Below are 144179 nucleotides of genomic sequence, written 5' to 3'. Positions count from 1 at the left end.
TTTTGTTCTAAATCAACTTGATTAAAGCTACATGTTTATAAACAACCATTAAAATTTATGACAGTGAATCTAAATATGTATAAGTCAGAATTACCGTTTAAATTTTTTTAAACATGTCCCTATTACCATTTTTTAGTTTTAATCGACTGTAAAATACTTTGAAAAGCAAAAAGAGGTTCTGTGAAATGTCACATTTCAGGCCTGAGATTCCCACTGCAGAGCTAAGTGCATATTGACTGCATTCGTGACTAGGTCTTGCCTCGAAACGTGAGGCGACAACGCAAAAGTCAAAGAGCGGATGTATCACAATCCCTGATACAAATTGAAGGTTACTGTTCCTTTGGTATTGTTAATGAAAAATATTTTGTTTTTTTAATAAAGTATAGAATAATTAATTTGTGTGAGGTTTAATTTTATTTAATTATTTATTTAAATTTTATAAAAAAAATAAAAATATTAATTTAAATTTATAATAATAATAATAATAATAATTTTGAAAATAAATACTTCATATAAAAAAAACTTTCCATGTGTTTCACTGAACCTCTTATCATATACCGAATAAATGGTTTTATAGAATTCTAAATTGTTTTATCCTAAGATGACGATGTTACGTGTTAACATCTAAATTGATGTAGCATTTTAACTTCTATTGTTTTTCGATATATATAGAAAAGCAAAACATAATCCTTAAAAATTAAAATAGTCACATCAAAACTAAATATTATTTATGGTCGCCATTCTATATGGGCACATATCTTTACCCTTGTTATTTCAGCAGTTGGTTTTTAGCCACGCGTCAAGAGGAAAGGGCAATCAATAATAAAACGCTTCAAACTAAAATGTTGACCTGCTTTTAGATTTGTACAGAATAGAGTTGTGGGCCATCAAGTTAGCCATACCTGCCATCTAATACAAACAAATATTTAACAACAAACAAAATATAATCCTGGAATATAACTTCTTAGCTAGCTTCGCATGATTTTAACAACACTATTTTGTAAATAGATAAATAATTTTTTTTATTGAACATTAAATTAACCAAACTCACTTATATATATAAACCTTTTAATAAGTTATAATAATCATAAATATAATATCTAATGCATAATACAAAAAAATCTTTAAAACTGTTATAATAGCCACAAATATAATATCCTATCAATAATACGATAATAAAAAAAAACACAATAGTAATATCCTATCAATAATACGATAAGACAAACAAATCATAGAATGTCAGAATCTTGTCTCGCCTTGGCATTGTCATATATCATATCATGAATCCACTTGCCTCTTTTAAGGTACATTTTCCTTTCGCATACAAAGCGTTGAATCTCAGTATGAGGTTGTAGGTGGGTATTTAGGAACTTAGTATTCCTCAACTGCCAGGTGGGTTTCCAGTTTCTTTTATATGTGTCTCAATCTTGGTTGTTCGGGATAGTCTTTAAGACTTCTTGTTTCTGGTGCTGGTCCCATTCGGTGATGATTATCATGACATGATCTTTTGATTCAATATATTCTCTGCTTAAAAAATCAGGGAGATTGTTGTCTTTTCCTTTAATATGTTCTACCTGAAAATCAAAATTTGCAAATAAAGCTTGTCATCTGGGAAACTTGGCTTCTCCTGCTTTCTTGATGTCTTTTGTTAACACCTTCTGCAGAGCAGATGCATCAGTCCTTAATAAAAAAAGTTTATTAATAAGATAAACTTGGAACTTATTGATGCAGTTCCACGCTGCCTTAGAAGACCTCTTTCTCTATTGTGGAGTAATTTAATTCGGCTGGGTTCCATACTCCAGAAGCAAACTGAACAACTTGTTCATCAAAGGAACAAAGGGACGCCAAGGCCTTTGTTAGGCGAAAAAGCTGTTGTTATGGCCATGAGAGCATGAAAGTTCTGAGTAGGTTCACCACTGGTTCACCAGAAGTCAGCAATCAAAGATAATCGAAAAGACACAACAAAGTCAGCAAAAAAGTGACAGCAATATAATACACGGTACTGCAGTACTGTAGCATAACACTGCAACACATCACTATAACAAGCTTGTAACCAGGGGCTATAATTGTCCCATTTTTTATGGATAATAAATATTTGATACGCTGATTTATTAGCAAACAAATGAAATGAATCTAAATCCGAGACTTCGAATATTTGAGGCTCTCGGATTTGCAATTATGGAATGCCTCCCATTTTCTTTCCATTCACGGGTTATATATTTAATTTCTCCCATTTTCTTTGCTTGCATTAGGGAGTTATATGTTTAATACGGGAAACTATTTATGGTTTTTGTAGTTTGTTACTTTTCTGTATCCATAAATATTTTTTTAAGTTTACAAAGCTTTCAATTTGATGTACCGAGTCCGTTTTCCTTGTACGATTCATCTAGTGTCTATTGTTTTATCTGATGGGTGATACATTATTTATGTCGTTGTCATTGCTATTTCTCAAGGGATCATCTAGTGTCTATTGTTTTATCTGATGGGTCATACATTATTTATGTCGGTGTCATCGCATCCCTTTTTCTCAAGGGATCTGGCTTTTCTAGACAAATTCCGGTTCTTTCATTCGTCTTCATTTTCACTTTTTATTAAAATAAATAAAAAATATATTTTTAGTTATTAATACACTGAATTTTATGAATTACAGTCCAGAATTTCCCATTCATCTAGCTTGATACCCATTAAAAAAAATAATATTATTGTTTCGTCATCGATATATATCTCATTATTGGTGTTATATGTTTCTTTCTAAGATACCATTATTGGCGTTATATATTTGTTATTATCCTTGTATGCGTTTTATATAATTTTTTATATAATATTATTTTGATGTATTTTGATTGGGATCGATTGGTTGGATTTGAATTGGCTCAAGATAATTAAAAGTGGTTTTGGATTTTTTAAGATTTATTAGAATTTTTATTTGTTTTTTATAACATAAAATTTTAATGGGGTTATACATATATATTTGTGTAATTTTGATTAGTTGGGATTTAGTTTAGAAATTTTATTAATTATTTAGATTTTATTATATAAATAATTAAGATAAATAATAATTTATTTTTTGTGTTTAGATTTTGTTTCTAAATATTTGGAAGGAATAAGGTATTTATTTTTTTATTTAAAAAAAAAAGTACATGTCAGTGTCAAAGCAAAAAGAGCAACTCTACTGAATATATATATAGTCGAATTATATATATATATATATATATATATATATATATATATATAATTCGACTATATATATATTCCTTATAGAAGGAGGCCTTTCTTCTATTGAGAGCCTAGCTATGCTCAGGTTTCTGATGTACAAGCACAAGCTCAATAACATAGACAATCATAGACTTCCTAAGCTAGCTTTAAATTCCAGCCAAAATCACCTAAGGCTTAACCGAGGATGGCATAAGGACACAAGGGCCTGGTTAAACTATTGGGAGATCAATGAGAATGATGCTTTGCAAAACATAAATAACATTAAAGATATTGTTACTTCTAAGTTCAAAGAAAAATTGTGGTGTGAGAAAGATTTAGCGTCTAAAAGAAAATTAAGTTATTATAAGAAGGTCATCAACCCCACCCTTGAAGATCAAAAGTATCTCTCTATTCTAACTAGCTCAAAAAAGAAAATTAATATAGCAAAGATTAGAACGAATTCTCATGAGCTCCATAGTGAAAATGGCCGCTGGGCAGTTCCTAAAATGCCACGCCATGGATAGAAAGGATCTGCCATATTTGTGAGAATAGGAGCATCGAGGATGAAAACCACTTCCACTCCCTCTTAGAGTGCCCTGCATACAACCACATTAGATCTCAATTTCACAACCTTTGTTACAATACTGACCTTCCTAGCCTTTTACAATGCCAAAATTATAGTGAACTCGGGAGGCTTCTCTCCAAGCTTTTGAGCATAGGAATAAAATTTTAAATCAAAATAAATAATTTGTCTTTTTAGGTCCGATAGATCATTATTTGGTCTCAGCGGACGTTAATCATCATCATCATCATCATCATCATCATCATATATATATATATATATATATATATATATATATAGTCGATATATATATATATATATATATATATATATGAGAGACACACATTTATAGATTTTAAACATAAAAAAAATACAAAGATGTTGGGGAAATACAAATTTTAAACTAAATACAGATTTTGAATTGTCTAATTATGAATTTAAAACTAAAATAAATACACAAATATTGTTGGGAAAATACATATTTTAAACTAAATGCAGATGTTATTTTTAATAAATTCGGTTTATTATTTTGATGTATTTTGATTCATTGGGTTTGATTGGTTGGATTTGAATTGGTTTGGGATAATTTTAATTTTAGTGGTTTTGGATTTTTTTTAAATCAATTAGAATTTTTACTTGTTTTTTATAACATATAAATATAAATTTTTTATTGGGTTATACATATATATTCTCAAGTAATTTTGATTAGTTAGGATTTAATTTGGTCAATTTATTGATTGGGTTTATTTTAATAATTGATTGGATTTTATTATATAAATAATGGAGAGGAACCACAAATAATATTATCCTCAGTGTAAATTCAAAACATCAACCAAATCTTAATAATAATGTGATTAATCCGAAAAATATTTTTCTACAATATAAATCACAAAAATCTTAAATTTAACAATTTATATAATTTCAATTATTGATTTATTTTATTTTGAAGGCCAAGGCCAAGCAGGTTTCAGAAGGCATCACTCAACAACAGATCACCTTGTTACGCTTAGGATCATTGCGGAGGAATGTCGTAATGATAAATCCAATTTATTTTGCTGCTTTATAGACTTTAGAAAGGCTTTCGATACGGTTCCTAGATACAACCTTTGGAATAGGTTAGAAGAGCTAAAGGTTCCTCTTGAGTTGAGAGCTGCTGCTATAAGGCTATACGAGAATGTAATTGCCAAGCTAAAGAACAATGAGGGGTGGTCAAAAGATATTAAGTGTAACATCGGAGTTAAACAAGGTTGTCCCCTCTCCCCTACCCTATTTGGCATTTACATCGATAAGCTTGAAGGTTATTTAGAAGAAGCAGGATGTGGTGGCACAATCTTCGCTGGGATAGTCGTTATCCTTCTTCTCTACGCTGACGATATTGTTCTTTTGGCAAGGTGCCCTTCTGATCTTGATAAGCAACTCAAGCTTCTTAAGGATTTCTGCTCTACCATGGGTATGACTGTTAACACTGACAAAACAAAAGTTATGATTATCAAATCCAAGAAGGACACTTGCGCTAATTTTATGTATGACAATAATAACTTGGAGGAAGTGTATTCTTACAAGTACCTAGGAATTGAAATCCATCACAAACTCAACTGGAACCATAGCATTGAGAAAATGATCAATGGGGGATGGAAAGCTTATTTTGGTCTTGAAAATAATTGTAAAACTGCAAACCTCGTAATGTGGGATAAAAAGAAGTTCCTCTTTGAAACTTTAGTCATTCCTGTTATCTTATATGGCTGTGAAGTTTGGGGATGCAGCATCTCCAGAGAATCATGGAGAAAGATTGAGCAAATCCAGAAGCGTTTTATAATTTATAACCTGAAAATTAAAAGTAATACACCCTATCCTATTCTCCTTATAGAAGCAGGTCTTTCTCCTATTGAGAGCCTAGCTATGCTCAGGTTTCTGGTGTACAAGCACAAGCTCAATAACATAGACAATCATAGACTTCCTAAGCTAGCTTTAAATTCCAGCCAAAACCACCTAAGGCTTAACCGAGGATGGCATAAGGACACAAGGGCCTGGTTAAACTATTGGGAGATCAATGAGAATGATGCTTTGCAAAACATAAATAACATTAAAGATATTGTTACTTCTAAGTTCAAAGAAAAATTGTGGTGTGAGAAAGATTTAGCGTCTAAAAGAAAATTAAGTTATTATAAGAGGGTCATCAACCCCACCCTTGAAGATCAAAAGTATCTCTCTATTTTAACTAGCTCAAAGAAGAAAATTAATATAGCAAAGATTAGAACGAATTCTCATGAGCTCCATAGTGAAACTGGCCGTTGGAAAGTTCCTAAAACGCCATGGATAGAAAGGATCTGCCATATTTGTGAGAATAGGAGCATCGATGATGAAAACCACTTCCTCTTAGAGTGCCCTGCATACAACCACATTAGATCTCAATTTCACAACCTTTGTTACAATACTGACCTTCCTAGCCTTTTACAATGCCAAAATTATAGTGAACTCGGGAGGCTTCTCTCCAAGCTTTTTGAGCATAGAAATAAAATCTTAAATCAAAATAAATAATTTGTCTTTTTAGGTCCGATAGATCATTATTTGGTCTCAGTGGACGTTAACCACCATCATCATCATCATCATAATTAAATTTATTTTAAATGATTAAATTATTATCATATTTATTATTTTAAACCAAAATACAATTATTTCAATTTAACCTTCTATAGATTTCTTCAAATTTCTTTACACTTTTTGACACTGATCGCGGATATGAAAATAAACAAAAACTCCAAACCTTTTTACACAACGAAAAAAGACTCTGACTGCATATAGCGGTGATCACTGGTTTGAAAATAAACAAAAACTCCAAACCATTTTACGCGACGAGCACAATTTCCCGCAACAAAACATGCTGAAAAAGAAAACTTCCTGGTGGTAAAATACATTCAACGGAAATGGGCACCACGTGAGATTCGAACTCGATACCTCGCTTTACAAAGTTGAAACCGACTGCATATAGCGATGATCGCCGGTTTGAAAATAAACAAAAACTCCGAAACTTTTTACACGAGCACAATTTCCTGCAACAAAACATGCTGGAAAAGAAAACTTCCTGGTCGTAAAATACATTCAACGGAATTGGGTAACACGTGAGATTCGAACTCGATACCTCGGTTTACAAAGTTGAAACCGAATTTGAACCAGGAACGGGTTTTATCAGCAAAACTTCATCAATTTTCAGGGCGAATTGCCCGAAATTCGAGTCCCTGGCTGGACAGAATACTAAGAATGAATGATTCAGTTAGCAAAATCCACCGCGAAATAAATATGAAACACCTGACAATCATGGCCTTGTTAAAATTCAGAACCAGGTGAATGGAATGGCGTGAATCGCTTGGATTCAAATTTAAATTGATCATCATGTTTACTCTGCATATTTAAATTTAAATTTAAATTGACCATCATGTTTATCTGTGTGCTGTCGTCCCCTCACCTCTTTTCAAGATTAGGTTATCCGGAGTATGGATACAAACAAATAAATAATAATAATATTTAAGGAACAAATATCCGTTATATAACTTCTTTCCTTTTGGTTTTTAATTCCTCTAACTAACTATAATTATTTTTTTTTGTAATCTTTATTTCCTTTTATTTTATTTTATTTATTTATTCTGTTGTTCTAATTTATTTATTTATTAATTCTAACTAATTATCCCATTAATTTGTTTACATATTTATATATTATAAGAGAAGTTCCATTACGTAACTACTTCTCTTTAGTTTTATCTAACTAATGATACCATTTATAATTTATTTTTATTTTTTCATTTATATCTTTATATATTTATTTATTTTATACCTAATATAACTAAATTTGACCTTGCTCCTTAAGTCAACTTTTTGCCCAGGTAACCGTTGGTGTCTCTGCTCTGGCTATTTAAACAGGCTAAGCTGGATCTGTTTTTCAACTTGTCCTGACGATGAACCACACTGGTTGGTTCGAAACGCGTCGACAAATGGTTTCTCATGTGATTTTCGCCGAAAAATCTATCATAAACTTGTTATGGATCACAGAAGCCTCAACTCTACAACAGAAGACAAAAATCTCATTTTGAGGAATGGACCATATTTCATGGGCCCCCAAGGTATGTATTTAAACTCATGGTCACCAGACTTCGATCCGACACAAGATGTTCCGTCAACAATTCCAGTGTGGGTGTGCCTCCCACATCTACCACTGCACTACTGGAACCCGAAGTCATTAGAATCAATTGGCAACACCCTGGGAAAATACATAGACCGAGCAGAGAGAAGGGATCAATACTCATGTGTAAGAATATGCGTCGAAGTCGACTTGGAAATAGGGTTACCTGAAGCCATAAAGTTAACAATAGCAGACTGGTAATATATTAAAGAGTTCGACTACGAGCAGCTTCCATTCAAATGCAGACATTACCATTACTACGAGCATTTCGCAAGATACTACAAAAAAAAAAGGTGGAGGAAGACCTAGAGAAGTCGAAAGGAGAAAAATGGACCTAGGTACAGAAAGTAGTCCCGGCTAAGGCGAGTAACAGAAATAAAGGGAAAGAGGTACCGTTGGAGTCTGGTGCTCTCTTAACAGGAATGGTACAAGCGGAAGGAAGAGGAGATACAAGGACAAAAACTTCAATAAACCCATTCGAAACCCTCAGCACATCAACAGAAATTCCAGAATCAGTGATAGAGGAGATTCAACACCAACTTCCTCCACCTGAAGTAGAAAAGGATAACGTAGAAGTAACCCATCTTGACTCCCCAGCAGGAACCTCTTCCTCACCTACCTATGTAGAAATGACAAGGAAAAAACCTCTGGAAACCCCTGCGTCATTGAAAGATGAGACATATGAGAGACCCTCGAAAAGAGTTGGGAGGAAATCTCATAAGGAAACCAGGGAAGAAGAAGCGGAGAGGAAAAAATTGCAAGGCAGCCAATCCACCATTGAAATGTCCATCGGGAGAAACACCAGAGCAAGGCCCCCTAAGGGGGGCCCAACCCACTCCACTCTCATTAAATAATGAGCTTAGTCTCTTGGAATTGCAGAGGCTTAGGGAACCCTGTGAAGGCTGAAGCAGTTAAAGACCTTCTGAAAATAGAAACTCCTGAGATCCTCATGCTCCAAGAGACTAAGATTGAAGGGGAAACCCTTCTTGAGATCAACAAATTAAAATGGAAAAAAAATGCAGGAAAGGCCATTAGTGCAAGAGGTTCCTCTAGTGGCCTAGCAACATTGTGATCGAAGGACAAGTTTCAGTTAGAAAGTTCCTTTGAGACCCAGCACTAGATTTACACCGAACTCCGACACCTCTCTAGTAAGATCACCATCTCTCTCTTCAACCTTTATGTTCCAGTCCTCCTTACTGAGAAGAAAGAATGATGTCAGACCTTGCTTGATTTCTTAGACATTTACTCCCCTCAAAATATAATAGTGGCTGGAGATCTCAACCTCGTCTTTGGTCCAAAATAAAAGAGAGGTGGCAATAGTGGCAGGGAAAAAATGCTTCCATTTGTAGAGGAGCTAATACTTCATTGGGGTCTTCTTGACTTCAAACCTACGAAAGGTCTTTACACTTGGACAAATAATAGAGTTGGGGAAAATCACATCTTTGCTCACCTAGATCGATTCCTAGCGCAGAGCTCTTTGTTGCTAGAAAAAAGGTTGATCTCCTCGAAAATTCTCCCAAAGCTGGCTTCAAACCACAAACCTATCCTCTTACAGCTAGAAGAGGAAGAAAATTTGGGCCCTATACCTTTTAGATTCAACCCGCTTTGTTCAAGGAAAGAAGGGTTCATGCAAATTGTTCTGGGGGCATGGTCCACACCTGTGATAGGATCTCCTAGCGTCGTGTGGGAGCAGAAATTGAAAGCAACCAAGAGAGCTCTGAAAAAATGGATTAAAAAACCCTCAAAATCTCCTACCAGCAACAGAAAGAAGACAATTCAGCTTTTATTAGATCTGCAAATGGATTTGGAAAGTAAGGAGATCTATTCTTCAGATTTAGAAAAAGAACAAGCTGCCTAAATAAAATCATTCCACGCTTTTTTCCAAAGAGAAGAGTTTTGGAGGCTTAAGTCTCATAGCTTGTGGATAAAAGTTGGAGACCAAAACACCTCATTCTTTCACAGGAAATATAGAGCTCGTCTATCCCGAAATCATATCTCTGAAATCACTTCTTCAGATGGGATTGTTCTCAAAGGTCAAGAACAGCTTAAAGAGGTAGCAGAATATCATTTTCAGAATGGTTATAAAGAGGGTGGGAATGGCTGTGAAGAAGTCATCTCTGACTTTCTCTCTCATGTTCCATGTCTAGTAAGCAAGGAGGAAAACACTGGTCTCTTGAAACCTTTCTCCGAGGAAGAAATCTGCAAAGTAATCTGGTCCATGGAGCCAGACAAGGCACCAGGAACAGATGGCTTCTCAATTCATTTTTATAGAATCTGCTGGGAAATAATAAAAATTGATTTATTGAGGATGATTAAAGCTTTTCACCAAAAAGCTAAAGTGGGAGGCAGTACTAATTCTACCTTTCTTTCATTAACACCAAAAGAAGTGAATCCGGGCACTTTTGACAGGCTTAGGCCAATCTCGCTCTGCAATGCATCATACAAAATCCTGACAAAACTGCTGGTAAACAGAATCAAGCCATTTCTTGGGAAACTCATTTCTCCCACCCAAGGTGGCTTTGTCAAAGGGAGACATATCCTGGACAATGTAATACAGGTGCAAGAAGTCATACACTCTAGTTATCTTTGGCAGGAGCATACTATACTCATAAAGCTAGACATGACAAACGCATTCGATCGGGTAAATCTTTATTTCTTGTACAAAGTCCTCCTTTCCTTTGGTTTTAGCTCTAACTTTGTCAATTTGATTAAAGCTTGTACTGAAAAGCCATGGATAGCTTCGTTAGTTAATGCAGGCCAACAAACTATTTTCAAGCCTTGAGGGGAATAAGGCAAGGTTGCCCTCTTTCCCCTTTCTTGTATATCATGATGGCAAACTCGTTAAGTAGAAAACTAACAGCTGAAAAGAAAGAAGGGACAACTCTAGGCATCAGGCTAATGAAGGGGCTACAACCTCTCAACCATGCCTTATTTGCAGATGACTCTCTTCTTCTGGGTGGAACCTCCATCAAGATAGCCAAAGTCTACAGTGGAATTCTCTAAAAAATTCTGCAGCATATGAGGAGCTCTTATAAATAAAAGGAAAAGTGCAATATACAAGTGGAATATGGATCAACATTCAATCCATAGAATAGCCCTCTTCTTAGGCTTCTTGGGTTTCGCTTCTTGGGATAAAATAAAATACCTCGGGTTACCAATAACCCTGGGTTCTAAAAAATCTTCGCTATGTACAGATGTAATAAGCAAAATTAAGTCCAAGATTACAGCTTGGGGAGGGAAATGGCTCACCAACGCTGGAAAACGCATCCTTATTAAATCTGTTTTATCCTCCCTACCAATTTATCAGGCTTCCTTTCTTCTGGTTCCAAAGAAGATCATGGACCAGATCTCCAAACTGATCAAGGATTTTCTGTGGAGAGGAGGAAGAGGAAATCAAAGAAAATTTCACTTAGTGAACTGGGACATAGTCAAGTACCCTATCTCTAAAGGGGGCTTGCAGATAAGAGACCCAGGCCTTGCCAATCTGGCTCTAGGAGGCAAAATCCTCTGGATTGTCTTCTCAAACAACAAACACCCTATCAGTCAGGTTCTAAAGAAAAAATATTTAAATGGCTCCATGCTAAGAAACCTTCAAAACAATAACAACATCAAAGGGACGATGATATGGCATCTCTGTCATTGTGGGATCAATTTCTTCCAAAAGCACTTGTATCGTATCCCTGGCAATGGAAAAAACACGATGTTGTGGAAAGACAATATAATGGGTCAGTCACCTCTTGGCAATTCTAAAGTAATCAAAGAAGTCAGGAATTGGCTCATGCAACAAGGAATTCTCACCCTAGCAGACATTTCAACATGGGACGACTCTGGAAACTGGAGAGATTGGAATATTCCATGAGCTCCAGAGCAGCTGCACATTCAAAAGACACTCCTGGAAGAAGCTTTAACGGGCCTGGCACCGGTCCACTTGCATTCGACGGACAAATGGGGATGGGGAAAGACTGGAATCTACAAGGCAGTGCATGGATTCGCCTCTCTTCAAGCTCACCAAGCTCTGATCCACACTGCAGCGTTGTGGAAACAGGTCTGGGACCCTCTTGGTCTCCCCAAAATAAACTTCTTCACCTGGGTTTTAATGCATAAGAAAGTGCTAACTGGCGACAATCTGAGTAAAAGAGGTATTTACGGGCCACATTGGTGTTCTCTTTGCTACAAAGCCCAGGAAACCATGGAGCACTTGTTCGTGGATTGCTTATTTTCTCAAGAAGTTTGGGACTGCATCCTTCAAGGCCTCAATGTCTCTGCCCCATCGCAAGTCACAGTAGTAACCCTCTTCAGCACCTAGAGAATGCGATACCCCCACGTGACCCAAAGAAAGACAACATGGAACATAATCTGGAAAGCATTACCTAAATAAGTCTGCTGAAAAATATGGCTTGCCAGATATGATTAGATCTTCAACAACATTCTGAATTCCCCTTTGAAGGTGGCAGCAAAAGCAAAAGTACTACTCCTTAAGACTGTGGCCAATCACCCCTTTGAAAACGATAACTCGCTCCTCCCTGAAGAAAAGAAATGGTTGGGAACTTATATATTCCGAGACAGGATAAAGGACACTACTCACCCCAGCAAAACTCTTGTATGGAGATTACGAGATACAGACACAGATTTTCAAGCTTGGTAGAGGAAACAGGGTAAAACAACAATCTTTTTTATGGTTCCTCCAAAGGCAATCTAGGGACAGCAGGAGCAGGCGGAGTGATCTACTCCCCAGATGGTATCCGAGAAGATAACTTCAGCTGGGGTCTTGAACAAAGAACCAACAAGCAAGAAAAAATCCTTGGGCTGCTAAAAGCCTGTCAGATAGCACATGAAAAAGGCAATAAGGAAATACAAGTCTTCAGGGATTTAGAAATTTCGATAAAGATATTAAATTCGGAGGACCACTTCAACAATTTGGCGCTTAACAAGACACTTCAAAGGCTGTGATACGTGCTTCAAGATTTCTCCTCCTACCTTCTTTTCCATATCCTACGTGGTTCAAATAAGGAAGCAGACATAAAAGAAAACCTAACATGCCTCCTACCTCAAGGAGCATTTAGCAAGAATTATGCAGGACCTACATGGATCTCGATCCCATAATCTAGAGTATATCTACACCTTTGTAAGGAAAAGGATAGCGACAACTAAAAGTACTTCTAAATATTGTAATGATGGTTGTTTTGGTTTCGGCCCAACCGGATTTTAAATAATTAATATAACCGTTATAGTTAAAAAAAAATAAAAAATAAAAATAAAATAAAATAAAATAAAATAAATCTCATAAAGATATAATGCATAGTCAACCAGTGTGATTTGGATACCATCCCGAAAGTGACGATATCATCAACAAAAAAAACTATGTGAAATATCAACATTTCTACCCAAATTGATTCTGCAAAAAAGTTCTAAAGATCTTGCCTCCCTGATTTTAAGGTTGAGCCCATCCATGACCAATATAAAGAGTAATGATGAGAGTGAGCATCCCTGCCACAGTCCCCTCCTTACTTTGAAAAAACAGGATGGTTATCCATTAATTAGAACTGCAAAAGATGTTGAGGTAACACATGCCATAATCTATTCAACATTGTACATCGGCATTCCAATCTTCCTCAGTATGAGTCTCAAGAAGGTCCAATCCACACAATCATATGCCTTCTGCAAATCCACCTTCATGACCAATGCCTCCATTTTCCTCGTATGGATGGAATGAATACATTCCTGTGTTGTGGCGGCAACGTCATGAATTAGACGATTGGGGAAGAAACTATATTGTTCCCAAGAGATATGAGACGAGAAAGTATACTTCATACACTCTGCAATGATTTTTGAGATGAGCTTATATGTAATATTGCAGAGCAAGATAAGTCTAAATATGTAAAGGTGGAAGGATCAAATGACTTTGGAATGAGAGTGATGAAGGTCAAGTTTATGACTCTTATCACATTCCTAGTGGTCTTGGGCTCTTCGACCATATTCAGAAACTACAATAGCATTAAGAAATAGGCTATCCTCAAGGGACCACTCCTAAACAATACTTTGTTTTATTCTAAATCAACTCGATTAAAGCTACATATTTATAAACAACCATTAAAATTTATGACAATGAATCTAAATATGTATAAGTCAAAATTACCGTTTAAATTTTTTTAAACATGTCCCTATTACCATATTTAAGTTTTAATCGACTGTAAAATACTTTGAAGAGCAAAAAGAGGTTCTGTGAAATGTCACATTTCAGGCCTGAGATTCCCACTGCAGAGCTAAGTGCATATTGACTGCATTCGTGACTAGGTCTTGCCTCGAAACGTGAGGCGACGACGCAAAAGTCAAAGAGCGGATGTATCACAACCCTTGGTACAAATTGAAGATTACTGTTCCTTTGGTATTGTTAATGAAAGATATTTTGTTTTTTTAATAAAGTGTAGAATAATTGATTTGTGTGAGGTGTAATTTTATTTAATTATTAAATTATTGATTTAAATTTTATAAAAAAAATAAAAAAATAAAAAATATTAATTTAAATTTAATAATAATAATAAATTTGAAAATAAATACTTCATATAAAAAAACTTTTCCATTTCTTTTACTGAACCTCTTATCATATACTGAATAAATTGTTTTATAGAATTCTAAATTGTTTTATCCTAAGATGAGGAAGTTACGTGTTAACATCTAAATTGATGTAGAATTTTAACTTCTATTGTTTTTCGATATATAGAAAAGCAAAACATAATCCTTAAAAATTAAAATAGTCACATCAAAACTAAATATTATTTATGGTCGCCATTCTATATGGGCACATTTCTTTACCCTTGTTATTTCAGCAGTTGGTTTTTAGCCACGTGTCAAGAGGAAAGGGCAATCAATAACAAAACGCTTCAAACTAAAATGTTGACCTGCTTTTAGATTTGTACAGAATAGAGTTGTGGGCCATCAAGTTAGCTATACCTGCCATCTAATACAAACAAAATAATCCTGGAATTTAACTTCTTAGCTAGCTTCGCATGGTTTTAACAACATTATTTTGTAAATAGATAAATAAATTTTTTTATTGAACATTAAATTAACCAAACTCACTTATATATATAAACCTTTTAATAGGTTATAATAATCATAAATATAATATCTAATACATAATACAAAAATATCTTTAAAACTGTTATAATAGCCACAAATATAATATCCTATCCATAATACGATAAGATAAACAAATCCATACCAACATACTCATATTAAATATATATATATATTTCTTTCTTTCTTTCTTTTTTTCCAAAAAAATCTTTAAAACTATTATAATAGCCACAAATATAATATCCTATTAATAATACAATAAGACAAACAAATCCATACCAACATACTTATTTTGCATATATATATATATATCTTTCTTTCTTTCAAGTTCTTAAATATTTTAGTATAAGTATTATTTTATTATTCGTGGAAGTGGGTTATAATAAAATTTTGATCATCTTTTAATTTTGATCGGATTTTTTCCAGGTTTTTAAAACAACTATTTTTACTATATTATTAATTTAGTATATATTAATATGTAATGAAACTTAGATATTATTAAAAGTTACAAATTTTACAAGATTTTATTTATATTTTTAATTTATAGACCTTATAGCCCTAGAACAGGAATCACCTTGTTAGAAAGGGATGGACATCCTTAGAAGCTGAAGCCGAGCACAAAATTTATAATGCACCCCCGGTCACTGTCCAAGAGGTAAGTAGTAGGGGGTCAAGGGTATTCCCGAATAGTAGTACGTGGTCAAGGGTACACGAACTAGTCTTTCTTCTCCACGTTCACTTGCCAACTGATCCTTATGCATTTAGATACCTGGCTAGTGACCGAAATGAAATCGTTTTTTACGTTATACAAAGAAGCAACACTTCGCCTAGTGATCAAAGTCTTTTCTCCATGTAATTAGCTTACTCCATATCTATGTGATGTATAGGTGAGGATTTAATCTTACTAGTATTAATGATGTTTTTATCAATATTACTATGGGCTAATTGACAATGTGGATAAATTATATGTGGTTAATATATTAACTTAATGATTCCATCATGTTGTTTTAATTTTTTTTTAAAAGATTGATATTGAAAAATAAGTTTAGGAATGATGATTAAGAGGATTGATATTGAAAATAATTAGTTGGCTCTAACAAATCAAATAAACTTAGAAATACTTAATTATATTCAACAAATTAAAAAATTTAAAATTTCTAAAAAAAAATTACTTTCCAAAATGTTTAGAAAACAACTTTAAAATTAGTAGAGATTTGGATCCTACCCTTCTCTCTCGCATTAATAATGTCTTCCCCAATATATATTGGGTAAATATTCAATATGGACAACTTATATTAATGTTATATCTACTTTTAACTTAGCCACACTATGTTTAGGTGGTAAAATATTATATAGAATAAGGTTGTAAATATTCTATTTGGGTCAAGTCCCACTAGCACAACCAGTTAAGGATGGGCCTTGTTAGTAAGGCAACCCAATGGTGAAGAGACATGCTAAAATCCAGTCAGCTTAGGGCTGGTGTGGACCAGGGTGGTGCAATTCCCGAGTGATTTGGACAACTTATATGTCCTTGGGTCACGGTTTCTCAAGCCATAGTTCAAGCCTGGATAAACACAGATCACTTCACAAAAAAAACAAAAAAATACTATATTTGAAAATAACTCAATGGTGTCCACGTATTAAAGAATTGAAATGGAAAAAAATCAAACAAAATTGTGAAAAGATGGGTAAGAAGACAAAAAAAAGCTCAGAAAAATAAGAAAATCTGGTTTGTTTAGGTTAAAATAAAAAAGAAAAATTATCCATCTTTTTTCCTTGGGGTTTTTAAATCATCGACATCAATGACATTATGTATATTTGATGATGGTAAGTCTTTTTATGTCCATGTGGGTTGGGCTCTGGGCACAAATTAGCCATAGGTTACTCATGAGTCAATATCTAATCCATGAATACTCATAATGACATTATGTATATTTGATGATGGTAAGTCTTTTTATGCCCATGTGGGTTGGGATCCAAGCACAAATTAGCCATAGGTTACTCATGAGTCAATATCTAATCCATGAATACTCATAATTCTAACTAGCTTGATTTGTTGATATATAGTTAAACTTAAGATACGTCTCAAAGTAATTTATTTGCACAAATTGTGTAGCAGTTATTACCAATCCAAAGTTTGTGAACTTGTAAAATGCAAACATAGTATATGTGAAATTAGATTATTTGTAGTGTGATCTATCTAGAATGTTTGATTGGTTATCTTACTTTATGAATTCATTTGCATAAAATGAAATGCATTACACTTCATCAATCAAAATCAAGCCTAATAAATCTTGGCAGTGTTAATTTACTTGGCATTGATCATTCTATTAAGCAAGGATCCTACATTCAACATGTTATCTCCTTGCATCATTTCCTATGAACTATTCCTCTTATTGTTCCCAAGCTTTCATAAACTTGCATAAATATAACACACCATGCTTCATCAATCAAAAGCAAGCTCAATCTCTCTTAGCAATAGTTATGTACTTAAAGGCCAATCATACATAAATTAGGCATTGTTCATTTTACATAAATCATAGCTCTTGTTGGTGGCATGCATTGATAAATTTAAACTAATCTAACTTGCAAAAGGAAAATATTATTTACATAATTAAATGAAAAAATATAAAATGAAATAAAAGGTCCTCATGATCTATTTGGAGTGAGCTCAATTCTCCCAAGAACAAGTTAGCAAACTACTTTATAACATCATAAACTAAATCAAAACATACTACATCTAAAACTAGAGAATGACAATATATGTGAAAGGAAATATTAAGAAGTTTTATTTTATTACATCATAAGTTGGACATATGCTCCAAGAGTCCTCTTTTAGAATAAAGAAGGCACTCTTACTTATATATAAACTTGCTTTGAAACTAAGATAACTAATAATAAATTCAGAACCACATATTTATAATGTGGTTTCAAACATTTTCTAATAATTAGCAAGTAAATATCTCTAAATATCTTCTCATGAATATCTCCAATATATTTGATAACAAATCTCCAAGATCCTTTCCATATATAAGATAATTGATTAATTATCTCAAATCCATGGCAAATCTTCAATGGTTAAAGAGGAAATTCAAATTTGGAGCTTAGTGATAAAAATTCGCATTGTTGCAAGGTCCAAATGTACTTATAATCATCACCGGACTTACCCAACTTTCAAAAATAAGTGAAAACATGGTATTTTCTAAAATTCAATCATAAACGCACTTACAATAATAAAATAAATGCATTGGAAAATATTGAGCCTAATCCCACATATAAGCACAAAAATGGAGTAAAACAAGGTCATGTGAAGGTGGAAAAGGTTTAAAAATCAAGAGAAAGACTATGAAAAGATGCTAAAAAGGATGTGAAAATATGGTAATTCCCGTGACTCAACAACAAAGTTAACTCATTATAACAACAAATTGAGTAAAGTGTTATTCAATTATAGTTTGAAAATGGCTAAAGGATTTTTTTCAACACTATATTATATAATAAAAAGTCATTACCACCTTAGAACACATCTATTAATCAATTTAAGCACAAATTTATAAACCTTAGATAAAGAAAGTACCATAATGAAATTATGGGTCAATGTCTTGAAGCACTAATATGAGTTTGTAAATCAATTGTATGATCTCTCTATAGGTTTATTATTATTATAAGACGATAAATATCATTGAGTGTTATGTGGAGATGTTCACATGTTAAACTTGGAGACGATAATAGCATCAACCAAGTCATCTCTCTCTCTCTCTCATACACACACACACACATAGACAAAAACACATCTTTGGTTTATGTTGATGATGGGAAAAGTGTTCCTTGTATGCATTTGAGACACCACTTAGCTTGAGTGGAAAAAAAGAATTGTGGCACACCAAGTAATTCGTAATTTAATTTCATCGAGTGACGTCATTTAATGAATGAAGAATAATATATTCATGAAAATAAGCCTAAAAATATGGAATTGTGGCCTTTGAATGTGTTATCGGAACATGTTCCTCCAAAATAACTAGATCATACAACTTCAACCAGATGACATTCACAACCTCATGGTTGCCAATCTAAAGTGGTGTTAACATGGGATACATCCAAAGGGTCAGAACTAAGGCATTTCATTCCCCCACTTGGAATAACATGAACCTTGATGCAATTTGTGATCATAACAAAAAAATGTATTTTTATTTCATGGCATCCTCCAAATCCCATGTAAGTTCATTAAGACCAAAGTGATTCCATTACACCTTTACTTATCCAATGGCTCAATTTTGGATCAATGTTATTTTCTTATCAAGGATGCTTAGTGGCTCCATTTAGAACTCTCCCTCTAGTTCCACTTAGATCACAACCCAATCAATAATGCTTTCATACATTTTGAAATAATGATCGATGCCAAATATATAGGAGCTAGCTTGGCACAACTTTCAAGCTTCAAAGAGATTTTCCTTCACTTCACTTCAAAGAATAGATGATCCCCAACATTAAATTATTTATACACCATGTTATTATCTACATAACTTTTTTGCCTATCTTGTGTTGCTTTTAATTTCTATATGTTTATATCAACATCTATCTCCATTTTCTTGAGCATTTTTACCCAAGTACAGTGCTCTTATTTGGATTATCCCAACTTACTACAGTATTATGTATCCTTCTATAGAGCCCCAAATGGGCTCATTTTTAATGATGTGCGATGTCGATTTGTAACAACCTTGGGTTAAAGTTCATGTAATAAAAGTTAATGAAGGGAAAATAAGACCAAGGTCATGGGACACGTATTGTAAGCTAAATGTTGGGAAAAACATCCTAGTGGGTGTCACTTTCAGTTTATTATGGCTAAAGAAATTAGCAAATGCAAAGAGGCACTAATTGACATTTTATTTATGAAAATAAAGGAAAATAGGAGAAAAGGGAGATAAAGGGTCACATATTTGCATGAGAGGAAAATTGAAGGAAAATGAAGAAAATAGAGGCCTCAATGATAAAAAGGCTTATGAGGATTAGTTCACAACTTTTGTCAGTTCAGTTTTGGAGCTATTTCTGTTCTCTCGTATTATTTCACACTTAGAGAATTCTTGGAGCACTCTAGCAATAGAGAAAGCAAGCTGAGGAAGGCAAAGGAAGGACAAGGAAATCAAAGGACAAGAAAGGAAGGTTGTATCAAGAAGCTTCAGTAGGAAGACTTGCAAGTAATAGGTTGCATGTATGATTTCCTAGTTGGTTTGTGAATGCATGGTACATGCACTTGTGTATTTTGTTATCTTGCTAGCATTGGTTTGGGTTTTTTTTGGTGTGACAGTGGTTTCAGCCCTGCCTTTCCATTTCTAGATAGGCATGGTGTGATGGGATCCTTTTGTTTGGTTGAGCTTTGGATTGCCGGAAGGTTTCAGAACTAGGTGAGGTGATCTCAGGAAAATTCCCAAGGGTTGGGGGTGGAGGTGGTTTAATCTCTGGTAAGCCCTCAACAGGTGGGTGGAGACAAGAAAATTCCTCAAGGTAGTGGTGAAGAAATTCTAAGGCATCCAAGCTTGTTTTGGGCTTAATGATCTCTTGACCAGTTTTGGCGGGATCACAGTAGCCTAAGGTTGGAGGTGGTTTAATCTCTGAAAATCTCTAGTTGTTTATGTCTTGAGTTACCACATTCATGCTTGGAATATGGCACAGGGGTGATTCATTGAAAGAAAGATTTGATTCATCTCAATATATGGTCGGGTGGTACATGGAAGTCCCTCACTTGGCTAGATTTTGCATAAGTTAATAAGAGTTATTTTCCTATTGTATTCTATGAGCACTTGTACATGTTATCATGGTGATTTTATGGTTGTTATGTAATGGTTAATAATCTAGTTATGTGCTGGTTATAAGCATGGATTTGTAATGTACTCTAGTTATGTCTTTTTCAAGATTTGATAAGTATTTGATGGTTAATGAATACATGGGTTAAAAAATGTTATTGCAATTATTATGAGAGGGCATTAGACCTTCTTGATGATTTCCAGATAATTTTCAGTCTCCTATGTGCAGATATGCATTCATGACCTGTAGATTACATGCTCATCATATGTTTGATTAAATGACTATCATGGTTAAGCCCGATTAGGTCAAGTCTTTGATCAAGTTTGGTATTGTTGACATTGTCTTCAGGTATTTTTTCATTCTGGAAAGTTTCGGGAAATTATGTGTAGTGTTCTGGAGGTTGAACTTGAATTGTGGCTCAAATCTCGGGACCGCAGGCACTGAATTGAGCATTTTAGGTCACAACCGCACCAAGGCAGGCATGTGCAAGCGGTTGGAGGGTCACAACTGCACCCTTGCAGGCTTGTGCATGAGGTTGGGGTGTTAAGTCACTAAAAAGGAAGTCTAGCTCAGGGTTGGGTCACTTTGGGTGGTTCTTTGGCCCCTGAGTGTCTCGTAATCCCTGTGGGATGTCAGTTTGTAGTAAGTAAGTTTCAGTTGTCAGCCCCACTTCCATAACTGAAGCTTGGAAGTTGAGTCATGTCATAGTAACTCTTTGTCACATGTTTACCCCTGTAGACCTGTGAAATTGGGTAAATGTGGGAGGGGTGGTTACACGATTATTATATGAAAACTCTAGAAGGTGTAAATAATCTTCCCACTTAGATATTTTATATATTACATACATGTGAAGTATGTCTTGAATCACTTTATTTACTATTTTTTTAATTAAGAATGACATCAAAAGCGTCATCTAGGCATTTATGTTATGATTTCTACATCTTCCTATCATATTGCAATGTAATCAAAACATAAACCCTTTTCTAATAGAAAAAATTTCACTAAATTTATGAATTCATGAGGGATGTTGCAGGAAAAATTCTTTCCATCAATTTTGCACTAGTTTTCTTCATTTTTAATGACTAATATCCATATAGATTCCACATTTAATTTCCCTTCAATTTGTCTTTTTTACATAAGTCGAAGATGAAACACAAGCATAACATTTATATATGCTTACATTAGACCATTTTGAAGTACGACTATTAGGCCATCTTGAAATAACCTTCAGCAACAATTTTTTGAGACAAGACCAATCAAGCCATAACTTCAAAAGAAAGAATGTTGCATTACTTTGAAATAATCCCATTAAGTTAATTTAAAATAAATCTCATTAGCAATCTTCAAATAGTGCCTATCATGTAGCACTAAAACAATATTGTCAAGCCATTTTGAAATATCCCTTGTAACCCACTTTGTAATATCACCCCATGGCCCTTTTGGAAGTAAAGGTTCATTGTGATAATCCCCAAGAAGAGGTTTTAGATCATTTTTAACTAATGATGGCTTCAACCACTACTCGCTTTGAAATATCATTGCATGGCCCTCTTGGAAGTAAAGGTTCCCAAGAAGAGGCTTTAGTGCATTTTCAAAGAATGATGGATTCAATTAATTTTTAAACAATTGAGACCAATTTTCTAATAAGTCACATCGACCACTTTTCAACCAAATAAACTCACTTCAACCATGTTTTTAAATAGCATACTTCAACCATTTTATTAATAACTCAATTTGGGAACTTTCAAAGTAAGGCACTTTAGGCGCTTTTCGAATAACTCACTTTAGGCTACTTTAGAGAAAACCCTTTAGGTAATTATTAACTAGCACTTTGGCCACTTTTAGAAATAAGACAATTTTGGGGTATTTTGAAATAGGATAGTTCCTTGTTTTTTGCAATAGTTTGTTTCGGAATGGGATGCATTATGCTATTTTGGAAGAATAGTTAGTTGTCTATTTTGAAATCATGTAATCAATCATGACTAAGCTTATTAGCAAATGTTAAAGAAGAAAATAGTGCCACTACAAAATAATGCTATGAACTATAGAAAAAAAGGCTTTGACACCAAACTATTGGTCCATTAATAAATTTCCCTTTCTTGAACTAAATATGCTCCAAAATGGCCTCGATTTCCCTATAAATTGTTATGGAAAACTCAAATATTGTATATCTAATCAATTTTCTTGGCTATAACAACCCTAATGCTCTAACCATTGGCTCTAATACCAATCTATCACATCCCCTTCAAAATATTAGCCAATCTATAGGGCACAAATGTTACCTAAATTCAAAAATTTCAATATACATTTGAACTCATCAAACTCTAAATCCATTCAAATTCATAATTACATAAAATTAAATAATGTGTAAATAAGTGTGCATAAACTCATTTAATCCAAGGATTGCATTTTTAATTTCATTCATAAGCATAAAGTATACTTGAATTACAAAGTTATAATCAAATATTTAAGAGCAGAGATTGAACACATGTTTCTTTGGCAAGAAGGTCCAATAAACTAGATTGGTGCACACAATTTTCTACCCAATTATAGGTTTCCACTACAAATATCAACCTCATTGAGCTTTGAGGCCATAAGTCAAAGGAAACTAGATATATACCCATAGGTCTCTCACCCAACACGGTTTCTTTTAGGCTTAGTTATTTTTATTCCCAATTAAACATTCCAAATGACCATTCAACTATCAAAAAACCATGGAATTATCATCCAATGTCCATACAGCACAAGGAATAAATCTCCCTTTTCAGCTCAATAATCCTTTTGAAGTTATCCCCCTTCTAGTGCTCTTAACGCAGGTAGAAATAACACATTTGTTAAGTCCCTAACCATCATCCATTATTAGTATATTAATCAGGGTTAGTTTAGCATGGTGGTAGGTTACATAATGCTTAATTTATCTCCTACTTATAACAAAGGAAAACCATTTGTATAAGCATCTTGTCATGTGCGTTGGATTTATTATAGAAGGAGGTTTCCCCCTCGAAGTTGATTCTTGTTCATTGACTCTATAATTCTCAAGGAGTGGAGTTACTTCTTCTCTCTATTCTTATGCTATTTGAATAATTTGGTTAATAACATTTGACTTAAAGCATACAATCCTTGGGTTTAGCTCCTTTCAACAAGTCATATTTTTATTTTTGCTATTGCTATAAAAAAAAAATTGAGAAGTTCCATATAGATGTTTAAATTTACATACTTTTGAATTGAAGGTTTCTTTACTAACCTTATAACTAGTCTCAAATAGGTGTTATGTGTGAAAAAACTCATATCTAATTCTATAAATATCCAAATAAAGTGCCACTAGTTGTATTGAATAAATTATGGACAGTAGTATTTCATAATAAAATTTTAAAAATAGATATATAAAATTGGATACATGGTAATCCATACAAGTTCACATTCCTAAAACGACAAAATCAACAAGTTTGGGGAAATTTACTATAACTTCTTGGCACATCATAGCTTAGTCTGCAAAAAATACATATCAATTGACCAAAAAATTAGACCTAGAGCTACATAAATCTTATATTTATATTAGTTGCAAGATCAACTTACAAGACAATCTATAAATTAGGGTTTTAAACTTATGTAACTTATAATTAACATAAATTTGATTAGATAATCAGTTTTAGATAATTCAAAAAGTGTGGTAAAGTTAAAACATGAAGAACTATGGATAAATATTATTTTTACCCCAAGTGGCAAAGGGTCTTGTAAAGTATTGTATACCAATTAAACATCTACAAAGCTCAACCATGACTCGTGAAGAAAGAAAAGATATACATAACCAATTATCCACATTGGAGAACTAATTTAACGAATTGAGTGATAATTAATGATAAATATTGATTTTGAAAACACACAAACACAAGCAAAAATTAAGATGGAATATAAGGAACGAAAGATGGATCAAAATATCGATAATTGAAACAAAATATGGTGGCTAGGCTCATACAAATCCTAGATGAGAGGCTCCCTAAAATTGATAATGTGACCAAAGAGGCTCGCGCCAATAAAGGTAGTATTCATGTTGAACAAACTTCCATTACTAAGAATATGCCAAGAGGACTTAACTTTAATTTTGGACCTAATAATGGATGGGTTTCTAAGGGTAACCACATTCCCAAGGTTGAATTAAGGAAGTTTGATGGAAAAAATGTTTTTACATGTGTGACGCAAATAGAGCAACACTTTAAATTGCATAATATTATGGATGATAAGCAAAGGATTTCCTTATCAACTCTATACATTGAGGCAAACTGCTATCATTAGTATCATTGGGTAGTTAAAATTAAGCCTCACTCTTATCATTATACTTGGGGTTTATTTATAAGAGACTTGGAAGCAAAATATGGCAAAGTTTGGGAACAAGACTAATTTACTGAATTGACATGAATCAAACATTTAAGTGATGTTAAGGATCACAATTCAAATTTTAGGTATTGGCCACAAGCATGAATAACATAGGCAATGAACATATGTTGGAAACTTACATGGGTGGATTAAAAGAAGACATTAGATAAGAGCTTTGATTAAAACATCCTAATAATGTTATGAAAAATGCAATATATGTGTCATTCTCAAGCTAAGAATAGCGATACACACAAGTCTACCATTAGAATATGTGTAGGAAGTAGAGGTTGATTTGTGCCTCACAGGGTAACTTTGCATCATTGTACTCGAATATCATAGAAGGAAATGGATGAAAGAAGAGCAAAAGGACCATGCTTTGGTTGTAATAGTAAATTATCAAAAGGGAATAAATGTCAATAAACGAAATTACTCACATTTAGAAATATTGATAAGAAGGAAATACAGGCATCTACACAGGTGGGTGAGGAAGAACTTGTGAACTTAAAAGGGTAAGAAAAATATATATAAATTTTGCACAACACGAATCCATATAAGAGTAAAATATCCATTTGTGCACTAGTAGGTTTTTTAGTGTAGGTTTTAACCCCATACAGAAATTACCTACATACGAATTCTAAAAACAGAAAATAAACAATGGTGAGAGCATAAAACATAAATCAGATATACACAGAGATTTTACCTTTGATCCCAAAACTGGGACTACCAGATTGATTTTTCATTATGTTCCTTTCAATGTTACAATACATATATATACATTCCGAAAGAATCCATAAATCCCAATCCATTAACCTTGAATTAGAACATAATTGTAGTTCCCTTGACCAGATCTACAAAATACCATGGACTGAAAACCATCATGCCCAAAACCATGTGTGAAATCCATGCACAAACCCATAGGTAGGTATGCCCACCTAATATAGGGTCCAAAAAAAATTTCCTAGGGCACTGCCCTGGACCCCGTGTAGCACCTGACACAACGTACAAGGGGCGCTACCACCCCCCCTCGCGTGGGGTAGTCATGGAAAGAATATAACACAACCCAACATTCTCCCACTTGTTGTTGTCTTTCCACAGGGGGCCACAAGAGAGCTTAGTCATTGATCCAGCCCTGCAACACCCATTGTTTCTCTACACCAAGAGGACTTCTTAGTTCTCATAGACTTTGTCAATGCATTTGTAGTATTCTTCAAAGTGTCCACCTTTACCAACAACACCTTTTTGTCCTCAATCATATCCCTTACAAAGTGATACTGAACATCAATGTGATTTGTCTTTGAATGATAAGTAGGGTTCTTTGCCAAGAAAATTGCACTTTGGTTGTAACAATATATCCTTATATATCGATGTACTAACCCCATACTTGAACACAATATTTGCAACCAAACTGCTTCCTTTCTTGCATGAGTGGCTGCCATGTATTCTGCCTCTGTAGTTGAAAGTGCCACTACAGGTTGTCTCTTACTCATCCAACTGGCTTCACCTCCAAATAGGTTAAAAACATACCCACTTGTAGATCTTCTCTGGTCCTGATCTCTAGCCCAGTCTGCATCAAAAAAGCCACAGATGTCCAAAACTCTGTCCAATCATGGTCTTCCTTGGTAGCACAAACCATAATCACTAGTGCCATGCAAATACCTAAAAACCCGCTTCACTGTTGTCTAATTCTCCTTCCCTAGTTTTGACATAAACATGCTCAATACTCCCACTGCATGTGCAATGTCTGGTCTAGTACAGACCATTTCATACATCAGGTTACCAACTTCACTTGCATATGGAACATGGGACATGTCCTCTTCCTCTTCTTGTGTCTTGGGACGCTATTCAGTAGATAACTTTACACCTACATGAATAGGAACCTTCACCGATTTACTATCCTGCATATTAAACCCTGCAATATTATCTCGACATACTTCCTCTGGTTTAACCAGAGCTTCCTCTTTTCCCGATCTTGTTTAATTTCCATGCCAAAAATATAGTTTGCAGCACCAAGATCTTTCATGTCGAATTTGGAGGACAATCGGGTCTTCAAATCCTGGATTATTTTTTTGTCATTTCCAACCAGCAACATATCATCCACATACAAGACCAGATAAATAAAATGGTCACCAATTAATTTTAAATACACACAGTGATCTTCTTTGCTTCTGGTGAAGCCAAGTCCCTGTATAAATGTATCAAATTTCTGATACCACATCCTTGGTGACTGTTTTAACCCATACAAAGACTTTTTTAACTTGCATACCAGTTCTTTCTTACCCTTCACCGTAAAGTCTTCAAGTTGCTTCATGTAGATCTCTTCTTCCAGATCCCCATGAAGAAAATGTTGTCTTCACATCCATTTGTTCTACCTCAAAATCAAAAGAAGCAACAACAGATAAAAGTAATCTAATAGGAGCTACCTTGGCAACAGGATAAAAAATATCACCAAAATAAATTCCCGACACCTAGGAATAACCTTTTGCTACCGACCAAGCTTTGTATATTTCTCCACCTTTCCTTCTGCATTCATATTCTTCTTAAACGCCCATTTGTTTCCAATGGGTTTCCTTCCAGCCAACAACTCCACCAGATCCAAAGCCTCATTTTTGTGCAAAGACGTCATTTCATCAACCATGGCCTCTTTCCAGAGTTTTCCATCCTATGAATCCACTGCTTCCCTCACAGTTTTGGGATCATCATCGGTAAAATATAAAGAAAAAATTGAACAGAAAGCAGATGGACTATACCTTTCTGGTTGCCTTATTTCTCAAACTAATATTCTCACAGATGGAGTTTGTGGCTCTTCATCTTCTAATTCCTCTTCTACTGTAGAGTCAGATCCTTCCTCCTTTAGCTCAAACTCTATCTTCTCAGCTTCCTTTGCTAGGACTTCATGTTTAATAACACATTTCACCTCTCTAAACACCACATCTCAGTTGTACACAACCTTCCTTGTTTTTGGGTTCCAAAGCTTATAACCTTTTAAACCATCCTTATACCCAATAAAGATGCACTTTTTAGATTTACTATCCAACTTTGTTCTTTTATCCTTTGGAACATGTACATATGCATCACATCCAAATACCCTCAAATGTGAAATAGAAGGTTTCTTAACAGTCCATACCTCTTGTGGAGTCTTATCCTCCAATGCTGATGAAGGTGATCTGTTGACCAGGTAACATGCAGTCTCCACCGCCTCTACCCAGAATTCATGTCCTAACCCAGCACCACTAAGCATGCTTCTTTCCTTTTCCATCAACGTCTTGTTCATTCTTTCTGAAACTCCATTTTGCTCAGGTCTATATGGAGTAGTCTTCTACCGTGCTATACCACACTTCTTACAGAACTCTTCAAATTCCTTCTTGTAAAACTCTCCATTGTTATCTATCCTCAACACCTTTATCTTCTTCTCTGTCTGGTTTTCCACCAGAGCCTTAAATTCTTTGAAACTGTCAAAGAATTCAAATTTCTTCCTGGGGAAATATATCCATTTATTCCTTGAGAAGTCATCTATAAATGATACATAGTACATAGACTTACCCAGTGATGGAACCTTCACAGGTCCAAAACATCATTGTGCACAAGCTCTAATATATGTTTCGCCCTCTTACCACCAGAGGGGAAACTCACTTGATTTTGCTTCCCATATACACAATTTTCACAGAAATCAAAATCCAGAGAAATTAGACATACCTTCTACCATACCATTACGATGAAGTATTCGAAGGCCCTTCTCTCCAATATGTCCAAGCCTTTGATGCCATAGCATGGTATTTTCTCCAAAGACCACTAGATTTTTTGCTCCACTTTTAGGAACTACATAACTGTTGCTCCCATCAATAATAGTGCTACCTTGAAGCTTGTACATAGTTCCAACCTGAACTCCGCACATCAATACTAGTGTTCCCTGAACCATCTTGCAGGTATCTTTCTCGAACACTATTTTTACACCTGCATCATCCAACTTGCTTACAGAAATAAGATTTCTGGCCAATCCAGGAATATTCAAAACACTCGGAAGTGTTCTAATCCTTCCACCTTGCAACTTCAACTTGAATTTTCCGTGACCAAGGATTCTAGTCTTCCTGTCATCCCCTAAGAAGACATCACCACCATCACATTTTTCATACACGTAGAACCACTCCTTATGGGGAGTGAAGTGAAAGGATGCACCTGATTCAATCAACCATGCCTCATGATCTACATGTGTACTTGAAGAAGAAACCAAGTACACATCCCCTTCATCTGAGGTGGTTTTCACCTCTACAGAAGGAGCATCATAAGATCCCTTTCCTTTCTTAGGAGCATTAGATTTATAGTCCCTTTTGAAGTGCCCTTCCTTTCTGCATTTCCAAGACACCTTTACAGGCTTTCCTGGAGATTTAGATCCCCCTCTAGATTTAGATCTCCCACTCGAGGAATTATTTTTATTTCTGTTTTGGGACAGTCCTCGTACAGACGAGGCATCACCATTTTGGTCCTCCATATTTTTCCATCTCATCTCCTCCGACAACAAGGATCAGAATATTTCATCAAATTGCAAGGCATTTGCATTGCTACCTATTGCAACAACCAGACTGTCCCATGAATCTAGTAGAGAACACAACAAACTGATGCACTTATCTTCATCTAAAATTTTAATATCAACATATAATAACTAGCTTACCACAGTATTAAATGAGTTTAGATGCTCTGTCACCGAGTCTCCACCTTTCATCCTCAAGTTATACATCTTTTTATGTAGGAATAGTTTATTCACCAGAGACTTGGATTGGTAAAAAGTCCCTAACTTCTCCCACAAAGCCTTCGTCAAAGCTTCCCCTAATACATTCAACAATATTGAATTTGAGACACACAATCGTATTGTGCTCTTTGCCTTCTGATCCAACTTCACCCAGCCTTTAGCTGACATTGTTGTTGGTTTAGTACTCAGATCTACCGCGATCCACTGATCTTTATCCACTAGCAGATCCTCCATCTTGATTTTCCACAACTCAAAACTCTGACCATTAAATTTCTTGATCTCTATCTTTCCACTTCTCTCCATCTTCTTTCACCACAAGAATCGATCCTGCAAATCTCCCACTGAACAAGGTCTACCACAAGCCTGAGCAAAAACCCCTCAGCATCAAAGGCATCCCCTTGAAGCCAAAACAACTCTGATACCAAATGTAGGTTCTAACCCCATATAGAAATTTCCTGCATACGAATTCTAAAAACAGAAAATAAACAATGGTGGGAGCATAAAAAATAAACCAGATATACACAGAGATTTTCCCCTAGATCCCAAAATCGAGACTACCAGATTGATTTTTCATTATGTTCCTTTAAATGTTACAATACATATATATACATGCCGAAGCATCCGTAAAACCCAATCCATTAACCCTGGATTAGAACATAACTATAGTTCCCTTGATCAGATCTACAAAATACCATGGAATGAAAATCATCATGCCCAAAACCATGTGTGAAATCCATGCACAAAACCATAGGTAGGTCTGCCCTCCTAATATAGGGTCCAAAAAAAATTCCTGGGGTGATACCCTAGACCCCGTGCAGGGGGGCTACCACCCCCCTTGCGTACCCCCCGATAGGGGGGGTAGCCACCCCCCTGTGACCCCTCGCCAATGCTCGACGCAATGTACAAGGGGGCCTACCGCACCCCCTGTAACCCCCCCACGCGTGGGGTAATCTTGAAAAGAATATAACACAACCCAATAGTTATCACCTCAAACCATTAATCTTGTATGATTCATTTAAAATGAAAATGTTATAATACTCATTGATTCAGATAGTACCCAACAAAGCACCTCAATTTTTTTGTGTATCCAATGAAAAAAATTCAAGTTTTTGTTGTCCATGGGGGTGAGTATTGCCATTATGGAGGAAAATGCCATAACATTAAACTTAGTATGTGAAACTATAACCTATCAAGCCCAATGTATGCCATTCTCGTTGAGGATTAGATGTTGTTACATGGATTCAATAGTTGAGAATAATAGGTACAATTTCTACAAACTAAAATTTATTATTCATGAGATTTGAATTGGAAAGAATTCAATATGAACTCAAAGGGTAAAAATCTACAACCTCGCGTCATCAACTCTCATAGAATGGAAAATCTCCTAAAAAGTGGCAGTAGTCAAGTTATGGTTAGAATTTATCCTATGGAAGTGAATCAAGAAGATGAAAATACTTTAGAGGAATTGAAATGCACCTTGGAAAAGCACCATAGGGACTTCCAAGAAAATTTTAAGGGGCTGCCTCCATTCAGAGATCATGAACATCAAATTGAACTAATACCTCGAAGTACTCCTCCTAATAAAAGGCTATATAGATATCCACACCAGCAAAAGGGGGATATTGAAAAAATGGTACAAGCCATGTTGGATGCAAGTATTATTCAACAAACTAGTTCCTTTTTAGCTCCAATAGAGATGGTGAGAAGAAAACATAATTGTTGGAGGATGTGTCCCACTAATAGAGATGTAAATAGAATCACCATCAAAGATAAATTCCACATTCCAAATATTTATGAGCTTTGAGATGAGCTTCATGGAGTGGCTTATTTCACAAAGTTAGATCTTAAATCAGGATACCACCAAATAAAATTAAGAGAAAACATTTCCCAAACAAGTTTAATAACACATGAAGGGAACTATGAGTTCTTGGTTATGACTTTTAGGAGGCCTAACACTCTTACTTTTCAAATCCTCATGAAATTTTTTTTGAACCTATCTTTGAAATTTTGTGTTGGATTTCTTTGATGATATACTTATCTATAAGAAATCATGTCAAGACTAGATTAAACATGTGGATGAAGTCCTAGACATTCTTGAGAATAATCAATTATATGTAAATAGATTCATATGTGCTTTTGGAAAACAAGAAGTATAATATTCAGGTCATATTATTTCATATGATAGGGTCATTGTGGAGTATTAAAGAAGTTTCGGTCTCACAAAATATTATCATAAATTTGTTAAGAATTATGCACACATTAGAGACCCATTAACAACTCTCTTGAAGTAAAATTCATTTGTATCGAATGAAGAGGGTACCATGGAATTCTCAATGTCAAAGGATGTTATGTCTTTTACACCAATATTGACAACATTTAGTCTTTAGTAAAAAATTCATAGTCAAATATGATGCATTAAAACAAAGAATTGGAGTGGAATTGTGCAAGAAGGGAAATTGTTGGCTTTTGAAAAGAAAAAATTCAAGGGAAAAGACTTGGTATCATCTACATATGAAAAGGAAATGGAAATCATTTTAAATGCAATAAAAAATGGCAAAAATATCCCATTGGGTGACAAAGTGCCTTTGAGAGAAAATACTATCATCCATCAAGGATAAAAATGGGTACCAGATATATGAGGGTTTGAATTTGAAATAATCTACAAAAAGGGGAAGGGAAATGTGGTAGTAGATGTTAGGGTTACTTCAACCTATACATATACTTAAACAAAAATAGGAAGAGATATCAATGGACTTCATTATATTTTACCAAAATTAAAAGGTAAGGATGCCATTTTGTGATCATGTATAGACTCACGAGATATGCATATTTTCATGGAATTAAAAGTACATATATTGCAAGGAAAGTGGCATAAGTTTTCATGAAGGAAATTCATAAACATTTTGGATTTTATAAAATAATAGTAAGTTGTAGACGTCCAAAATTCGATTTACATGAATTTTTTGGGAAGAGTTAAGGAATATGAGTGGAACAACACTAGCTATGGGTTCAACATATAATCCTGTTGACGGTGCTGGAAATTCATCAACCAAGGAGTCTCCCCGATGTGAATTCTCACACAGTTAAGAGTAGGAGCCCCATCCATAATATCGTCCTGGTTGCCATTTATTATTATAGATTTTCCTTGGCTTTAACTGTCATCAAGAGAGGAACACGTGATGCCTTCGAAAAGCAAGACTGTGTGCCTGATGATTATTTAGTTTTAGGTATGTCAAAGTTCTTCTACTGTGGAGGGAAAGAGTAAAGTGAGCCTCTAAGAGAGGTCATATTACCACCCTAGAAGAGACACACACAATCAAGAAGGATATGTCTAACATCCAGCGAAATAGTCCACAAAAGATGTGACGGTCATTACAACCAATCACTGAGGAATATTTGTCTAGTACCCTACAGAATAGTACACAATAACAACCATTATAGCACATTCCAAATAAGATAAGCACTAAAATAACCGAAATAGTTCAACTACTTTAGCACATATGGAAGCAAACATAAAATACAAACATACGCAAAATAGTCTTACAAATATTCATAATCCATTCATGAAGAACGCATTGACCTTGAAGGCTTTTGTTATTAAGTAAAAGTTCCAAGACACATGTATACAATGAACATTACTAGCTCCAATAGTGGAGTGTTGGAGCCACTCCTTTCTCCTCAAAAGAACTAGTTTGTCTCTCTAATGCCTTGCGAGAGGAGTCAAGGTGAAAATTCATTTGCTCTTATAATGAGGGTGTATATATAACAATGAGGAAGTGATGCTTCGCTTTCCTTATGACTCTTCATATACCCTCATGACTGTTTGACTTCCTATGACTTTTCAACTTTACATGACTCTTCATATTCCATACAAGTCCTTTGGACTTCCCCTTTACAATACATTTTCGAAAAGTAATTAACCACATTAGTGTGACATGTGACAACTCATGACATGACACTACTGACATAGGCTGCTTGATGATGTGGCAATGTCAAGCCATTGTTGCTACTGTGTGCTCCAGGTATGCTTGAGAATACTTTTCTTTTCATCTCCACATGGCTTGGTGATAAGGAATCTTCAATGATCTCAAGTCTTGAATGGTGATCGCAAATTGGTGTCCCTTTGCTTTCTCTTGATTGACCAGCTTGCATACTTATATACAAGAATGTCTTTCAGCATGTTGTTCTCCTTCATCTCCTTCATCATCCCACCATGGAATGATAAGGTACCTATTTCTACAATTCATTGATGATGAGACGACATCATTCCAAAAACCCCCTAGTCTAAGATTGTTCATATTGATATATTGACTGAGCCAGAACCGTATGGAAGGTTGGGAAAAGGGCTCAGTGACTGCGCAGTTGCACAACTCAAGCAGTAAATGGGATCCTTGAGCCTTGAGACTACACAGTGCGCATTTCAGGCTCGGTTGACGGCACAAACTATGCAATTCTAGATATTAGTGTGACAGGCTAAGGTGACGAGCATTGGGTGATCATATTGCGCAATTCCTAGAAACAAGGGAGGTTGGGCCATTATGTAGTTGCACAGTTTAGGAGCTCAAGGATGAGATTGAGGCTAAAGACTGCGCAATGCACAGTTAAGGCTAGGCTGGGAGAAGGAATTGCGCAATTCTAGGAGCCAAGGTTAGGGTTTGAACACTGAAACTGTGTAGTGCAGTAGTCCTGGGAGGAAGGAACTCTGCACTGCGCAGTGCTAAGAGGCAAGGTCAAAGCTAAAGGACTGTTGCCGGTGAGACCACCCTAGGGTCTTGGGTTGAGAACCCCAACATGGCAGAGGGAAAAACACAACAAAAAATGCTCAAGCAATTAACCTAAATGCCTATTCAACTGAACTTTGTAAGAGTGTCCTTACCCAAGAGTCCTATGGTTGAGTAGACCCCGTAGGGTGCAGACCCTGAACTTCTCTTAATATATTCGAAACCTGAAAATTATTCAAATGAAACATATACAGTAGTAGAAACATAAATCATGTTCATGATATTAACTTTAAATCATATAAATGAATGAACAATTACGCATCAATGTAATATTCATAAACGAATTACAATATAAATAGATGCATAAACACATTTAATATCAGAAACAAAACAACATTCCTTTATTGAAGTTAGCTACAAGTAAAGTGGAGAAATACGACCTGAGTCCTTCTCTGGCTCCAAGTGGAACCATCCTCTGGATTTGTCCTTTCCCGGCCTCAGCAATCTTCCTCCATCACCAATACAAGGATATCTTCAAGAAATATGAAGGATATTTCTAACAAGGAAACAAGTGTTTCCTGAAGCTTTGGGGAGTGCAAGAGGCACAGGGATTTCATTAGACTCGATCAAGGATAATCTTATTATAGTATCAATATCTCATATCTTCTCCCTCAATGCCTTCCCATGGAGGTTTATTTATACTTCTCCAAATTAGTTTTTTCAGTTGGGAAACAGTTGGGCCACGGAAAATAGGAGGTGAGTAACAGGTAAAACCCATGAACTCCGCCCAAAATTAAGGAAATTTAATTTTTTTAAGTGTTTTAACATATGTACACAGGTTGGGTATATTTTACCCGCATGTACACGCTTTTATCACAGGGAAAAGTAGCATATGGGGAATAAACCATTGTTTTTTAGATTTTGGACCAAGTCTGGAAGGAAGGGTTTCTGTTGGGTCCCTATAATACTAGTGATTACCCCATTACTATTGTAGTTATACCCCCTATTTATATTGTTGTGCCCCTATTACCCCCATATTGTTATTTCTGTGCCCCATAGAATCCCTCTATTGTTATTTTTGTGGCTTTATATTATTATTGTTAGGTCGGCTGGATTATATTGTGACTCCTTAGACTCCTATATATAGAAAAGAGGTTTTGTCATTTGTACCATCCAAGAATTGTTAATTTATGTAATGTAAAGGAGGTTGCCCCCTCGAAGAGGCTGAATTCTAAGGCGTGGATCTCTCTTTTCTATCTTTTTGTGAGCTGGTTTCATAACATTTGGTATCAGAGCTTTGGATTCTAGGGTTTCGCTGCTCCAAACAGGTCATCGTGGCATTTTCGCTATAACTTTTTTTCTGTGACGTTTCAGAAGTCGCAAAAAAACCCCATTTGAGAAGAATTGGCGCTGAACCTTGGGTCCGAATTTCAGAGCGTTTCGCGCGATATTTTCGGAGATATGATCTGAGGAAGTTGACCCTTTTGCAGACTCCTGAATTACATTCAAAACAGGTGACCTGGGGAAAATCGTCATAACTCTCTCTCTGAGGATCGGATTGAAATTTCGTAAAAAGGTACAGAAAAAGGACGGACTGTAGTTTCTTGTCTGTGTGTTTCAGATTCAAAGGTTGAAACAGTGACTCGTGGCACGTCGTACAAGTTCGCTCTACTGAACCAGTATAAAAGCAAGTCACTGTGGGAGATTTCACATAACTCTTCCTTGGAGTATCCAATTGGGCTCAGACTTGTGGCATTGGAAAGAGGACACAGAAGGCTACTACAGGTTGCAACCTCAGAATTGGATGATCTGAAATTACAGAGATACATCAGATTCAATATCAGGCTTCTATAAAGTGAAAAAAGGTGTGTAGTTTTTTTTTTAATTTTTGTGTAAGCTTGGTTTAACGGAATTCAAAGGGTATAGTAAAGCATTATTATCGGTAACTGATGCCCCGAGGAAATAAAATGCAAACACCTAGTAAGGAACCTGAAAGCTCTAGCATGACTCATGAAGAAGAGGAAGAAATGCTACATGATATATCAAAATTACAAGAACAAGTGCAACATATGTCACGCTCACAAAAGCTAACAGAAGCTAAGATAAATGGCGTGGAATCTAAGATAAATGGCGTGGAATCTAAGATAAAGGGCATGGAAGCTAAGATGGATGATTTGAAGACAAACATGGCAGATTTGAAGACAGATTTGAAGACAGACATGGCAGATTTGAAGACAGATTTGACAAATTTTCTACAAGAAATACTTACTAATGGTGAAAAGGTAGTAAAGGAAACTCATGATGAGAACAAAAGAAATGTTAATCATGATTCCATAGACTCTAATGTTGGATCGAAGACTCACCATGTTCCAAAAATCGATATGAGGAAGTTTGATGGCAAGGATCCCGCCACATGGATATTACAGATGGAGCAATTCTTCGATCTCAATAATGTGCAAAACACACAAAAGGTACGTATGGCAACTTTATATTTGGAACCAAATCAGTTTGTATGGTATCAATGGCTTTGTTCTCGTAAACAATTTATCACTTGGGTAATTTTTACGGAAGAATTGATAGCACATTATGAGGATACAAAAAGCAACACTTTTTTTAGCCAATTGATAAGTCTCAAACAAAAGGGTTCAATAATGGAGCACATTGAGGAGTTCCAAAAATTGAACATAAGGGTAAAAGATATTCCAGAGGAGCATAGGATTGATGTGTTCATAGGGTCTTTAAAGGATAATATCCAACATGATGTGCGCCTTTGGGAACCTGATTCATTAGAGAAGGCATTCAGGTTAGCAAGAAAAATGGAAAGCAAAATTATGGCAAGTAGGAAGCATACCATTCACAACTATAAAGACGGAAGTGTTGTTGCCCATAGTCTTCCACAACCTACAAGGTTGACACCACAACAATTGGAAGAAAAAAGAGAAAAAGGGCTTTGTTACAATTGTGATAGCAAATACACAAAAGGTCATAAGTGTGCTGAGAAGAAATTATTCTACATAGATTGTGAAGAGGAAGAAGAAAAGGAGCAAGAAAGGTCAAAAGAAGAGGATATATTCCAGGAACAAAGCCTAGATGAAGAACAAATAAATCCGACCATATCTTGTAATGCATTGGCGGGAATTACCACTCCTCAAACCATCAAGATAGAAGGACAAATCAAGAAGAAAAAGGTAATAGTGTTGATTGATTCAGGAAGCACCCACAATTTTATTCATTGTAGGGTAGCAAAAGAATTGAATTGCTTCCTATATCCAGCACCAGAGTGTCAAGTGATGATTGCAAATGGAGGAACAATAAATTGTTCTGGAAAGTGCCATAATATCAAGCTATCCATGGGAGAATATGTATTGACTAGCCCAATGCTTTCCATTCCAATGGGAGGTGCTGATGTTGTACTAGGAGTCCAATGGCTACAATCCTTGGGTACAATAGCTTTTAATTTTCAAGAACTTTTCATGAAATTTTCTGTGGAAGGAAAGGAAGTTGAATTAAGGGGTATTGCAGGGAAACCAGGAAAGATAATCAGCTCTAATGGCATGACAAAGCTTCTAAAAAAGGAGCAAAGAGGTGTAATTGCACAATTATGTTCGCTAGATGTTTCCACATTGGAATCATCTATTTCTCCAGATCTCCAAAAAGTCCTGGACAATCATTCCAAGGTATTTGAGACTCCCAAAGGTCTCCCACCTATGCGTGATCATGATCATGCTATTCATCTGATTCCAGGAAGTGTTCCTCCAAACATCAGGCCGTACAGATATCCATATGTCCAAAAAAGTGAAATTGAACGTATGGTTGCAGAAATGCTAGAGGCTGGTATAATTCAACCGAGTCAAAGTTCTTTCTCAGCTCCAGTAGTATTGGTGCACAAGAAGGATGGATCATGGCGCATGTGTCCAGATTATAGGGAGCTCAACAAGCTCACTATTAAAGATAAGTTCCCCATTCCTGTTATTGATGAATTACTGGATGAATTGCATGGATCAATTTACTTCACCAAGTTGGATCTTCGTTCGGGATATCATCAAATTAGAATGAAGATTGAAGACATTCCGAAAACGGCATTTAGAACTCATGAGGGTCATTATGAATTTTTGGTCATGCCTTTTGGCCTTACCAATGCACCTTCAACATTTCAAGGTTTGATGAATTCAATTTTCAAACCATTCCTTAGAATTTTTTTTTTTGATGATATACTAATCTACAGCAAGTCTTGGAAGGATCATGTTGAACATGTTGACAGGGTGTTACAACTATTGGAGGAGAAACAATTATATGCAAAAAGATCCAAATGTTTCTTTGGAGTCCAGGAGGTGGAATATTTGGGTCATATTGTATCTCATGAAGGAGTTAAGGTAGACCCTAGCAAAATTAAAGCCATTAAGGAATGGAAAATCCCCACATCCATAAAGCATCTGCGAGGATTTCTTGGGTTGACAGGGTATTATCGCAAGTTTGTTAAGAATTATGGGAGAATAGCAGCACCTCTAACAACATTATTGAAGAAAGATTCATTTTCATGGACTTCGGAAGCAACAAAGGCCTTTGAAAATCTTAAAGAGGCAATGTGCCAAGCACCGGTCTTAGCTACGCCGGACTTCACAAAAACCTTTATTGTGGAATGTGATGCTTCAGGAAATGGAATTGGTGCTGTTCTAATGCAAGATGAAAGACCCATTGCTTTTGAAAGTCGTCCAATCAAGGGAAAGTTTTTAAGAAAAGCTATTTATGAGAAGGAAATGTTGGCAATACTCCATGCACTTAAGAAATGGCGACCCTACCTAATGGGAAGACACTTCAAGGTAAAAACGGATCATGATAGCCTTAAATACTTTTTAGAACAAAGATTATCCTCTGAAGAGCAACAAAAGTGGGTCACAAAGATGTTGGGTTATGACTTTGAAATCATCTACAAAAAAGGGAAGCAAAATGTGGTGGCAGATGCACTCTCAAGAAAGGATGAGGATGTGGAAGCATTGTTGTGTGCCATTTCTATTATCCAACCAGATTGGATAAACGAAGCAAGGGAGGAATGGAAGAACGACGAAGAAGTGTGGGCACTTATTCAAAAGCTACAACAAGATTCCAGTACTTCTGATACATTTAGCTGGAAAAATGATTCGTTATGGTACAAAGATCGCTTATACCTCTGTAAGAATTCCCAGCTAAAACAAAAGATTCTTATGGAATTGCACACTTCTCCCTTAGGAGGGCACTCAGGATTTTTAAAAACTTACCACAGGGTTAAGAAGGAATTTTTTTGGGATGGCCTTAAATCAGATATTCAAAAGTTTGTGGCGGAATGTTTGGTTTGCCAGCAAAATAAAGTTGAAACAATTAAGACACCAGGTCTATTACAACCTTTATCCATTCCAAGCCAACGTTGGGAGGAGGTTTCAATGGATTTTATCACAGGTTTACCCAAGTCTGAGGGAAAGAGTGTCATCATGGTGGTAGTTGACAAACTTACCAAGTATGCACACTTTTGTGCATTATCACATCCATTTAAAGCCAGTACAGTTTCTACTGCATTTATGGAAACAGTTCAAAAGCTACATGGAAACCCAAAGATTATTGTAAGTGACAGAGATCCCATTTTCACTGGAAATTTTTGGACAGAATTATTTTCTTGTCTTGGTACTCAGTTAGCTCATAGCTCATCTTATCATCCTCAATCTGATGGGCAAACTGAGATAGTAAACAAATGTTTGGAAGGATATCTTCGTTGCTTTGTATCTGATAAACAGACACAATGGGTCAAATGGTTGCCTCTGGCTGAATGGTGGTATAACACTTCCTTCCATACAACAACAAAAATGACCCCATTTATGGCACTTTATGGGTATCAACCACCATCCATCACATCATATTTAAGAGAAAATTCTAAGGTTCAGGCAGTGGAACATCACATCGAACATCAACAACAAGTCCTCCAACTCTTAAAGGATAACCTCGTGTTGGCACAAAATAGAATGAAACAACAGGCAGATCAACATCGCAGTGAAAGAAGTTTTGATGTAGGTGATTGGGTATTCCTACGGCTACAACCATATAAGCAAATGTCCCTAAAGCAAGCTAAGAAGGATAATAAATTATCACCAAAGTATTATGGTCCGTACAAGGTGTTGGAAAAGATTGGTACTATGGCATACAAATTGGAGCTTCCTGCAGCCTCTCGATTGCACCCAGTTTTCCATGTTTCATGTTTAAAGAAGGTTATAGGTGACAAGCTCCCAATTCAAACAATATTGCCAGAACTTGACGAGGAAGGAAAAATTATATTGGAACCAGAAGCAATCACAGAAACAAGAACTCGACAGCTACGAAATCGATCAATTTCAGAGTATCTTATCAAGTGGAAGAACTTATCCGCTGAAGATTCCACATGGGAGGATGAGAATTTTATGCAGAAGTATCCAGAACTGCTGAAGCGTTGAGGACAACACTTTTTTTGAAGGAGAGGGGCATGTTGGGTCCCTATAATACTAGTGATTACCCCATTACTATTGTAGTTATACCCCCTATTTATATTGTTGTGCCCCTATTACCCCCATATTGTTATTTCTGTGCCCCATAGAATCCCTCTATTGTTATTTTTGTGGCTTTATATTATTATTGTTAGGTCGGCTGGATTATATTGTGACTCCTTAGACTCCTATATATAGAAAGGAGGTTTTGTCATTTGTACCATCCAAGAATTGTTCATTTATGTAATGTAAAGGAGGTTGCCCCCTCGAAGAGGCTGAATTCTAAGGCGTGGATCTCTCTTTTCTATCTTTTTGTGAACTGGTTTCATAACAGTTTCCCTAGGCCATAATCAAAGCATCAGATCTACCAAGAGTGGTAAATGGTGCTATAACAGATGCCCCCTAAAATGGGGTACATGATGGCTGAAATGTATTAAGTGTATAAAAGGAATCATGTCGAGACCGAGGAGGAGTTCACCAGAATTCAACCTGCCAAGCCAGCGAAAGAGATCAGAAAGGAACTGTTGTCTGAGGTAGGCATACCCATGCTCAGAAATAGTAAAGAATGTCTGCATGTCAAGTACAAAAGTGGATCCAATATGCATACAAGTATAAAGGAACTAAAAATACATAATGGATCATCTGATCATAATCAAGAAAGTACATGTTTGAATATCACACATAAAGAGTTGATCAATGATGCTGAAGTATGAAGTTGATCACTGAATTCAAGAAATTGATCCAAATAGTACCAAGTGAACATGATGGAATAAATGGTACTACACTGCAACTCGGGTGCCAACATATAAGATATTGTTGTAATGAACTGCAATATATAAGGTGGATGGTGTCAACTAGCAGAAACAGGAGCAACTGACAAGTGAACCAAGACATGTTGATGCAAACCTGAGGTCTTCACCGACCGCCGTGGTACATTTCTACACAATGGGAATAAATGATCTGAAGTTGACCATGTGAGAAATCGTTTGATTACTGGTCATTAATGTATACCGTTAACAAACGTGAGGCTACTCACCGATAATGATGATGAGAGTCAAGGTACCCAGTACAATCTAACAAGTGCGAATAAATGAGTTGTAGTCAAACACTTGGAAGAATCTATCAATCAAGAAACAATGATGTTTTCACGTTTTCGATAGTGAAGGAATCTACCACTGATGACTACAAACACTAAGGTACTACCAAATGAACTCTAGATCTCCTTCCTAGAGCAATGAGCTGAAGCTGATGGGAAAAGATCGAAGGCATTAAGTCATCCTTCATCAATCTAGCACAGTGTAATCCATAGGCCAATAATGTGGAAGGAATCGGACGAACAAAGATGTAGTAACCCAACCGAAGCACGTTTCCGACATACACAAGATGTGGCTAGCGCATGATATAAACCCTTTGAAACAACCAATAATGAAAGCTGACACAGAGGCGAGGAATCCACTAATAGGGTCAAATGGAAACCAAGGCACTGCACGAATCCCAATGTGTGATAATGAAAGTTGATGTCAAACACAAGGGAAACCACTCAGTCAAGGACGCATGATACTAATTGATGTTGAGCACAAGGTGACCTATCAATAATGAAAATAGGGCCAGGGTGCAGCTCTAGATCTGCCCTCAGAGTAATTTTTCGTAGTCGATAAGAGCAAGATCCGCCAACAAGAAGTCAATGGAGACCTTCTCAAACTGGCACGAGCAAAGGACCAATATAGTTGATGTGATAACGAACATGACATTGACAACTAGGGATGACCAACTGAAAAAATAGGTCAAGGGACACTACAGAGAGGCCGACTTAGGTTTACTTCCCTTGAACAAAATCACGACTCAACTATGACTACATGGCAGCATATGATAACTTTGTATAAGTTCGTCATGCAGGAGGCATAAGAAAACTCTCCATATGATTGGAAGAGGTAACCAATTGGAGGAGTATTGACTCAATAACAAGGTTAAGGCTCTCCTAAGTCAAACTAAAGCCCATCCCAATGGAGGAAAGACTTACTTTTGAGTGATTTGTTCAAGGGTGACACAACTGACTCTAGCTTCCATCAAACATGGAAATAATGTCCCATTCCCGCTCTTTTTGGAATATATAATTTTTTGTCTTTTTCTTTTATATGAAGCTTGAAAAGAATAAAAGAATGCTATAGTAGAGTGGAAAGAACGAGTGTCGAAAAAAATAGATGCCCTAGTTCCTGGGAGTGGAACATTCCTATGCTCAATGCAAGGTGCCAAAAATGGTTAAGGAAACTCAAAGGAATTCTCTTTCCACAGGTAAAAGGGTGCGTTAAGTTGTAGAGGCTAAGTGATTGCAAGGTTGATTTTGCAGAAGACATGGTTGAAAAGTGGCTTAAACACGAGTCCAAGTGAAGCCAGCTCAAGGCCAAAAGGTGCAAATAGTCAATATGTAATGCAGTAGTACAACTCAACACAAAGGAGCCTCTAGGGTATAAGGCCAGAAAATAGCACAGAAGAACGAGAATGAGTCTTCAACGCACAAGTCATGGCAGGACTAAAGAGGACTCCCGAGCCTACTCAATATAGCAGCATGGGAAACAAATGTCAGCAAGGATCTAACTAAGATGCCCATGTAAAGGTTGGCTCTACCATCGCATCATGATTTTAAAGTCAGCGAGTGAAAATGGTTTGTGAACCAAGACACGATGGGGTCGACCCTATGGCAAACATATCGCAGTATGGAGGCTAGTATGCAAAATGCAGCAGAAAGTGGTATTCCCTAACCTATATGCCAGTAAGAAAACGATACCTGCCATGACGGGTCTGCGGTCATGGGAACAAACGCTTTCTCGAAGAAGTCTCCAAAATTTCCTGTAAAGACAACCCATTCCCGACACTCCAAGCCAAAAGGTCAAAAAGTCCATAAGATAAAAATCAACTTTTGAAAAAATAATTTTCATTTTGCAACCTATATAAGGACTTTTGGACTCACATTTTTGTCATTTGTGTTTTGAGTAAGGAGCTATGGATACAAACTCAAACAACCTTTCTCAGTCCAATTCAACCGTTCAAATCGCTCCAAAACTTCCAGGTAACCCTTTTATCATGTTGTTAATCATTTGTGATACTTTTTGGATGTTTTTTACAAAATTTGATCGTAAGAAATATGTTAAAAATTTCAACTCTGTGTACACGCAGGTTGAATACAGGTAACCTGCGTATACGAGGGCCCTACACGCGACTGTGTAAAAAGGGAACCTGTGTGTGTGTGAGTAAAAAAATTAAAACATATATCTAATGATTTGAAACATATTTTTTGGGCAGGATGACAATCACCTGGAGAGAAAGGGAGCATAGTGCCATTGATAACCAAGTAATGAAGGATCAAGATGCTTTAGATGCTTTGAGAGGTTGTGGCTTGCTAAAATTCTTTAAAATGCCAAATATGAAAGGAAAACATATGATTTCTTGAGTTGCTGATTCATTACTGGAGTGCATAGGATGATGCATTCATGATCGATCATATGCCCCTAAGGATCGAGATCGAAGATATTTATTTCATTACTGATCTTTCTCGAAGGGGAGAGATAGTGCATTCTACTGGCAGGACAAGAGGTAGTCTTAGTGTTGAAGACTACATCCACATATACTGTCCTGGTCATCCTGAAAAGATTATAAGCCAGATTCCAATCAAGCACCACCAGGGTAAATGGTTCTGTTTCTTTACATCAGGCCTCACGAGTATCCATGAGCCTAGCAGTGGAATGCCTCACTACCGTGTTTGATTGGTGTACACCCCTACTGACCAACTTGAAGGACCAACTTACTTCCATTCAGAAGCGTTAGACAAAGAATTTTGGATACGACACAATCTTATGCTCGTTCTTCTTTGAGAAAGTACCTAGGCTTCAACCCAAGGTGCTATCGACTATCAACAGCCCGAGGGATCCGTGAATGGGTAGATGGGCTAACCTGATGAAACACCTAGGGGGTGCTGATGTCCCTAGGATGACTTTTGACGACGAGTTTTTTGCATGGTGGGATCAACAGGTCATTGCAGTCGATGACTACCCCTACACTGGAATGGATTTTCGAGGAGATTCAGATTTAGTATTACCACCAGATGCAGCATGGGGCGCCATAGGTAGCCATTTTTTGATTTTTTTTTTAATTTTTTAAGATTTTTTTTGGATTTTTAATATAAATGAAAATATATTTTTATGAGACAAGACACTTACAAAATATATGATCATGTTTCAGATGTGGGGCTAGTGAGACCTAATGGATTTCCCCGACATAGGCGTCGTGGAAGAGATGTCGAAGGGGCTACAGCTGAGACGAAGAGAGTTCTCCATGCAGTTCAGAGGAACTTGGTGACACTGACTCACCAAGTACCCATGATAGCTATAGAGGAATTACCCGAGGAGATGCAGTGTTGCGTGGTAGGAGTATCACTGGACTGGGTGCGGCTCTTCCGACGTGTGGCCAATGTCGTCGTTTATTTTCTAGCTACTCATCCTGAGCCAGCCAGATAGATGATCACATATTTTTATGATTAGACATGATGATGGCCATAAGCTCAATTTTTTTATATTATTTTGGACACAAACACTCTATCTATATACATGCGATTTTATGATGATCATATATACAGATGATACTTCGATTATTTTTTATGTTTTTTAATTTGATGAATGATTTATATGCCAGTCCAATGCTTGATTAGCAATAGAATTAGCTAAGGAATTTTTTGATCATGGAATGTGAACATATGTGATATAAATAAATGATCATTGCAACAATTGTACTCTCAGAAATTGGCGATACAAATAGGGATCTCGTACCCGATAAATGTTATTCAACTGAGATACCACCAGTTGTGAGTCTAAATAAACCACTAACGAATCAATATCAAGAGATATCGCTTCGGATAGCAAATTAATAACGACAGTATATTCGACAATATTATTCGAAGTAGGACCGATACATACTCCTCTCGAAACCATCAACTGGCCAGATGGATAATAAATCACCCAAGCCGCGGAAGCAAGGTTCCGGGTATGCCTACTCACACCATCAATGAATCCTAAATATATTGAATCGTCCATCAATACCTGCCAAAGCAGATCAAAAATATCGACATCACTAAAACCAATAGATAGATATGTACAAACATACAATATATACAAACAAGTAAGTGCTCGGTCGAAGCCTAAGCAAAGTACTTCTTAAGGTAGAGCCCATTTCTAGGCTCCACCAACTTGTTTCCTTCAAAGTCAATTAATTCATAAGCTCCCTTTTTCAAAACTCGCTTGACTATAAAGGGACCGTACCACATAGACTTAAACTTGCCTGCCCCCAAGGCGTCTTTGTCTTGATCGTAGACCAGGACAAGGTCACCTTCAGAAAAATTTCTAGGACAGACAACTTTATCGTATTGAGTTTTTACCCTCTTTACTATGGCGACATCTGGACGCTTCTCATCAAGATGCTCCAAATGAATGAGGTGCTCCTCGAGACTAGAAGTCTCTGGAAGAAGTTCAACAACTAGTTTAAGGGAAGGAATTTCACATTCAATAGGAAAGATAGATTCCAACCCGTAAACCAATTGAAAAGGAGTAAAGCTAGTGGTAGTCTTAATTGTTTTTAGGTATGCCCAAAGTGTCAGATACAACATGATTTTCCAATTGGTTCTAGCTTTGTTAATCATCCTTTGCAGGATGATCTTAAGGGATTTTTTCACGACATCAACCTGCCCATTGGCATAAGAATAATACGAAGATGAATGCTCCTACCGGAAACCCAACTTGAGAGCCAATTCAGACATCAGTTGATTTTGGAAATGACTACCATGATCAGTGAAAATATCTTTAGGGATACCAAACCGGGAAATAACTTGATTGAAGAAAAACAAGGTCGTTGTTTCACTGTCATTCTTAAAAGTAGGCATGGCCTCAGCCCACTTCGTAAAGTAGTCTATGACCACTATGATATACTTGTGATTTCCTTCCAAAGGCAAATTACAAGTAGTAAAATCAATGTCCCACTTCGTGAAAGGACTGATGACGATAACAGGGAAAAATGGAGCTGGATGTGCGTGCATTTTCCAAGTATAGACTTGACAAGGATGGCATATTTTGGCCGCTTCTATACAATCTTTAAAGATCGAAGGCCGAAAATAGCCTGCTCACAAAAAAATTTGGGTTGTTTCAAGCCTGGATAGATGACCGCTAAAGCTCCACTATGGCAATCATTAAGAACTGACTCTGCTTCTTCCAAGGTTAAACAATGCCTAAGGATTGAATCAATCCTGCAGCAATACAATGTGTCACCTATAATAACATAATTCTTAGTGAGGTGACTGTTATATGGAATTTATACCTACGGATAAGTGCATCTTCCCTAAGTGGGTAGTTACACTTAGAACAACATAAGTAAATAGGTTTAACCTTTTCCTACGATAGATAGATAAGATAAAGGAACCTACTTGTGATCCTTCGCTTCCTTTGATCTACTTTGGGTTGCTATCGTTGCTCTGGCTCAAACTGAACTCACTCAATTGGTACCTTCCAACATAAACAGAAGACGAAAACAATAAAAGCGTATGATCTATCTACTATAAACAAATGGAATCAAAAACATTGAACATATATTCATCATAGATATAGACAAAAATATGGGAAAAGGAACAAACAACTTTATTGATCAATAGAAGGAGAAGTTACATCCAATGTGCTTTGATCCGTTGTCACTCATCCAGCTTAGTGCAAACCCTCATCACACCAATAGCACATCAATCCAGTAGCATAACATTACTTGACAATGATTTCAAGTCTCAAACCAATAGTATTTCACTACAATATCCAAATTCCAGCCTCCTGATCACTATGATGAGTGGTCAATTTATAGGGAAATGCAAGTGGTTTTGTCATAAATTGGGCATTGAATGGTTTTCCAAAATTGGAGTTATTTTCCATGGAGAAAGGGATGAGAGGATAGAGGGATAATTGATGCATAGCCTATCCAAAGTCGACCTCATAGGATGAGATAAGAGCTGGGCATCCTTCTAGAATGCTCTAGAATCAAGGAATATTCCAAAAATCCTATGTCAATGCCGCTCATTCTCGCCCAACGCAGGTCAAAGTGGGCCTAAGTGCACTCCAATGTAGGTATGAATGGGCCTACCTACTCTACAACGCAGTTACCCCTAACCAAGGTTGCGTTGGTGTCCCAAGGAGGCATTTCAATAGGGTTTCAAGCTAGGAAAATTTCATGGATGAAAGCATTCAATTTGATGACTTGTCTAGGGCATGTAGCAACTGAATTAGGGTTTGATTGTACTGATATGATCATCGGGAGTGATGTGCCCAAATAGACTTGTAACAGTTGCCCCCTAAAGCATGAAGTCAAAAATGATAATGTTGAGTGATATGCTTTATGATGTGATGAGGAGGATCTAAAGCGGACGTTGACCTGCATCAATTACAATATATAATATCATGATATCTTTGAATTTTTCATGAATTGTTGAGGGAAGGCATACACATGCTCAGCATATAAATGTTTCATTACATGTACATAAATCAGATAGTCGTCTACAGATATAGACCAATGATAGGATGACCATTTGTGTAAATCCATCGTACAGATGATTTAGTACTCTCCTGAAATCGCAGCCCAGATGGATGAAACTATATCTAGGGTCTTCTATCTCATCCAATCGTTCGCTCAAGTATGAGTCTAACCATGTGAAAATATGATTTGAAGTCAAACATGGGAAGACATCGTCTGATTACCAGCCAATGATGTAAGTTGTTAACAAACGCGAGAGAGATCATCGATAATGATAATGATTCTCAAGGTACTACAGTACATTATGCATGGTGTGAATAGATGTTTTGATGTCGAACACCATACAAAGTCTTTCGGTCGAAGGCCAATGATGTCAACCTGTCGCCGGAAGCGAGAAACTTGCCATTGATGTATGCAAGCCTCAAGGTACTGGAAGGGTGTTTCTAAGTCAACTTCCTAGATAATGTGCTGATGTCGACAAGAAGCGACTCGTTGCAGGAGGGCCTTGATGTATCCCCCATCAACGACATGAAATGAGTGTAATGATTTTGAAGATAGAATGTGACTGACGACACAATGTTCAGGAATGGCGGTCATGAAAATGAAGGTTTATGAGTATTGCAAAGGATGAAGTTTACTGAGTGACTTCTCTTGAACATGTCGGCGACACTGAATGAATTGGAAGCATTGACCCAAAACCAAAGTGATGGATGGTGTGATAGACCATAGGTATGATAACCATCAAGCAGATAACCCAACCCAAATAGTCACAAAGATGAAGTGAAAGTGTCATGTTCAAGACCGACTTGCTATCATAAAGTGATTTATCCCTTTTCCCATTTTCCTCAGTAATTGTTGACCAGTACCTCTTTATTTTTTAACAAGCTTGAGGAGGATAACATATGATTGTAGTATAATTCCACCCTTCGGGTGAATCCATTGCTATGTGATGTTTTAACAAGTCTAGCGAAGGTGAAACTCGGTCTTGTCATGATGGACAAGTTTGTCGCTATTTGATGTTTTAACGAGTTTAACAACAATGAGAACTTGGTCCTTTTCATGTTTAGAGAATTTGAAAAGGATCAAAAAGAAAACTCCAAAAGTTCTGTTTCGTAAATTTGTCTCTCAAGTCTGAAAAAGCGTAAAATAATACAAGAGAGAACCTATTGACCATGTTCGATCAATGTATTCCTTTTTCGTAAGTAATCTATCTCAGTCCGGAAAAGGGTTAAACTTATACTGAGTAGATGTCATTTCCAATCCGTTTACGAGCTGAAAAGGACAAGCACCCGACAACCTTTTCATGTTTAAAGAGTCGGAAAAGAGCTTAAAATCATACCCCCTATTTTAATTTTCTTTTAATGAGTCAAAAAAGGAAAATACTCGGCGATATTTTCATTTTTTACGAGTCGGAAAAGAGCTTAAAGGTGACTCGTCTTAGAGGAACGAGTCGTGTCTATGATAGCAAATGGTTCCAGTGATGTTGGAACTTCTCAAAACATGTTGATTTATGTGAAGAGGCTAGCTAATAAGACCACTCATTGCATCTGTTCCTCAAAAAGGGTAAAACAACCAAGTGAAAGTATATGGTCGGCCAAGCAAATAGTGACGATGGAAGGAGAAAAACCAAGTCTTATCTGACGGAAGAGGCTGATAGAATGGCAATCACGAGGGTTAAAAAGGAGATGGGTTGATTTTTACACAATATTGAACCATAGGGAACTATGATTGGATTCAGTTTCATGTTTACACAAGCTTGAAACGAAAAACTATGCTTGGATTCAGTTTGCATGACCCCGACATGATGACTCGATTCTAGGTGCATACCCCCCAAGCTTCATTACATTCACCTAGGTAGACTACTTGTGGCTATCAGGTGGATGGAATGAAGGTTCATTTACGAGATCAAGTGAAAGGCTCGACTAGGATTTTATGCGATCTACTCAAATAATCGAATTGGATCTTTGCTCTAGGGGACCTTGTTTCATTTTTTAATGAGCTTTACACAAGACAAGGAAATCTTCTCATATTCCTTGTTTCATTTTTTAACGATCTTGACACAAGAGAACTATGCTCTGGGACTTGTTTCATTTTTTAATGAGGTTGACACAGTAAAAGAACTATCCTCATATTCCTTGTTTCATTTTTTAACGAGCTTGACACAAGACAAGGAACTATGCTCATGACCCTTGTTTCATTTTTTAACAAGATTGACACAAGACAAGGAACTATGCTCACATTCCTTGTTTCATTTTTTAACGAGCTTGACACAAGACAAGGAACTATGCTCATGACCCTTGTTTCATTTTTTAACGAGCTTGACACAAGACAAGGAACTATGCTCACACCCTTTGTTTCATTTTTTAATGAGGTTGACAGAAGGCCAGGAACTATCCTCATGATTCCTTGATCACGACCCATAAGAGGTCATGAGTTCCAAGAGGTTCTCATCAGATGGGGGAACAATGCTCTGGAAGGGATTTGTAGCAAGGAATCCATTAGAGGGATTTGGTTCCAATGCCTCTAGTACATAATGCACAACATCACGGAATTGATCGTCAGTTGATGTAGGCATGGAATGGGTTTCCACATAATTGAACCGTGGCAGGGAAGATACCATTGGGACAAAAGGACCATTTAGGGAAGATGGTTGACTGGAAGCCATATTTGGACCGAGAAATGAAAGTTGTTTAATGGCGACAATTCTGCCTTCATGTGGGAAACACAGCACTCAAAAGAGTGTTGAAACAATAGCTCCTATGTCATAAACATAGTCACGCCCAAGAAGTAAATTGTAATCTAAAGGGCCTGGGACTACCATCACATTGAGATAAACAATCTTTCCTCCCAAAGAAATATGCAACTGAGGAAGGATCCCTAATGGTTGATTGGTTCCTCTGTTAAAAGCCAATAGATTCTGGGTAACAGGAACAAGTGGCGGTGAACCAAGCGCCTACCAAGTAGTAGAGGAAAGGATACTCATAGATGCACATTCATCTATAATAATGTCAGATACAATCATATTATAAACTTGTACTATGATCTGGAAAGGCACATAAGAAGGAAGATGACATCCTGCCAGTCGATTCCAATCAAAGGAAGTGACCAGACTACTTGGAGGGGGTACCATAAGAATGAGAGAATTACCCCCTTGAGTTATGAGAACGGGAGGATTTTCCTCCTGTCTTGATGGAACAGGAGGGTTTCCTCTATGTTCATTTGAATCTGAAGAAACGAAAAGAACCTGAGTGGTATCATACTCACTCTCTACGAGAAAGGTACGATTAACTGAAGGTGAAATCGGGTCAATTGTTTCCTCGACCTGTGATTGGTCAGGTATAGACTCATGGGATTCACATTCAGAGAGAGTGGGTTTGACCAACGATTGATTTGGGTCAGTCACTTCATCAACTAGTGAAGGATTAAGGGAGAGTCTCTTGTAAGTAGATGGAAGTCGCTGCAGAGAAGCAGGATGGTTTATCCAGCACTTTTTGGGCCTCATCCAAATAGGGACAAAGGTGAATGGGGTGATTCCCTTCGCATAACCTACAGGGAAACTTAACTTTACCCTTCTTTCCATGAACTTTACTACCACTAGTTGATGGTGTGTCACCAACATGATCTCCAGAAGTTGATGACACAGGATGATGTGAACGAGAATACCATTCTTCTAAGATCTAAGGAATACCAGAACAATTTCGAAGAAGATGGTCTCCCATACAAATTTTGCAAGGATATCGAAGTTTGTGAGGCTTATCGAACGGTTTCTCATCAGAAGTTGCATTCAAAGCAATGGTTGCTTGGTTGCCCCCCTGCTGAATTTTCTTCTTCTTCTTCTTCTTCTTATCCACCTGGTTACTAGTGTCAATACTTTCACCAGGCGAAGAGGAAGAAGGGGAGGAAGAAACAACCGACAAAGAAGGTAAAGGGTCAACTTTAGGATCAACTGGAGGTTGATTTTGTCTAGTTGTAGGAATATTCAGTTGCGGGGCCAAGGAGGTTGAGAACAACCATACTGGCAAGCTAATGGTAAGTCCCGAAAGGGACAATGTAGCCATATAAGGAGCACTAATATTTTCGAAAGGAGGAAAAGGACTAGGATTCCCATCAAAAGGAATTCCTTGATCAGTGGACTCCAGAGTTGTTTCCATATGTCTCAACCTAAGATCAACTAAGGAGTGACATGGAGGATGTTATCCGCGGTCAATTAATTTTAGTTTAATCAAAATAACATAACAAAATAAAAGAGGGATAATATAGGCAAAAGGATTACCAAGTAACTGTGAACTACAATACACTGCCTCAGAGGAGCCAAGGACTTAACATACATGCAGGTAATCTCCCTGAATGTTGTTTTCGGTGTATCACAGTATACAAGGCGGCTGACTCGGTTACCTATGGATGGATAACAACCTAATGTAGTCCTCCCAAATATACCTGAAAGTACATGGAGGCCCAATCTGTGTTACCGTTGTCTAATGTGAAATCGCATAGTGAGAGCATTCCTTTATACTTTTCATACTATAACACCTCCCTATATACCCGAAAGTACGTGGACGAGCTACGATATACTTACGTACGTGGAATGAGGTATCACACTTGGAATGTATCACAGACCATTAGTGACAACTGCTATGTTTAATGACGCCGGAACACGTCTCTAGCCTAGACCTCTAAATGTTATGTGTTAAGTTACAATGCTCCATTAAGTTAATTGAGATAAATTTTAGTTGATCTTGTTTAAAAGTTTGCCTTTCAGGTTCATCGCATGATGTTTCTGAAACTCCTAGAATGCAACTAAAATGAGAAACATTCTTTTCATTTGATTTAAATAATGAAAACCGTAACTAAAAGGGATAGAGAAATCAAAATATTTAAACAAAGAGCATAGAGCACATCTAATGCAACTTTCCCGATACCATTCCTACAAGCACACAAAAATTATAAATTCATAATGCATGTTTTTCTTTTCATTCCTTTAATATTTAGATGAACATAAGGAAAATAAATGCACAAACGATCAATCAATGCTTTTCACAAGAAACGAAGACTTTATGACAGTTTCATTTTCAAAGAAATGAAGACTTTACGACAATTCTTTTTCAGAAAAGACTAATCGATGTAAGATAACTTTGATAATGATAAATAAATCCCTTACGAAACACTAAACAATCAAGGTCAAAGTAGGCTAGGAGAAGAAATGCAAATTGATTTTAAAGCCATAGAAAACAATAATCTTTCAGCAAACGACGTCAGAAGAAAATTTGGAAAAAACCAAGCAAAAGATGGTTTTTTTAGCTTGATAGGGATCAGTGCAGCCTTGAGTGGGAGACAGTGTGCTCCAGAGCACTGTCTCTAAGCTAAGGCTACTCTGCATCATACTGTGTCAATACCAACACTGCGCTGGTGCCAGAGAGCCCAATCAGGAGACATTTAAGCACACTTTTTGACCAAAAAACACTTCATGATGACTGAAAAGAGATCAATGAATTCAAGTAAAGTCTACTAGGATGTAATATGATAAGGGTAAACTACCAGGAATTGTTGGGTCGTTAATATGCCATTATTATTGTCACTTGTGAACATTTATTCCACTCATTTCTACCATTCTTCATCATGTCATTTATTATAATTTATTATATAAATCCATTTTATGATGATTTATGCTCTTACATTAATTATTCTCCTTTATTTCTAATAAATTGATGATTATGCATTATTTTACCAATGATAGTTCTAATAAGTTGGTTGTAACATTATTCACCATTTTTAGCCTCCAAGGTAACTTCCAGATTGAAGATTTGATTTTTAAATCTGCCAACTCAGAAATTCGCTGGTTTAAGGAGTGACAGTTTTGCGGTTGAGATTATGAGCAAATGAAGACGAATTTGGAAAATCCGGAACATGGGTTTTGTCCAGAACGGGCCCAATTAACTTTAATACAAAGCGGTTTGCCCAAATTCGGCTTGTACAGGGAGAAACGCAGGGTTCTTTGAGCACGATTTTCTCAGATTTGCAGTTGCGGCCGTCCTCCAAATCTCAGTTGCAAACCCAAATTCGTCTTGCTTTTGTTGAAGAGATGAAGGGAAATATATTTTCTTGTTGATCATCTGGTTATAATCAACCCAAATTTGTAAAAGAAATCATGTTGTAATTATCTATGTTCTGATATTTCTCTATTTAAATGAAACCAAAGATCAGAGGAGGAGAGACGTGATGATGGATTTGGGGAATAAGAAATGATGGACAACAATGGTGGATTATTCATGCTGTAATTCTTAAGCTTTTTCTGTTGTAATGATTCCACAATTGGCTGATTAATAAATGATTTGGGAGTGCTGTTCATTTTTCTCATTCTGAAGTAACCCCGCAGCATCCGCTGGCGGCTAAGGGCCCAGCCTCTGGTGGAGTATGCTGCTGCTGCTGTATATTATCTTTTTGGTTTATGCGTGGTTTGTATTATCAGCTTGAATTGGTAATCTGGTGTGTTTTATTATCTTATATTGCAGTTCTGTTATATTTCATATATCGCTCTCTGCAACAAGAAAGTCGTAATGTGCATTCTGATCTTATAACGTATTGCTATCTCTTTAAAGTCGTTAATGTAACATTGATGTTCTCTACAGAATGCTATTGTTATTTAATTGCGGAGTAATCAAGCTGCAACCTTTTTAAGCTGGTATTATTGTATTTGTCCATGGTTTATACTTCATACGATTGCTGTTCAATTGACATCGTGGTTCCATTATGAATTGTAATCGTTACCCTTTCTAACCAGGATTAATACTTGCGTATTAGACTCAGATTACCGTTTCTTAATATCCCTGTATGCTGTGTGTATTATTTATTTTAGCACCGTAGGCTGTTCCACATTTCATTTCTAATTAGTTGCCATTCTATTTCCATTTGTTGTCTGATTTATTTGATTTGGCTTTGTTGTCGTTTGTTTCCATTAAAATAGAGTTTGCTGTTCAGTTCCTTTAATTCCAGTTTACTATTCCATTTACGGCCGTTCCATTTTAGACTTGCTATTCTATTTCCTGTTTGCTGTTCTATTTTATTTTCTGCTGTCCATTTACTTGCATTTATTGCTTTGGTGTGAGAGAAGGTCCAAGGCTGTCGTGAGCCTCAGCAGGCACTACCACGCTCCCTGATCCATGGTCCATGCTCTAATTCCTTTTGCATCAATTTCTAGAGGACTGAGTTATTGCTACTATATCCTCGATTGATGGTTGTTTGAATGAATGATTTAGTTTAGGACATTTCCGTTTCTTGTTGTTCCAATTAGATTTTGTTTCAAGCATTCATTTACTTTTGGGTTTTAAGCACTATACTGCAAAACATTACTCTTAAGTAAATAGCCGCCTCAGACAGAGTACACTCTTGAAATAAAAAGTCGTCCCTGGGTTGATAATTAATGTGAGGTAATTAGGAGTTCACAAGACACCTTTTTATCGCTCCACATTTTGGCGCCGTTGCCGGGGAATCTGATGAGTGCCTGCTAGGGAAGAGTTGGATCTTAAAAACGGAAGGTAAGAACCTGCGTACGGAGCATGTAAAAGCCCTGCTCCCCCGTCCGCTTTCCAGCAGGACTGTTAAAGAACCTAGAGTAGAAATAGATGTTTGAATTTTTGTGTGAATTATTAGGAAAAATAGAAATTTTTTAAAAAATGAATCACATGATTTCACTTAAGTGGTGATGTAAGCACCACCCATTTCACTAACCGATTGACAAGAACATTTGAAGAAGGAGCCTTGAAGAAACACATGAAGAACATCTTATATTATGGTAAGAAATGGCTCATGTTTCTACTTTTGAATTTCCTATCAAAGATCTAGGAGGAGTGACACAAATGCACATAATTCCCCCATCTTTACCAAATTTTCATGGTTTAGCAAATGAAGATCCACATACATTTATGTTTGAGTTTGAAATACTTTGTAGAGGATATGATTATTGTACTGACGATCAAAGATTGAAAGTGTTTCCTCTTACTCTAAAAGGAGCAGCTCTCCGATGGTTCATGAGCCTAGGTGGGAATTGCATCCAATCATGGGAGGACATGAAGAACATATTCTTGAATAAGTACCAAGACTATTGCAAAGCCAATGAAGATATTTTCTATATGATACAAGGAGAAGATGAAAGTTTGGAGGACTATGTAGATCGATTTCATTATAACCTTCAAAAATCAAAGCATAAGCATTTGGAAAAAGAGATCTTAAAAACACTCCTTCTTAAAGGAATCAAAGATGAATTTTTAGAACTTTTAAATCTGATAGGAAAAGGTGATGTTTTTCAGTTATCATATGATGATGTTTGTGAGTTGTGCATAAGGTATTCAAGAGGAATCTCCAAGGCTGGTAAGAATCCTAGAGATGTTTTTTCTTTGTTTTCCAAATCTGCTACAAGAACAGGAGACATAAGAGCTAAAATCAATGTGTTATTTGAACATTTTAAAGTTGATTTTATTAGCTCTCTAAATGAAAATTTGGATGTTTTGCAGGTTCATAAAAATGAAGAATTTGATGAAACGTTTTGTTCTCATGACCGAAAGGAGCATCTCATAGATACTCACTCTTCCTTATCTAGGATGGAAGTAGCATATCAAAGAGGTAAGGAAGCTGTAACAAGGTCAAAATCACGGAAATCATGGCCTACAGGTATGGTTCAAAACACTCCCTCTCCACTTTCTTACTTGCATAATCCATTATGGAATGCTAATGTGTTAGGGCAGCCATGTCAATTTCAATATAACCACCTATCTTGTTTACAAGTTGGGCATGGTTCATCTTATGATGGCATGACTACTCTCCCTCATCTTGTAGCACAAGCACATTCTCCATATTCTCCACCAGCTCTTTCACAACGCCTTGCTTGCCCATCATTCACACAACCCAATCAGCCACATCATCAAAATGCTCCATTCCATACACATTTTCCTGCTCAACTAATTCCACACCCTCACCATAATAAACCAGTACAACATGCTTACAATGTTGAGCTGGCAAATTTACCCACCCTTCCCACCCATTCTATCTCACATGTGTTATTAGAGAAAACCTACAATGAGATTCAGAATGTTTCAAATGCAAAAATTGTAGAAGCTATGGAAGAAAATGAGGTTTCTTTTACTATGCATCAACAAGCTATTTTAAAAGCTCAAGAACTTCATGATATGATGGCTATGCGAAATCAAGAAAATAAAGGATATATTGAAGATTGGTTTCACTCCATCATTTGTTTGCAACATCACTCCATGCTTCAACAATTTTTGATACCATTTTTTGAAGGGAAGTTGGCTTCTCATACCCTAATATCCATTAACAGGCATTTTTCAAATTTGGGTATGTGCATACGTGAAGCCGTATTTCGAAAATGGATTCACTGGAAGTACTCATATACGTAGTCATATTCATCCTTCAATCAAAGTAGGTTAGTGAAAAAATAAAAAAATAAAAATAAAATAAGGACATAAATAAGTGCATTTTGTTCTTTTGTAAAACTAGTTGTTTTTGTTGCAACATGCTATCGAAATCAACATCGGTGATAATTTTTTTTTAATAATTTGTGTATGTAGATGAATCATAATGGAAATAATAAGTTCTACAAACACTCATTTTCATTTTTATCACCAATTTGAAAAAATGCTTGAATTTCATTTTTTTTGGCTTGCAGGCTTGATGAACTTTCTGGAAAAACAGTCGGGACAGTCATGTTTTGAGGGACCAAAAGTGAATATTTTTAAAACCTGTTTCTATCCTAAGTAGCCATTGATGTCTACTTTCCAATTCAATTTGAATCACTCAATTTGGATTTGAAACGAAAAAGTTAGAGCCAAAACATTGACCGGATGTCTAGCGGGCAGCTCAGGAACATAGTTGGGACAGTCAGTTTTTGGAGGCCTAAATGAATGAATTTTTAAAACCTGTTTCTATGTAGATTCCCCTATGAATATAGTTTACAATAAAATTGGAATCACTCATTTTCGATATCGTATGGGGAAGTTATGATCAAAATACTGATTGTCTATCGTAAATCAGCACGCTTAAAACTATGTCTTTCTGGCTGTTCCTTACAGTATTTGACCTATCAATTCTTATTGTATTCAAAAAATATTTCTATTGGAGATCAATAAATAAATCTATTTTCATTTCCAATTTGAATCATTCGAATCCGACATCAAACGAAAAAGTTATGCTTGAAATATCAACTGTTGGTCTAAGCCGGGTAATCGAAAATGACTCTATTATGCAGGTTGTTCTAAACAAATTTCACATATCATATCATTGAGTTTTTAAAACCTGTTTCTATTGAAGATACACCTTTGAATCAGCTCTCATTTGGCTTTGGAATCACTCAATTTGGACGAAAAACAAAGAAGTTGTGATTAAAACACTGCTGGTTAGTATGGTTGACCACTGCTCTCCCGCAGGTAACAAATAAATTTTACTTTGTTATTTTCTCCTTGGATTTGTTCTACAGAGTAACTACTTGTTAGTTTTTTACATAATTCTTGGATTAGGGGAGCCCGCGCACCTCTCTTTCTCCATGATTTAATGTTTTATTGCAGGTAGATACTCGTTTTTTGCAGGTCTTGGGAAAATAAGGAAGGTCAATTTATGGACGAGTGATTTTTCAAAGAAGTTTTTATAAAACAAAGGAATTTTATCCAAATCATTACCCAACGGATTCATAATAGAACAAATGAAGAATTGATTTCAATTTTAAGATTCATGTCTTGTTACTGCTGCCAAAACATTTTTCAAAAAGATCATTTTTTTTACATAATATCATAGCTGTTGTAACTTAATTTACATATTGTTTTTTAAATAAAATGTTGTTTCTTTTCTAATTTCTTTTATATTTTGTGTTTCAGGTGTTGCCTCATTCAAAAGCATCAATGCAGTGAATAGCTAATTCATTCTTTGCATGTTTTCATTTTATGGTTGTGTATTTTGCTATTCCTTTTCGAAATGGAACAGCTGCTGTTCCTTTTCGAAATGGAACAACACTTTTGCACTTTCACGTTGGGTGTGTTTTTGTTGTTCCTTTTTCAAAAGGAACAACATTTGGTGTGTTTTTGCTGTTCCTTTTTTCAAAAGGAACAACGCAGTTTGAGTTTTTGCTGTTCCTTTTTCAAAAGGAACAACAGTTTGTGTTTTTGCTGTTCCTTTTGAAAAAGGAACAACAGTTTGAGTTTTTGCTGTTCCTTTTTTTTCAAAAGGAACAACAATGCGTGTTTTTGCTGTTCCTTTTTCAAAAGGAACAACAGTTTGAGTTTTTGCTGTTCCTTTTTTCAAAAGGAACAACAGTGCGTGTTTTTGCTGTTCCTTTTTCAAAAGGAACAGCAGTTTGAGTTTTTGCTGTTCCTTTTTCAAAAGGAACAACAGTTCGTGTTTTTGCTGTTCCTTTTTCAAAAGGAACAGCAGTTTGAGTTTTTGCTGTTCCTTTTTTTTTCAAAAGGAACAGCAGTGCGTGTTTTTACTGTTCCTTTTTCAAAAGGAACAGCAGTTTGTGTTTTTGCTGTTCCTTTTTCAAAAGGAACAGCAGTTTGAGTTTTTGTTGTTCCTTTTTTTTCAAAAGGAACAGCAGTGCGTGTTTTTTCTGTTCCTTTTTCAAAAGGAACAGCAGTTTGAGTTTTTGCTGTTCCTTTTTCAAAAGGAACAACAGTTCGTGTTTTTGCTGGAACAGCAGTTTGAGTTTTTGCTGTTCCTTTTTTCAAAAGGAACAGCAGTGTGTGTTTTTGCTGTTCCTTTTTCAAAAGGAACAGCAGTTTGAGTTTTTGCTGTTTCTTTTTTCAAAAGGAACAACAGTGCGTGTTTTTGCTGTTCCTTTTTCAAAAGGAACAACAGTTTGAGTTTTTGCTGTTCCTTTTTTCAAAAGGAACAACAATGCGTGTTTTTGCTGTTCCTTTTTCAAAAGGAACAACAGTTTGAGTTTTTGCTGTTCCTTTTTTCAAAAGGAACAGCAATGCGTGTTTTTGCTGTTCCTTTTTCAAAAGGAATAGCAGTTTGAGTTTTTGCTGTTCCTTTTTTCAAAAGGAACAGCAGTGCGTGTTTTTGCTGTTCCTTTTTCAAAAGGAACAGCAGTTTCGCGTTTTTGTGTGTATTTTTGCTTTTTTTTGGTATGCATTTTCTTTGTTGTTCCCTACACAGAACACCACTTTCTTTTTGAGTGTTTTTGCTGTTCCTTCAAAAAAGCAACACTTTGAGAGTATTTTTGAGGGCAACCCTTTCCTTTCTCTTGTGGGATTATTCATAGTTCAGCTCAACCACATTCTCCTGATTCTCTTTCATGGCATGAAGTACACTACTTTTATGAGGACAAGAATTATGGATTCTATTGAAGCAAGTTAATATCATTCACGTTATGATCTTTAACAGGATAGCTCCTTGATGATCGATTCTTTTCAGAAGGGACACAATTATTTATATATCACTTTACTGCATTGTTTTCTATTGAACATGATATTGATTGACCATCTTAATACCATGCTGGTTCCATCATCCCTGGTTATAATCTTCTCTGTCTGTAATAAATGAGATTATGGGTATATTTTTTTATATATTGACATGTTCAACTTCTTCCGCCATCCCTGCTCTTAAGGAGTACTGAGCCTCCCTCTTTTTATCATAAAAATGTGTAATAACAACAAAATTTTGTTCGCAGATGGAAGATAGGGGGTCTCATTACGAGCCAACGTACCATGTTCATAAGGCTGTAACAAAGTGACATTCCCATTATGGCCACCACACCAGGGTTATGATCCATTGGATAGCCAAATTATCCTTGGAACAGGAGGTCTCATCACGAGCCGGCCTGATCACTTTTGCTACATCCTAGTGAATGGCAGTGTGGTTATCTGGTTATCACGCCAGCACACTGATCTCTTCTGTAGAACAACACTAAAACTCTCCATTTATAAATTGAGGATCCTGGCTCATATGGGTTAAAAAGCAACCCTGCCGAGGCTATGGACGCCTGCTGGCAGCAGCGGCTCTGCTTATGGTATTGAAGTTATATCTTTTCGTCAATTATTATTATAATACCCTTTTCTTATTTTCTTTTTATCAGAGAAGTTATTTCCTTAACTTTTTCCCTGTTTGAACCTTTATGCATGAGAAATTGTTTTATGATCAATCACATCATTTTCAGCTAGAATACCATCAGCAAAGCATGTTTTTAGCATATTGTTGTCCTTTTTCGTTTTGCATAAACTATCATCACTCTAAAGCGTCCTATCTCTTATTCATAACTACCTTTACACACTTTGTTCTCAATATAACCATAATTTTCACCGTCCTATCATTGATAAGTGTACTCTGCTTCATTACTATTGTATTGTTCACTCCCTTGCCTTGCCATCAACACCACCCCTTTCATATGCTTTATGGTTATGGAACCCATTTTCCAATTGGAGGGGGGGAATGTATGCATTATGGAATTGCATGCGATATGATTACTACACTTTGCCATACCTTGTTGATTTGACAACATATTAGTATTGCATGTATACATAAGTTTTTCTCATTGAAATTTTGCATGCATTTTATCTGTTGCTATTCAAAGCTAACACTATCGATTCAAGAACATTGTATGCAAAATAATGCTTTGTTTACACGAGAACAACAAGTATGGGCAGAATTCTATTCGTAGCATGACCACACTATTGCACTTCACAGTAGAGGCTCGCGAACGTGAACAATTCTTCAGACATGATGTGCTTCTCTGGATTCTACCTTTTTGCATCGCTTTCAGCACCAACTTTGCCTACATCAGCTTCAACAACTGTCAGTCCATATATGTCATTTTTGGAGGTACAACTTGAGGTAAAATTGCATAGTTTTCTAATTTATTATAAGTTTAGGAGAATCTAATGAAAATCCATTCTGAGCATTATTTGTCATCCTTCATTCCACATCTTTACCACTTCCCTTTTTTCAGTAGCATGTCATTTTCGAGTGTGGGGGAGTGTTCCTTTCATTCATTTCTTTCTTATACCCACGTCATTCATATTCTTTATCATCCATTGCTATTCTTATTCACTCTCAACACCTCCCTTATTTCATGTTGTTTTACACCAAGCATAGAATTCAACAGCTGGTAGCAACCACCTCTCTTTGTTTTCTAGCATCGCATGAGGACATGCTAATTTTTCAGAGAGGGGGAGGAATTGCTATGCATGATGGATGTTTTCTACTTTCTTCCTTATTTAAGGCATACAATTTCATTTTTACACAGTGCAGAAATTGATTTCCCATATTTTTAAAACTATGAACTCAATTCTTGTAATTTTTGGAAAACACATTAATACAAAACCACACAATTTCAAGAAATATTGGTTCATAAAATTTCGGAAATCATGCACTCTCACCTACAGCCATTTTGTTTATATCTCATGATCCGTGCATCAAAACAATCTGATTTTTGGATCATAAAGGCATTCATATATTCTAAATTTACTTGCCAAATTTCGACAAAAGCTGGTTTGTAGTTTTTGGGGAAAATGGTTAATGAAGTTTGTTGCTATCTATGTCATATTTTGCTGCAACCTCATACATATAGTTGAATGTCAATATAAAAATTGTTATGCCTTCATCGAGATTGCTAAAATTGAATATTTATTAATTAAGGAAGCATTCAGTTATTCTCAAATTTTTATTGCTTGGTTAACACATGGTTTTTGTCTTTGGGTTGCATGAGGACATGCAATATATTCAGTTTTCGTTGCATGAGGACATGCAACATATTGAGTGTGGGGGTGTGTTGGGTCATTAATATGCCATTATTATTGTCACTTGTGAACGTTTATTCCACCAATTTCTACCATTCTTCATCATGTCATTTATTATAATTTATTATATAAATCCATTTTATGATGATTTATGCTCTTACATTAATTATTCTCCTTTATTTCTAATAAATTGATGATTATGCATTATTTTACCAATGATAGTTCTAATAAGTTGGTTGTAACATTATTCACCATTTTTAGCCTCCAAGGTAACTTTCAGATTGAAGATTTGATTTTTAAATCTGCCAACTTAGAAATTCGCTGGTTTAAGGAGTGACAGTTTTGCGGTTGATATTCTGAGCAAATGAAGACGAATTTGGAAAATCTGGAACATGGGTTTTGTCTAGAACGGGCCCAATTAACTTTAACAAAGAACGGTTTGCCAAATTCGGCTTGTACAGGGAGAAACACAGGGTTCTTTGAGCATGATTTTCTCAGATTTGCAGTTGCGGCCGTCCTCCAAATCTCAGCTGCAAACCCAAATTCGTCTTGCTTTTGTTGAAGAGATGAAGGGAAATATATTTTCTTGTTGATCATCTGGTTAGAATCAACCCAAATTTGTAAAAGAAATCATGTTGTAATTATCTATGTTCTGATCTTTCTCTATTTAAATGAAACCAAAGATCAGAGGAGGAGAGACGTGATGATGGATTTGGGGAATAAGAAATGATGGAAAACGATGGTGGATTATTCATGCTGTAATTCTTAAGCTTTTTCTGTTGTAATGATTCCACAATTGGCTGATTAATAAATGATTTGGGAGTGCTGTTCATTTTTCTCATTCTGAAGTAACCTCGCGGCATCCGCTGGCAGCTAAGGGCCCAGCCTCTGGTGGAGTATGCTGCTGCTGCTGTATATTATCTTTTTGGTTTATGCGTGGTTTGTATTATCAGCTTGAATTGGTAATCTGGTGTGTTTTATTATCTTATATTGCAGTTCTGTTATATTTCATATATCGCTCTCTGCAACAAGAAAGTCGTAATGTGCATTCTGATCTTATAACGTATTGCTATCTCTTTAAAGTCGTTAATGTAACATTGATGTTCTCTACAGAATGCTATTGTTATTTAATTGCGGAGTAATCAAGCTGCAACCTTTTTAAGCTGGTATTATTGTATTTGTCCATGGTTTATACTTCATACGATTGCTGTTCAATTGACATCGTGGTTCCATTATGAATTATAATCGTTACCCTTTCTAACCAGGATTAATACTTGCGTATTAGACTCAGATTACCGTTTCTTAATATCCCTGTATGCTGTGTGTATTATTTATTTTAGCACCGTAGGCTGTTCCACATTTCATTTCTAATTAGTTGCCATTCTATTTCCGTTTGTTGTCTGATTTATTTGATTTGGCTTTGTTGTCGTTTGTTTCCATTAAAATAGAGTTTGCTGTTCAGTTCCTTTAATTCCAGTTTACTATTCCATTTACGGCCGTTCCATTTTAGACTTGCTATTCTATTTCCTGTTTGCTGTTCTATTTTATTTTCTGCTGTCCATTTACTTGCATTTATTGCTTTGGTGTGAGAGAAGGTCCAAGGCTGTCGTGAGCCTCAGCAGACGCTACCACGCTCCCTGATCCATGGTCCATGCTCTAATTCCTTTTGCATCAATTTCTAGAGGACTGAGTTATTGCTACTATATCCTCGATTGATGGTTGTTTGAATGAATGATTTAGTTTAGGACATTTCCGTTTCTTGCTGTTCCAATTAGATTTTGTTTCAAGCATTCATTTACTTTTGGGTTTTAAGCACTATACTGCAAAACATTACTCTTAAGTAAATAGCCGCCTCAGACAGAGTACACTCTTGAAATAAAAAGTCGTCCCTGGGTTGATAATTAATGTGAGGTAATTAGGAGTTCACAAGACACCTTTTTATCGCTCCACAGGAATGGCGGCCATTCCCCGGTATGGTCGCCAATTTGTTATATGGAATTTATACCTACGAATAAGTGCATCTTCCCTAAGTGGGTAGTTACACTTAGAACAATAGAAGTAAAGAGGTTTAACCTTTTCCTATGATAGATAGATAAGATAAAGGAACCTACTTGTGATCCTTCGCTTCCTTTGATCTCCTTTGAGTTGCTCCTGTCGCTCCCGCTCAAACTGAATTCGCTCAATTGGTACCTGCCAACATAAAAAGAAGACGACAACAATCAAAGCATATGATCTATCTACTATAAACAAATGGAATCAACAACATTTGAACTTATATTCATCATAGATATAGACATGAATATGGGAAAAGGAACAAACAACTTTATTGATCTATAGAAGGAGAAGTTGCACCCAATGTGGTTCGATCTCGTGTCACTGATCCAGCTTAGTCCAAACCCTCATCACACCAATAACACATCAATCCAGCAGCATAAAATTACTTGAAAATGATTTCAAGTCTCAAACCAACAATATTTCACTACAATATCCAAATTCCAGCCTCTTGATCACTATGATGAGTGGTTAATTTATAGGTAAATGCAAGTGGTTTTTTGATAAATTGGGCATTGAATGGTTTTCCAAAATTGGAGTTAGTTTCCATGGAGAAAGGGATGAGAGGATAGAGGGATAATTGATCCATATCCTATCCAAAGTTGACCTCATAGGATGAGATAAGAGTTGGGCATCCTTCTAGAATGCTCTAGAATCAAGGAATATTCCCAGAATCCTATGTCAATTTCGCTCATTCTCGCCCAACACAGGTCAAAGTGGGCCTAAGTGCACTACAGTGTAGGTCTGAATGGGCCTACCTACTCTACAGCGCAGTTACCCCTAACCAAGGTTGCGCTGGTGTCCCAAGGAGGCATTTCAACAGGGTTTCAAGCTAGGGAACTTTCATGGATGAAAGCATTCAATTTGATGACTTGTCTAGGGCATGTAGCAACTGAATTAGGGTTTGATTGTACTGATCTGATCGTCGAGAGTGATGTGCCCAAATAGACCTGTAATAGTGACACAAATTTCTACGTTCATATTTGGGAAAAGTGGGTAGGAAATTCGAAGTATGGAGATATATAATGATATCCCCATACCAAGGATCTTGTGAAGAAATAAGAAATAAGTGTTCATTAGGAAAACTTTCCTCATGAATAATTTCTTCCTCACAAGGCAACTCTGATATCAACTCTGCAAATACTAAATATTTCTTATATTTAGCTGACATGAATTTGAGATCGAATTCTTGCAAAATGACAATCCATCTATTATATTTTCCCCCAATCACTCACCTACTGAGAACAAACTAAAATGGATTGACGACTGCTAAGATGAACGTTTTTCGAAGTAGAATGTAATATCGAAGCCATTGGATAGCATGGATAACTGTCAAAGCTAATTTCTCGATGGGAGAATAGCGTAGTTCATGACCTACCAAGCCTCGACTTAGATAGTAGATTACATGCTCACATAAGGCATCATCTTCCTAAACCAAAACCATACCAATGGTTGATTCTGCAGCAACGAGATACAAGAGGAAATCTCTGCTATAATTCGGTGGACTCAACAATGGAGCAAAGGTTAATTCTTTTTTCAAAGCATCAAAATATCATCGTGTGAAATCATCCCATAAAAGCGGGACCCCTTTCTCAAGCAAACGCATAAATCCTGTTGTGATCTCGGCGTAATTGGCTATAAATCTCCTCAAGAAATTTGCTTTTCCTTGGATACTTTGAAGTTGACGTATGGAAGACGGGGGAGGCAACCGAATTATTGCCTCAACCTTGAAGGGATCAACATGAATCCGCTATGTTGAGATGATGAATCCTAACAACTGATCGGATGTGACCGTGAAAGCACACGTATTCAGATTCAACTGGATTTTATAAAAACGACACCGCTCAAAAATCAACCGAAGGTGATTAGGATGATCAATTATCTTTCGAGAACGAGCAACTAAATCATCCAGATATGCTTCAATAACGTGCTTGATGTCGTGAAAAGCATAAGACATGGCTCGTTGAAAAGTGGCTCCAACATTTTTGAGGCCAAAAGGCATCTTTTTGTATGCAAACATACCCCAAGGAAAAATAAAGGTTGTCTTGTGTTGATCTTCTGGATGGATAGTAATTTGATTGTAACCAGAGAATCCATCCATGAACGAAAAAATTTCATTACCTGCACATTCATCAATAATTTGATCAATAAAAGGCGTGGGGTAATTGTCTTTCGAACAAGCCTTATTTAGGTCCCTAAAGTCAATACATACTCGAATCGTTCCTTGCTTTTTGTCTACGGGGACTGGATTAGAGACCCACTCAATTAGAGGAATGGGGTATATGAAACCTGCCTTTAGCATTTTCATATGTCTTGATCTCATGCTAGACAATATATGGATCTATTCCAGGCATTTCCTCATAAGACCAAGTGAACACATCACGAAACTCTTTGGAGAGATCGGTATAAATTTGAATTTCTTCAGGGGAACAGTCAGCTCCGATGAAGAAATTTTCGATTATGTTAGGATTCCTAGAGATGTTCACTGGTACAATTTGTGAGATAACAGACATGTTGCCTTCGGAAAAAAACTGTGTTGGGGCCAAATGGTTTAAAATTGTATGAACATCACTAGTAAAAGGGCTGGACAAACTTGAATTAATTTCTTGTAAATGAGGGAGGAAATATGAACGATGATGTAGATCATCCCATGGTCTATCAATTGCTTCTAGGATTGCTTCCTCAGATGGTAAGACCGTATTTAAGAAATCTTGAGCCGAAGTTGAATCGAGGGTCTAGGTCAAAGCCACATCTCCATCTAACTCCTCTGGTGAGAAAGGAGTAGGATGGGAGTCAATAGAGTTAACAATAGACTGATAAGCAATCTCTGGTGTAGACATAGGACATGCCATTCCACCTACCTGCCCTCCATCTAATGTGGTGTTAGACAAAGGTAAAGGCCAAGGGTCCGAAAAATAATGAGTTCGAAAGAACTCTCTTCGAGAAGGTCCCTTGGAGGATGAAATAGCATTGATTCTAGCTATAGGAGAAGGAAGATCAAAAATACCCATTAAAGAAGAGTACATCCCAACTCCTAAATTCTCTACAGGTTGCCTGGGATTGTCTAGTAATGGGATAGTAGAATCAGAGGATGCGTGGGAGTCACTCGAAGAATAGTCCATCTGATCAATTTTTACAATCCTCCCCTCATGAGGAAAACAAAGGATGTGAAATAATGATGAAACTATGGCATCCATCTCATATATCCAATTCTTGCCTAAGAGGAGGTTGTAATCCAGATTCGCATTGACTATTTCTACCTCAATATTTACCACCTTTCCCCCAACACAGATGGGAAAGGCTGGAATAATCCTGTGCGGCCTATGAGAATGTCCATCAAATGCCGTCAATAGAGTCGGTGAAGGAACAACTTGAGGAAATCCAATGGCCTTCCAACATGACATGGACATAACACATGTGGAAGCTCCCTCATTGATAACGGTTTGAAAGATGTTAGTCTTTCGATATGTAGACTTTTCCTGAAAATCCTTATGATGGGGAAGTCTCTTTTTGACGTTCGACATTCAAAAGTGAGTACAAGATAATTTTTTGGATCTACTGCTCCGATTGCCGAGAGTAACGCACTCCTCTGAGCGGGGCACGACTGGAGTACCTTTAATGTTGACATAGCACAAGGACTTTGAGCCAGATCTTCTATAATCGAGTAGTTATGGGTTTTCCTAGAATTAGGGTTAATGGTCGAGCACTTTGCGAAGCCTTTCAGTATCCGATGTATAGACTCAACAAAGGGCCAATCAATATGGAGCGACTTTGAGGCATCAAAAGCAGACTTAGCCTTAGATGATTCTGATTCACCGTAATCATGCGATCGTGTAGCGACGTTGATATGCGAACTCATCATGTAGACATTTGATGAATTATCCCCTTCCTGGTTTCCCCCTGTGGGGGTACCAGCATTAGAGTTTGCGCTAGCAAGTAATTGCTGCCCTTGGGGAAAATGGTTAGTGAGGACAGCCTGGGAGCTAGAGGACCCCTGCTACACTAACAAGCACTGAGTGTCTTGGATCTTAGGGCAGAGATGAGTCAAATGATCCCCATTGCATAACTTGCATGGAAATTTTACTTTTTTCTTGGACTCTTTCCTACCCCCTCCGGCATCATTGTCAAGTTTGTTTGCATTTCCCTTCCCATCCTGGTCCTTTTTCCTACCTCATCCTTTCTTCTTCCCATCAGATTGTTGGTTTCCTTTGGGGTTAGAAGTTTGGACGATGTTTATAGACGTCGGTTGGGAAGGTGTAGATATAGACGGCGATGCCTGCATAGAAGAAGCAGTTTGTAAAGACAACTGTTGCAATTGATTCAGCAAGTTAGCCGTGTTGGCATCAATTGATCCGACTAGCCCATCGGCATGGGGACCTGGCTTCGGTTTGGCTATATCCACCTTGGATCTAGGAGTGTCAGGTAGAATTTTTTTAAGAACACCAGAGTGATAATATATAAGTTCCAACTGTTGGGCTCTAAAAATAGCCTGCTCTTCGGTGAAAACACCGGAGAGGGACACGTCCTTAGAGATCTCAGGCTGTAATGATTTAAGAAACCATTCAAGAAGGAATTCTTGTGGAATATTGGCTTTAATGAGCCTCTTCCTTCTCCTCCATTCCTAGATATGATCTGAAATGTGAGTTGCCTGATCCTGTTGGAAATTAGCCAGAAGCTCAGTTCCAACATCATATCGGACAAGCAATTGAAAATGGTTCAAAAAGATAGTAGCCAAATCGTCGAAAGAAGTGAAGGTTCCCCTGGCAGTTCTATGTACCACTTAGCCACATTTCTAGTTAGGGTACGTTGAAATAATCTCAACCTGATTGAATCGTCTATCAGGGAGTTGGATGAACACCATAAGTGGAAAGTGGTTATGTGGTCACCTCGGATCTTCACTAGTCTTCCCCTCGAATTTTGGTATATCTGAGGGAATTTTGGTTGGGACCGGAGGCCAAACTGGGTTATACCTAATCGGATCATTAGTCAATTTAGAGAGATCTAGCAAGTTTAACGTTGCCAGAAAAGGGAGTCGTGGCAGACCCTGAGGATTCCACCTGGTGTGGGCGAAACTCCCAACATTCTGAAAAGAATGGCCTGGATTTGTGAAGGCACCAGGTTGCCTGAAGTAACTCGTAGACCCAACTGAACCATAAGGAGCTCCTTATGGTCCAGAAAAAATTGGAGTTTGACCAACTCCTGTCGAAAAACCTCCGTAACTAGTAAAGTTTCCCCCTAGAGAAGTGTTAAAAGGAGCAGAGAGCCCTTGGTAAGGGTTCCATGCATTAGCATAGGGAGAAAATTTCTGGAAAGAACTGACAGAAGAATACAACATATTCCCTTGTTGGCCGAAATAAGATTGATTCCCGGCTCCTAACCCACTAACCGCAGGGTTTGTCCAACTTTGAAATAGATTATAACTTTGACTTGTAGAGGAAAAAGGCATCAATCCCAAAGTTGGATTGGAATGTGGTATATGACCACCCCTAAATGGAAAACCTTGAAAAGAAGTTGATCCACTTGTCATGGATGTGGAGGCAGCTGATGGAATACTTAAAGAAATTGAAGGAATTGCGCTGGTCGACATTCCAAAAGGGAAAAAGCCAATGCCAGAGGCAACAACTTGAGAACTTCCACTCGAATATGGAATGGAAGTAGAACCAAATATAGCAGTGCTAGGAGTAACAGAAGTGATCTGATAATGAGATCTTAGACAATTAGTAAGGTATTACAGACTCATGTGCATGGATATGCCTATGTTACTTTGTACAATGGATTGATAAGATTGCGAAATACATAGACAATGAAGCAGTTAAAGAAACATAATAGACAACACACATAAACACAACAAGTTTAATATGGAGTTCACCCAAAACTCCTGGGCTACATCTCCTGGTCCAGCCTTCAGTGGTGGCCTCTCTATTATGTCTTCAGAAGCATAGTTTTACAACAGTGAGCTCAAATTGAGCCTCACACAACAGATACAAAACAATAAGGCTTGACTTGGATCCCCCAAGTATCTTTTGAGTACACAGACTCTCCTCACTGACTCTCTGTCTCTGTTTGATCTCTGTCTTAGCACTACTTGTCTCTATCTTCTGTTTTCTATGGCTTTAAAGCCAATATGCGCTGCTTGTTCGTTTCCTCTTCTCGACTTTCTGTCTCCCGGCCTCTGTCTGCTCGAATCCCCCTTCTGAGCGTTAATAATCACTGCATAATGTCTTTAGGGGAGGTGGCCACCTGTTCCGCAACGGATGAGTGCATCGGGCCTTTGAAATCCTTGAAACGGCCATTCTCTGTTTACACAGAGAAATGTGTTCAAACACAGGAAAAACTGCCAAAACACTATTCATCTAGACTTCAAATATTCATAAATGCGTCCTATTCTCCTATCGGGTCCGCCTATAAGTCGCTATTGCATGTCGCAATGCCCCTCTCCGTGGCTTCCCTTTGTATTTTGAAAATACGTAAAAACACTAAAAATCCCGTAAAAATGGCTTTGGGCAGATTTGAAATATTATTCATTTTCATTCCCAAACCCCTTCGGGTCCGGGTTTCATCACATCGGCGCTTCCCTTCGCATTTTGTTTAATAAACGAAACATGCGAAAATACATTAAAAATGACAATTGACGGATCTCAAATCTTATGAAATAGCGTTTATATTTCCATCAGGTCTGGTTAATGGCATCACATATCTATCTATCTATCTATCTATCTATATATATATCTATATATATATATATATATATATATATATATATATATATATATATCTGTGTGTGTGTGTGTGTGTGTGCATATAGGCCCGCTCCATTGTGTTTGCCAATTGCGATATCGTGATGCGATTAATTGCAATCGCATATTGCGATAACCTCGGGTCGTTTGATGAGCGCTCTATTCGTATTTGCCGACAGTGATTCTGCGATGCAACGTGGGTCATTGATCTACGCGCTTGATCGATGGTCCTCGTTGACTCCGCCGATCGCCATCGCAAGTTTTATGTGTTGTGCTCCGATTTCCTCCGCCTGTCACCGCTGATTTGTGATTTTCCGATCGGATCTGGATCGTTGATCGGCCAAATCCGATGGCTCCTGTGCATTCACTGTTCAAGCTGTCGATAGCTCTGTTTTCACTATTTTCTTGTGTTTTTCGCCTCCCGATAGTGTTTTTCGATGTTTCTAAGGTTTCTTCCCATGCGATTGTTTTGATCTTTTGAATGATTTTTGAAGACTTAGAGAGTTCTTGGATCCATTTCGGATCATGCCTTCCCACTAAAAAAGGCTTTTGGACCACCAAAATTTTATTTTCAAGCATCGATCAAGTGAGGATACAGCTCCCTCACTTGCCCAATCTCTATCCACTTTGCACTGCTGGGTTTTGAACCTTTGAGTCCAATTTTAAGGTACTCAATATCCCCTTTGCGCGTAGTTCTCACCTTCCTCTCCAGAATTGTATCTTCTTGCAACTCATTGAGATATTCAGGCAACAGATCATCAATGGAAGGAAATTGACTTTGCTCTTCGGGATCTTCAATCAATGAAGGTTCAAATAGTCTTAAATTTTATGCATTTACCATTGAATATATGTGCATATACGCTGGCAAATCAAGGCGGAAGAATTTTCACAAATTTTCTCAAGTATCTTGAAAGGCCCATACCTTATTGGTTTCAACTTCTTTCCTTCACCTTGCATTCTGTCCTTGCTAATGTACAACCAGACTTGATCCCTAACTTGGATGCTATGCTCAATTCGATGCTTATCATGCCTTGCCTTGTACTTGGCTTGGCTCTTTTCCAGTTGTTCCTACACTGCTTGGTGAATTTCTTGGATCTGTTCAATGAACTTGGTTGCTTTGTCCACATCACTGTGTCCTTCAACTGCTATGTCTTTACTAAAGACAAAATCCAAGGGAGACCTTGGTGTGAAACCAAAACAGGTCTCAAAATGAGATCTCTATGTAGAAGAATGTTTAGCACAGTTGTAAGCATGTTGGACATAACACAAATGTTCATCCAAAGCTTGGGATGCTTGCTGCAATAACCCCTGAGCAACTGGATCATTGTCCTGTTGACTACCTCTGTTTGGCCATTTGTTTGTGGATGAAAGGTTGTGCTCTTCTTCAGTCTGGTGTCCATCAACTCCCACAGACTTGACAAAAACTTCCCAACAAATCGGGAATCTCGATCAGATACTATGGAAGTGGGTAACCTAAAATGCACCTAGACATGCTGAAAGAACAACTCTGTTGTTGTTCAGCTGTAATCTTCTTGTTACAAGGTATTAAATTAAACATTTTGCTGAACTTGTCCACAATAACATATAAATAGTCAAGACCTTTTCTAGATTTTGGGAATCCCCCAACAAAGTCCATGGAAACACTTTCCCAAGGATGAGAAAGGACTGGAAGTGGAGTGTACAAGCCTAGTTTTCTATTGTTGGGCTTGCTTTTAGCACACATGGTACACCCTTTAATATATCTAGAAACTGTTTCATGCATTTTTGGCCAATAACAAAATCTTTGTAGCTGTGCAACTATTTTACTTACACCAAAATGACCTGATATCAGAGAAGTATGTGCTTCCTGAGTTATGTTAACTCTTTCAGTTTGTGGAATGCATAGCTTTCCCAAATGATACAAGAGTTGGTCCTTAACATAATAATCCAATTCTTCTACTTTTTTGCCATGACATAAAGTTGCATATACATATTTAAAATCTATATCTTGAGCATACTGTTCAATGTAGCTTTCATGCATTACTGAGTTATGCTTAAGTATAGTAGATGCATTTATAATTGGTCTAGACAACATATCTGCAACTTTATTGTGTATGCCCTTCTTATATCTGATGACTAGATGAAACTACTGTAGGAAACCCATCCACCTATAGTGTCTTGATTGCTGCAATTTAGTTTGTGAGTGCAAATACTGAAGTGGCTGATGATCAGTATGTATAATTGTTTCTTTTCCCATTAAGTAATGTTTCCACTTCTTTACACTCTGTACTAATGCATACAATTCTTTATCATATGTGGGATAATTAACTACTGCAGAATTAAATGTCTCAGAATGATAACATATGGGTTTACCATGTTGCATCAACACTGCTCCCATGGCATAGTCACTGGCATCTGTTTCGATCTCAAATGGTCTTTGAAGATCTGGTAATTCTAGTAATGGTGTTGTACTAATTTTTTCTTTCAAGGTGTCGAAGGCTTTCTGCTGTTTGCCTCCCCACTGAAACACCTTGTTCAATCCTGTTAAAGCATGTAAGGGAGCTGCAATCAAGGAAAAGTTAGCAATAAACTTTCTCTAATATTGTGCTGCCCCTAGGAAGCTCCTAACTTCTATAGTAGATTTGGGTTTAGACCAGTTCACAATGACTTCGACCTTAGAGGGATCTATCTTCAATTCACCACCCCCTACAATATGACCCAAATAATTCAAGATGTTTTTCCAAATTCACATTTTGATAGCTTAACATAGAGATTTTCTTTTTTCAAAACATCTAGAGTTTGCTTTACATGCTTCAAATGTTCTTCCCATGTTTTACTGAAAACAAGAATGTCATCTAAATATACAATTACAAAATCATCAATAAAAGGTCGGAGTACATCATTCATAACTCTCATGAAAGTGGCAGGAGCATTAGTTACGCCAAAAGGCATAACTAGCCATTCAAACAGCCCTTGCTTCGTTTTGAAAGCAGTCTTCCATGCATCTTGCTCTGCAACTCTGACCTGATGGTAGCCCCTATGCAAGCCCAACTTGGAAAAGTAAATAGCTTCTTTCAACTGATCCAATAGATCATCAATGCGAGGAAGGGGATAATGATTCTTGATCGTTATTTTATTCAACACTCTGTAATCAATGCACATCCTCCACGAACCATCTTTCTTTCTCACCAACACGATTGGAGATCCGCATGGTGATGTGCTTGGCCTTATGAACCCTTTCTCGAGCAGCTCCTGTACCTGCTTTTTGATATCTGCATTCTCTAAAGCAGACAGCCTGTACATTTCGATGTTAGGCAATGGAGCATCTTGCTGCAAATGAATATCATGTACAATTTCCCTTTTGGGTGGCAGACCTTTAGGTTCTTGAAATAGGATATCATATTCTGAAACAACTTTTTCTAAATCAGCTTTCTGTTTAGCATCACAGCCCACAAATACATTGGTTTTATCAGGTTTATTTTCCTTCACAACCATTAGTGAAAATTGTTTGCATGAATTTACAATTCTTTTCATCTGCCCTGAGTTTATGAGAGTATAATTATTTTTGAGTTGATGAGCTCTTACAATATATTCTATTCCATATTTTGTGAGTTGATACTTATTTTCAGCTCTATAGAAAATGCCTTTTCTGTCATACAAGTAAGGACTCCCTAAAACAATTTCACATATATCCAAGGGAACGATATCTAACTCAACCTCATCTACAAATGCTGACCCAAAAGCAAACCTAAGTTTACATTGTCTAGTCACTTGTAGCTTTGCTTTATCACATACCCAACCTAATGGATATGGCTTCTTGTGAGGTGTGGTTAGTGGTCCCAAATTCTTTACAATTGCTTCAGAAATCAAGTTTACTTGTGAACCACTATCAAATACAGTATCAATCTTTTGATTCTTGGAAATAACTCTAATATGAAAAATCTCATGTCTTTTCCTCTCATTTTCTTCATTATCATTAGATTGTGCAGAATTACTAGTAGATGCTTCAGAATTTTTACCTTTTATACCTGTAGCTGTGACTGTTGTTTCATCACCTGAGTCTAACCCCAAATCTTTCTGAATAGCAGCAGCAGTCTTCTTCTTCTTGCCATTGAACTTCTTGGGTTTCAGCTCCGGATGCAAAGACCAGCAATGTTCATCATCATGTCCATCCTTCTTGCAGTGAGTGCATGAAGGTTTGTCTTTCTGTACAGCGTTTTCCTTCCTCTCTTTCCATTTCTTCTTCCTCTTTTCCTTGTTTTCGCTTGCAATGGGTTTTGATGATCCCCCAATCTCTAGGTTCACATTCTTGCCTCTAGCCTCCAGATGTGTAGCCTAAACGGATGCCTCATCTATGCTAGTAGGGTTAAACATGAGAATGGTGTGCCTCAAATAGTTGTGTAGACCACCTATATACTTCAGCAAAGTTTCAGGTGAGTCTAGAGAAATGCCTAGAATTAAAGCTCGTTTTTTAAATTCTTGGGTATAGCCTTGTACACTTTGCCCCTTTAATTGGCGAAGAGTTTGCCAACTCATCATGGCTTGCTACATATAAGCTAGTGGATAGAATTGTTTTTTAATGGCAGAAACAAATTCACTCCAGGTAGAAAGAATTTTACCATGCTTCTTCAAATCAGCTTGGGTCCTGCCTTCCCACCACATTAGGGCAGTTCCTCCAAGGTGAAGGCTAGCTAGTTGAATATTTCTCCTTTTTGAATCGATGTTCTGCACCCTGCAATATACATCAATCTGTCTAATCCAGTTATCTAGCTTTTATGCATTTTCTCCATCATATATTGGCAAATCAAATTTTACATCTAATTTAATCAAAGGGCTAGAAGGAGGTGTTGATAGAGAAGGCTCTTTTCCTTTCCCTTTGCCTTCGGAATAGCCATCTAGAAGAGGTTCTTCTTTGTCTTGTTTGGAGGTTCAAGTATCTTCACCTCGACCTTTCCTAAATTCTCGATACATCTCTTCTACCATGGCTCTCATGATCATGAAACTGTCCATGCACTGAGAGTCTGATTATGAGGGAATTTCTTCTGCCATTTTCCTCCTAGGATAGACTCTTCCTATTTCTGGGTTAGTCTCAACCAATTCTCCTTCTCCTAATTTGAGCTTTGACCTAGTTACCATTTTACAATCCAACACAAGCTTGTCTAACCTTAGCAAACCTAAAACTCTGATACCACTTGATCTGATAATGAGATCTTAGACAATTATTAAGGTATTACAGACTCATGTGCATGGATATGCCTATGTTACTTTGTGTAATGGATCGATAAAATTGTGAAATACATAGACAATGAAGCAGTTAAAGAAACATAATAGACAACACACATAAACATAACAAGTTTAATATGGAGTTCACCCAAAACTCTTGGGCTACATCTCCTGGTCTAGCCTTCAGTGGTGGCCTCTTTATTATGTCTTCAGAAGTAGAGTTTTACATCAGTGAGCTCAAATTGAGTCTCACACAACAGATACAAAACAATAAGCCTTGACTTGGATCCCCCAAGTCTCTTTTGAGTACACGGACTCTCCTCACTGACTCTCTGTCTCTGTTTGATCTATGTCTTAGCATTGCTTGTCTCTGTCTTCCGTTTTCTATGGCATTAAAGCCAATCTGCACTACCTGTTCATTTCCTCTTCTCGGCTTTCTATCTCCCGACCTCTGTCCGCTCAAATCCCCCTTCTAAGTGTTAATAATCACTACATAACGTCTTTAGGGGAGGTTACCACCTGTTCTGCAACGGATGAGTGCATCGGACCTTTGAAATCCTTGAAACAACCATTCTTTGTTTAAACAGAGAAATGCGTTCAAACACAGGAAAAACGGCCAAAAAAATGTTCATCCGAACTTCAAATATTCATAAATGCGTCCTATTCTCCTATCAGGTCCACCTATAAGTTTCTATCGCATGTCGTAATGCCCCTCTCCGTGGCTTCCCTTTTTATTTTGAAAATACGTAAAAACACTAAAAATCCCGTAAAAATGGCTTTGACCAGATTTGAAATATTATTCATTTTCATTCCCAAACCCCTTCGGGTCCAGGTTTCATCGCATCGATGCTTCCCTTCGCATTTCATTTAATAAATGAAACATGTGAAAATACATTAAAAATGACAATTGATGGATCTCAAATCTTATGAAATAGCATTTATATTTCCATCGGGTCTGGCTAATCACATCGCATATCTATATATATATATATATATATATATATATATAGCCCCACTCCATTGTGTTTGTTGATTGCGATATTGCGATGCGATTAATCGCAATCGCATATTGCGATAACCCCTGGCTGTTTAGTGAGCGCTCTATTCGTATTTGCCGACTGCGATTCTGCGATGCAATGTGGGCCATCGATCTGCGTGCTTGATCAATGGTCCTTGTTGACTCCGCTAATCGCCATCGCAAGTTTTATGTGGTGTGCTCCGATTTCCTCCTCCTGTCACCATTGATTTGCGATTTGCCGATCGGATCTAGACCGTTGATCAACCAGATCTGACGGCTCCTGTGCATTCACTGTTCAAGCCGCAGATAGCTCTCTTTTCACTATTTTCTTGTGTTTTTCACCTCCCGATAGTGTTTTCCGATGTTTCTAAGGGTTCTTCCCAAGTGATTGTTTTGATCTTTTGAATGATTTTTGAAGACTTAGAGAGTTCTTGGATCCATTTCGGATCAGGAAGGTATAGAAATGGTTCCTCCTCCTTGTACGGATACAGGAGTTTTCATACTCGTAGCACTTGTCGTGGATGCCATGCTTCCAGTAGTGGTCATCGAAGGAAAATATCGATATAGACCTGGGCTTGAAGGCCTATTGGTCAGAGTCCCGACGTATAATAAAACATCTGGATAATCAGGAGGAAGAGGAGAATTAGGAGCCGCAATAGACTCAGAAAGCTCTTCAACCTCAATATTGTCTTCCGACTAGAAGAGGACTCGAGAAAGAACTAGAGTGTTCCTCTCTAACTCTCTACTTGTACCAGGTCTATCTTGTGAATCAATAACTCCAACCGGAGGATCAATCTTCGATGCGCCTACTGCCACCGGTTGAAAACCACTAGTAGGATTGCTCCTACACCTTCGAGGAGAAGGCTCAAGACTCGTAGGTGATAGCCCATGAAGTCTCCTGGACCGATGAGCCGGTCGATCAGCTATTTTGAATTATTTTGAAGAGATATACCTAAAGACTCAAAAAATTGTAAAGCTAGGCCAACTAGGAGGAAAGAGAACTCTCTAAAATTCCCTAAAGATACAAGCAATCAAACAACTTTCAAGTATTTCCGCTCCGGGTGATTAAGACCAGACACCAAAATATAAGGAAGTCAAAATCAAGGGCCTTCTGAAAATAGTCTAGGGTAATTACACCCTAGGCCTACTAGCAAAGGTATTAGAAGCAGTTACGCTAACCTCCAAACAACATCCTTTGTCGGTGCAAGCACCCAAGCTTCGCAAGGGTACCCTCCAGAAGTACTGCTGAACGTGATGCAACGTCAGCCTCAGGTGCCATGGGATTCCCCTCCGCAGCCACCTATGTGATCCCTAGGAAAGGCAACTATGGATACCAACTCATATCAAAAGCCGGGTGGAACAGTCGTGAGGTGGGATCCAACAAGTAGGAGAGGGGGTATCTCTCTTCCTTGTCTTCTCTCTCCCTTGCGCTTAACTCCCAGTCACGAAGCTTTCCCAGTCTTTCTAATGATATTGGGTTTCGCTATTTATTCAATTTCTAAGTTTTGTAATTTGAGCAGCCTTGGAGAGTTAACTCTCCACTCACCTATTCCAAGGCCCTAATGAACCTAAAATTGTTGGTGTTTATTAATGACAACAATAAAAGTTCTAGTTCATTTTATTAGATCGCTTGATTTTATATAGCTGTTCTTTAAGTCAGGGGGAATTACGAGAGTGAAACTGATGATGTTTTATGATGCAAAAAGAAACCAATAGAAAACTAACTATATGGATGCATTCATTTTCTTCGATGAAGAGTGATTTCTACTTGGGTTCTATGAAAACCTATATATACGAAAAATATTTTTCTTTTCTTTTCTGAAATAATCCACACATACCCAAAATCTAAAAATACTAAGAATGCTTACAATGCATACTAACCTAATGCAAGTCAAAATGATGATGCAAGATCCTAAATAACACTCACAAGAAAATGTGTTTCTTTATAGAGACAATAAGCCAACTTGAAAATGAAGAGGGAAAAAAATTAAAAACAAATCTCTCTCCAAAGCAAGCAAAACAAATTGCAAAATATCACAATTCGCTTCTCAACAACAAAACAAAAGAAACCGTAAACCAAAAGCTTGGAAAAAGAAAAACAAAAAGCAATGTTTTTGTGTTTTTTCTTTTAAGGAAACAAAAACAACTTTTTGAGGTCACAAAAGTACTACTAAAATTCAAAAGATCAAGAAATAAGTACAAGGATTATTCCAATCTCGCAAGTTATAAAACTCATGAATAAATGAAGAAAGACTACAAACTTGGACAAACTGATCCGAACAGTAGCAAAAGCTTTCGGCAAACCAACAAAATGTCAAGAAAGAAATACTTTCAAACTTGCCAAAAAGACTCTCAAAAAGGCACAAAAAGCAACAAGGCCATAAAACAAGGAAAAGCAAAGCAAGGGAACTTGAAATCTGGGTTGAAAACAAAATCAAAATCAATTTCTTGTTCTGGAAAACCAGAACATCCAAGAACTTCAAAACGAAGCCTTGAACCCAAGACACAAACTACAAACTTGCTTAAGAAGCAATCCTAGGCCAAACAAGACTTTTCAGTGAGAAGGAGATTTTGAAAAAGAAAGATTGCAGGAAAACTGAGTTCTCCAGATAGTAGATGACCATACAACAGCATAAAACACTAGGCAGTAGACCTAACTGGGCAAAAAGATTTAAAAAAACAATTCAAAAAATTGCATACGCAACTGTGTAAAGACACAGAAGCATACACACGCATTTCTAATACAAGAAACTCGCGTATACGCGAGTCTGCTTGAAGAAACCTATGTGTATACACAACTGTAACCTAAGAAAACAGTGTATACAAAGCTTAATTAGGAAAAAACAAAAATCAAAGTCTGATCAAGAAGATCAAACTTGATGCCTGGCACACTAATGGATCAAACAACACAATAAAAGAAAGCAATCAAGAAATTGAACCCTGATTGAGAACAAGCAACCCAAACCAGAAATAACAAGAATTTTATCCCTAGCGGAGTCACCAATTTTGTTGCGGGTGAGACAACCCTAGGGTATTAGGTTGAGAACCCCAATAGAGCGGAGGGCAAACCACAACAAGAAATTCTCTCGCAATCAACCTAAATGCCTATTCTACTGAACTGTGTAAGAGTTTCCTTACCCGGGAGTCCTACGTTTGAGTAGATCCCACAGGGTGAAAACCCTCAGCTTCTCTTGATATCTTTGAAACCTAAAAATTATTCAAATGAAACATATACAGCAATAGAAACATAAAGCATATTCATGATATTAACTTAAATCATATAAACAAATGAACAATTATGCATCAATGTAAGATTCATAAACGAATTACAATATAAATATATGCATAAACAAATTTAATATCGAAAACAGAACAACATTCCTTTATTGAAGTTAGCTACAAGTAAAGTGGAGAAATACGAACGGAGTCCTTCTTCGGCTCCAAGCAGAACCATCCTCCAAATCTGTCCTTTCCCAACCTTAGCAATCTTCCTCCATCACCAATACAAGGATATCTTCAAGAAAGATGAAGGATATCTCCAACAAGGAAACAAGGGTTTCTTGAAGCTTTGGGGAGTACACGAGGCACAGGAATTTCATCAGACTCAATCAGGGATAATCTCACTATAGTATCAATATCTCATATCTTCTCCCTTAAGGCCTTCCTATGGAGGTTTATTTATACTTATCCAAATTAGATTTTCAGTTGGGAAATAGTTGGGCCACGGGAAATAGGAGGTGAGTAACAAGTAAAACCTGTGAACTCCGCCTGGAAATTAAGGAAATTTAATTTTTTTAAGTGTTTTAACATGTGTACATGGGTTGGGTATATGTTGACCGGCATGTACACGCTTTTATCACAGGGAAAAAATAGCGTATAGGGAACAAAACACTGTTTTTTATATTTTGGACCAAGTCTGGAAGGAAGGGCTGCTCTAGGCCATAATTAGAGCATCAGATCTACCAAGAGCAGTAAATGGTGCTATAACAAGGACTAAGACTACATAGTGCGTAGTTCAGGGAGGCCAAGTAAAGCTAGGTTCCTTGGTCAGGAAGCCTTTCAAAAAATGACTAAGTGTGGGATGGGTGACACTGATGTGAATGTTGTTTTTCCACGACCTTGGTGTTTAGGATAGAATATTAAATCTTTGATGCTACCAAACCAAGAATCACAACGATACTACTTTGCACAACGAAATATAAACAACATTAAATATACTAGTGCACAAAATATGGACGACATTTTACATTTTTCAATCCAACTTTGTTATATTAATCAACATATAATACAACAGTATAAGGATCATGTACTAGGGATAATGGCTCTCATACATCCACTACTATAAGAATACAAAAATGGGGCTTGGTCTTGTTCCATCGATAACTAATCTACCCTCAACAAGATACTCTAACCATCTGGCTGATACAATCGACTCTCTCAGCTCCTCTCAGTCGTACCCTGTACTATCCAGTCCTTTGGCTCATGATCTACAACACTTTCTCTATCAACGATCCAAAGCATCTAACCATTGAACCTCGGTTATCTAATCTACTCACTAGTTTTTCCTTAGTCCATCAAGGGCACAACATATCAAGACTCATGTCGATTTGTTCACAGCTCCACTTGTGAACAACTCTCAATCTGCCCACTATTGCTACTCAAGGACTTCAGCCCACTATAACCTTCTTGTGTTGCTCCAATGAAGACTATCATACGGCACAGAGGGTTTCCACCTATCACTGCAAGATTTCCATCTCCCACAATGAATACGGGCTAGGAGGACTCCCCAACTTCTGTTGTAGATGTCCTTCTCTACATGGCAAGTCTAGGGTTGCACAAATTTCTCCTATTTTATCAGACCCATGAGCTCAAAAACTACCACTCTAGAAACCACCTAAGTCCATGAATATGGTACACATTAGGCTCCAACTTGGGTACTATCACACTACCCTCTAACAGACCATAAATTCCCAATCCACTGCTCACACTTGGTTCACCCTCACAATGGCCGTAAACAGACCATGAGTGACCAATACTTACTGCAGCATCTACGCTTGGTCAGGGCATCCAACCACCTAGGAAACCCTTCCTCTTGGCTGCTAACAAACTTTCAAAATTTCCTCTCCTAGGACATCATCAACTAGCATCAATTCAACCTTAACACATCAATACAATGCATACCTAGCCTTGTGAAGCTTCTGCGTCACCCTAGTGTATTATACTACATGCTTAGCTTGCACTCGCATTGCCTACACTTGTGTTCCTGCACTCATGCGTTCCTTCACTCACGTTCCTGCACTTGCGTTCCTACACTCACACGTTCCCGCATTCGCGTTGCCTTTCTTGATGTGTAGACTATGAAATATGCTTCTTGGATGTGTCTAAATTCCTCACACTTGACCTATATTTATAAGCATCAAGTGGCTCTTGTTAGGGTCCTATAATTTTTATAGGATCATTTGATTATAGCTTATCATTACTATCTTTGAAATGTTGTGAATAATATTTCATATTGTAAGTTATTTCCAAAAAAAGGTCAAAACCTTAAGAAAATAAAAATAAAAAAATGCTTGCAAGTCAAAATGCAGTATTAGAGGATAATAAAGTATGTTTAGATTAAATTAATCACATCATTTAAATGTGATTAAATAAATTGTAATAAGACCTTGGTACTATAGCTTTGATTTTAGTGCAAAGTTCAAAACGACAAATGGAGATTTGTCATATGTGGTTAAATGGTGGTAAACCTTGCACACCTTCTAGACCCGATCGCAATTTCGTTTTAATCCAACGGCTCTAAAGCCTTTTCGTACCCCCACCCCCCCCCCCCCCGTGCCCCCCACTATGATTCCCTTTAATGGCGAGGAGGGGTCCAGAAAGTGGTTTCCCCGCCACTATGTGTCTTCCCCTCACGATTTCGAATCCCCCCCCCTCTAATACTACAAACAGCTTTGACCCCCTCCGAAAGTGGTTTCCATCGTTCCCGTCGTAACTCGCCTTCCCGCTAACGTCACCCCCCACTCAATTGCCACCCACTCCCGCACCACTCACTGCCTGCCACTTGGATGGTTGTCCCCACTCGTCTCCAAGTCATTTCTCCACATCACCCTTACGGACCCCACTTCCTTTTCTCCAACCATGTGCCTCCACATCATCCCCCACCTCCATGTCACCTCCCGCCTCCACATCATAGGTTTGTTTCATGATCAGTTGAAACTATGTTTTTTTCCCTAAACAACACAGTAATTTCAAACATCTGAGAAAGAATTTTCAAAAACAGAAAGAGGTTTTTACTGATAACATCCTCATGTACAAAAACCTCTCTCAGTTTTCTAACAGCTATTATGCCTTGGGATATTCGGATGAATCTTTGCAAACATATTTTCCCAAATTTTCTTGTTTTTAGTCAGTATTTTCAAATGCTGTGTCCGAGCAAGTGGAAATGAATTTTCAAAGACTGAAAGATTCATTTGTTTCCAACATCATCATGTACAAAAACCTCTCTCCACTTTATAATAGCTATTGTGGTTTGCGATATACAAAGGGATTATAGGACCCTATTTCTCATAATTTCGAGAGGAAAAAGCTCAAAGATAGTTAGTGACTTGGAGGACACCTTATCAAATAAGAGTTGCTATCAAATTCAAATTTATCTTCTTTGTCACCAGCAATCCACAAAGATAGTGCCAAGTAGATTCATTAGTTTTAAATGTGCTCTTTTCAGTTTTATTTATGTAATATAGTTTGAGATATTTGTAACAAATCTTGATATTTTTTCAAGATATTTTAGTTTAGAATTTTTATAAATACTTCATAATTTGAAGTAAGAGATGTTGGTTTTTGTATGAAGAACACTATTGTATATTTTCTTAAGCATCAACAGATTTACCAGTAATACAAAAGCTCTTTCATAGGATTATTTTGTCAAGTTGTTGGTGAAGTGCATCTATCGTATCATGTGTTTATATTTCTCTGTTTATAGCACATATTTGTTTTCAAAATCTGAATTATTCAATAGATAAATAAAGGACAAATTTTGTTTAAATCTACACTCTACACCCAGCTACGAATAATTTCTATGTTTTCTTCTGATCTCTAAAAATAGAATTCAAGTAACAATGCTCTATATTTGAAGTGAACCTTAAATTTGTTCTTATTCTCCATTCCACAGACCTTAAAGAATCCATTCAGTTTGGCTACCCTATCTTGTGAGATCTATCTGTAGACACTAAAGTCAAAATGTATTTATGTAACAGACTCCATAGCCCAATGGTAATCTAGTTATCAACCAACCATTCAAATACAAATCAAACCTCAAAATTCATAACTAGCCTAATATTCAATCCAAGAAAGTTAAATCTTATAGAGAGAGCCCTCTCTGAAGATGGCAGGGCTAGATCCTAGCTTCTAAAGTTGGTTTTTGTTTACCTTTGTGAATTTCTTCTTCAACTTCAAAAAATTGCAGAGTGCTAACATTCTGGCGACCATACTGGGGATGAGCCCATAAAAGTGTATCAAGTTCCAGATCTGATTACTGATGGTGGATAGTGATCAGACATAAGAAGGTTGTATCATTCACCCGATGAATCCACATTCAAAGTATACAGAGCTTCAAAGTTTTTAGTGTGACTCCACTGTCAAAGGATCCAGATTTTAGAGCATTCATGGCGACTCCACTGCATATTGATCAGATTTCTTGCTAAGCAACATGACAGAGTATTTGGTAAACCCTAGATATGGTGAATTTTTAAAAGAATTTAGGGATACATTAATAGATTTTCAAATTGATGAAGCTTTTTCAACAACCATGTTTCATTGTTTGAAAACGAGAAAAATTTCTCCTGAAGGTAAAATTTGTTTTCGTCAATTAATTGCTAAAAGATTTAAGAAGGGTATTGAACTTTTGGAGTTTCAGATTTAGTCATATAGTTTCTAAGATCCTAAATAGTTCTTAGAAAATATTCCTTCTCCAAAACAAGAGGAGATTGTATTGCCTTTCAATTTGCAGATTGATGAGAGCTTTGTTTTTTAACATAAGGCTAAAACTGAATAGTTGTAATCAAGGTTTAACCTTGAGAATACAACTGATGAAATTTTTCATGCTCAATCATTCAATGAAGGCCTACAAGGTAAACTAATTAATCATGCTTTTTTTTTATCCTATAGAAAACTACAAGGAGGTTCTTTTCAGCTCAAGTGTTCAATCATGTTTTCATGACCAGATCCAATAGCAGTTGCCATTGCACTCTACAACGTTGATTTTATGGACAAAAAATAAAGTTGTCCTTTTGATTGTACTAACAAGCAATCCACTTCTTTCAGCAACTACTTGACTGGCTTCATTGGAATTTTTGTATTATTTGGTTCAACATGATTTCCAACAGTATAGAGTAGGTAGTAGTGTGAAAATAAGCTCAGCCCCCTGATCATTTTTCAAGCATTCTTTCCAGTTTCAGTCTCAGATAGCAGTACAGTTTTTAGTGTGCAAAATGGTTTTGATTCTAGTTTGAAGATTTTCAGTCATAAAGGTTTTTATGACATAGTAGGTTGCAGATTTGGGATCGGCCCAATGGATCAGGCTACTAGTCTACGGTGTTTTTGACACCTCACAAGGAGATTTCCATCCCTAGCTGGAGCCTATCTTAGGGTCCTATAATTTTTATAGGATTGTTTGATTATAGCTTATCATTATTATGTTTGAAATATTGTAAATAATATTCCATGCTGTAAATTCTTTCCAAAAAAGGTCAAAACCTTAAGAAAAATAACAAAAATATGCTTGCAAGTAAAAATGCAGCATTAGAGGATAATAAAGTATGTTTAGATTGAATTAATCACGACATTTAAATGTGATTAAATAAATTTTAATAAGGCCTTGGTACTATAGCTTTGATTTTAGTGCAAAGTTCAAAACGACAAATGGAGATTTGTCGTATATGGTTAAATGGCGGTAAAGCTTGCACCCCCCTCCGAAAGTGATTTTCGTCGTTCCCTCTATAACCTGCCTTCCAGCTAATGTCACCCCCCACTCAACTGTCATTCCCCTACAGCCACCCACCCCCGCACTACTCACTGCCTGCCACTTGGATTGTTGTCCTTGCTCACCTACATGTCATTTCTCCACATCACCCTTGTGGAACCAACTTCCTTTCCTCCAACCATGTTCCTCCACATCATCCCCCACCTCCATTTCACCTCCTGCCTCCACGTCATATGTTCGTTTCATGATGAGTTAAAACTATGTTTTTTACCCTATATAACACTGTGATTTCAAACATAGTTTACAAAAATATGAGAACTAAATTTCAAAAATGGAAAGAGGTTTTTTCTGATAACATCCTCATGTACAAAAACCTCTCTCATTTTTCTAACATTTTTTATGGTTTGGGAGATTCAGATGAATCTTTGTAGGTATATTTTCCCTAATTTTCCTATTTCTAGCCAGTGTTTTCAAATGTAGGTTCCAAGCAGGTGGAAATGAATTTTCAAAAACTGAAAGAGCTGTTTGTTTTTAACGTCATCGTGTACAAAAACCTCTCTCCGTTTTATAACATCTATTATGGTTTTGGGTATACAAAGAGATTATAGGACCCTATTTTTCAGAATTTCGGGAGGAAAAAGCTCAGAGAAATTTAGTGACTTGGAGGCCACCTCATCAAATAAGAGTTGCTATCAAATTTGAAGTGTTCTTCTTTGTCACCAACAATGCACAAATATAATGCCAAGTAGATTGATTAGTTTTGAATGTCGTATATTTTAGTTCTATTTGTGTAATACAGTTTGAGATATTTGTAACGAATCTTGATTTTTTTTCAAGATATTTTAGTTTAGAATTTTTATAAATACTTCGTCATTTGTGTTAGTGTCAGTCTTTCCAGCCTTCCTACAGTGATCAAATGTGCTCTTACAAAGTGATTTTGAAGTGTCAAGGTCAAATTTTGTCATTTCAAAGAGTTTTCAAGCAAAATTTGGTCACTAGGCATTAGGTCTAGGGTTTTCCCAAATGTCAGTCCATGTCATCATTCAGCTGAGTCTATCATCATTCAAAGGGTTTTCATTATCATCTCAGTGTCTAATGAGTCATTTTATACCTTGTTCATGCTTCAGTTGCGCCCAGGCAAGGTCATTTCCCTCTCCTAGGGTTTTGAAGCTAATTTCTCTTGGATGGTCAAATCACCGGCAAAACTTGTTTCCTGATGTTCATACACCTTCCCCTATCCTTAAAGTACCTTATCAAACACTTCCCATCCCTTAGATCCGCCAAATTCCTCATTTTTGCACAAACCCTAGTTTCTAGCTACAATCTGACAATTTTCTAGGTTTGGCCTGTGTTTTGCCCTTTTCAACCCCTTCCCCTCACTCAATCACTGAGATTCCACTTTCCCCTACTTCCTAACATCCCTCCCCACTCCCAAAAATTTCCCCAAGAATTTAGAAGCCCTCTGTCCCCTTCATTCCGCTTCATTTCGACAAAATTCCTTGCTTCACACACCGGGACAAGTCGCACTCAAATGATGTTCCAGAGCAATCAAAGATGAATTTTGCAAAACTGAGAGAGGTTTTTGTCCACAACATGCCAAGGAAGAAAAGCCTCTTTCACTTTTTACACAGGTGTCATGGTTTGAGAGAAATGTCAAAAATACCGGCGAGAACAAAGGTGCTCCAAGGACGGTTGGCCAAAGCACAAAAACGAAGGAAAACGCCCGATCCACTCCAAACTTTGGCGAAAGCCTCTTTGACTCAGCATGGTACTTGATTGGGGACTCCCAGCCCAAATTTCAAGAAATTTGGAGAAAATTTTGTCATTTGTGAATTTTTTGTGCAATTTACAGGTTTTTCCCAAGAACTGGTCTCACCCCGGGTGAGACCAGTTTGAAAGGCTGCTCGGAATTTTGAAAACTTGGCATTTTTGGAAAGGGAATTCAAAAATAAAAATTACCAATACTTGGGAGAAGCCTGATTTTGAGTTTTGAGCCTCCAAAAGCTCAAAATACACCTAAAAAATGACTTTCTGCCCACTTTTTGAGTTGCAGAAAGTGACCTTGGGAGAAATGGTTTTTGAGGGGTCAAATCAACACCAAATTCAGAAATTCCACTTGGGATGGAAAGTAGACAGGCCAAGCTTTCCAATGAGCCATCTTGCATCTGATTTGGACCAGTGGAACCCACTCAAAAACAGCTGGGAAGGGGCGCGACCAGAACTTCCAGGGGCGCGACCAGAACTTCCAGATTTGCCAGAATTCACATTTTTGGTCAAAAAACACTGTTTTGACTATGGTTGACTATTTTTACTTGTAGATGAAGGATAAATGTAATATTTTCATGGCACTTTGGTAGTTTTTATCTTTCTTTACCCTTCTAGAAGCTTCCATGATGTAAAAAGTGAAAAATTAATGCATGGATGAGTTAGCTAAGTAATAGAGGCAAGTTGTTGGGCTGCCTATTTTCTAGTTCTTAGTTTAGAATTAGTTCAAACTGCTCCTAGGAAGCTGAGCTCGACCCCTAGAGGTGGGGAAAGGAGTTAGATGGTCTAGATGGTCTATATTATGCTCTCTCCTTCTCATTTTCATGGTTGGACTCTTGTGGGAGAAAGCATTATTGTGTATTGTACATCTACTTCTGCAATTTAAGGAAAGGAAGGCCAGGGTTTTGCAGACTTCATTGTGGATTCTTGTGGATCATTGTGTTGATGGTGTGTCTTCTAATTGTTACTGTAAGTTTGTTTATGTGTTACATCTCTCTTTCTTTGCTGCTAATTGAACAAGATGAAGTGATAAAGTTTGAATTCATGCATGCCATGCTCAGCTTTTAATTCTGTTCAATATATATGTTTTCCACTGTTTAAAGAGGATTCAAAGTCCTTGTTTGCCCTCTTTAACCTCCTCTCTTTCTTCCCTGATCACTCATCCAAGTCAAAGGCATCAGCACAAGTTCCTACCTTGCCCCAAAGAACCCCCTGCAAAAACTGTGCTCCATCCCCGCACCCTAAATTGCACTCCCTCCAATTGCCACCAAAAAACCCAAAAATCTTTAAATCAACCCCCCTCTATCAATTTACTAGCCTAATATCTTTGATCCTAATTGGTCAGCCTTATTATATTATAAGATCTATCAAATTTGACCCGAGAGAGCCTTCTCATACCTCGTAGGGCTAGCTACGAGGTGAAATGGTTTGATGTAGCCTTGAGAGTTTGTCTATCTCAGCCTAGGTGAATTCCAAGCACTAACAATTTGAAATAAGACATGTTGGTTTTTGTACGAAGAACGCTATTGTATATTTTCTTAAGCATCAGCAGATTTACCAGTAATACAAAAGCTCTTTCACAGGATTCTTGTGTCAAGTTGTTGGTGAAGTGCATCTATCATCTTATGTGTTTATATTTCTTTGTTTATAGCACATATTTGTTTTCCAAATCTGAATTATTCAATAGATAAATAAAGGGTAGAATTTGTTTAAATCTACACTCTGCACCCGGCTATGAATAATTTCTATGTTTTCTTCTGATCTTTAAATATAGAATTCAGGTAACAATGCTCTATATTTGAAGTGAACCTTAAATATGTTCTTCTTCTCCATTTCACAGACCTTAAAGAATCCATTTGGTTTGGCTACCCTGCCCTGTGAGATCTATCTGTAGACATTGCAGTCAATCTATATTTTATGTAACAGACTCAATAGCCCAATGGTAATCTAGTTATCAACTAACCATTCAAATACAAATCAAACCTCAAACTTCATAACTAGCCTAATATTCAATCCAACAAAGTTAAATCTTACATAGAGATCCCTCTCTAAAGCTAGCAGGGCTAGAGCCAAGCTTCCAAAGTTGGTTTGTGGTTACCTTTATGATTTTCTTCTGCAACCTCAAAAAATTACTGAGTACTAAAATTCTGGCGACCATACTGGGACGAGCCTAGAAAAGTGTATCAAGTTCCAGATCTGATTATTGATGGTGGACAGTGATCAGACACAAGAAGGTTGTATCATTCACCTATCGACTCCACGTTCAAAGTATCCAAAGCTTCAAAGTTTCTAGTGTGACTCCATTGTCAAAGAATCCAAATTTTAGAGAATTCATGGCGACTCCACTGCATATTGATCAGATTTCTTGCTAAGCAACATGACAGGGTATGTGGTAAACGCTAGATATGGTGAAGTTTTAAAAGAATACAGGGACATGTTAACGGATTTTCAAATTGATGAAGCTTTTTCAACAGCCCTGTTTCATTGTTTGAAAACGAGAAAAAATTCTCCTGAAGGTAAAATTTGTTTCCTTGAGTTAATTGCTAAAAGATTTAAGAAGGGTATTGAACTTTTGGATTTTCAGATTTAGTCATATAGTTTCCAAGATCCTAAACAATTCTTAGAAAACCTTCCTTCTCCAAAACAAGAGGAGATTGTATTGCCTTTCGATTTGCAGATTGATGAGAGCTTTGTTTTTTAACATAAGGTTGAAACTGAACAATTGGAATCAAGGTTTAACCTTGAGAATACAACTGATGAAATATTCCATGCTCAATCGGTCAATGAAGGCCTGCAAGGTAAACTAATTAATCATGCCTTTACTAATCCTATAGAAAACTACATGGAGGTTCTTTTTAGCTCAAGTGTTCAATCATGTTTTCATGACTAGATCCAACAACGTTTTCCATTGCACTCTACAGCTTTGATTTTATTGACAAAAAATCAAGTTTTCCTTTTGATTGTACTAACAAGCAGTCAAGCAGTCCACTTCTTTCAACAACTACTTGATTTTCTTCATTGGCATTTTTGTATTATTTGATTCAGCATAATTTCCAACAGTATAGAGTAGGTAGCAGTGTGAAAATAAGCTCATTCCCCTGAGCATTTTTTCAAACATTCTTTCTAGTTTCAGTTTCAGATAGCAGTTTAGTTTTTTGTGTACAGAATGGTTTTGATTCCAGTTTGAAGATTTACAATCACAGAGGTTTTTATGAAAGAGCAAGTTGCAGATTTGGGATCGGCCCAATGGATCTGGCTACTAGTCTACAGTGTTCTTGCCACCTCACAAGGAGAGTGCCATCCCCAGCGGTAGCCTATGTTAGGGTCCTATAATTTTTATAGGATCATTTGATTATAGTTGATCATTACTATGTTTGAAATGTTGTAAATAATATTCCATGTTGTAAATTATTTCCAAAAAAAATGTCAAAACCTTAAGAAAATAAAAAAATATGCTTGCAAGTCAAAATGCAACATTAGAGGATAATAAATTATGTTTAGATTAAATTAATCACATCATTTAAATGTGATTAAATAAATTGTAATAAGGTCTTGGTACTATAGCTTTGATTTTAGTGCAAAGTTCAAAACGACAAATGGAGATTTGTCGTATGTGGTTAAATGGTGGTAAACCTTACACACCTTCCTGTGCCCGATCGCGATTTTGTTTTAATCCAGCGACTCTAAAGCCTTTTCGGACCCCCACCCGCTATGATTCTCTTTAACGACGAGGGGGAGTTTCGAAAAGTAGTTTCCCTGCCGCTACGTGTTGTCCCCTCATGATTTTAGACCCCCCCCCCCCCCCCCCCCCCCTCTAATACCACAAACAACTATGACCCCCCTCCGAAATAGGTTTTCTTCCATTCCTATCGTAACCCACCTGCCCGCTAACGTCACCCCCCACTCAACCACCATTCCCCTACTACCACCCACTTCCGCACCACTCACTGTCTGCCACTTGTATTGTTGTCCCCACTCACCTACACATCATTTCCCCACATCACCCTTGTGGACCCCACTTAATTTCCTCCAACCATGTTCCTCCATATCGTCCCCCAACTCCATGTCATATGTTCATTTCATAATCAGTTAAAACTATGTTTTTTTCCCTATACAGTACAATAATTTCAAACATGGTTTACAAAAATCTGAGAACGAATTTTCAGAAATAGAAAGAGGTTTTTTCTGATAAAATCCTCATGTACAAAAACGTCTCTCAATTTTCTAACATCTATTATGGTTTGGGAAATTCAGATGAATCTTTGCAGGTATATTTTCCCGAATTTTCCTGTTTTTCGCCAGTATTTTCAAATGCAGTGTCTGAGTAGGTTGAAATGAATTTTCAAAAATTGAAAGTTTCTTTTGTTTTCAACATAATCATGTACAAAAGCTTCTCTCCATTTTATAACATATATTATGGTTTTGGATATACAAAGGAATTACAGGACCCTATTTTTCAGAATTTCGAGAGGAAAAAGCTCAAAGACAGTTAGTGAATTGGAGGCCACCTAATCAAATAAGAGTTGCTATAAAATTCGAATTGCTTTTCTTTGTCACCAATAATCCACAAAGATAGTGCCAAGTAGATTCATTAGTTTTGAATGTCCTATATTTCGGTTCTATTTGTGTAATACAGTTTGAGATATTTGTAACAAATATTGATATTTTTTCAAGATGTTTAGTTTAGAATTTTTATAAATACTTCATCATTTGAAGTAAGAGATGTTGGTTTTTGTACGAATAACACTATTGTATATTTTCTGAAGCATCAGCAGATTTACCAGTAATACATAAGCTCTTTCGTAGGATTCTTGTGTCAAGTTGTTAGTGAAGTGCATCTATCATATAATGTGTTTATATTTCTCTGTTCATAGCACATATTTGTTTTCCAAATCTGAATTATTCAATAGATAAATAAAGGGCAGAATTTGTTTAAATCTACACTTTTCACCCCGCTACGAATAATCTCTATGTTTTCTTATGTTCTTTAAATATAAAATTCAAGTAACAATACTCTATATTTGAAGTGAACCTTAAATTTGTTCTTCTTCTCCATTCCACAGACCTTAAAGAATCCATTCGGTTGGCTACCCTGCCCTGTGAGATCTATCTGTAGACACTCAAGTCAATCTGTATTTATGTAATAGACTCCATAGCCCAATGGTAATCTAGTTATAAACCAACCATTCAAAAACAAATCAAACCTCAAACTTCATAACTAGCCTAATATTCAATCCAACAAAGTTAAATCTTACAAAGAGAGCCCTCTCTGAAGCAGTTAGGGCTAGAGCCTAGCTTCCAAAGTTGGTTTGTGGTTACCTTTGTGATTTTCTTCTGCAACCTCAGAAAATTATAGAGTGCTAACATTCTGGCGACCATATTGGGGACGAACCCAAAAAAGTATATCAAGTTCCAGATTTGATAACTGGTGGTGGATAGTGATCAGACACAAGAAGGTTGTATCATTCACCTGACGACTCCACGTTCAAAGTATCCAGAGCTTCAAAGTTTTTATTGTGACTCCACTGTCAAAGAATCCATATTTTAGAGCATTCATGGCAACTCCACTGCATATTGATCATATTTCTTGCAAAGCAACATGACAGGGTATGTGGTAAACCCTAGATATGGTGAAGTTTTAAAAGAATTCAGGGATACGTTAACAAATTTTCAAATTGATGAAGCTTTTTCAACGGTTGTGTTTCATTGTTTGAAAACGAGAAAAATTTCTCGTGAAGGTAAAATTTGTTTTCTTGAGTTAATTGCTGAAAGATTTAAGAAAGGTATTAAACTTTTGGATTTTCAGATTCAGTCATATAGTTTCCAAGATCCTAAACAGTTCTTATAAAATCTTCCTTCTCCAAAACAAGAGGAGATTGTATTGCCTTTCGATTTGCAAATTGATGAGAGCTTTGTTTTTTAACATAAGGCTGAAATTGAACAATAGGAATCAAGGTTTAACCTTGAAAATACAACTGATGAAATCTTCCATGCTCAATCAGTCAATGAAGACCTGTAGGTTAAACTAATTAATCATGCCTTTACTGATCCTATAGCAAACCACATGGAGGTTCTTTTCAGCTCAAGTGTTCAATCATGTTTTCATGACCAGATCCAACAACATTTTCCATTGCACTCTAGAGATTTGATTTTATGGAAAAAAAAATCAAGTTTTCCTTTTTATTGTACTAACAAGCAGTCAAGCAGTCCACTTCTTTCAGCAGCTACTCAACTGGCTTCATTGGCATTTTTGTATTATTTGATTCAACATGATTTCCAACAGTATAGAATAGGTAGAAATGTGCAAATAGGCTCAGTCCCCTAAGCATTTTTTCAAGCATTCTTTCCAATTTCAGTTTTAGATAGAAATACAGTTTTTAGTGTGCAGAATGGTTTTGATTCTAGTTTGAAGATTTTCAGTCACAAAGGTTTTTATGACAGAGCAGGTTGCAAATTTGGGATCAGCCCAATGGATCAGGCTACTAGTCTACAGTGTTCTTGACACCTCACAAGGAGAGTGCCATCCCCAACTATGTTAGGGTCCTATGATTTTTATAGGGTCTTTTGATTATAACTTATCATTATTATGTTTGAAATGTTGTAAATAATATTCCATGTTGTAAATTATTTCCAAAAAAAGGTCAAAACCTTAAGAAAAATAAAAAAATATGCTTGCAAGTCAAAATGTAACATTAGAGGATAATAAAGTATGTTTAGATTAAATTAATCTCATCATTTAAATGTGATTAAATAAATTGTAATAAGGCCTTGGTACTATAGCTTTGATTTTAGTGCAAAGTTGAAAATGAAAAATGGAGATTTGTCATATGTGGTTAAATGGCTGTAAACCTTGCACACCTTCCCATTCCCGATCGCGATTTCATTTTAATCTAATGGCTCTAAAGCCTTTTCGGACCCACCCGCTACGATTCTCTTTAACAACGAGGGGCGGGGGGGGGGGTCCGAAAAGTGGTTTCCCTACGTGTCTTCCCCTCATGATTTCAGAACCCCCCCTCCCAGCAAAAGCAGTTTTCGTCGTTCCCACCATAACCCACCTTCCCGCTAACGTCACCCCCCACTCAACCTCCATTCCCCTACCACTACCCACTCTCGCACCACTCACTGCCTGCCACTTGGACTGTTGTCCCCACTCACCTCCACGTCATTTATCCACATCACCCTTGTGGACCCCACTTCCTTTCTTCCAACCATGTGCCTCCACATCATCCCTCACCTCCATGTCACCTCCAGCCTCCATGTCATATGTTCGTTTCATGATCAGTTAAAACTATGTTTTTTTCCCTATACAAAACAGTAATTTCAAACATAGTTTACAAAAATATGAGAATGAATTTTCAGAAACAGAAAGAGGTTTTTTTTTACAAAATCCTCATGTACAAAAAACTCTCTCAGTTTTCTAACAATTATTATGGTTTGGGAGATTCATATGAATCTTTGCAGGCATATTTTCCCGAAATTTTTCTGTTTTTAGTCAGTATTTTCAAATGCAGTTTCCGAGCAGGTGGAAATGAATTTTCAAAAACTAAAAGATGTTTTTTTGTCAACATCATATTGTACAAAAAAATCTCTCTGTTTTATAACAGCTTTTATGGTTTGGGATATACAAAGGGATTACACCACCCTATTTTCAAAATTTCGAGAGGTAAAAGCTCATAGACAATTAGTGACTTGGAGGCCACCTCATCAAATAAGAGTTGCTATCAAATTTGAACTGCTCTTCTTTTTCACCATTAATCCACAACGATAGTGCCAAGTATATTCATTAGTTTTGAATGTCCTATATTTCAGTTCTATTTGTGTAATACATTTTGAGATATTTGTAACAAATCTTGATATTTTTTCAATATATTTTAGTTTAGAATTTTTATAAATACTTCATCATTTGAAGTAAGAGATGTTGGTTTTTGTACGAAGAACACTATTGTACATTTTCTAAAGAATCAACAGATTTACCAGTAATACAGAAGTTCTTTCACAAGATTCTTGTGTCAAGTTGTTGGTGAAGTGCATCTATCATCTTATGTGTTTATACTTCTCTATTTATAGTACATATTTTTTTTCCAAATCTGAATTATTCAATAGATAAATAAAGGGAAGAATTTGTTTAAATCAACACTCTGCACCCGATTACGAATAATTTCTATGTTTTCTTCTGATCTTTAAATATAGAATTCAGATAACAATGCTCTATATTTTAAGTGAACCTTAAATATGTTCGTCTTCTCCATTCCACAGACCTTAAAGAATCCATTCGGTTTGGCTACCCTGCCCTGTGAGATCTATCTGTAGACACTAAATTCAATCTGTATTTTATGTAACAGACTCCATAGCCCAATGGTAATCTATTTATCAACCAACCATTCAAATACAAATCAAACCTCAAACTTCATAACTAGCCTAATATTCAATCCAACAAAGTTAAATCTTACAGAGAGAGACCTCTCTAAAGCTGGCAGGGCTAGATCCCAGCTTCCAAAGTTTGTTTGTGGTTACCTTTTTGATTTTCTTCTGCAACCTTAGAAAATTACATGGTCCTAATAGCTCCAACAAATTTATCTTTGGGCACTACTTTAACCTCAAACCGACCTGCCCAACTAGACAAATTTACCCATCTTGACTTCAAAAATTCATTTCTCTTCAACCACAACTTGGAATCGGATGATTTTCGATGTGTCGGATTTGTCTCAACGAGTATTATAATCCTCATCCATCACCTGTTGAAATATCTCCATATTTTTGTCCCCAACATTGATGAGTGCAAAACCCCGAGCTTGGGTTTCAAGCTCACAAGTCCATTTCCGGAGTGTTAGGCTAGGAGGTAACTCCTCAAATCAATTGTGTTTATTCATTAAGATTACTCCTCATTATATAAATTATGGAGTTACTCTTGGGTTTCACCTCCTGATGACTCTCCATTTTCCATTAATTACTATTTACATTATTTACAAGTGTTCACCCAATCCCCAAGATTAGGTGTCAACATCCCCCCCCTTTTATCTGAAGGGATGTCGGTGTGTCCAAGCATCATTCTGAATCTCTCAAGCTTTTCTCTTCCAATAACTTTGGTGAAGATGTCTGCAATCTGCTCATTAGTGGAACAATGGCAGAGATGGATTGTCTTAGCCTAAACATGATGTTGAATAAGATGGTATTTTGTATTGATGTGCTTTGTTCGATCATGGAACTTTGGGTTCTTGGCCAAATTTATTGCAATGGTATTGTCAATCATGAGTGGAGTTGAATGTACTTGTTTTACCTGCAAATCTTCAAGAATTTTCCTGAGCCACATGATTTCCTTTGTTGCCTCAACTGTTGCCACATATTCTGCCTCTTTTGTGGAATCTGTTGGAACTGATTGTTTGCGTGATCTCCAGGAGACATCTCCTGATCCAAGACTCATAGCATAACCAGAAGTAGATACCCCAGTTTCTTTGTCTCCATTGAAGTCTGAATCAGAGTATCCAATCAAGCTTAATTCGACCACTTGTGTATACTTGAGTCCAAATTCTTGAGTTCCCTTCAAGTATTTTAGAACTCTTTTTGCAGCAGACCAATGTCCCTCACAATACTTTTGCATAAACATGGAGAGGATTCCAACAACAAAATAAATGTTTGGTCTGGTAATAGTCAGGTAGTTGAGACTTCCTACAAGCTGTCTATACATTGTTCCATCCTCAAATTATTTTCCTTCATTAGATGTGAGATTTAAGTTTTGTTCCAATGGAGTAGTCAGAGGATTGCACTCATCCATGCTAATATTGTTTAACAGATCTCCAATGTACTTCTTTTAAGAGAGGAATATAGACTTCAGATGTTGATTTACTTCAATACCAAGATAATAGTGAACATAGCCTAAGTCCATCATTTCAAAACCTTTCCTCAATTCCTTCTTTACGAATGCAATGTAGCTCTCATTATTCCCTGTCATGAAAAGATCATCTACATATACCACAAGATATATAACTATTTTTCCAACTTTGTTGACAAACAAAGTTAAATCATCAATATCATAATGTTTGACAAAGTTAAATCATCAATATCATAATGTTTGACAAAGTTAAATCATCAATATCATAATGTTTGAAGTTGAGTTTCAGAAAATGCTCAGTTAACTTTTCATACCAGTCTCGCGGTGCTTGGTTGAGGCCATACAAGGATTTCACAAGTTTGCATACTTTATGTTCATGTACCTTCACAAAAAATCCTTCAGGCTGGGACATAAAAACATTCTCTTTCAGATATCCATTCAAGAAATTAGTTTTTACATCCATTTGATGGACTTTCCAACCATTCTGAGTTTCTAAGGCAAAGAGTGTCTGGATGGTAGCCCATTTTTATGTGGGGGGGGAAAGTCTCCTCATAATCAACCCCTTCCTTCTGTGCAAACACTTTTTCAACAAGCCTGGCTTTGTGTTTGTCAAGTGAGCCATCAACTTTATACTTGTTCTTGTAGACCCACTTACAGCCAATTGGTTTGGTTCCCAATGGAGGATCAACCAGCTTCCAAGTGCCATTCTTTATTAAGGCATCATACTCCTTTTGCATTGCTTCTTTCCATTCATCATGAGAAGCGGCTGCTTTGAAGGAAGTTGGTTCAAAATCTGTAGACAAATTCAGTTCACAATCATAAGAAACATCCATATCAACAAATGAATCAGAATCATCTACATCACCTCCATTTTTCCTGGTTGAATTTCTTATTCCCATCTTTCCAACCTCATCGGGATGAACACTTTCAAGTGTCTTTTTCATCCCCTTTTGGGGACCTTTCTAAGATGGTCCAGGCTGCTCAATTGATTGAGTTGGGACTGAATCAAGATTGAGTCTCCAAATTCTATCAATCACATCACTCAAAGTATCATCAGTGGTCAGAGTTTCATGTGGGGGGTAGAGTGCTTCAGAAGAAGATTCCGCAAATTGATCCAGTATAGGAATCCCCCCTTCAAGATGTGGAATCTGATTATCAAAATCTTGAAATTATTTTTCATTTATGAATCTATCCAAGCGATCAAGTTTCCACTCAACAACTTTTTCAGCTTTGAAAGATTCAAGAAATATTACATCTCTAGATACAACAAACTTTTTATTAACTTCATCATAGAGACGGTATGCTTTGGAGGTATTTGAATACCCCAAGAAGATAAACATACTACTCATTGCACCAAGTTTGTTTCTATGTACATTTGGTATCAAGGCATAATAGGTTGAACCAAATACCCTAAGATGCTTTACCGAAGGAATGTGGCCATACCACATGTCATAAGGAGTCTTGTTTCTAATAGCATTAGATGGACATCTATTCTTTATATATACAACACATAGAACTGCATCAACCCAAAACATCAATTTTACATTCTTTAAAAACATCATGTAACGTACCATATTTAAGATTCTCCTATTCATTCTTTCAGCTACTCCGTTCTATTGGGGATTATAAGGCACAATTATTTGATGGTTGATCCCATACTGGCGAAGATAGTTTTCAAATTCATTTGAAGTGTATTATTTTCCATTATCATTGCGAATAGAGGCAATATGAGATTGTGCATCATTTTCAATCCATGTATGAAAGTTCTTGAATGTTTGAAAAGCATCATATTTGTTCTTCAATAAATAAACCCAACACATTCTGGTGTAGTCATCAATAAATGTCATCATATATTTATTTCCATTTGCAGAAGGAACAAGCATTGGACTGCATAAATCTAAATGAATGAGTTCAAGTTTTCTATGTGCTCTAGAATGTGAATCATGAAAAGACTGTTTGATATGCTTTCTTAGAATGTAAGTGTCACATTGCTTAAGTTTCCTAGGAATTGCAGGCAAACCAGTAACACCATTTTTCTTCAACAAGCGAAGGTTGTCATAGTTCAAGTGTCCAAATCTAGCATACCATAATAGACTTGATGGAAATGTACCTTCAACATAATGAGAACTGTATGAGAAATTTTGTGCACGAGCAGACGTACCGTGCAGCTTGAGAAGCCTTTCTTCTTCTATCCCTGTCATGACAAGTGAGTGATATGCTTTTCTCACCTCAACCTTGCCATCAAACATATGAATGTTGTGTCCTTGTTGGTGGATGTGGACCAAGGACAACAAGTTTCTCCTCAGTTGTGCGAGATATAAAACATTATGCAGAAGAAAGTCTGGAAGATTAGGCAATTTGAGCCTGATTGTGCCAAGCCTTGATGGCTTGAGTTTTGATTTGTCTCCAAAGTATACTGCTCTATCAACATTGTCAGTAAATTCTTCAAAAAAATATTTTCTAAAATTCATGTGGCAAGTTTCTCCTGAATCAAGTAACCAATCATTTTTCTAAGAAGCAAGTGAAGCATTAAACAAGTCTTCATTTACTCCAATATTACAATGTGCCACAACATAGTGAGCGGATTCAAGTGCTTTACCTTTCTCTTTGTCATTGGTTTTACCTTTGGGTTGATTTCTTTCCTGTTTAATTTTGTCCCAAGGCAACTTGCATGTGGATACATCATGTGATCCATCCCTATTGCAACGTATGTAATGAAGATCAGACTTTTCTCCTTGAGAGTGTCTGCCCCCCCGCCTCTGAAATTTTTTCTTCCTCCTCCTCTTCGACCACCTCTTCCTCTGGAAGAATCTTGAGCATGATTCTTCTCTCTATTTGCAAGACACATAGCTTCTTCAGAAGACTGAGGAGTTGTATTCTTCGCAAAATCTTTCTCTCTCTTAGCAAATTTATTCACAAGGGAGTCAAAGGTAATTTCTTTGATGTTTCCATTTTCTTGCAGTGACTTAAGATAATTTGAATAAGTGGGATAAAGTGCCTTGAAAAAAGATATCAGAGGAATGTCTAGTTCAGCATTAGTGATTTTGATATCATGCATAATGGATTTTACTTTTGATGCAAGAGTAAGAGGATCATCATTTTGTAATTCAAGGCTGAAAAATTTCATCATCAGTTGGAAAACTTCAAGCGCAGAGTGTGAGTCATAGAGTTCCTTAAATTTTTGTAAGGCTTCAAGAGCATTCAAAAATGGTGAAATATGGTGACTTACCTCTTCATTTACAGATGTTGCAATCAAGGCATAGGCCTTGATGTTCTTGTTTTCCCAAGTGGCGAATTCCTTGTCTAAGGTAGGCTTTGTTGGTTCATTGTCTCCTCCTACACAAACTCCTTTCCACAACTCATTAAAAATGAGAGTGTGTTTGATCTTCCGCGACCATTCTGGATAGTTCTCTTTGCCAGTGCAAACCACTCCCACAATAGATATCAATGAATGCATTTTAAAATCTGTGTATTGTAAAAGTACTTCTGCTTCCAATGTATAAAATTTGCACTTCTGGTGGTAAAAAAATGCAGTTCTGGTCTAAAAAAAAATTACAATATGATATGTATAGAGTATAGATATTACTGGGGGAGGGTATATTTGGGAGAGGGAGTATGTGGGGAAGGGGGTATATGGGGGAGGGGGTTTATGGGAGGTGTATATGGAGGAGGTTCAACGTATTGATTGAATAGTAGAAGGGAGGTATTAAAAAAAATGGTAGAGAAATGAGGTATTTATTGTGCAATGGAGGGTTGAGATAGTGCGAGGGAAGGGAGGTATTTACTGTGCAATGGAGTTATATGAGCACATGTTCATAGCTGTGGCAGAGTTATATGTGTGTAGGTTCGTAAGCGGTGGTATGGACCGGAGTCGACTAGAGTGGAGAGACAGTGCACAGAGGGAGGTGTTCAAAACACTGTTGTTGTTAGCATTGTTGGCAAATGGAGATGGAGTGGATCAATGAGTATTGGAGATGGATATATCTCTAACTCAAATACCCCCACTCTATGCGAGAGGATCGAGTTAAGGGACTGTTAAAAAAGCAAAGACAACAATATTTTCGCAAAGAACAAAACATGTCGGTCCAACAAAGGCAACGATGATACCTCTAGTGTCCCTGACCTTATAAATTGTTCTCTAGAAAATATGATACACAAATATAAAAATAGTAACAATGACCTATTGATCACTTTGCTTGAGTCACACACAGATGACCCGCTGGAATCCTGTGGCCTCGATGTCGAATTGGAGACTTAAGAAATCACCGAAGGGGGGGTTTGAGTATGCATCATTTGGAAGCCACGTTTTGGGAGCAGTTGTGCGTGGTCAATGTAAAATGCAACATTAAAAAAACTGTAGAGGGAAGCGTTCAATGGGTATACCACAGTGGACCAGAGCCAATAGTGCAGGTTGAAACCACTAATGCGAGTATAATGTATAGAAAGGCATAGTATGAGAAACCATCGGGGCAGCATAGGTGTATAGAATGCATACAAGGTGACGATTCTGTAAAATTGGCGGGAGTTACAAGGGCATAAAAAATAAAAATGGAGTTGTCTCTGATACCATGTTAGGCTAGGAGGTAATTCCTTAAATAAATTGTGTTTATTCATTAAGATTACTCCTCGTTATATACATCAGGGAGTGACTCTTGGGTTTCACCTCCCAATGACTCTTCATTTTCCATTATTTACAAGTGTTCACCCCATCCCCATGATTAGGTGTCAACATGGAGCTCCTTCCTCCAAACCCTCTATCCTCAAGGCTTGGAGTACCTCCCAAGCTACAAAAATCAATACTCCCTCTCAGTGAGGGAGGTACTTCCAAGACTAGGAAGTAACCATCATCATGAGTGACAATAGCCCATATGGCATCCATCATTGCAACACACCATGTAGATTGAACCCGGTAATCTCGGTAGTGTCTCTGCCTAGTCACATCTTAACCTGAAGATCCCAAACCTCCATAGGGATTCTCCCTTTGAGGTTAGACTCCCTCTGAGCCTACATGATCTCTGCTAGCACAGTCTTGCAAGAATTCATCCTCCTGGATCAAACACCACATGAGAAAATCCCTCAAATCATGGATATGCAACATCACAATCCGATGAAGACTCTAAGATACCAATATGTAGTCCATCACATGAAGCAATCTCGATTGTCCTGATCTCATCCATGCCAAAGCAATCCTCGAGTTTTCCCAATGATCCATGGAAAATCAACGGAATTCCATGATCGGCAATCTTCCCTACAACAAGCTGTTGTTCACCAGGCTCTCCACCAATCGACCAGAACTCCCATCCAATCTCGTTGCCAATCCAATCAAGACCATATCTCTGTGTCTTCAGCTGAACCCTCTGCGCCATGATCTAGACACCCACAACTCCCTCTGAGTTGCTTCGTTGTGCACTCTCTGATTCATTTCCCCTCAAAGTAGCTTAGACATCCTCTAATACCATGTTGTTTTTCTACGACCTTGGTGTCTAGGATAGAATCTTAAATCTGTGATGCTACCAAACCAAGAATCACAATGATACTACTTTACACAGTGGAATATAAACAATAGTAAATCTACTAGTGCACAAAATATGGATAAATTTTTACATTTTTCAACCCAAATTTGTTATATTAATCAACATATAATAAAATAGTATAGAGATCCCGTACTAGGGATAATGGCCCTCATACATCCACTAGTACAAGAATACAAAACTGGGGCTTATTTTCGGTCCATCGACAACCAATCTACCCTCAACAAGATACTCTATCCATTTGGTTGATGCAGTCGACTCTCTCAGCTCCTCTCGGTCGTACCCTATACATGTCTGATCCTTCAACTCTTGATATTCAACACTACCTCTATCAATGATCTAAGTCCATATGACCACCAAACCTCGACTATCCAATCTATTCACCAGTTGTGCCTTAGTCCATCAAGGGCACAACACATCGAGACTCTTGTTGCATTGTTCACAGCTCCACTTGTGAACAACTCTCAATTTTCCCACTACTTCTCTTCATCTACTCGGGGACTTCAACCCACTACAGTCTTCCTACACCGCTCCAAAGAAGAATAACATAGGGCACGGAGGGATGCCACCTATCATTACAACATGTCCATCTCCCACAATGAACACGGGTTAGGAGGAATGCCCAACTTCTTTTTTAGATGTCCTTCTCCACATGGCAAGTCTAGGGCTGCACAAACTGCCCCTGGTTGATCATACCCATGAGCTCAACAACTGCCACTCTAGCAACCACCTAATTCCATGAATATGGTGCACACCAAGCTCCAACTTGGGCACTATCACGCTTCCCTCCAACAAATCATGAGTGACAAATCCTTGTTGTAGCATCTACTCCAATTTAGGGCATCCAACCACCTAGGAAACCATTCCTATTGGCTGCTAACATACTTTCAAACTGTCCTCTTCTAGGACACCATCCACTAGCATCAATTCAACCTTAACATATTAATGCAATACATACCTAGCCATGTGCAACTTCTGCATCACCGTCATGCAGTCTACTACACACTTAACCTACACTCGCGCATTCCTACCCTCACGTTCTTGCACTCGCATGTTCTTGCACTCACATTCCTATATTCGTGTGTTCCTGCACTCACACATTCCTGCAATCGTGTTTCCTTTATTTATGTGTAAACTATTAAATATTCTTCTTGGATGTGTCTAAATGCCCCACACTTGACCTATATTTATAGGCATCAAGTGGCTTCAACGAATTTGTCTTTGGGCACTACTTTAACCTCAAGTTGACCTGCCCAACTAGACAAATTTACCCATCTTAACTTCAAAAATTCATTTCTCTTCAACGAAAATTCAGAATCAGATGATTTTCGATGCATCGGATACATCTTGACAAGTACTATCATCCTCATCCTTCACATGTCGAAATATCTCCATAGTTTTTGTCCCAAACTAGTTCAAGCCCACAAGTACATTTGTGGAGATCCTTCCTCAAAACCCTCGATCCTCAAGGTTTGGAGTACCTCCCAAGCTACAAAAATCAACAGTGAATAATGATAAGACTTCAACTATGATCACACACTTAGACTACTTGATGAAACAAAAAAATAGATCATTCAGGACACATGACAATACATTTCCGTCAGTGCGACAACTTTATGACAACTTACGACAAGTGCGACACTTAAGATACACTTTGCAATGATCGTGACAACACTTGTACGACAATGCTTAAAACTTTGGAAATGAGTGCGATGGATGTTTAAATGGTTAGAACAACTCATTTATAGAAATATAACCTCTTGTAACAGCCAGAACAGGCTTATATACATGATACAACAACTAACATGCAAAAATACGACATTTTACCTATCTTTCAAAGGGGACAACAACTCCTCAAGAAAACACACGGAATGGGGTTTAAAAGTTTGTGAAGATAATCTAAAAGATCAAGGAAGGCTCTGAAATTGAGTGTAAGCCAAAATTTTTTAGGGTTTGTAGCAGCGACAACACTTGGCGACACATTGGTAGAATTCCAACTTCTCTCGCTTGGTTAACTCTTCTATGTAGGGTATTGGTTCTTCAGGGTGTATTGATTCATCATGTAGATTACTTTGATATCCCCACTTACCCTGTGCATAAACATGGTCCCCTTTATACCTTTCTCGGTTGAACATATCATAATATTCATCGATATCGCAAAGTTTCATCTCTGGTGTCTCTCCATTACCGGGAGGCCCGGACAATACCCAGGTGGATTCACTACAGGAATACAAGAATTTCTCTACTGCCAGCGAGCCTAGACAGTACCCCAACGAAGTCGCTTGCTCCACCTCTCTGCACAGGAAGCCTTTCTCTTCTTTGATCTTTATTTATTTATTTTATAGGAATATGAATTGGCACTTATTCATTTTATGGGCAGATGAGGGATCTTGATTTATTGAGAACAGAAGAGGTTGTTCCTTCAAAGAAGCATATAGAGAGACCTCTAATTTAGGTTTGCTTGTTTAGATTTTTTCCCTTTCTCCTCCTCTACTAATTGGATAGGCATGACAACGCAGAAAGATAAAAACCAAGTATGGGCATGAGGTTTTCCTAAATAGACACAGGTTCATGGTTTAACCAAAACTCTCCTTCAGACGGATCGTAATTTCCATAAAAAATTCATCAACCAAAAGAGATAACCAACACAAGGAAGATGGACAGAAGGTTAGCCAAATGTTGCAGTGTTACAAAGTGATTTTCTATTTTTCCACATTCCCTTCGAGCCAACAAAGAATCTTCATGCACACCCTCACAAGACGAAAGGAAATACAACACACAACAAGGAAACAAAACCAGAAAACAAGACAGAAAATAGCTAATGTGAAATATGATGTGAAACCAAAACCAGAAAACATAAGACAAACTACAAGAAACTAATGTAGGATGGATGTGTAGGTAAACTAAGATGAAATTAGACCTACTCCTAACCTAATGATCTGAATTGGATCATTATATTTTTTTTCATCCATCTCTATGCATTTGGAGTGGAAAGAGTGGAGGAATCAGCTCACGGGGCAGTTTTTACCGATAGGACCCAGTTTGGCGAAACATAGTCTAAAACCTTCCAGGAGAGTTTTAAGGCATCAAATGATTTTTTTGGGAGTAAACCTTTCATACTTTAGCTTATAACCTTTTCATGTTATTTTACACATAGATACCTTTCCAATGATGCAAGAAGTGTGTCAATCGGAATACGTATTCAAAATTTATGCCACTCAGAAGTTGATCTTCATGTTTTCACACCTATAGTTCGGGAGGATGCCGTGTCAACCCCCATTATTCATGGAAAATGGGTTAGCCATGTGTTTTTTTATCGAAAATACTCTAGAATAGTTTATTTTGTAACTCTAGTTAAGAGTTGATGTAATCAAACTTAACCACTAGTAGGTTATCAGGTTGTGTTATAATTAGGCCACTAGGTGGAAGAGGCATCTCATTCTTTTGAGAGCATTTTGTTCCATAGCTAAGCAAAGATAGCCAGGAGAGATAGGAGGTAGAGCACAAAGAGAGGATATTTTCACTATAGCAGCACATGGGCCATAGGCATTATTTCTTTGTACTTGTAGCCATATTTCCAGATAGAAAAAGAGAGTGAAGCGGCTTCACCTTCCAACTGGGTTTTCTCCCGGAAGGGTTTCCTAGAGATAATATCTTTTGTCTTATGTGTGTGTGAGCTTATTTTGTCATTCTCTACTTTTATGCATAATTTCCATTCTCATGCATGCACTTAATACAGTTAAATCCGTAGATCTTAAAGTTTAATAAATTGTAATAGTGTAGAATTTTCACAATTTTAATATAATATTATTAGATCTCTTGTGATGAATTGTCCAGTGGAATATCCATGGAATTTTACAGATCACCTAACGAACTAGAAGGTCGGGGTCATGTATAATGGAATTTCGAATGTGGCCATTGTAATTATTCCCGACCTGCAATCATAAATATGTGATCAATTAAAACCAATATAAAACAATGTGCGATAGGAAAGATAAGAACTTGAATAGCTTGCACAAAATTTTGAAGGTATTTCCCGTCAACAGAAAGATAGGCCATAGCCACCGCTTCTAACCAATTTATACTCTTACCTTTTTTATGAGAACCATCATTGAACAAACCTCTTTAGCTTCCCACAAATGTGTCTCCATCTGCACCAAACTCCTTAGCAAGAGTGAGGAAAGATCGAGACTTGTTATTTGCGACGGATCTTGCCAGGTAAGACTATTCCAACCATTCAGCGATTGGGTCGTAAAATTCATGATAATCCTCTTTAAAACCCTGAAATATTTGAAAATATGAATTTTCAATTAGAGGCGCGGAATTACGATGGGTACCTTGTGAGGGAAAATAGATTTTATCATAATCAACAATCACGTTGAGACAGTGAGGACCTGACATAAACATCAGCAAAGGCTAAAGTGCCTCAACCATTCGACAAAAATCTGAATAGTGAGATGTTGAACGATGAAAATCGAAGGATGTAAAAGAACTGTCATTGGATATACTAGTGGGAAAATGATAAAATGAATGATAGTCATCAAAGACATAATAATGATCAGATGGGTTGATTAAAGTATCAGATTCCGAATTTGTAATAAACAAAGATAAATCAATTTGAACAGTTTCACAAATTCTATGAAAAATAGAATCATCTTACTCACATGATGAATGTGAGAAACTATGAAACCAGTCAAGATGCAATGAACGAAGAAGAATTTGATCTGCACAGTAACTTATGTATTCATTCATACTCAAGAGGATTCACGATATGATATTCACAAGGAAAGCCAGGAGTTGTTCATCATGAAATAAATCTAATAGATATGATTCCTTCAGCCAAAGATGGTCTTTGGAATGATCAACTTCACAATTCCATGACTCTATGAGAGATACACATTCCAAACCTGAGTTGTTGCAAGATATTTGCATGAAGATGAATGAACTGGAAAATATTCTTGAATCTGGTCAGAAGTAGAATCTTGGAAATTTGAAAGATCACATCCAAGATACCAAACATTTTTCAAAAATAAATTTGCATCGAGTTAAACCATGCAAAGAGAAGGATTATGCAGGAGAAACAAATCTGACTTGGTTTGGGTGCTTACCATAGGTTCGAGATCCCAACATAACCATCAACAGAAGTTGAAGTGCCTCGACTCCCTGGCAGGTCCTGGAACTTTCCAGTATTGTAAAATTTCATTTTGAAGATTGAACCAGATCGTGCATGGTTTGAAAATAACTGCTACCACTGGTTTCAATAAAGCCACTGTTCACTGAATGGTATCCATCTTTGTCACTGATTTTACCAGATTTTTCAACTTCAACAACCAGATTACTCAAATTGAAAGACTCTTTCGAATATGAATGAATTGTGGAAATTTCGTGACCAAGTTGATTTAAAGAGTTATATTCATGCAAGTGAAGAAATGATGAGGGATGGGAAGAGTACTCAATAATTTGATTGTTTTCATTTGCATCATGGATAATCTCACAACCTTGTGCCAATTGAGAGGTCAAATCGTCGGGTGGAGGACTTGAAGAGCACAGAGTATCTTCCTTCGCAAGTAGATGCATCACAAATATTAGAGAACAAGGGATAGTGAGATGAAGACGAAGTTTTGATAAGCACATGTTCTTTGACCGAATCAAATTCTGGATCTAAAGTAAAATCTGTTAGAAAATTATATATTACAGAGAAATGGAACACATAAAATATATTGCAGAAATATAAACATAGAAAACACATAAAGCAAGAGAGACACAGATGTATGTTGTTCACCTAATTTGGGCTACGTCCAGAGAGAAACAGCGAGTTGTTCCTTTTATATTATCTAGTAAACTGAAGAGATACAACGTACAACAGATCCACTGTAATTCCCTCTTCGCTCTCACACAATCTCCTTCTCACTCAGAATACATATCTACATAGACGTAATACAATTCTTTCATACATAGCGAGGGGTTTCCTTCTAAGACAAAAAACCCTAAATTAAACATAACTTCTACCGTCAGATCTCTGCCTAATGAATGGCCCAGATTCACTATGAAATTACAACATTTTACAAGGAAAATTTACATCTATTTTTAGCTTCGAGGGCAGTGGGGGGGGGCTCCTAAAGATCGCTGCCGCCCCCCCTTGTAGTGAAAATATTACGGGCGGCATTGCCGCCACATTATGAACTGGGGTCCAATGCGGTGATACCTTTGAATAAAGAAGATAATCAGGCTCCACACCCAACAATATCCCACTTGGAGACTAATTATAGCAACTCCACCGCTGCTTCATTTGCTGGACAATGACTCCACTTTGGACCTGGCTATTTCTCATCTTCATCATCATACTTGAAGACTAATTGAAACCAAGCAAAACCTCAGTTTCTCCCTGGTTACAACTATTGTTAAAATATTTGCAGGATTCTGGCTAGTGTGTATCTTTTCCATCTTCAACTGTCCATCTTCCAACACTGACCGTATGAAATGATACTTGAGTTGTATATGTTTTGTCTTGGAATGAAATGATGAGTTCTTTGCAAGATGTATGGCACTCTGGTTGTCACTATTCAACCTGCCCAACTCCTGCTTCTTACCCAATTCATCCAGAAACCTTTGTAACCAAATCATTTATTTACTAACCTCTGTAGCAGCGACATACTCTGCTTCCGTTGTTGAGAGTGCAACAACACTTTGCAGTTTTGAATCCCAACTAACAATTGTTCCACCTACAGTAAACACATACCCTGTTTTTCTCCTCCTGTCATCTCTATCACCCGCCATATCTGCATCAACATATCCCTGTAGAGTAATGTTTGAACCACCAAAGCATAATGCTTGATTTGGGGTACCTCTTAAATACATGAAATCCACTTCACTGCCATCCAATTTTCTTTTCCTGGATTGTTCATGTACCTGCTTATGCATATCAGGCCTTATGCAGAACATTGCATACATTAAGCTTCCAACTGCTGATGCATATGGAACTTTAGACATATAATCCATTTCTTCTTAAGTCTTGGGACACATTTCCTTACTTAGTTTGAAATGTCTAGCCAAAGGTATACTAACTGGTTTTGCATTCTACATATTAAACCTTTTCAACACCTTTTGTATGTACTCACTCTGAGACAATGTCAATTTGTGATTCTTCCTGTCTCTAGTTATTCTCATACCAAGGATTTGTTTTGCAGCACCCAAATCCTTCATTGCAATTGAGTTTGCCAATTTTCTTTTGAGCACATTTATTCCATGAATGTTAGAACCTGCAACAAGCATGTCATCCACATACAATAACAATATAATATAGCTACCATCATTTTGCCTTTTGAGATAAACATATTGATCAGAGTGACATCTAGTATAACCTTGTTTAGACATAAACCTATCAAATTTTAGATACCACTGCCTTGGAGCCTGTTTTAAGCCATACAAGCTCTTCTTCAACTTGCACACTAGTTTCTCCTTCCCTTTTACCTCATATCCTTGTGGCTGCTGCATATATATCTCTTCCTCCAAATCCCCATGGAGAAAGGTTGTCTTTACATCTAGCTGCTAAAGATGCAAATCTTCAGCTGCTACTAGACTTAAAATAGTCCTGATTGAAGTCATTTTAACAACGGGAGAAAATATCTCATCAAATTCTATACCCTTTTTCTGTGCAAACCCCTTCACCACAAGTCTAGCTTTATACCTTTTTCTACCTCCATCTTCTTATTTCAACCTGTAAACCCATTTATTCTGCAATGTTGTTTTACTTGCAAGCAACCTAACTAAGTCCCAAGTCTGGTTATGTGCTAAGGAGTCCATCTCTTCTTTCATGGCTTGCTCCCACTTCTTCTTGGTTTCTACCTGCACTACTTCTTCATAACATTCTAGTTCACCAGAATCAGTGAACAATAGATAATATAATGAAGGAGAGTATCATTCAGGGGGTCCACTTATCCTGGAAGATCTTCTAACACCGCTTTCAGGTGTTTGAGGTGCTTGTTGCTGTTGTGGTTGTTGTATTTGTTCTTGCTGTTGATCATTATGATTTTCAGGCACCTTCACTTTTTTTGTGATCTCATCAAGCACTGTGTATTCTCTGTTTTCTTTTTCCTATTTCTTTTCCTGCAGTTGATCCTTATACAAAACCTTTTCATTGAATACGACATCTTTGCTCCTAATTATTTTGTGTTTTTCATAATCATAAAAGTGATAACCAAAATCATTAACACCATATCCAATAAAGGTGCATTTCTTTGATTTTGCCTTAATATTTGTTCTATTTTCTTTATTAATGTGGACAAAGGCTTCACAACCAAAAGTCTTTAAAAATGAGTATTCTACCTTTTTACCTGTCCATGCCTCCTCTAGAATACCACCATCCAAGGAACTTCAAGGCCCTTTGTTTATAAGATAGATAGCAATCTCTACAGCATCTGCCCAAAATTGTAAAGGCAATCTTGCATGCAATCTCATGCACCTTGCACACTCCATGATTGTCCTGTTCATCCTTTCTGACACACCATTTTCTTGTGGTGTTCCTGGAACTATCTTCTCTCTGTGAATTCCATTCTCTAAACAGTACCTGTCAAACTCTTTGTTGCAATATTCACCTCCATTTTATGATCCGAGACACTTCAAATTTTTTCCTGTCTCATTTTCAACCAAAGCTTTCCATTTCTTGAAAGTATCAAATGCATCAGATTTATTTAGAATACAATATATACATGCTTTTTTGGTTGCATCATCAATAAAAGTAACATAATAATGAGAGCCACTGAGAGATGATACCTGAGCAGGTCCCCATACATCTGTATGCACAAGCTCTAATTTTTCGCTCTTCTTTTCTTTCCCAACTCTAAGGAATCTGACTCTCTTCTGTTTTCCATAAACACAATTCTCACAGAATTTTAAATCAACATGCTTCAAACCTGGCAACAAATTTCTTGAGTGAAGAATCTGCATCCCCTTCTCACTCATGTGCCCAATCCTATGATGCCACAATGTCGTACCTTCTCTTGTAGAGGTTAAAGCATTAACAGAATTAGAAATACCATTGCATAAATACAATGTACCAACATTTTCTCCTTTTGCTATTACCGGGGCTCCTTTAGTGACCTTCCAGGCTTTATCTGTAAAAGTAGTTACACAACCTTCACCTCCCAACTGCCCTATTGAAATCAGATTTTTCTTCAAATCTGGAACATGCCTTACCTCCTTCAATAGCCATTGATTTATATTCTATTGTTTTATGAAAACTATAAGCGTTCCAATGATTTTACAGGGTTTATCGTCACCAAATCAAACCTGTCCAAAATCTCCTTGAACATAATCATGAAAATGTTTCCTATCAGGTGTGGGATGGAATGAGGCCCCTGAATCTACCACCCATGCATCAATAATATTTTCTAATGAAATAATCAAATCATCTTGCAACACATCACCTGGCACATTCGCTTCATGATTGTTTTCTTGTTGTGCATATCCTTCTTTTCCCTTCCGAGACTTGCAGTCTTTCTTCATGTGTCCTTTCTTCCTGCATTTCTAGCACACTATCCCCGATCTGGACTTGGATATGCTTTTCCTTGACTTATTGCGATATCCTGGGCTCTTTCCTCTTTCCAATTTTCTTCCCCTAGTCTCTGCAGTCAAAGCATTACCTCATGTCTCACCGGAGCTTTTCTGTTGCATTTCCTCGCTAAGGATTGTACCAACAACATCATCAAACTTTAAAGTACTAGATCCAGAGACAGAGTTACTAATGGCCATAACTAAACCATTCCAACTTTTTGGCAATGAGCCCAGAAATAACAGAGCCCTAACTTCATCATCAAAAGTTACCCCTACATAACTTAATTGATTGGTAATTGTATTAAATTCATTTAAATGATCAGCAACAGATCCACCTTCTAACATCTTCATATTAAATAAAAGCTTCATAAGAAATACCTTATTTGAGGCTGAGGATTTTTCATATAGTTTGGCCAATGCCTTCATTAAACCCTCTATTGTCGTTTCCTTTGAAATATTAAACGTTATTGACGCCGCTAGGCACAACTATATTGTTCCAAGTGCCTTTCTGTCAAGAATATCCCATTTTGTGTCTGTCATATTCGTCGGCTTCTTTGACTTTCCACTCAATGGTAGGTACAGATCTTTCTGATATAAATAATCTTCCATCTGCATCTACCATAGCTGGTAGTTTTGTCCATTAAATTTTTCGACCCTAAACCTACCATCTTTTGCCATTGTTCCCACTTGAACCAGGAACCCTTCTCTCCTGTGAATTTATCAGCAAAATATACCTTCGGCTCTGATACTAGTTGTTAGAAAATTATATATTATAGAGCCATGGAACACATAAAATATATTGCAGAAATATAAACACATAAAACAAGAGAGACACAAATATACGTGGTTCACCCAATTTGGGCTACGTCCACGGAGAAACAGCCAGTACGTCCTTTTATATTATCCAGAAAACTGAAGAGATACAACCTACAGCAGATCCGCCATAATTCCCTTTTCGCTCTCACACAATCTCCTCTCTCCTTCTCACTCAGAATACAGATCTTCATAGACGTAATACAATTCCCTCATATATAGTGAGGAGGTTGCCTTCTAGGGCAAAAAACCTAAATTAAACATAACTTCTACCGTCAGATCTCTGCCTAATGAACGGCTAAGATTGACTACAAAATTACAACATTTTACAAGGCATTTTTACATGTATTTTTAGCTTTAGGGGTACTGCCCTCGATCCCCCGCTAGGGGGGGTTCCTAAAGATCGTTATTGCCCCCCCTTGCAGAGAAAATATTACGGGCGACGTTGCTGTCACATTACAAACTGGGGTCCAGTGCGGTTATACCTCTGAATAAAGAAGATAATCAGGCTCCACACCCAAAAATCTCCCACTTGGAGACTGATTATAACAACACCATCGTTGCTTCATTTGCTGGACAATGACTCCACTTTGGACCTGGCTGTTTCTCATCTTCATCATCATACTTGAAGACCAATTAAAATCGAGAAAAATCTCAGTTTCTCCCTGGTTACAACTTTTGTTAACATATCTATAGGATTCTGGCTAGTGTGTATCTTTTCCAGCTTCAACTGTCTATCTTCCAACACTGACCATATGAAATGATACTTGAGTTGTATATGTTTTGTCTTGGAATGAAATGTTGAGTTCTTTGCAAGATGTATGGCACTCTGTCTTTCACTATATAACCTGCCCAACTCCTGCTTCTTACCCAATTCATCCAAAAACCTTTGTAACCAAATTATTTATTTCCTAGACTCAGTAGTCGCCCCCCTCGGACCCCCTTGCAGCACAAATATTATGGGCGGTGTTGCTGCCACATTACGAACTGGGGTCCAATGAAGTGATACCTCTGAATAAAGAAGATAATCAGGCTCCATACCCAACAAAATATTCATAAGAAACCAAAATATTAGTTGATGCACCTGGGCATTCGTGATCACATATATCAAAAAAGTCATCATCATCAAATTGATTTTTGTCCAGGGCCATGGATTGGTTGAAAGAATTGATTGCATTTGATTCACTGCCGAGATTAGAAGATTGAGAATCATCCAAGAATTGGAAGCGCATTGTTTTAACATGGAGGATTTTGAAAAAGAGAAGAAAGATTGAAACCATCTTCACCTTCCTACTCCTCTACATGTGTAATATGATTTCCTTGTATCTAATCACAATTGAACCAGTAACTTGAGAATTAAGAGAGTGTGAAAAACTAGTTGGTGGAGCAAATTGGTTGGGCGGATCACGATACAAAGAGTCATGTCATGTAGATGATAGAGGATAACAAAAATCCAGATCATATTTGAGACTAGAATTATGAACAGCAACATCATCCTGTGAAATGGAGGAGTTATCTTCACCATGGGCTTCATGAGACATTTTGGGATTTCCTCCATTGAATCTTAGTCATGAAAAGTGGAAGGAGAATGAGAAAATGGATTAGGAATTTGATTTGCAGATTTCCCAACTTTATTATCACCACACGGAGACACCCTCATCGGAACTGGAAAAGGAGGAGGACAAAGGACAAAAGGAGCAGTAAATTAATCGTCTGAAAGTAGAGGTGTCTCATGATTTGCAAGAGTTGGGGAAGTAGAAACATCAAGGAGTTCAGGTTCACTGTGCAAAGAGACATGAACAAAACATTGAAACCTTTATTTAAAGAAATCCCAATCCGCATCTTCTTTAGGAAATTCATAAAAAAGGTGAAGGAATCAATTAGAGAAATCCTCAACTAATTCATCAGGATTCATTCTTAACTAATTGATTATTTTATAAACATCTTGGTAATCATACCTATCAAAGGCTTGATAAAGATCCTTGAGGAAATGATGGAAAGAATGGATGGAGGTGGGTGGTAAGGTATGGCACCATTGATTAATACAAACTTCAAGGGTGAGGAAGAAAAGAACACAAGAAAACTCTTCATCATCGATTTCGTAAGATTCACAAAATTTAAGAAAATCAGAAATGTGCACGATTATGGATGTTTCATCCTCACCATCAAAATTTCACTGAGACAAGTGATAGAGAGGTTCATCGGGGATTGAAAAATGATAAATAGATAAATTAGAGAAACAACCCGGGGGTAAGATTTGAGGATGAGCCATTTGTGATAAGAGGATCACAACAGACTCAATGGGCACAGCTTTTCATTTGGCCTTCCTTCTAGCACCAATCGTTGATAGTGTTGGAAATCTATCAACCAAGGGGTTTCCCCAATGTGAAGTCCCAATTATACATCACATTGTTTGGAGTAGGAGCCACATCCGGAATATTGGCCTGGTTTCCATGTATTCTTATAGATTTTCCTTAGCTCTAACTATCAGCAATAGAGGAACACATGGTGCCTTAAAAAAGAAAGAAGGTTTGCCTAGTGAGTGTTCAGTTGTAGGTGTGTCAAAGTTCTTCTACTGCGGAGGAAGGAGTAAAGTGAACCTCTAAGAGAGAGGTAATAGTACCACCCTATAAGAGACACACATAATCAACAAGAATTTGTCTAACATCCAACGGAATAGTCAAAAAAATATGCGACGATCATTACAACCAATCAATGAGAAAGATTTATCTAGTATCCTATGCAATAGTCCACAAGGATGGGACAACAATAACAACCATTACAACACGTTCTCAATAATATAAGTAGTAAAATAATTGAAATAGTTCAGCTACTTTAGCACATATGGAAGCAAACATGAAATACAAACATATGCAGAATAGTCTTACAAATCTTCATAATCCATGCATGAAGAACATGTTGGCCTTGAAGGCTTATGCTATTAAGTAAAAGTTCTAAGACACATGTATACAATGAACATCACTAGCTCCAATAGTGGAGAATTGGAGCCACTCCTTGCTCCTCAAAATATCTAGTTTGTCTCTCTAATGCCTTGCGAGAGGAGCCAAGGTGAAAAGTACTTTGCTCTTACAATGATGGTGCATATATAACAATGAGGAAGTCATGCTTCACCTTCCTTATGACCCTTTATCTACCCTCCTGATTGTTTGACTTCCTATGAATTTTCAACTTTACATGACTCTTCATATTCCATACATTGCCTTTGGACTTCCACTTTACAATACATTTTCAAAACATAATTAACATCATTAACCACAATGGTATGGCATGTGACAACTCATGACATGACATAAGAGGACACTGCTGACATTGGTTTCTTGATGAGGTAGCAATGTCAAGCCACTGTTACTATTCTATGTTGCAGGTCTACATTGAGAATACTTTTCTTTTCACCTCTGCATGGATTGGTGATAAGGGATCTTCAATGATCTCAAGTCTTGAATGGTGATCGCAAACTGGTGTCCCTTTGATTTCTCTTGATTGATAAACTTGCATACTCAGCTATAGGAATTTATTTCAGCATGGTGCACTCCTTCATCTCCCTCTTCATCATCCTTCCATGGTATGATAGGGTACCTATTTCTGCAATTCACGCACGATGAGACGACATTAGTCCGAAAACCCTAGTCTAATATTGTGCATATTGATCTATTGACTGAGCTGGAACCATATGGAAGGTTGGGAAAAGGATGCAGTGACGGCGCATTTCAATCATTCAAGGGGATCCTTGAGCCTTGATACTGCGCAATGCGCAATTGAGGCTGGGTTGAGGGAGAAAACTATGCAATTTTGGAGATCAATGTGACAGGCTGAGGGGATGAGCATTGGGTGAGCACATTGCACAGTTTCGGGAGACAAGGGAGGTTGGTTCATTGCGTAGTTGCACGGTTCAGGAGATCAAGGATGAGCTTAAGGCTAGAGATTGTGCAGTTAAGGTCGGGATGGGAGAAGGAATTGCGCAATTCTGGGAGCCAAGGTCAACATTTGAGCACTGAAACTGCGCAGTGTAGCATTCCTAGGGGGAAGGAAATGCACATTGTGAAGTGCTAAGAGACAAGGTCATATCTAAAGGACTAAGGTTGCACATTGCACAGTTCAGGGAGATTAGTGAATCGAGGTTGCTTAGTCGGGAATCTTTTTAGAAAATGTCTAAGTATGGGATGGGTGAGACTGATGTGAAAAGTGATAAGATTTCTATTATGATCACACACTTAGACTACTTGATGACACAACAACATAGATCATTTAGGACACATGAGAATGCATTTCCCTCCATGCAACAGATTTATGACAAATTATGACAAGTGCGACACTTAAGATACACTTTGCGATGAACATGACGACACTTGTGCGACAATGCTTAAAACTATGCAAATGAGTGCGACAAATGTTTACATGGTTAGAAAAACTCATTTTCACACAGGTGACCTCTTGAAACCCCCTGAATGAGCTTATATACATGATATGACAGCTAAAATGCAAAAAGACGACATGTTGCCTATCTTGTAAAGGGGACAAAAAATCCTCAAGAAAACACACAGAATGGGTTTCAAATTTTGCAACGAAAATGTACAAGACCAAGGAAGGCTCTGAAATTGAGCATAGGAAAAAATTTTGGAGGGTGTTGTAGCAATGACAACACATCCACAAACAAATAATCAAATCATAAATAGATAACAAATGTTTAAAGGTTTATCATCGTTGCTATTCTTCAGACAAGCAATCTCAATGGGTGAAGTGGCTTTCTCTGGCATAATGATGGCATTATACAACCTATCACACATCTATTAATATGCCTCAATTTGAATCTCTTTATGGATATATAGCTTCTAGCATCACATACTTTTTGCAATATTAGTCCAAAGTATAAGAAAAAAACTCACATATGGGAAAAGTTAAAGAAAAATTCAAAATTATTAACAAAAACATTGTAATGGCACATAATAAAATGAAGTAGCAAGTATATAGACATCAAAGTGAAATACAATTTGAGGAGGGAGATTGAGTATTTTAGAGACTATGGACCTATAAGAAATCTACTCTCAAACAAAATAAGAATAATAATCTAACTCCAAAATTTTATGGACCCTACAAGATTATTCAAAAGATTGGAGAAGTAGCATATGAGTTAGATTTTCCTTCTTCTTGCATCCATAAGGGTTTTCATATATCTTACTTAAAAATGGTTATGGGACAAACTATGTCAATGCAAATAGAACTTCTAGGATTGGATGAAGAAGGGAAGTTGATTCTTAAACCCAAAAAAGTTATAGATCAAAATTATCTCTCTTTTGAATAAAACCATTATAGAGTACTTAATCCAGTGGAAGAATATGCCTCCAAAAGAAGCCACATGGGGAAATGAGCAATTCATGAATAAATACCCTCAATGATAAGCTTTGAGGGAAAGGAATTTTTAAAGAGGGAGGCTATGTTAATGCCTTATCATTATTAGTATATTAAGGCTATGCTCGACTATCATTATGTTGGGCCTTTTTCATTAGGCTTTTGGGGCTTGTGATGAAGGCTGAAGATATAAAAGGTTCAAGGCTGTATAAACCATACCCCTTCAGATCATTTATCTATTATAACCAAGTTGCCAAGCATTACTGCCAACCAGCGTGCGCAGTCCCTGCTGCCTTCCTTCAGAACCCAATCCCCCCTACATTACGCGCTTTCTGAAACCAATAGAAGCGATGGCGACCTTTTAGTTCTTCAAGTTTCATTTTACTTATTGGGTGGGGGGGCGTATTATGGTTAGGTTAGCATAATATTAGGTTACACCATGTTCACTTTATCTCCTATTTATAATAAAGGAGATTCATTTGTATAGTCATCTTGTCTTTTACATTGGATATATTTTAAAGGGATGTTCCACCTTGAAGTGGATTCCTCTTCCATTCTCATGTTATTTAGGAAATTTGGTTCATAAACACCATCCCACTATTCATTTTTTGGAACAGATTGACAAAAAAAACCTTGGGTCTAATACACCCAATGAGTGGTAATTAATAGAGCCAATTAAGGCTTCCTAAACAATTCAATGTTTATTCTCCCTTACAACGATCCATTTCTTTTCTTATGTCCATGATTATTCTCCCATAGTTGGTTTTGGTCATTTTTTTCAGCTTTGTATCTTAGTCTAAAACATGAGGATTCTTTTTAGAACTTGAATGGTACTGGAGCATGAGAATGGTGAGTGTGAATGAGTTGATAATAATTAGAATGGGAAAAAAGTCTGCATGAATATGTAGGTGGTTCAATTCCATGAGGATGGGGTTTCTAACACTTCCTCATGATGATTGTACCTAACCCTCATTTCTTCATAACTATGTGAGGTAGACTTTCTCATCAACCCCCACATGCATTCTATAATTGTTTTTGGAGTCAAATATGGTGGATGAGATTTAATAAAAAGGCATATCATAAGAAAAGGTATAGAGTTAGGAACCATAGAATTATTTCCACCGACTTTCCTCTTATCTTCTAGTGGATGTGTAGCCCTCTTCTGCTCTCTACAACCATTTTAGAGCTTTCAATTAATTTTCAAAATAAAATTACAAATTTGAGCATATCATGGAAGTTCCCCCACATGGTACATTGAAACATAATTATTGAAATTACATGCCTTACCATTCACCAGTAGAGCCACTTTTTAAACAAGACCATCTAGCCACTTTAAGATAACACGTATTAGGCAACTACAAAACAATGTTTTTTGGTCATTTGAAATATCTCCCCATACCCCTTTGAAATAACAATTTGTAGCTCACTTTGAAATATCACCCTAGCCCTCTTCTAATTAAAGGTTCATTGGGTTGCTTCCCATGAAGAGGTTGTATTTGGAAACGTCTAGATGGTTGGTGGCACTCACCATGTTGGCATTTATTTCAACTAGACTAGCACTAAGGATAGAGGCATCACTTATAAGCATTTATGAGCATGTGGTTCAGGGGGAGTCCCATGGTTGCTACAATATTCTGTAGAGAATCATCACAGTAGCTGGCTTATTGAAGAAGCCATCAAAATATTATTATGATGACTAAGGAGTCCCAGAATTTGGAGGTATTTCTACCCTATGTGTTTAGTTCAGATGTTCTTGGTTATTGCATAATCGGATAATGTTCTGGAAGGGATTTCCAATGGTATGTTGAACTCTAGAAAAGGCCTTCTGGATCAGGAGTTATAGCTAGTTGAAGTTTGCAATCATAAAATCTCATTCTCTCATAAATTAGGCTAATTTTGAACTAATTTGGGGACTTAGGTGAGTCAAGCCACGTAGCAGAGTCAATGATGAGCCCTAGTATTTCACTAAGGGTGTTGCAACTCCCAAGGGGTCCTCAACTTAAATTATCAACTCAGGGTTTGTACAAACTTAAAGGTGATAGTGTTGTATGCACATTAGGTTAGGTTCTACTCATGCCACCATTAGCCATGAAATCAGATCAAGGTGTTCAAAGACCATTCCTCCAACTTAACTATAGTGAAAACTCTTGATGAAACTGATTTTAACTATGAAAGTAAAAATTCCATTCATTCAACTTGTAGATGCTAATTAACATTACATGAGATCGAAGAGCTAGTCTACTTACAGAAGTGAAGCTACTCTATTTTTCACATTTCATCAAATCAGTAACTTACATGCATGTATCATTGATCTAATTTACATTTTCTTAAAAATCAGAAATCTAACTTGTAACATGCTTGTGAATAAAAACACTAATTCTACTTTATTTTTCAGTGAGGAAAAAAGGAGGTTGGAGTGGTCTAAGAGCTTCTCTTAATCATCAAATCACAAGTTGGGAGTCATTATTCATCTGAACCAAGATAAGGTTGAAGTCGGGAGAAAAACAGGTGGAGGAAAATGGTGTTATAGGCCTGCTAGAGGTGTTGCTACAGGAGGTCTTATATTGCTACAGGAGGCCTTGTATTGCTATACGAGGGGTTCTTATAGCCTTTTGAGGGTGGATATGGTGTTTTGAGGGAAGTAGAAGATGGTTGAAGGTAGGATGGAATGAATGAAAGTTGGGGAGGCCTCCTATGTAATCCCATGACCTCTCGAAGATCTGTCTTGCACCAAGGTGGATGCCCACATTGTCCTTAATTTCCTAAACAAAATGATTGTGGAAACAAAGTTTGAGACCAGTGTGAAGGGTAAAGGGAGGATATGGAGAAGTCCAAGTGGAGATGAAAAGATGTGCCCACCCCTGCATATCAACACAACCCTACAACTAGCCAAATGCATGCATCAAATGATCAATAACACAGTGAGATAAATTGTCATGGAAAAGATGAGTTGAATTTGACTAACATCTATTCTATTTCACAACACTACTCTGATCACTAAACTAACTCCTAAGTTGCAAAAATTAATCATGCAAAAGGATAAATAACATCTATCTATTTCCAAGAAATCATAAACAAATGTTTTTGGACTGAGATTGTAAATCCTTCCAATCACTCTTCCCACAAGAGAGGTGATAGGGAAGCCTACAATCACAAGTTTTTATAGCTTAACATCTACTGCAACAAAAGAAAGACATGAAATGCTTGGAAACAAGAACAAGACAGAAATACAGAAGAGGTACTAAATCCTATGGGTTAGGCCCAAACCCAAGGGTTTCATCCCTCTAGAACTAGTTGAGATGCAGCTCAAAAAAAAACTTCTCATTAGCAGAAAATAGTAGTCTCATATATCACATGAAAGTTAACAATAACAAGGCCAAGCCCTAGGCTCAATAACTACTCTTAGCTAAATCAAAATTTTGAATCCTAATGAGCCTTTCAACTAGTTTATTTATACAAAAAGGTAGATGATGGCAGCTCCCTTGAAAATTGTGGATCTGGTCCTTCTTGAGCTTCACTTGCACTTGAAGTTACTCAGATGTCAGTGAAGTCAAGATTGTGAGTGAGGATTTGGTTATCTCAAGTCGAGTTAGAGAATTGAGGTGGACAAGCCTCCCTAGATTCTCTCTTGGTTGTCTCCTTCAATCCCCTGAATAGTAAATGCATCAAAAATGTTTCTTTTTCCTACAATTCAATCACATTAGGCCACATACTATTACCAACACCTTTTACTCTTATTTCTAAGCATATTATGACTAAAAATGTGAATTAATTTGAGAAAAGGACAATTCTAAGGGCTGGAGGATAGCATAATGAACCTCAAAATATACCTATTAATGGGACCCATCATCACCCCCCTGTTGAAGGTGTTGCTTATCCCTTGGGAAACGTATTCATCCATATGAAACTCATTCATGGCCCTGGTGGCCTCTTTGACATCCCAAGGCACCTTAGATGGTGTGCCCTCCTATGGATAAAAACCTGCATTTACCTTTATCTCTTTCCATACATTTTGTTCCTCTACCTGATTTCTTTATTATTATAGGCCCAACATCAAAGGTGGACTGATTTTGAGTCCTATCCATTTGATCTCCAATATTTTCATGATTATTTTGTACAATGGGATTCTTTCCAAGGCATTCCTTAGCCTTTCAGGAGAGTGATACTCTTTGATTTTCATACTATGTGGTAAGGCATGCCACCTTCTCTAACAAGCTTGTAGACTCTCTATTCCTAACATTCTAAAAGTGTCCTCAAAATGTAGAATGGATTTCTCTTGGGTTGTTATGTACTTAGGTGCTAAATCAGAATCAGAGGAGATGAGGTTGTGATTGTTGATGATAGCTGCAAGGCTTACCAATTCTGCTCTGATGTATAAGGGCTCTTTCTCTTCCTTTGCCATCACCTTCTTTACCTCTTCAACCCTTATCTCCTCATGTGTTAACCAAGATGCTAATGCCATGAGTTGCATGTCTCCCAATATTGAATTGGGGTCCCAAAAATTTAGATATGTTAGGATCAGATTATGCATATAAAACTCAGCTAGTTTTTCCCTCTCCTCCATACTTACCTTTTTGCAAAACTCAATAAATTGTTTGTAGTCTTGGAAAGGCAAAGACCCATACTGTGTTAGTGTCTTAATTTGAAATTGCAGCCACTACTCCTTGAGGAAAAGAGCATAAGATTTGGATGGTTGTCTACATTATATGGCTTCCATAGAGAGACTTTTGATAGTGGTGAGTTGTGTTTCCTTTTCTTGCAGTTGTTCTTTTAGTCTTGTATTTTTTGCTTGTAGTTACTCCCTCATGGTTGAATCCCTTATTTTTAGGTCACTTTATTCCTTGCCTATTTCATTGATCTTTTCCTCCATTAGGCCCACATCTTCTACCTTTTTGAATTTGGAAATATGCATCCATGTATGTGTCCTTCCTCTTTCCTTTTCTAATTCAAAGAAGAGTGGGATGGCGAACTTATGGGGTACAATCCTACCTCCCTCAACACACTTTTAGTAAGTTTCTAGACTAGGCTATGGATCAGGCTCTTGAAGGTCTTGTAGGCCTTTTTCATTTGCTTTTGAGGTGGCCGCTCGTTCCTATAGCTCCTTTTTCTGCTCCTGTAGCAACCCCTCTTTCTCTTGTAGTAGTCTATATTTCTCCTGTAGCTCTTATTTTTCTTCTTGTTCGAGGGAAGTTTGTGTCTTGGTTTTCTTGAAGGTCACTTCCCTGGTGGTGGGACTTCCCATAGATGTCACAGGTGGTTTGGTTTTTCCCTTAGGAGAGGTAATATCCTCAATTTTTACTTCATTGTGTCCCACTTCTTCCTTTTTTATGGGTGACTCCTCAATAGTGATAGGGACCTCTGAATGAGGTTGTGGTTTCCCTTGCCTGATCCTGGTGCTCTTTTGTGTTTTGAAATATAGGGCACCTTCCTTTGGCTACCTCATTTTGGGCTTGATAGGTGCGTTCAATGTAGCCATTGTTGCAACCACTTCTTGCTCATTATTCCATTGAGAGATACTTGTTTGATGTCCTCGCTTCTCTATTTCTTGGGGCTCGTAAGTCTCCTCAGGGCTTGTTTTTTTTGCAATTTGTTTTTCTCCTTCTTCTTCCTTAGTATTTGCTTCTTCTTCCTATATTTCTACTACCGTTCCTTCCTCTCTTTTTTTCCTACGTCTTCTTCCTTTGTTTTTCCGCCCTTACCTCTAGTGCTAGAGGTTGGCGTTTCCCCAAGTGTGATGGCTTGGGTTTCAATGAAGACATCCCTGTCCATGTCCACAAAATAAGTCCATAGGAAAAGGTTCCTTAAGTGGATCAAAGCATTCATCACAATTAACTTGATGAGTCCATGGTGGGCTATGTGTTGATGCATTTCTTCCCTCACCTTCTAGCTCATTTCAATGATTGATTACGGGAGGAAATGAGGAATACTAAGTCTTTAAGGGAGATGTAATTTTGACTCGAATCTTAACTCATGGAGAAACTTGAAATGGTAGCCATATACCACACTCAATATCCCTTCACAAGATATATTTTTGAGGTTGTGATAAGCCACCTCATCATAGGGTTAAGGTAGGCTCTCCCTTCTCACTCCATTCTTATCTTCTATAGGTTTTTCTTTCAGAATGAAGAATTTTTTCTTAGTTGTGACACTCACTACTTTGTCCTCTTTGCTCCATCGAGTTCCCAAGGGTAAGGTGGTCACTCTGCTTATAGTTTCAGGGCTTAAAGAGATGGCTAATCCTCTGACAATATTGGTGGCACTATATTTGCCTTGAGAATACAGTGCCATGGAAAATTCATGAGTGATATCATCATCATACCCTTTTAACAGTTCAAAGAAACCCAACCATTGATGCCTTCTAAAAATGTTCACTATAGGAGGGTGTTGGTGAATTCTCTTGGTGTCTATGGGTTCTCTTCTATTAAATCCTCCCCCCATTTCTTCTACTACCCCTTCTTGGTGTTACTTAGGTGTGGAATTAAATTTTCTTCAGAGCAATCTCAGTGGTAGAAATAGTGTTAAACCTCCTTTTTATCAGTGAGGGAGAAGGATGCTAGAATTTATATCAAAACAAATTATTTTTCTCTACCCCTATCTTGCCTTTACACACAAAAATTTCCAAAATACCTATTGCTCAATTTTATATTACAGGTTACCAACTTCAGGCATAATTTCTCATGTAATTGTATGGAAATTGAGGAGGGAGGAAGTCACTTACTCCTTTTCAAAATAGCTTTGTACGTGCATGAGGGTTGAAGATAATTTTGGGTCACTATGGCTCTCTTTCACCCTTCAATTCCCTCCTATAGCTCCTTCTCAGCCCTCCTGTAGCAGTTCATACCCTCTTGTGGCTTCCTCATGTAGCACATGTAAACAAAGTTCGAAACAACTCAATGGCACCTTAGGAAGTATGATAGAAAGAGCTCGACTTTCCTCTAAATAATTTTTTTAAATGAGAAATGGTGAAAATAGAGTCGAGCCCAATTCCTAATATTCCCTTTGTGGTAAAGGCTTGGAGCACTTCAGTGACATGGCACATACACGAGTTTCCTTTTTTTGAACCATTGTCACCACTCTTTACAATCATTATCCTTCTCCTTGGTATTATCACCTCACCCCTTGTAAACACCACCCCACTTGATTTGACATCTCCACATTGCATAGGTGACTTAATATGAACTTTAGTTAACTACCCGAGGGTATCTAAGTTCACTCACCACCTCTAGCCTATTAAAACTCCTTTCTTGACCATTGACACATTTTAGCATTTTATGCATATGGAAGAGGTGGATCGAATTCCTAGCATTGGGCCTCATAAAATCATGATCTAGAGGGTGTTGATTTCCTTGGTTTGTTTGTGTTCAAGTCTTCATAACCTGATGATCTTTTGACTGATAACCTTGTTGTGTGTGAAGGTACCTTCCCTGTGTCCAAGTTGTTGTTGGTGGAGTAGATGGAATGCTTCCTAACGATGATGTGCCTCCTTTCTATTGTAGAAATGGCTCCATGATGCTTTATGTGGGAAAAAAAAAAAAATTCAGGGAGTTATGTTGTGACTGTACACGCTGCTACAGGAGGAGTCTCCTTCATGTAGCAGTCATTTATTCCTCCCTTCAAGTCTTCATTTTTCATGCCAGGTTTAGGGAAAGTGATGAAAGGAATGAGGACAACATTAGGATAATGACGAAGTGGTGTAGATGATAGAAGAATAGAAAAAAGGGATTTTTTGTGTTTTTTTAGATGCATGAAAGAGTGGAATTTTTTAGAAACTTTTGGCTAGATGGAGTGGATGGGTGATGGGGTTGACATTGGAGGACCCCTCTTAGAGTTTCATAGAGATAGTATGAACTTTTGGTCTCTTTTCCCATTTGCTCGTGTAGCCTTACAGGCTCCTCCTATAGCATTACAAGACCTCCTGTAGCATCACAAAGAGAAGGAAAAATTGGAGTCTTTTGTTGATTGGATGATGGAGAGAGGTGGGTATGTGAGTGGAGAGTATGGAAATGAAATGTATAGGTGGAATAATGGAGGAATACACTTGTAGATTCTGCTCTATAACCATGATTCTGTCACTATTTGGAGTCCTGCAAAAAGAAAATGTTAGCAAAAGTGGTGTAAGAACTCCTTCCTTGTATTTCTCTTTTTCTCTTTTGTTTTTTTTCTTCTTTTTTTAAACAAGCAGGCTGCCTCTGTAGAGGTTTTCAACCTGCATGCCTACCCTAGGCACCTCAGAGGAGGTTTTCACCTGGGGATATTTTATTTTTATTTTTCTCCTTATTTTCTCCTTGGCTACCTCAAAGAGGTTTTCAACTCAAGAGTTGGCCTTAGATGCCTCATGGAGGTTTTCATCTAGGCCCTCTTATTATTTTTCATTTTTTTTTTAGAAATTTGGTGGATTGAGGGCTATGAGCCTCCCAATCACATTTAACTCTCTACTGACTAAACTGACAAATTCTTCCTTGGACAAAGGTTTCTTGTACAACTTCAACCTATGACCATTGAAAAGTAAGGGAATCCCTTCCTCATCAATTGTTCTTATTTGGACAGGCCCATTCTCACGACACTTCTCTACCAGATAGGGACCTGTTGTGGCCACCAACAACCCCCCTCCTTATTTAGTATTAGCAATAACACTAAGTAAGTGGGGACCCTTATTAAAAAATTCAAAAAAATTCAATTAAGGCTTATGTATTCTACTCCTTAAGAAAACATCGCATTGCGCAAAGAAGATAGGATATTTCCTTATGAGTAAAATGATAAACTGCGAAAGTGCGACGCGAATTCCATCGCATCGCATACATGAAGAAACACTCATATTAGAATAACCTTAAAAAATCGCCGATGGCCGATATGTAATATCGCATATCACAAAATCGCATAAAAAACACATAACCATTTAACGATTGTAACAATCTGCGATCATGCGACAGTGCGATAAGCGCGATCTTGCGATCGCGCGATACAACAATCTGCGATTTTTTGATAAGCGCGATCGGGCAACCCTGTGATAACACATCTTAATGAAAATACGATAATGTGATACTGTGATGATGCGATGCTGCGATGCGAATCACAGAAATTGTCCATCGCAATTTTTCCCCGGATCAACATTCAAGAAAAGTTGTCCATAAACCAAAAATTGAATACGCGCTTTAATGAAAATTAATGAATCATACGCCAAGTGTTAATGAAAGACAGTTTTGTGTTTTTCGAAGAGTTAGTTCACGTCAGGTGGCATGTTTTTGTACATCAGTAGAGCTCAGAGCTTTCTTGTCGATGTTTATTATCATTACTCTCTCCTCATGTGTGAACTGCAGGAATGAAAAATAGAAACAACATGAAGCAACGTGCAGGAAGCAATTAAGGAAAAGGGTAAAGCTCCAAATTCTCAGGAAACAAAGAAGAGATGCCCTCATGAACGGATATCGTATGCAACAGAGCCACAAATTCCAGAGCGCTGCTGAGCTATCCATTACAGATCTTTCAGTCAGAGCCATGGTTGAATGGGTAGTTGAACAATGTTGATATCAACAGGTGATTTAACGCTCAATGTCACAAGCTCACGAAAGCAGTATGTTTACAAAATTTTGAAGCTTATACCCGGTGAAGGAAAAGGTGCTAAAGGCGAAAAACGCACCAGAAAGGCCCGGATCAAAGAACGGAGGCAGTTTCTAATGCGTGATTAAATCGCGCATCGCTGAGAAAATTGCTCAAAAAGAAAAGTCCCTAACTACTCAGTCACTCATAAGCCCGGAAAACACAAGAAAGCAAAGGCATAGGAAATTGGAGGATTAACCCAGCAGAATTTGGATTATTACTAAGCATACACAGTAAATCCACATAGCTAGAGGATGATTCTCAAGTATATCTTCTATTTTGCTGAAAAGCTGGTGCCAGCTCTTGCCATTTCTGTTTGCTTAGCTCAACCAAAAGCGGAAGACAGTTAGCGGACTCTACCCAGGCAAATATTGAATGCTCGCAACATTAAGGAGCAAGTGCAGAAATAGTTAGATATTAGATTTAATTTTTAGAAATAGTTTTTCTTAGAAAAAGGGCGGTCATTTAAACCGTATCCTCAATCTGTGTAATTAAGTTATTTAGTTAGTAGTATTTAAACCCTTCTCATGCATTTAGAGAAGGGTCCAGAAATTTATCAAAAACTTGTCCTCAGAACATGCACTTTTGCACCCTCAGAGGAGGTTTTGGTGAATGAATGGATCAAGATTTGTTGATGTTTGCATTTGATATCTGCTACTGATGTTGCACTTCTGTACTCTTAGTAGATGTTAGAGCAAGGAGAGATAAATCATTGTTGCTTGAAGCTTATGAGTAGGACCAGTCATAAATGGTACTTTTATCTCTTGACCATTTCTGCTTATATGTTAAAGCGATATATAGTTTTTAGTTGTTTATATGTTATTGCATGAATGCTTGAGTTATCATTTGGCACTTTTGTACGGTGGTAGCTATTTATTTATGTTTAATGTATGAATAACTTATTATGCGATATGTTGTTCACAACTATTTCGCTTTTATGCGAAGTGGTTCATCTTAATTGATTTCCTTTCTTATAATCGCTGAATGATCTTTATTACCAGTTGTTATTTGAAATCTCTTTAGATCTCATAATAGAAGACTTACATCCCAGGTTAGCATAGATTAGATGTGTTATTTATTAGATTAAAATAGCATAGAATTAGATTAAAGTTTGAATTAGAATAGCTTAGATAGGAACTTTTAGATTAGCAACATCCAATTCTACACCCGCACACCCATAGATTGGGAAACTGGTCCCATTATCCCCATCCGGACCCGCTATACCAAACGGATAAGGAGCTGCCAACCAAGGTCCGGACCGGGCGGGTATCCCCCTTGTTGTAGACCCGATTTTCAGGGCTTCAACATATCTAGCGCTAGAAGGAGGGCCTGAACTATGAATGGCAAGTAAATCTAAATCTGAATACCATTCCGAGAGTAAATCGCCCTCATCATCTCCCCCGACTTCCCCATTACATTTAAATCCAGAGTCAGAAGTCGCTTGAGTATCAACCGCTGCTACACACCTGGATATTTCATAACAATCTACCGTTGAACTTCCTGAAGTCGAATCTTTGATTCACAAACTTCAGAAATTTTCCATTTCTCCTCAGAGGTCTGATAAATCTCAAGGCAGCGTGACTTCGCAGTACAACCCTGCTCATCCCCTGACCAGGCTAAAGAGTGAAAAGTTTGGCGTCCAGCCAACCGAATTACCTCTTCCCACCAGGAAAAGAGCGAGGAAATCACCGCAAGAGTCTGATAGTGAGACTCTTTCGTCTGCATCATCCATCTCAACTACTTCACTGCGAAGTCAACCATCCACACCTCCACTCCAGATCATTGTCCATCTGTCCACTGGAACCCCCACAACCCCTTTTCAATCATCTACGATCGTAGTATCCTCATCCTCCCGGCCACAGGATCATCTTCTGCACTTTCCTCTGTTAGCAGTTCAACAATGGCCCAGTCTCCATGGAATAACCCTGGGGCAGTCTTAATGCCTGCACCCTTGAGTCAAATATCGGCCCATCCTGAGAAATGGCTGCCTAAATTCAATCCCGAGGTAGGCATGCTAGCAGAAAATCACATAAAAAACTTCATGCTTTCCATTAATCTCAATGGATTTACTAATGAAGATGTTGTCATTCGGCTTTTTCCCTATACATTGCAAGGGACAACCGGGTCATGGTATTTTTCATTACCCTCCAGATCCATCACAAGTTTGGACATCTTCCAGGACCAATTCCTAACCAAGTTTGGTGATGACAGGTCGACGGCAACGTTAATCAATGACCTATCCAATCTTAAAGCCAAAGCTAGAGAGCCTATCAAGGATTTCAATTTACGGTTCAACAAAATTTTCAACAAAATTCCTACTGCTTCCCAACCCAGCGAAGAAGTACGATGTGAATGGTATATTACCACTCTGCCATCAAACATAGCAATCTTCGTGGACAGGGAAAATAAATAACCTTAGCTGATAACATGAAAGAGGCGATAGCAGTAGAGAAACGAATAATAGCCCTGGAAAAGAGATCCGCGATAGAGGAACGTAAGTCCAAAAAAGTCACCTTCAAGGAAGACTCTAAGAAGAAACAAGCAAAAGATCCTTTTGATTTGGAAGGATTGCAGAAAGTTCTAAAGACCATGTCCAATGAGATGGTCGACATAAAAAAGCAAGTAGCAGAAACTTCTTCAAAAAAGCCCTACAGAGCTTTTAAAAGAGGTCCTTCAACAGACGCAAAGCCACCCAATGCCATTTCAAATGCTGAATCCGAGGAAGAGGAAGAGGAAATTGCCACTGAAGGGGAGACCAATGACGAAGAAGTTGTGGAATTACAAGGAATGTGGGATTTCATCCTCCCACAAGAAGAAGATCAAGAAGTATTTCCGGTTAGCACACGAAGAAAAAATCAGCTTGATCCTCCCCAAACTATCCCTAAGCTGAAGAGCGCAAGCTCTGCAACAAAGGATAAAGTCGCAACAAAGAAAACAACATCTAAAGCGACTCAAACTAGCCCAGTCCAAGCAGATGAAATGACTCCATCGAAAACACTGTTAGTGTCAGATGAAATGGAGTACAATATTATTGATGACATGAAGAAGACAAGGGCTAATATCACCCTTTACGAACTGAGCAAGTTGAAAGATCAACAGAAGATAATGATGAAAGAATTACATGTCGTGCCAGTTGCACCTTTGCCTGTCGTTGTACTTTCTCAAGCTTCCCATGACATGGGAAGACCTCCAACTAACGCGATCAGTAAGATTGATCCAAATGACATCGCCTTAATTGGAGGAAGATCAAGATCTCACACTCCCCTGTTTCTCCTTACTTATGAAATCTTCAATAAAAATGTGCACAATTGTTTGGTAGATTCCGGTGCTTCATCGAATATTTTACCCAAATCTATATGTGCCAAGTTAAATGTTCAACCACAGAAATCCGTAGTGCGCATAGTTCAGCTAGATCGATCTCAAGTCGAAGTGATCGGCGAACTAAATCAAGTAACCATAAGATTGTCATCCAACCCGAAGGTATGTCAGGTTATTGACATTCTAGTTGTCGATATCCCAGAATTCTATGGCTTAATTCTTAGCAGGGATTGGTCAGAGAAACTCCATGGATACTTCGCAACCGACTGGTCGCATATGTGGCTGCCCTACAATGGTAAACCGAATCAAATAAAAGTTGAACGAGAGCTACACCAGAAGTACATAGTAACGGAGTTAGAGGGAGAAAATGAACCGGTAGTGTATAACAGCAGCATTATTGGCAATTACTCGGTAGATTCTTTCCTCGGCAATTTCAATGCTCATGCGTCACCCTATTTAGAACACTCTGTTTTGTCCCAAGTCAAAAAAATTTCTCGAACTGATAGTTCTAAATGTATCAATTTTTAGATAAACCTGTAAATAAATCTGTGTTTTGGAAATTATTTTTTTATGGCTCTAGATCTAACGAAGAAGCAGGAGCAGGATGCGTTCTGATTAGTCCAGAAGGAGATAAAATCATGCTCACATGCAGACTCGAATTCGATTGCACAAACAATATAACAGAATACGAGGCTTTGGTTCAAGGCCTGTACAAAGCAATCGGGTTAGACGTCAAGTATCTTCAAGTTTTTGGAGACTCTGAGATTGTGGTCAAGTAGGTACGTAACACTATACATTGCTTATCAGGTCATTTAAAACACTATCAATCCCTAGTACAAGATCTGACTGAGCATTTCATAGCGTTTAATATTTCTTCAATCCCCAAACTCCAAAACGCAAGTGCAGACCTTTTGGCTAATGTAGCTTTTAAGCTTATTCTCTCCGAAGATTTTAGTCCAAATAGATTCTCAATAGAATTAATCTTTAGACCGTCCATTCCTAACAACATCACAAATTGGAGAGTATTCAATGACGATCTTGATATCGTAAATTTCCTCACGTCTGAAGGATCCTACTCCAATCAAATAATTGACGAAGACCAGCATGATCGACAATTGCAACAAAATAGCACTAATAATGCTATACCTAAGTCGATGGTCAAGTTAGAAGACTTATACGACTTGAAATATCGGTTTAAGAGGTCTACCAATTCAAAACTCTACAGTTCAACCTTGAACTACGAATTAGTAAACCTAGGGACTGATGCTAAACCACAAAACATTAATCTAGGCCTCGGCCTAGCCCCTGAAGAGAAACTAGCGTATATTCGTCTTTTGATACAATATAAAAAAAAAATTGCCTAGAATTATGATGAGCTGAAAACATCATCCAGCATACTATTCCCATGATCGATAACGAAAAACCTGTCCAACAAAAGCTGAGAAAAATCCACCCCAATTTAGAAAATCAGATAAAAAGTGAGCTCAATAAGTTACTGAAAGCCAGAATAATCTTTCCCGTCAGACATTCCAAATGGGTCTCCAATATGGTACTGTTAGAAAGAAAACAGAGATATTAGGATTTGCATTGACTTTTGGAACCTTAACAAAGCTTGTCAAAAAGACAATTTTCCTCTTCCACCTATGGAGCGATACTGCAGGCAGTGGCGGGCTCAGAATTAATGTCTTTCTTGGATGGATTTTCAGGATACAATCAAGTGTTGGTACATCCTGATGATCAGTTGAAAACCACATTCAGAACTAAATGGGGCACATACGCATATCGGAAGATGCCATTTGGTTTGATTAATGCTGGTGCCACATTTCAGAGAGCCATGGACATCACATTCAAAGGTTTAGTCAATAAATCTGTAGTAATTTATTTGGATGATATAACAGTGTACTTGAAGAAGTGAAGCGACCATCTCAAAGACCTGAAACAAACCTTTCAACGGTTTTTAAGGTATGGAATTTCACTTAACCCAAAGAAATATTTTTTCACACTAAGTGAAGGGAAACTTCTAGGATTCATAGTGTCAAAATCCGGTATTCACATTGATCCCGACAGAATCAAAGAAATTTCTGAAATATCCCTACCTCATAACAAAAAATCCATGCAATCTTTCCTTGGTCAAATCAATTTTGTAAAGAGATTCGTTCCAAATTTTTCATGGATCGTGTCTCCTTTGAAAACCATGATTAAAAAGAATTCAAATTTTAAATGGGGTCAAGATGAACATGAATCATTCAACCTGATCAAGCAAGCTATTATTAATGCTCCATCTTTAGCAACCCCGAATTTTTCATAATCATTTATTTTATACACATTTGCCTCAGATAAGTCATATGTTGCGATTCTAACTCAAGCAAATCAAGAAAAAGCGGAAGCTCCAATTGCGTTTTTTAGCTCAAATTTACAGGGTGTTGAACTCAATTATTCAGACGTGGAGAAGCAGGCTTATGTTGTTTTCAAAGCGGTCAAATACTTCAGACCTTTCTTACTTAAAACCCATACTAATATCATAGTACCATTTCCAGCGGTAAGGAATCTTCTAGTACAGAAGGATGTGGGTGAGAAAAGGGCCAATTGGGTTATTGCCTTATAGGAATATGACCTTGAGATCAAACCAGCAAACATTGTGAGAGGTCAAGGCTTCTGCAAAATGCTGGCTGGAGCATCGCAAATTTCTGAAATTCCATCTGAAGAGGTACAAATGTGTGAGGTAAGCCTAAACGATGCAGAATCACTATATGCTGATATCATTTATTATCTTAAGAACGGGTATGCTCCTTCACACCTTGATCATACTAAGAAAAGAGCTCTAAGATTGAAAGCTAAACAATATCAGCTCATAAATGATATTCTTTTTAGAAAAAATTATGATTCTGTTCTTCTTAGGTGTCTTGAGAAAGCTGAAGCTGAAAAAGTTTTGCAGGAACTCCACGATGGGCCAGCAGGTGGACACTATGCTGGAGATGCTACTGCACATAAAATCTTATGTGCAGGATATTACTAGCCCACGCTATTCAAAGACTCGCACAGTTACGTGAGAAGATGTCAAGTCTGCCAAACTACTGCTGGAAGACAAAAGAAGCCATCCCTGCCACTACAGCAGGTAAACATCGAGCAACCTTTCCGTCAATGGGGCTTGGACATAATAGGTGAGATCGTTCCTCACTCTTCTAAGCAGCATAGATACATCCTCACACAATAGATTATTTTACTAAATGGGTAGAAGCAGTTCTGCTCAAGACGGCTAATTTTGAAAATATTATTGAATTCATAGATCAATTTATAATCACTAGGTTTGGATTGCCATCCGCTTTAATGTTTGATAATGCATCATACTTTTCTGGAAATGCAATGACTGAATTTGCACTTAAAAGAGGATTCAAACTTAAATATTCGGCCAATTAATATCCGCAAGGTAATGGGTTAGCTGAATCAACAAATAAAAACCTAATAAGGATTATTAAAAGAACAGTTGACCAAAATCAAAAGAATTGGCACAAGGCTTTCATATATGCTTTATGGGCAGACAGGATAATGCAAAAAGCTTCTATCGACACTTCTCCCTTTAATTTAGTTTATGGGAAAGAAGTTGTTCTTCCGACTCACTTAACCATTTCCTCCTTGTCTTTAGTACAATACATTGATGAAGTACCCACTTCCTCCTTACAACTAAGACAAATGGAAATAATTAAATTAGAAGAACAACGAGAACAAGCTAAGAAAATGCATGCTCATCATCAAGCGCTAGTAAAATCCTCTTTTGATTCAAACATAATGACCAAAAAAGATTTTCAGATGGGAGATTTAGTTTTAAAGTGGGATAAGGCTCATGAAGAAAAGGGCAAACATACAAAATTTCAAAAGATGTGGCTTGGTCCTTTTCAGATTGTTGAATTCATAGGTCCATCAACATTTGTGTTACAGGATTTAGCAGGCAAGAGGGATCCTTTGCCTGTTAATGGACAAATCCTCAAGAAATATTTTCCATAGAAGATTATTCTTCTATTTTTGTAGAATAGTTTTTCTTTTCATAATAAAACCAGTTGTGAGTGGTTACATTAGGTATTTACGAAAAAGACACCAATTCTCTTTCAGATTTTGAACTTTTCGCTTGTATAAATAGCAAATCTTTTTGAAAACTGATCTTTATTATTGACAGATACAGTTAAAAACTTTAGCCTAGATATGATACTAGTTTCAACTTCAAAAAATTTGATGAAAGCAACCTTTAGTGAAGAAATTGTTTTATCTCAGTACAATGAAAGGTATCAATAACAAAATAAAGATTCTCTGTAGAACAGTTGTTTCCAAAAAACTCTATTATTGTTGTCCAGAGCTATCTTAAGGAAACAATGACTTCCTCCCTGCTAAGGAAAATCACAGCTTTTAGAGGGATAATCCAAGGATACACTATATCTTGAAGAATAAGAGGTCTCATCACGAGCCGGCTTATCATGATCACAGATATTATAACTTGCTGACTTTTCCAATACTGTCTACCACAACAGGGCAATGACTCAAGATTGTTGCAATCAAAAGACAAGGGGTCTCATCACGAGCCAGCTTGTTCAGCAAAGTTATGAATCGAGTGAGTGACTGTGTCATAATTTGGTTACCAAACCAAGACATTGTTCTTTAAGAATAAAAAAGAAAATCAAAGCAATAAGCATGGATATGGATTTTTCTTTGAAAGTTGTAGGTCACCATAAGTAGGATCCAGGATCATTGCTGGGTAACAGGTAACCCTGTCGAGGCTATAAACGCCTGCTGGCAGCAGAGGCTCTACCTATGACAAATGAGCATATTTAAAACTGGTTTACAGAGGAGACTTTATTTTATCTTTACAAGACCAAGTAATGGCTGATGTAAATACAAGGACTAGCCTGAGGAAGCAAATAATTAGAGTAGAAAAAGGTTGAAACAAAATATCATTGACAGTTTAAAGCGTAATGTACTCTATCTTTCCATAACAAAGATTAATTTTCTGAAAATTTTTCTGTTTTGGAAGTTTGAAAAATTCAATAGAAAAACAGAGATAACTGGTTCTTCCAAGTGAATTGCCAATTTTTGTGGCCACCAACAACCCCCCTCCCTATTTAGTATTAGCAATAACACTAAGTAAGTGGGGACCCTTAGTAAAAAATTCCAAAAAATTCAATTAAGGCTTATGTATTCTACTCCTTAAGAAAACATCGCATCGTGCAAAGAAGATAGGATATTTCCTTATGAGTAAAATGATAAATTGCGAAAGTGCGACATGAATTCCATCGCATCGCATACATGAAGAAACACTCATATTAGAATAACCTTAAAAAATCGTTGATGGCCGATATGCGATATCGCATATCGCAAAATCGCATAAAAAAACACATAACCATTTAACGATTGTAACAATCTGCGATCTTGCGATCACGCAACAGTGCGATAAGCGCGATCTTGCGATCGCGCGATACAACAATCTGCGATTTTTTGATAAGTGCGATCGGGCAACCCTGTGATAACACATCTTAATGAAAATACGATAATGTGATACTGTGATGATGCGATGCTGCGATGCAAATCGCAGAAATTTTCCATCGCAATTTTTCCCCGGATCAACATTCAAGAAAAGTTGTCCATAAACCAAAAATTGAATACGCGCTTTAATGAAAATTAATGAATCATACGCCAAGTGTTAATGAAAGACAATTTTGTGTTTTTCGAAGAGTTAGTTCATGTCAGGTGGCATGTTTTTGTACATCCGTAGAGCTCAGAGCTTTCTTGTCGATGTTTATTATCATTACTCTCTCCTCATGTGTGAACTACAGGAATGAAAAACAGAAACAACATGAAGCAATGTGCAGGAAGCAATTAAGGAAAAGGGTAAAGCTCCAAATGCTCAGGAAACAAAGAAGAGATGCCCTCATGAACGGATATCGCATGCAACAGAGCCGCAAATTCTAGAGCGCTGCTGAGCTATCCATTACAGATCTTTCAGTCAGAGCCATGGTTGAATGGGTAGTTGAACAATGCTAATATCGACAGGCGATTTAACGCTCAAGGTCAGAAGCTCACAAAAGCAGTATGTTTACAAAATTTTGAAGCTTATACCCGGTGAAGGAAAAGGCGCTAAAGGCGAAAAACGCACCAGAAAGGCCCGGATCAAAGAACGGAGGCAGTTTTGAGAAAATTGCTCAAAAAGAAAAGTCCCTAACTGCTCAGTCACTCATAAGCCCGGAAAACGCAAGAAAGCAAAGGCAGAGGCAATTGGAGGATTAACCCAGCGGAATTTGGATTATTACTAAGCATACACAGTAAATCCACATAGCCAGAGGATGATTCTCAAGTATATCTTCTATTCTGCTGAAAAGATGGTGCCAGCTCTTGCCATTTATGTTTGCTTAGCTCAACCAAAAGCGGAAGATAGTCAGCCGACTCTACCCAGGCAAATATTGAATGCTCGCAACATTAAGGAACAAATGCATAAATAGTTAGATATTAAATTTAATTTTTAGAAATAGTTTTGCTTAGAAAAAGGGCGGTCATTTAAACCGTATCCTGAATCTGTGTAATTAAGTTATTTAGTTATTAGTATTTAAACCCTTCTCATGCATTTAGAGAAGGGTCCAAAAATTTATCAAAAACTTGTCCTCATAACATGCACTTTTGCACCCTCAGAGGAGGTTTTGGTGAATGAATGGATCAAGATTTGTTGATGTTTGCATTTGATATCTGCTACTGATGTTGCACTTCTATACTCTTAGTAGATGTTAGAGCAAGGAGAGATAAATCATTGTTGCTTAAGGCTTATGAGTAGGACCAGTCATAAATGGTACTTTTATCTCTTGACCATTTCTGCTTATATGTTAAAGCGATATAGAGTTTTTAGTTTTTTATATGTTATTGCATGAATGCTTGAGTTACCATTTGGCACTTTTGTACGATGGTAGCTACTTATTTATGTTTAATGTATGAATAACTTATTATGCGATATGGTGTTCACAACTGTTTCGCCTAACTTTTTATGCGAAGTGGTTCATCTTAATTGATTTCCTTCCTTATAATCGCTGAATGATCTTTATTACCAGTTGTTATTTGAAATCCCTTTAGATCGCATAATAGAAGAATTACATCCCAGGTTAGCATAGATTAGATGTGTTGTTTATTAGATTAAAATAGCATAGAATTAGATTAAATTTTGAATTAGAATAGCTTAGATAGGAACTTTTAGATCAGCAACATCCAATTCTACACACACACACCCTAGATTGGGAAACTAGTCCCATTATCCCCAGTCGGACCCGCTATACCAAACGGATAAGGAGCTGCCAACCAAGGTCTGGACCGGGCGGGTATCCCCCTTGTTGTAGACCCGATTTTCGGGGCTTCAACAGGACCCAGCCATCTTGTCATTAACTTCCCCTTGAAATCCTTGAATCTTAAATCATACATTAGGGCCCAATATCCTTCTTGAAAAGTCTTTTCCCTTATGTTCTTATCATTCCATATCTTCCTTTGTAACTGGATTACCTTAGTGTGTAGGAGAGATTTCATTCTGAATTCATCTAGACTATTGAGTTGGAGCACCCTTTCCCATTGTGTTGTAGTGAGATCCAAGTCTAACTAAGTTTCCATCCTCAAGATGTTTTACTCAAATTCAATAGACAATAGGGCCTTCGTCCCATAGACCAGCTCAATTGGAGTGAATCCAGTTGTGGTCTTCCAAGGGTGTTGTAGGCCTGAGTGGCTTCCACAAGTATATCTTCCCAATATTTTATGTTGTTGCTAACAAACTTGGTAAGAATGTTCTCCAATTCTTTGTTTGTGACTTTCACATGCCCATTTTCTTGAGGGTGATAGGCAGTAGATGTCATGTGCTTGATGTGGTGATGCTTCATAAGATATTCAATCTAACTTGATGTAAATTGTGCTCCTGGATCAATGACTATTTCCCTTGGAAAATCAAATTTGTAAAAGATGTTCTCCCTCAGAAATTCAGTCACCTTCTGCTCAGTTGTTGCCTTTAACATTTTTTTATCAACCTATTTGGTCAAGTAATCAGTGCATAAATGATATACCTTTTTTGTCTTGATGGGGGATCAATAGGTCCAATGAAATCCATGCCCCACTTTTCAAATGGCTCTAGAGTCACTTGAGTTTGTAAAGGAATCTCATCCTTGGGTGTTGGCTTACCCATTCTTTGACACTGATCACACCTGGTGGTGTACCTCCTTGCATCCTAATGTAAAGTGGGCCAATAATAACTTGATTGTAAAACTTTGAAGGTTTTCCTCTTAGTAGAAAAGTTTCCCCCACATGGTTCATCATGGCATGCTGAGAGGATGTCAAAGACCTCTTCTTCCCTCACACATCTTCTTAGGATCTGATCTAGCCCCAATATGAAAAGGTTTCCCCCAATCCAAGTGAATGGGGCACTCTTCCTGAAAATCTTGCTTTTCTCCCTAGAGGATAGGTTAGGAGGGAACCTCCTAGCAACCAAATAGTTGGCTATATCAAAAAACCAAGGAGAAAGCACCAAGATGGCAAAGAGATGTTCATCTGGAAGTCGATCATCTATTATTTCTTCCTTTCCTACAAGCAAGGTTAGTCTTCACAAGAAATCTGCAATCACGTTCTCTTTCCCTAGTTTACCAACAATAGTCAAATCAAATTGTTACAATAATAACAACCATCTAATTATCCTAGCATTGACATCAAGTTTATTCATTAAATACTTAATGGTTGCATGATTAATGTGAACCAAAGTTTGATAACTGATGGTATAATGCCTAAATTGTTCAAAGAATGCACCACATCCAAGAGTCCCTTTTCAGTGACAGTATAATTTAAATTAGCTTTAGAAAGGTTCTTACTGATGAAATAGATAGCATAAGGTAATTTGCATTCCACTTGTCCTAAGGCAACCCCTACAATTTTGTCTAAGGAATATGTGTGTATATGGAAAGGTAATGCCCAGTTGGGACCACTAAAGATGGGTGTAGTGGTCGTCTTCTCTTTTAGTATTTCAAAGGCTTCTTGACAGTTGTTTCTCCAATAAAAATCTAAATATTTAGCCAGCAATCCGAACAAGGTTGAAGCCAATTTGCTAAAATCTTTAATAAACCTTCTATAATACGCAAATAATCTAAGGAAAATATTGACATCTCTTTTACTTTGAGGGATAAGGACCATTTTGATGATGGCAATCTTGTTTGGGTCAACATGTATTCCTTCCTTGGATATGGAAAGGCCAAGGATAGCCCCTACATTCATCAAAACCTCACATTTCTCAAGGCTCAATGAGAGATTCATTTCAGTACATTTCTTCAAGACTTTGCATAGATTAGAAAGAGATTCCTGGAAGTCACATCCATAAGGATTAAAATCATCCATGTATATCTCAACTGAGTCATGAAAAAGTTCAACAAAAATACTCAGGACTTCCCTTTGAAAAGTACCAGGGGCATTGCACAGACCAAATGGAAGAAATCTATAGGCAAAGGTACACCAAGGACATGTAAATGTGGTCTTATCTTGGTGTTTAGGGTTGATCTAGATTTGGTTGTATCCACTAAATACATCCAGGAAGGAGAAGAATTTCTTTCCTACAAGGTCATCTAGGAATTAGTCAATGAAGGGCAAGGGAGAATGGTCCTTCTTTGTAGGCTCGTTAAGTTCTCAGTAATCTTTTTGCTTTGTAAGTAAGAAGATTTCTATTATATAATGTAGTGATAATTACAGTCGATATGGTGCTCAAATGGTCTAATAGAGTCTAACGCCAACCATCGGCAGAAGAAAATTTTACTGTATTTACACCCCTTACAAAATTTACAAAATCCGCAAGTCAACCTGGTCTCTGTAAATAGTGAATTTATGAGCTCCTCTAGGTGATTTTAAGTGTGCCTAATTACAAAATTTACAGAAGTAACGACATTTACATTGGTTTTTCCAGACAGGTGCCAAAACCATAGAGAGTGAGCCCTTAGGGCGTATATCCAAAACAAAAAGTAGACACAATCCATAAAACAAATTACTCCAAGGAGTGCTCTTCCAACCTTATCGGATTTTCTAGGGTGTTGTCGGTCAGGACTTCCTCAGAATCCTAGTGATGGTAGAAGCACCTCATGTCTTTCACTTAATTTTGGGCAAACCACCCCCACTTTCTTGCATGGTTTCCATACGGTGCTTCAGTGCGTAGTGAGGCGAGTCCTTGGTTATGAAGCGATGATGGTGAAAAGTGTCCACATAAACCATGAATTTGTCATTCAATATATAGATCTTAGCCTCTAGGGTAATTTTTTTCTCACTTTTCTCCTGCAAATCCAAACCAAGCAATGTTTTGATTTTCCAAGAAAGTTCAATAGTGCGGGTGTAAAGGTTCTCTCTGGCCCTGGTGAAGCCAGGGTCGGGAATCCACTCGAATTGGGCATCAACATCCTCATTGTTGATACGGTGGTGCATGTTCCTAGCTTGGAGTTCCAAGTCCTGGATGTGCTCTCTGGTCTCCAGAGAGACCAAATTGTTATAACCTATTTCTGCTCTCATGGCTAATGCTTCAGAGTGAGTCCTCGGCTACATTCTGGCATCGTTCCAAGACTCATTGGTTCTACCTTTGCCTCCGTGGAGGAAGGGGGGAAGCTGAGAAATGACGAGGGGTCATGCTGAGGGAGAGGGAGTCGAGGTGATGAGAGGGATGTCTCATAGTATAGGAAGGGGGGACAGGTAGCAAAGGGCCCAAAGGAAACAGAGGCTCAAAGATGGAAAGAGAGATCAATAGGAGCCAAGGGATCGAGGTATTCATAGGAAATTTGGGCGGTAGGGAGGTTGAGGATGAAAGTTGTGATAATTAATCCATTGAGTATGGACAAAGCCAAGTACAAAGCATTCATAATAGTTCGAAGGATTTTACTGGATATCGGATCACAGTGGTTGTTGTATCTTTGTAGATAGTTCTAGGTTGGGGAACTGTGCCAAAGCATCTAAGTAAGATTTTAATTTAATTGGGTTAACAATG

Source organism: Pinus tabuliformis, chromosome 3_1 (genome assembly GCF_031772625.1).
Source record: "Pinus tabuliformis cultivar Carrire ecotype Pingquan chromosome 3_1, CPIR1, whole genome shotgun sequence".
Classification (NCBI taxonomy): domain Eukaryota; kingdom Viridiplantae; phylum Streptophyta; class Pinopsida; order Pinales; family Pinaceae; genus Pinus; species Pinus tabuliformis.
Note: the sequence above shows the minus strand (reverse complement) of the source record.